We start from the raw sequence: 144,179 nt of genomic DNA, 5'->3' as shown, positions 1-144,179 counted from the left end.
GAGCCCTCTCCTCATTTTAGAGATCATCCATTTTTATGTTATTGTTATGATGCAGGTTTGAAGAGCAATTTTTGAATGAGTTTTGAATACTAAAGCTTTTGTTGGAGAACTTCTATCTTCTTGTCTCGTTCTCTCTTGCATGCATGGCTTTCATCATGAGTTTCTATCCTTGCATTTTCATATTAGTTTAGATTCATATTTGTTTTCATAGATTATATTTGCATTGTTATTACGTTTTCTTTCTTGCATTTTTTTGCATTGTTATCATTTACAGTAGTTTTCATCTTTATTTACATGCATATTAGATCATTGAATCTCTTATTTTGTGATGTACTTGCATGGGCATAAACTAGGTCAGACGGAGGGCCTCCATTACAAACCCCTACACTCTATGAATAGGGAGCTATGAGCCGCCATTTGATACCTCATTTTTGAGCAATCTTGAATATAATGACTCCTAGAGGTGTGCCCACATTTTAGGCATACAACAATATTTATTTATTTATTGTTTATTTACTATTGAATATGTTATACTATTACAATAACATTTATTTAGTTATTTATTGTTTATTTACTATTGAATATCATTTCAATTAAAATATGAAGGGTAGATTTATTGCTAAAACCACTTAATAAAATCAATTTAGAAATAATAATGTTCTTTTTTTATTTCAATTGTTTTACCCCGATTTTGGGGTAATTACACAAGTAATTTCTCATTGAGATCATCCCTTTAGCTATGCAAGTTTTGGGGATTTATCTTCTACTGCTTCACTTTCGATCATGTTATGTAGGTTTGGGTAGAAGTTAGTGTGTGTGAGTCACGCTAGGTAGTTTGTATGTCTAATGGGTGGGTAAGTCATGTGAGACCTCCTCGACGAGAAATAATTTCAAGTAAATCACATTATTTCACTATTTAGGAATCTGAATTCTCCCAGTCCTTGCTACTACTTTGGTCAAAGAGGAAGTGAAGTGGCTATGCCCCTGTAAGTAGGAGAAATTCAATTATCCATAGTAAAGTAAGTGGAAGGGACAAAATATTCCTTCAAAGATACCTCATGCACATTATGTCATTTAAAAAGTTATGAGATGGGTGTATCCCCGCACGTAAAGGGTAATGCAAGCACTGGGAAAAGCTAAGTGAGGGGGGTAGAATTTTTTATATCAGGGATTACCTAAGGATTCTCCTATATAAAAGAATCTCTTCTTTTACAATATTTCAAAGAAGGAAAGGTAAAAAAATGCAAGGCTTGTAAAACAAAAAACAAAAAAAACTACTCTAGATCTAACAACTCACTCAAAGGGCATTTGCAACGTGTGCCCGGGCTCCCAACCAACTAAAGGGACCACCGACTCATGACATAAAGCTAGGAACTGGAAAATAAAAATCCATTGCTCCAAGTCACAAAGTAAAGTGAATGAGAAAATATGATATAATGGCAAAAAATTAAAGTGGATGAGACATGCTAACATAATTTATGTTCCTTAGCAATTGTACATTTAATTAAAATCTGAATGTTAACAAAGGGTCATTCCTAATTAACTGTAGTTCTCCTCATCTGCATTGCACAAAAACTTGAGCCCAAGATCTTATAGAAAATCCATAAAAATGTATTGAGAAAGGATTTCTCATAATAACTCTCAAACATATACCTTTTATTTGCACAATAAAACAAAGCCTCGCCTTTTGATATAAGAATTTAGCCATGGAAATGAAATTCACTTGATATGATAATCTAAACAACATTGTCTATGAGCGGAAAGAGTTGAGTGACACCCAATTCAAGTTTTATGATTCGGGGGATCTACACAGTAGTTTGAGGTTTGATTCATTCTAGACTATTATACAAAAAAATGAAGGAGAGTGGCCTTGTAGAGGTTGTAGGGTTTCTTGTGGTTGTTCAAAACCCTAAGTTGATCTTGGAATGAATTACTCATTATGACCCCACTACATAGTAGATCAAGATGTTGAATAATGAGGTGTTACTTACAATTGACTGAGATACCATGCGAAATTGCTTCCAACTAACACTTAGCAAAGTATTTAATGAAATAAATTTCTTGAAATCAATGTCAAGATACAATGAGAAGAAGAAATTTAGAAGCGGTGACTTATTAGGAACTTGGTTGAAAATGCCAAAGAATAGCCAAAGAAAGTTTCCAAAGATGCTCTAGGACACAAACATAAAAATTAAGATCATTGATATCTTGGTGCTTCTATGTAGGCTAAAGGGGAATTAAGATGTCCTAAATTTTGTAGAGCACTACTACTTTCTGGTGGAAGTGGTATGTGCAAAAGGAAAATATGTGGATTGTGCTCAATTTTTAAGTGATCAATTAGCTAGATAGCTACACATGACAAATCTCTAAACTTCATGTCATCCTATTTGATAGATGTAGTAGCTATAGTTCAACTATGACCCAAGCTCATGCATGTAGAAGAATTCAATAAGGATATTTAAGTGTACAACTTCTACCCCTACCTCTAATCACACAATGATTATGTAGAAATTATAAAGGTAAATGACATTTTCACTATGAAGTTATACCGAGAACTCTAGGGACACCCAAAGAGGAGAGTATCCCTAGAAGTCATTTCTGTTGTGACCAATTTGTTAGTTACTTTATATAGTTTCCCTCTTTCACATACATCACAATTATTAGGTTTGATGAGATCCCGTGGAAGATGTTGAGGTATCTAGATGATTGAGTCATCTTGATCGATCTCTACTACAAAATCCTAGAAGTGAACACTATTTGCACAGATGTATGAAAGGCAGGCATTTTGCTCCCAATCATAGTGGGAGATTACTCTTGTGAGTCACGTTCTAATGTGAAGAACATGTTGAAGGCATTTGATGAAAAATACCAACTGTAATCTTATGAGGTAATGAGATTGAAGTTCAACCTTGTGAATTATATTAGAGATAATCTACAGTTGGGTTTGATTTTTAGGCATGTTCCTATACTGGAATACTATTGGGATGACTGTGTCGATGAATTTGTGATGGAGAAAGATTCTACTCAATGCTATTCATTGAAGAAACTAAATAGAATGGTGTAAAAATTTATGTGGATTCAATCAAGGATGATGGTTTGCATATATGACCATCCACATATGTAAAGGATATTAAGGGCACTCTTATTGATTCACAACACCTTTCGGACCTATGGGTTAGAGCTTGGAAGAATTGATGGTTGGCATCATGAAGAGGATGGATAAATGGGTAGAATGGACCAAGGAGATAATGAAAAGAATAGGTGCTTCGCCATCAGCCTCCAATATAATGTAGAATTCCCCTACTAATTCTACAAGTTCTATTGCCACCACATCGATCTCATTAGGTCTCACACAAATTATTGGCAGAGGAGACCAAACTCTGAGGAAACACATTCCAATCTAGCCTACTTATGGTGGTGGCCCTACTTCGAACATCAGGTCAAAAGAGGAGGCAGATAAAGTGAAAGATGTGAATGTACAAGTGATCAACCTAAATGTGTCCGATGAGAATTAGACCAATGATGGACTCGGTGGAAGCTCACAACCACAAGAGACAATATAGAGCCAAGAAAGTCAAGGTAATGTCCCTGTTGTTGGAACTTATTCTAAAATAGTTGTGTTCCCTTTTTCTCTAAACCAGAAGCATACTCTTCTCGTGGAAAGGATTTTGTCTAGTGTAGGCTATCTTCAATCCTCGCTCAATGTCTTATTTGCTAAGTCGCGGTTGGAAAATACTTTGGAGATGAAGAGGAGATGATTAGAGGAGAGTATTTGTCCCAGAGACCTAATCACTTCAGAAACAAATCCACCTCCCTATATTCAAAAAACCAAGAAGACTTGTATGTTGGCCACCTTAAGAAGGGATGTTAATATCAAGAACATGGTGATGGAGATAACCTAGGCTTAGGGTGAAGGAGACGTAATAGGTCTCTCTCTGGCATATTTTAACATCTAGACTTTTGACATTGGGCCTTCAAGGCATAACACCATGATGAGGAAGTGAAAATTCACTAACCAAAAAGTGGATGAAGAGTTGAAGTTTTCAGAGGCTCATTTAAAGGCATCCAATCAGGAACTATCTGAGTACATTAGTCAATTGTTAGCACCACTCTCCATTCTACCAAGGGATTCTTATACCTCCAAAATATTTGAGCCATTAATAGAGGAGAACAAGGGCCTACTTGCCATGTTACAAGAAGAGAGACATTTTGGGGAGATTGTGAAAGGATGGTCGAGGACATGAAGGTAAGGGGATTGCCAATAATTAAGAAGGTAAAAAATCTTTTTAAATAAGTCTTGAAGCTGGGGGAGACTATCTTTACTAATCTCAAAGCATTGAAAGCATATGATAATAAATACAAGGAACACATGTCCTTACTATAGGACGTTGTAAGTTTAAAGGTTGAGAATGCTTTCACTTTGGGGTTACTAAAGACATGTAAGAGCACTTGACACATTTGATGTAGTCCCTTAAATTAAAGAAGGAAAACATACTTAGGCCTAAGAAGAATTTAAGGAAAGTGTATGAGATTGTAAAGGATGAGGAGGAAATGGCCTACAAATACCTCATTAGTCTACATATAGAGTCTCATATGAGAAAGAGTGAAGAGGTCATTGACATTGAGAAAATGAAGACCTCATACCAAATTTTTATTGATGAAGTGGTTATCCTTCCAATTTTTGAGTTTTTGAACTCCACAAGTTAACTTCCTTGGATGGGATGTTGGATAAGGCTTCAAAGATGATGCAAGAACAAACTGACATGCTCCAAAAATTGGTAGGAGACCATAGATACTATATTATCCATTTAGATAATGTACTAGCTCCCCATGGCAATCACCTAGTGGTTACCTTGGCAACTACGAAAGCTCATTATTAAAGCCAAGAATATGACAAGATGACCAATGAAGGGAATGTTGATTCTTTAGCTTCCTAATATTTTGTACTCGTTACTTTGTATGTAAATTACATGTGTCCCCCTCCTCCTCTCTTTCTACTTCTCAAAGAAATATAATTTTGTAACGATAAGAAGTTAAAGGATGTATATGTATAACTGTGAAATCTAATAGAAGGGACTAAAAAAATTGGTGTTAATTCACCCCTATTTCTAACACAACTAAGTGAGTCTCAAGAATCTTATTAGAATTTATTGTTCATTATTTTTAGTTATTTTTCTTTTTTACATGTGATGAATGGAATGTTAATCAAACTAGATGGTTGTTAGACTTTAGCAAAGTAAAAGCATTTCTAAAATTTGATAATCAATAAGTAATCTAATAGTTACCATGGTTATGTTACCTCTACTTTCATCACTTTTTTGCATCCTTAAGAGTAAATAAATTATGGTGTATGATTTATTCATGAAGAAGTGTTGTTAGTTGCATGTAGAAACATGAAGTTGAAGTTTAACTCATTCACGGTTGCAAGTGGGGTAAATTTCATATGCAAAATAATTTATGCCAATGACTTTTATGGATATGGAAGGCTTGGTTATCACCTCTCCCACTCTTAGGTTAAGAGCATACGTCTATTAGATAGGAAACTGTTGTCAATCAAGATTGTGCCTATAGCAAGATGCAGAATCTAGCCATCCTGTTGAAACATGGAAACTCTCTTGGGTGGTGGATTGTCCTAAAATGAGAGATGAATCTCCAAAAGCTAGGTCGGTTCCTAAATAGTGACCACCTAATCTTAAATTATATGCGAGATAAGGGGTGAGAAGTGAATAATAAATAATGAATACTAACCTAAATGAGGTGATACACCAATGATTTTGGATGTAGCTTTAATCAAATCAACATGAATTATGAAAGACACAATTGATTCACAATACTCAAACAAACATGCAACCACATCAGTGTTTCTATGCAAGGACCGAGATCTTCTGCTTTGAAAGGAAAAACTAGGTTTTACCAATTTTTTGCAAAAAGAACAATGATCAGAAATAAAGACTAGTAATCACATGTATCAAGATTCAAATCTACAATAAGGAACGTAACTTAAATGAAGGCAAACACAACATTAAAGTAAAAAATTCACAATATTGCACGAGAATCAATGAGAAAGAGCCACTAAATCTCTATAACCAATGTTGAAAAAACTTCAGCTACAAATTTGCTCTTACAATCAACTCAAAATTTGCAATGAGCAAAAATTTGAATATGAAAGAAGATGCCTCATAATGAGGTGAATATACAATATATAGAACTCATAACCCTAATTTGGATTCCAAAATCATACCTAGAAAAAATCAGTTAAAAATGATAAACACTATGAAGAAGCCTCTGAAAACTGCCATCAACCACCTACCCAACTTATAGATAACTGGAAAATTACCTCTTGCTCCTCAAAATCATGCACAAAATCCAAACTCAAATCTATCAAATAACCCAAAAATATAGCATGTAAAACTCCTCATAATTATGCATAAAACAAACTCTCATCACGAACTCCATGCAAAACTAGCCTTAACTGCTTCATAAATCACCAAAAATAGCACTAAAGTGCTCCATCACTACATGGGAAACTTGAATTGCCCTTAGCCTACTTAACCCCATTACTGCATATAATGTTCAGTTCACTCAAACAAACCATATTTGCTAAAATAGAACTCATCTTTGCATGAAAGAGTTAACTGAACATCACTTTAGAGTGTAAAAATACCCACTGAACTCTCCTTGCATTTAGCATTTTAAAACTACTAACTCATCTTAACTCCCCTTTCTTCCTTTTATTATTATTATTGCATTTATTTCAACATTAACAAATTGATTTATAAATATCAATTCATTAATATTAATTACATGATTGATGCAAATAATAATAATTTTTTTTTTGTTCAAAGTATGAATTAATATTAATTAATTGATAAATCAATTAATTTAATAATAATTCTCATCTCTATTTTTAGAACAAAAAAAAAACTAAAGCTATTTATTAACATTAAACATGGCAAGCGGGAGTGCGTGTGGGAGCGGGGAGAAGTGTTCAAGCGGGAATTTCAATTTGAATTCCTCTGTACCGGGTGAGCGATCTATGTCAGTTGCAGATTCCCTTATTGAATCTAGGCATGTTGATGATGGCAGGCTTTTGGAGGACTTGAGAGGGGGCCCAAGAAGATTGAAAAATGGTCCAGCTTATTTGGGGTACGCCCTACTAGCAAGTCTTCTTTCTCGCCAGTTAGGGATATATCTGCGAAGGATAAAGGTATGTACTCAATCAAAATCCTTAATTAGATTATTGACAAAAAAATTTCCTATATGGACATGACTCTGGTTGGGAGATTTGTTGGGGCTAGACCCAATATTGAAGATGTGCATGCCTTTGTTCGTAAAAAAGGAATTTTGAAAGGGCAAGTTGACATTTCAGCGATGGCTAAAGGGTGTCTCCCATTTTATTTTTCTTGTGAGGAGGATAAGCGATATATCCTTTGTAGTAGTCCTTGGGTTATGGGAAGGCATACCCTACTATTAGAGAAATGGACCCCCAACCTTTACTCTTTGGATGATTCTGGTATTCAAGCAGACTACTTGGTCTCCCTCTTGAGTTTTGGGTGGAAGATGTGTTCAAGGGCATTGCTAAGATTGTTGGGGAGCTCCTCTCTTTAGACCCTATGACTGTTTCTAGGAGGAGACTGAACTTTGCTAGATTTTGTGTTGGAGTTTCAACAGGTGTGGATTTGACCAAATCTATCTCTTTGAAATCTAAACTTGGTATTTGGGACCAACGGATTGAGTTTGAGTCTATTCCTTTTTCCTGCTTTCATTACAAGAAAGCTGATCATTGGGCTAAGAAATGTCCTTCTCTGAAAGGAAAGGCTAAGAAGGTCAAGAAAGTGTGGGTGAGAAAGGAACTATCTAAGGGTTTGGGGGCAGATTTAGATGAGCCTGCCTCCCCAAATGAATAGTCTAAGTGTTCAGATGGTGGTGTGGTGGGTAATGTGACAGGGGGTGTGGAGGTTCCCCCAAAACCTTATGGGGATGGTGCTCCTCTTCAAGAATAGTTAGATAGCTCAAACTGTGATGTGGGGGTTCCCCATCCTAGTTTGGACTCACCCTTGGAGACAGAGAGTGGCTTGAATGCCTCTCCCCAGATTATTTTAGAGATCCCTAATAGTGACAACTTGAAGAGGAACCAAGAAGATAAGATGATTATGACTAAGGAGGGGAGGGATATTGTCAAAGAGGGTATCCAAAAGGATACTATTTTGCCTACAAAACATAGGGTTCAGGAGTCTATGATTGGTGGCAACTTTGTTAGATATGAAGTTTAGGACCTTCTAACTGTCTCTCATGATGAGAAAGCAGTGTGGGAAGAGGACAATTCTGATGCCAATTAGATTTTGGCTGGTAAACAGTCTAAAGGTAGGAAGAAAGGTGGTAAAAAAGATGAGGAGACTACTCCATTGAAAAACAATAAGAAAGGGCGCAAAGCAGATTCTAAAAATGGGGAATCTAAAACTTTAAAGGGTAGACATGGTTGTTCTTCTTCTAAGAATGTTGGTTCAACCCTCAAGAATGGTGATGTTGGGTCTTCTCCATCATCCATTGGAAGACCATCCAATTTGTACAAAAGAACAGTTGAGGCAAATAGAGGCATTGTTGATGGTAGTCAGAGAACCATCCTTGAATAATAAAAAATTAATAAATTATGAAGATTATCTCTTCGAATATTTGAGGGTTAAATAACCCTCATAAACATGAGATATTGAAAAATATGACTAGGGAAAATAGGCTAGACATTTTTGTAATTCAAGAAACCAAGATGCTGAAGGATAAGGTGGAATGTCTTCCTAGTTTCAAGGAAGGAAGGATTATTGGTAATGATTCCGAAGGAGTGTCAAGCAGGATGGCAGTTTTTGGATTAATAGATGGATTCAAGGGGAGCTTATCTCTCAAAATAGAAATATAATGAATGTTAGATTCTTTAATTCAAAAGATGATTTTAGTTGGGTCCTTACTAACGTTTATGCCCCCAACTCCAAATGGGGAAGGAAGGCCCTATGGGAAGATATTTCTAATCAGAGAAAGCTTCTTGCTAGGGAAAACTAGATGGTGATGGGAGACTTCAATACCCCTTTAAAAGAATCTAAAAAATGGGGAGGCAGTGAGACCAATCTAGATAATAGATTAGATTTAATGAACTTTATTGATCATCATCTTCTTCATGATCTTGACTTGCATGGGATTGAGTACACCTAGACTAATAGAAGAGCTGGAAAGGATCTTATTCAAGTCAGGTTCGATTGTGCTCTTATTAGTAATGACTAGTTCTTGAATTATAAATGTGCACTTAATGCTCAAGTTCGTGTGGGATCGGATCATTACCCTATTTCCCTAGTTGTTGATAAGCTCAACTTTCATAAGAATTTCCCCATCAAATTTGAGAAAAATTGGACTCTTTATCCAGACTTGGCGAATCTCATTAGGGAGTGGTGGGGTATCAAAGTGGTAGGTAACACAATGTTTAGAGTGGCAGCCAAATTGAAAAATGTAAAGAAGAATATTAAGAAATGGAATAAACGTACATTTGGCAACATTTTTTAGAACAAAAAAAATATTTTGGAGGAACTTAAAGATATTCAAGATAGGATTCAAACTAATGGTTATGAGGTACTCTCAAGAGAGGAGGAAAGTAGCAAGCTGGTTGAACTTCATGACCTTATTACCAAGGAGGAGATGTTTTGGAGACAACGTTCTAGAAAGGTCTTTTTGAAGGAAGGTGACTGAAATACTAAGTTCTTTCATTTGACTGCTTTAAAGCATAGGATGGCTAATAGAATTTCCAAACTTAATACGGATGAAGGTTTGATTGCTAATAAAGAGGTTATCAAAGGGGAGGCTGAGGAGTTCTTTAGCAAATTGCTTCAAGGTGACCCCGATTTGAATTTGGATAAGCAGAATATGTTTCTAGAGTGCATTCCAACTTGTATTTCTAAGGCTCAAAATATATCTCTCACTTCCATTTGTTCCAGGGATGAGATTTCTAAGGCTATTTTCTCTTTCACGGGTGATAAAGCCCCTGGTCCTGACGGGTTTCCTTTTTTGTTCTTTCATAAATATTGGAATATCATTGGTGTTGATATTTGTAATGGTGTGAAGGAATTTTTTGGTACTAGAAACATCCTTAGAGAGTTAAATGGCACCTTTATTGCTCTTATTTCAAAAAAGTTGGGTGCTGATAGATTGGATCAGTTTAGGCCTATTAGCTTGTGTAATTATTTTTATAAGATTATCTCTAAAGTTCTTACTCTCAGAATTTTGTCCCTTCTTTCAGCTATCATCTCAAGGCAGCAAAATGGGTTTGTTCCTGGTAGATAGATCTTGGATTCCATTATTTCAGTTCATGAAAATATTCATTCTCTTGCGGTGTCAAAGAAGGAAGGATTTCTTCTTAAGCTTGATCTCTCTAAAGCTTATGACAGAGTGGACTAGAATTTCCTCCTCCAGATTGAAAGCATTTGGCTTTAATAAGAGATTTCAGGACCTTATCTTCATGTTAGTTTCATCAGCCTCCTTCTTGGTGGTTGTTAATGGCTCCCCTACCTCTTTCTTTAAGGCTTCTAGGGGTCTTAGACAAGGGGACTTGATCTCTCCTATTCTTTTTGTTATCATGGTTGAGTGCTTGGGGAGATTTGTTGATAATATGGTGGTGAAAGGGGACTTTGTGGGCCTTAATCCCTCATCTTCTGCTCTAGTTTTCTCATATCAACAATTTGTAGATGATTCTATTATTATGGAGGAGGCTTCAATGAGAAATGTTAGGAACATTAAGAAGGCTTTGGGTGACTATGGGATGGCCACTGGTCAAATCATTAACTAGAGTAAAAGTTTGATCTACTTTATTAATGTTAGTGAGGCAAGACAAAATAAGATCAAAAAGATTATTGGTTATGAGAGTGGTTCTTTGCCTAGAACCTATTTGGGTTTACCTTTGGGTTTAGCCCCTCTTGACAGCTTTTGGAACTCACTGATTGATAAAATCCACTTGAAACTTGTTGGTTGGAAAGGTTCTCTCCTCAGTTAGGCTGGTAAGGTTATTGTTTTGAAGTTTATTCTACAATGTGTTCCACTTTATGCGTTGAGTGCTTTCAAAAATTTGAGAAAGTTTTTTCTTGCTATTGAGAAAATTTAGAAGACTTTTTTGTAGACTGGAATGGAGATTAAAAAAAGACTACCTCTGATTGCTTGGGAAAATGTTTGTATGCCCTGGGGGAAGGGAGGGCTTGGCTTGCGAAGGATTACTACAATGAATGAATTCTTATTGGCTAAATTATTATGGAGATGGCACAAGGAAGAGGGGGAATGGAAGAATCTTTGGGTTGATACATATAATAAGGACCACTTTGATTTTCATCATTTCCTTAATAGTGATTTTGAACAAGGGGGTTCTCTGATCTGGAAGAATGCTCAGAAATTCAAATATATTTTAAGGAAAGGGGTTAAATGGAAGGTGGGAAATGGTAGAAAGGTTCTTTTTTGGGAAGATATTTGGATCTTGGACCACCCTCTTTGTGATGATCCAAGGTGGAATAGGTATATGGAGCAATGCAAGAATCAATTTGGTACTTTTGTGGGTGATTATTGGAAGGATGATATGTGAATGGATCTTCATAATGTGGACCATAACTTGGTTGACCTTGGTAAGTGTTTGAATGCGTTCTTTTTAAACTATGAAGAGGATATTTTGATATGGAAAACTAACCCCAATGGTATGTACTCTATTGCCTCGACCTATGCTAATTCTTTCAACGACCATGATGAACCTTGTTGGGCTAAGGCTTGGGTGAAATGCATGACACCAAAAGTTAATATCTTCTTTTGGATTCTTCTACAGAATAAAATTTTGACTCTTGATAATCTTAAGAAGAGAGGTTTCATCATTGTTAATCGATGTGTTCTTTGCAAGAATGATGGGGAATCAGTGGATCATATCATGCCGCATTGTCCCTTTACCAAGAAGCTTTGGGATAAAGTTTGTAGCTTACTAAAAGTGGATTGGGTTTTCCATGCTACTATCCAATTGTTCTTTGCTAGTTGGATGGCTCCTTCTAGGAATGCTTTGATTGTCAAATTGTAGGACTTCGTTCCTCCTTATCTGTGTTGAGGCATTTGGAAGGAGCACAATGACAGGATCTTTAGAGGAGTGGAATCTCGTCCTGATCAGGTGTTCTACAAAATTAAGGTCCTTATGATTGAAAATATGAAAATTATTGGTTCTGGACAACAACCTTGTAATGAGTGGGAAGAAGGGGTGCTTAATAGTTGGAATATCAGGAGTTTGAGAATGAATATTAAGGATCTTAATCCAAGGGATAATGCTAGATGGGATTTTCCTCCGGTAAATTGGTATAAGATAAACTTTAACGGGGCCTCGAAAGGGAACCTAGGCAAAGTAGGATGTGGAATTGTTATTAGAAACTCTAATGGTGACTATGTGGGATGTATGGCTATTCCAATAGGGGATCAAACTAATCATGTTGTAGAAGCCTCTATTGCTCTTCATGGTCTTATCTATGCCAAAAGTATGAATTTGAGGAACATATGGGTGGAAGGTGACTCCCTCAACATTATTAATTGTTTAAATAAAATTACCAATCCATCATGGACTATCACCAATATTATCTTCAAGGCTATTAACATTATTAATTATTTTCAAAATTGCATTATAACTCATAATTTTAGAGAAGCCAACCGTATTGTTGACTGGGCTGCGAATGTGGGTTGTTTCAGTGATCATAAAATCATTTGGGATTTTTATGAGTCCTTACCTCTCGATGGCTACCAACTTAACAAGTATGATAAATGGAGATCTAAACAAAAATATTTTAATTATGATGGTGTCAGTGATTTGTAATTATGAGGTGAATTCATTCAGAGTATGATGGGTTATGATTTTTAGAAATTCGAGCATTTTGCACGGATTTTGGGTAGTTTTCTCCATTTCTCTTTTCATTTGTGGTGTGGCTTTTAGTTACAGAGTGATTTGGGGTTTTTAGAGAATGAAAAGCAGTGAATTTGGTGCTAAGAATATGGGAGGAAAAAGGAAGAGGGTGGAGCCAGCTAGCTGCTCGGAGTGGAGGAACAAGATGGAGGTTTGGGATATTCTAAGGTGAAGCAATTTCATAGGGCATATGGAAAGGCTCAAAGGTAATAATCTGACTATTACTCACCAGTTTATCAAATCTTGCAAGGATGGCTTCGTGTTGGTTGGTAACAGCGAATGGATGTTATCGAAGAAGTTGTTGTGGAGGTCACGGGACTAGACATGGACGGGATTAATTTTTTTTGGGAGAGGAAGCTCTCAGAAAGGGCCATTGATGATTTTGTGGAGACAGAGCAAGAGAAAAGTTGCTTGGTTAAAATAGATAATTCATATTACAACCCTGCCTCTATTTCTCAACCATGGCGATTTATGCTTTTTGTGATAATGGAATATCTAACTTTAGATGCGAGATTCATTGAGCTATATGGGTACCATTTCATGTTGGCTAATTACTTTTGACATGATGTTAGGATCAATTTTCCATTTTATTTATTGTAGTCTCTTAGTATTTCCACTCAGGCTATTCAGAAAAACCTGAATGGTGAGCATGTTTGCCATGAGGGTCTTACGGTCTTGATTATGAATGTGTTAAAGTCCAAGAAGATTGTGAAACCTAGAGGTAGTTTGAAAGGGGCTGACTAGGATATGGAAGGGAGTCTCCTAGATAAGGGTTATGATTCTAATACCCAAGATGAAGCTAAAGGGGGTTTGGGTAGTTTGAAAAAGGGCTCTGGTTGTAGTTCCAAAAAGAAGAAAAAGATTGTTGAGGAAGGTGATTCTGACTGGGAGAGTGACTTCATGGAGGAATTATTGAGAGAACACTATAATAAGAGGTGTGGAGGTAAAGGGAAGAGTAGTAAGGGCTTTCAAGATGATCAGGTTTCTCCTCCTTTTGATGATGAGCCTCTGGCTCACTGACTGGAAAGGAAAAAAAAATCTTTAAGGTAGCAGGAGGAAAGGTTACAGACTAGGAAGAATGGGACTCGGATAATGAGGATGTTGGAGAACAGGGGCACATTCTAGATTTGGATGATAATATTGAAGGTGGGCTTGGGTCGTCCAAGGTTCTTTTTGGTAACCCTAGTTCAATTATGAAGGAGATTGGCTTCCTTAAGCAACAAATGGAGTTGTTGGGCAAGGAAATGGAGCAGTTCAGCAAAACTGCCAGAGGTGAGTGCACATTGGGCCAACATATAGACAGACTTTCGAAGGTTATTGGGAATGCAGAAGAAGTTAAAAACCTCATGCATAAGATACCACTGCTCGAGCCAAACAAAGGGTGATGGACAAAGAGATTAGTACTATTTAGGAGAAGGTGTTGAAAATGGATACTAAACTGGGAAATTTGGAAAAATTGTTCAAACATATGGCAGACAATGTGGGTAACCTCTTGAAGTGGAATGAGGATGACAAAGGGCAAGACTCCTCTCTGGTGGCAGAGACTCAGGAGCCAAGAAAACGCACTTGAGCTCATTCTAAGAAGAATGAGGATGTCAGTAAGAAGGATGAGGTAAAGGCCAATGTTGATAATATGCATATTCTAGTGGATCAAGTTGTTGACCTAATAAAAACTTCTTAGCTGGTCGATTGCTGTTCTTTTAGTGTTCTTTTGCTATCTTTTCTAGCTCTATCTTGGGTGACCTCACGGTTGTTCTTTTTGGAGGTTTGTTTCATTTTGTCCTGTGCTGCTTCTCTCTAATGTTTACATCTCTTGTTTATCTCTAGACTTTTTTTGTTTTGTAAAGGTTTCGAGTCCTTTCAAACTTGTTTTTACTTAATCAAAACATTTAACATTTAACAGGCAAACTTTAATATGTTAATAAATATAACTCTAATTTTAAATCCCTACCATGAGCAGACCCAAAAACCATATCAATTATAGAAAAGGTATTAAAAAAGACGTTAAAAGTAATTTTGTTATGTTTTTATTCATTTGTTTTTTGGTGTATGGAAGGAAGAGGAGGGTTTTAGAACCCTAGCTTCAGCCATGAAAGTTGCTTTGTTGCGATTTCTTACCCTTCTTTGAGAGTTTAAACGCCATTGATTTTCAAACTTTGGCAGCGAATTGTTATCTTGATAACAACTTCTGTTGGATGCCATGCTTCTGTTCTTTCTCCATGCTTTGGACGTGGTCATTTTTTCCTCCATGCGTGAGCTTGCTATTTCTTTCTTATGGTTGTATGGCTGCCATTTTTTGGTTGGACGACAATAGATTTTATGCTAGCCGTATGGAGAAACTCTGCTATACTTGTTGGCATGACTTTATTGTTGTATTGTTGGATGGCTTGTTTTTAAGCTCGGGCTACGGATCTTCAATGGCTTGAGCTTGCTATTTCTGGGCATGAGTTTTCTTTCATGGATGCCATTAAGGTTTGGACACCGTGATTTCTTCTATTGTGAGCTATATGCTATGAGATGTCTAATATTTCCAATGCCAAATAAAGAGTTATATTGTTGTAAGTTACATCTTCATTTTATTTTTTAGGGTTTTGTAATGGATGCAATGTGATTACTATTTTGAGCATTCTTCATTATATGATTTAGTATTTCTTCCTCAACTTCTTTGTCTTTTGATTCTTGCTCGATTTTTCTATAAAAATTTCTTTATGGTTTTAGCCTTTTTAACACTCTTTTTTACTTTCCTCCCATTCCAAAAGTATTTGATCTTATCGTTCCTGCCTTTGAAGTTTTAGACGCTTTCCCTTTTGCTCTTCTCTTGACCTCTTATATCTTCTCCTTTATTATCATCTAATATTTCTTGCACACTTAGCAGATTATTGCTTTATTCTGCAAGTCTAAAACATAGGCAGATGTCCAACCACCGACAATATTTTTGAATAACATTGTTATCAACAAAGGAGAATGTAAACTTTTGGATATCAAAATCTTCTTCAATTCTAGTGCCCTGAATCATAAATCGATACTATGATCCTTAAACAAGATGAAGCTATTATCTTGAGGTCTTTTTCTCTTGATAATACTTTGCTAAAAAATATGATCCAAATGGTATTGAGGTTATAAATATCAGTTTCTTTAATTCTATAGCTGTATCCCTATTCGATGATTTTTATTTTTTATTTTTTAATCTGTTGTTAGCATTTTGACTCCATTCTAGCTGTGAGATTTATCATTATTTGCATGTGGAATATAGCTTTGTTGGACGCCATTATAATTGGATCTATAATGTGCTAGTTCTTCCATGAATCAATCTACTATATATGAACATCATGAGGATTTTTCTGCTTGTTATATATTACCATCTTTATGATTATAGGTTACTGTTGTTTAGATTTTGATATAGTTGTGATATCTTTTTCTTCCTTGCTATTCAAATTTTGATACAATTATAATGACATCTTTATTCTTTCTTGTTGTTTAAAAATCTATCTTCTCTGATGTTTTTCACATGAATATTACACAGGAACTCATTCATTGCTTGTATGTACTATTGATTTAGCAATTTCATGCCATACTACTGGTGTAAAATATATTTCAGATTCGTATTACAACACTCTAGTATAGTGCCATTATGTACTTCTCTCTTTTGTGACCTATACCTTGTATAGTTTATTATCCATTGAGTCACACCAACCATGACTTATCTCTATTGGTTCTAATTGTCTCAATATGTGCTCTTGTTGTGACTGATCTACCCTGATGTAGCTGATTTTATCTTTATTTTTATATGTTGAAATCTCTCTCTGTTTTAACTGAATTGCCTTGCCTTGTTATGGATGAACAAAAAATCTATCCCAAACCATGTAATGTGATATTTATCTTTAACACATACACTATTTCCTTTGGTAAATACTTGCAAAATCACAGAATGCATTCCTTAATGATATTTCAGATTTACCCACTAATAAATGACAGTTGATTATTTTGTAGATTAGAAATGTTTATGACTGCAACACAGAAACACTCATGCCTTATTGCATTAATTGGAGTAGCTTTATTCAATTTCAGTGCATATCCCGAATCTTTCCATAAAATCTTTGTTGTTTAACACCTTTTTATTTCTTGCTCGTATACCTTTAAAGATCCAAATCCTTTAACCTATAAACAAAGATTTTCCTAAGCCCTCCATGATTTGACTGAAAGGTTTCATACCTATAACACATGTCCATCCCTTTAACAATCTCCTTATGTCTTCAATCTCCCGATATGGTTGAACTAGAAGGTCCCATACTTGTAATTTACGTATGCCCCCTCGATAGTTTCCCCATGTCTTTAGTGATCGCCTCTACATGATTTGACCAGAAGGTTTCATGCTTGTAATTTATGCATGTCCCTTTGATAGCCTCCTCAATCCTTCAGTCTTGGCCCCTACATGATTCAATCAAAAGGTTTCAAGCGTGTAATTTATGCAAGATCCTTTAACAACCTCAAACTTCATACCTGTATCTGCACATGGAATGAACTCATTAGTATAAACATGTTTTATTTTCAGATTTCTCTCTTGCCTTCTTGTCTTTTAATATAGTTATCTAAATAACCATATTGTAGGAACAATAGAGTATAGATGATTGGGAAGATCTCCATTGCTCAGTTTATATGAATTGATCCTTATCTTTTTTCATTTTTGTAGGTTTATTCCCAGACGAAGATGCAGGTACAATCCTTCAACATTTAGAACAAGAACTCTTGCATTCAAGCAATGGATGCCTTTCCTCTTATCTTTTAAAAATTCTTTTATGCTTATACAATGTGTTTATTCAGATATTATGTTAGGAGCTAAGGATGCTTGTGATATCTGAATGCATTGTATTTAAGTATTGTGTAAAACTTGAACACTTTGTACCTTGTCAAAATAGTTTTGAATATTTCAATAAAAAATGTATTGTTTTGGTACTTGTTTTATGAATAAAAGTGATCATTTTTCTTGTTTACTGATTCCTATACTTTACTTTCTGCATTCTTTTCATTTTGTAATATGTATTCTCAGCAACTAAAACACACTTAGTTCAACATATAACATAGCAATTTAGGAGGTATGTTAAATTGGTAACAGAAACATAAACATATTCATTGCATATTATTCACTATAAGGGAGTTGTACCCTATAATATAAAGGGAAATTTCAAAAACATAACTTGTCTTTCCAACTATTGGGAACAATTATTTGTCATGATTTGGGCACAAAGAGAGAAAGTAAACTAATTATTTAAGGAGAACAATTTATTAATAAAAATATTTTTGGTCACTCCCCTGGCGAAGACAAATAGTCGCATATTGACTAGTCACTAATATTATGAGGAAAAATGGTCCTTCGTTGTGAAATAATAATTCTGGTCCTCCAACAAAACTTGGGTTTCTACGATGAGCAAGAAGATATTATTAGACAATAAAACACCCTAGACTAGAGAACAAGAAGGAGCATTGAGGATTATAGGAGAGTGAGTCTAGTCTGAAAAGAAGAAGAAGAAGTTGTAGTTGAGAACTTGGAGAGAATTATCCAAAGTGAAGGTTTGAGATAGGTTCAACAACAAGTACCATGGAATTGATCTAAAGAAAGTAGTGAGAACAAGAATATTTATTTAATCTGGAGTCCAAATGGTATGCCAGGAGTGCTAGGGAGTGAGGGAATATAGACTCTATTTTTGAAGAATTAAAGAAGGCAAATTTCTCTTTGCTAGATCCCATTCATTGGGGTGAAAAAGAACGACAATAAATAAACTCTATTCTTGAAGATATAAGGAGGTTCATCTTCTTGACTATAAATATCATTTGTAAGAGTAGGAGTCAACCAACTTCACCCCCAAAGTAATAGAACACAACATCTCCAATCTACCACACTCTGACATTGCATAGAGTAAATGCTCCCACAATAGTTAATTTTCAACCATCTATTGTCATTCTACCTAGGATAATGGTCATACTAAGGGGGTTCATGGTTGGCCCTTTGAATTTAGCTGGACATAATGATTTACCAAGGGGATAGAGGATGACTTCATTAAAGTTTATTGGCAATGGGAAGGTTTCAAAAGAAAAGAATATCATATCATTTTTATTGTATGCAATGTTCTGGCTCCTCAACATGAGGATGTGGTGGTACACATATTTGTGGAAACATTGGTGGATGAGGTTGTAGACTAGTTCCAACACTTACACACATGATGCATCACTAAGTGGGTGGACATGAGGCAACATTTCAAAGCTATATTGAAAAGCACTGAAGATGAGCCTACACTGCTATCACAACTCACTCACATGAAGGATCTTATCATCACCATGCAGGAGTTCATGGCCAAGTTCAACAAAGATACTAATAGAATTCTAGCCAATAGTAGGCCAAACCCTAATAATCTAAAGATATTCCTTGGTGTCATGCCCCCTAATATAAACTTTAACTTGAGGTGAACTCAGGTGGTATATTTAGTAGCCACCCAAAATACAACAATTGAGTTGGAAGACGACCTCATTTATATTAGGAAATAGAAAAGAGAAATGCAAACTAGAGAAAACACTAGTAACAAAAGCTCCTTGAAAGCTATGCTTTAGAAGCTTTTGAATGAGGTGATTGCATTAAAGATGCGGATCTCCAAACCCAACCCTTCCTTTCCACAACCTTACCAGGACATCCCAAGAAGGAAAAATGAAGGGAAATTATTGTAGTTACCTCCTGTGCAACAATGACTAGCCATAGAGGTACCACCCGAGAAGGGAAACATGTGTGTTCTACCTCACTACTAACCATGATGGAGAAACCTGCCCATAAATGGAAAGGTTCATGCAAATGAGTATCTCAAACAAACTATCAAGATGCACTCTCATATGCGAGGAAGATTCATCTCCCAATGGCGAATCTCAAACTTTTTACTTGGAGTGTGAATTGAACTTAAAGAGAGGAGGAGATTGCTTCAAAATATTGAACATGATGCCTTTGACCATGATGAGAAGAAGTTAGAAGAACAAATCCCCAATCGTACCAATGCCACGTCGTAGTAGTATTCCCACAAGCACCTCCACTAAGGCAACCAACCCTATCACATCATCATCCCATATTATTCAAATGAGTAAGAATCCAAATTCATTTGATATTGTCCAATTTTGTAAAGATGTCTACATGCAGATATATCCACTAGATTATTTGAGGTCAAATCCCTCAAAACTTCAAAATTTAGTCAAATATTGTAAGGATAGTAATAATGGTGTTAATTCTTGCACAAATTTGTCACTTAAAGAAGAATCTTTATAGTGAAAATTATCCCAAGAAGAGGAGTCATGTGTTTTAGCTACCTCCTTGGGGGCAAAAACCCAAACCCTTCTATGTGTCAATGTTCATCAATAGACACAAGCCAATAAATTGCATTATTGAATCACGAACATTAGATAATCTAATACCAACATCAATAGCCCATGCTCTTAGGCTCCCCTTAACCAAGACCTTCAATCATTGTTATTCCTAGTAGGATAGATCAAGGATGCACAAGTAGGTTTGGCAACCCACCCACCTAAAAGGTTAAAGTTGACCATTCTCATGACCGATATTCCTACCAATTACAACATATTGTTAATTCAAATCTTTTGCAGAGATATGGGAGGTAAACTTAAGTGAGACTAGTCACATGTCATCATCCCAATTGGAAGTAAGACGATCAAGCTTAAACCAGAAAAGAAGGTAAAATTCAATGTGATGAATTCATATAATCTTGAGCTCCAAATTTTGTATTAGGAGCTTGAGTTTGGAAACTACATGCTCTTTAGTAACTCACCACTAATAGAAGGAGAAGAATAGTCTACAAACAATTCCTACATCTGGAAACTAGAACTCAATGGCAGATGTGCATATGTTGGCTCTAGAGATGGCATTGCATTAGTATCCCTGGTAAGCAAGATGAGTCACCTTGTATACAAACTCAAAGTAAAAAAATACAAACAATATTATAAAGTATGAAGCAATACTATTAAGTATAGTCACTACCAAGAAAATAAGTATAGAGGTCCTCAAAGCTTAGGGAGATGTCAGAATCATAGTCAAGCAGGTTTGAGTTTTACATATGGTCAAGAATCACATGCTTGAAAACTACAAGAACATAGTTTGGGATGAAATTGAAGACTTTGAAGCTTTCTTCATTGAGGCTATTCTTAGAGACCAAAATATGAGAACAAACTCCTTGGTCGTGTCTGCTTCACTTCTTCTTTTGCACTCTAACCTTAAAAACTAGAAGTACAAAATGGACATGTTATTTTGCCCCAATGTTCCCAATAATGTTGATGTTTGGCAAGTGTTAGGATTAACCTCAGACAAAAATAACAAGTACATGCAAATATAAATAATAGCAAGAAATAATTCATTACATAGAAGAGAACACAAGACACCAAGATTTAACGTGGTTCACCCAAACCTTGGGCTACGTCCACCTAACAACAAGTCCAATATTATTATGATCCAATGATTACAACTTGATTACAATCCATAATCCCTTTCAACTCAATATCACCGCAATAAGCAATTTCACATCACAGCTTGATCAAATAATCCTAACCCTAAGTGCTTTTATACAAGTATTTTTGCCGCTTTAGGGTTAAAATTGGTTACAATATGTCAGCCATAAAATGCTGATAAAATAACCCCCCAAAAAAATTCTTGGGGCCTCCACCCCTAAACCCCAGACAGCCATGGCCTAATGATCTCGACTGTATTGGGGGCTACCGCCCACAAATCCTTGCTTGGGGCTTGGCTCGACCACAAACCCCGTTGAGGAATTATGGAGTATGTATAGTACTTCCCTGACTAGCCACCACAATCTAAAAATAAGTTTTTGAAGATGATTAGAAACTACAATCGTTCCTAGAAAATTTTGAGACATTTTCAAGGAAGTACTTTGAGGTAGTGAGAACATGTGTTGTGATATGTACCTAGACAATAAGAGAAATTTAGAACAAGGTATGGTCCATCTAAAAGGTAATAAAATTATCCCTCGTTTGGTTTCTGTTGAAATGCTTTTCAATATGCATGATGCTTACATCTAAAAGAGGTGAGATGAAAGGGAGCAAACTGCTTGAGATTATGATGTCCCAATCATTAGAGATGAACATAACCCAAAATTTATCAATATTGGGGAATATTGTACCAAAGAAGAGAATACAAAGGAGAATAAGTTGCTTGTAGCCAACCCAGATGTATTCACTTGGGGGTACCAAGACCTGAAGAACTTCATAGGAGGGAATTTTAAGCATCAAATTCCCCTTAAACCAAGAGAAACTCCTTTTTGTCAAAAGAAGATGAATTACAATCCCATGGTGGCTGACCCCATTTTTAGGGAAATCAAAAAGATGATCAAATCTAGGATCATCTATCCAATTCATCACTCTACCTAGGTAGCGAACATCATGCATACGAGGAAGAATAACGAAGAAATAAGGATATGCATTGACTTTGAGAATTTGAACCAAACCTCGCTTAAAAATAATTACACCTTGCCAAACATGGATCACTTGTTGTAGACAATAGCTAGCTTAGATATGATGTCTACGTTGGACAACTTTTCTAGCTATAACCAACTGAGGTAGAAGAATGTGACCAACATAAAACAACCTTTATCACCCCTTGGGGTACTTTTGGATATAATAAGATGACATATGGCCTGATCAACGCTAGTGCCATATTTGAGAGTGTTATGGACATGTCATTCGATGATCTAAATGAGAAAATTATAGTCATATATTTGGACAACATAATTCTCTTTTCCAAGAAAATGAAAGACTACACAAAGAACTTGGAGAAAGTGTTAAAGAGGTGTCGAGAACACGAGATTTTGTTGAACCCAAAGAATTCCATTTTTTTGTGTCACCAAAGGAAAATTTATTGGGCATATAGTTTAATATGAAGGGATTTGAATTGATCCTGAAAGAGTGAGGGATATACAAGAGTTATGCCTCCCATCAAGCAAATAGGGGTCAAATATTTCTTCGAACAAGTGAACTTTCTATCGAGGTTCATCCTTGATTGTTATGAGATAACCATTCATTTAGTGGATGAGATGAAGGGAAATCAAAAATTTTGGTGGAGTCATTCTCATAAGAAAGTATTCAAAAATATTAAAGGCATCATTGTATGGGCCCCCATCTTAGTTCATCCTAACTATACTAAGGAATTCATCATTTATTGCTACGCCTTGAAGCATACCCTATCGACTATACTCATGTAGGACAATAAGGAAGGAATAAAAGCACCCATTGACTTCGTGAGCATCTCTCTTGAGGATCTCAAAATCAAGTATTTTCAATTTGAAATGCATGCTTATGTTGTGGTTAAACTTTTGAAGAACTTTAGATTTTATATCCTGCATTTCCACGCTGAGGTGTATGTGCTTGAAGCAATGGTAAAAAAACATCCTCACAAAAAAGACATAGGATGTAATGCTTGAGGCATGTGGGTAGAAAAGGTGCAAGAATATGACATTGACATTAAGCTTGCCAAACTGGTCTATGGGAACATATTATGTAGATAAATAACTGTGAATCAAGTGGTAGAAGAAGATGAGGACATACCAAAGGTTTTGATGGTAAGCCTCCAAGACCCATGGTTTTCTAATATAGCATACCTCCTCTCATATGGATAGTGTCTAAAATGTCTTATTCCCAAATAGAAAAGGGACCTCAAGATGATAGCATCAAGATATGTAATTTGGGAAGACAAGCTCTATAAGAAAGCCATTGATGGAACTTTCCTTAGATGCATGGAAAAACAACAATAAGAGATATTGCTTTAAACTTTTTATGAAAAAGCATGTGGTGACAACTTCTCTTCCTCTATCACCACCTTTAAGATATTAAAGCGACAATGTTACTATTGGTTAGGGATGTTTAAAGATGCCTACAAATGGGTTACCTAGTGCAAAAATGCAATATATTTATTGGAAAGCCACAATTATCTCCCTTAACCTGAGGCATGTGGTGATACAAAGCTCTTTCTAACTATGAGGACTAGAATTCATAGGTCCAATCAGCACACCTTTTAGCGTAAGACACACCCTTGTCATAACTACTAGTAACTATTTCACCAAATGGGTCGAGGCCAAGTCCACCAAGAAGACTACATCAGAGGTGGTATGAAAATTATTTAAGAAGAACATATTGGTAAGATTCAAAGCTCTTGTATAGTTGGTAATGGATAATGCTTTGTACTATTCCTAAATAGAGATCATTAAGTTTAGTTATGACCATGGGATCCAGTTGGCCCACTCATTTGATTATTATTCATAAGGCAACGGGCAGGGTGAGTCAAGTAATTAGGAATTTGGTGAACATCATGAAAAAGTTCATCACAGATAATTAGAGGGTTTGGCATTAGAAGTTACATTAGGAGTTATGGGTAGACAAGATAACACCCTGACAAGCGATTATAGTTTCTCCTTTTGAGCTGGTATATGGGATAAAAGAGAATCTTCCCCTCTTTCTCAAATTGTTTGTATGTAAACTTCAAACCGCGGTAGAAGATTACATATTCCAAAATGGATTAGAGAAGAGGATAATGTATTTGAATAAGTTGTACAAAGAAAGACAAGAAATGGTAGATCAAATTACTCAACATCAGATGCGAGTAAAGAACCTTTTTGACAAAAGGACAAAGCCTTGTAAATTAATGGAAGAAGATCTAGTTTTATTATGGGAGGAGAGAAGGGAATCCAAAGGAATGTACTCCAAATTTGAAACCTTGTGGAAAGGGCCATTCAAAATACATTAGGTGAATGAGCATAATTCTTTCAAACTGACATATTTGACCAATGAAGTCGCGTCATTGTCATACAATGGCCAAGACTTGAAGTTGCATCAAATATAAAGAAGTAGGCAACCTCTACACTATAGGTAGTTAGTTGTTTATGTCCTTCATGCTCTATATTTTGCTTAGTTTTTCTATAGTTTGCAGTTGTATTTTTGTTGTTGTGTCTTGTAATCCTTTCATTTGTAAAACCAAATATGTCTAGGTCCCTTACTTAGGTGCTTATGGACCTAAGCCCCCAGTTAGAGCCAATTGTTACCCTCATTTCAATTCTATCATTTTTGCCCCCTTCTTTTTTATTAGGAACATGTCAAATCCTAAGCTCAAATCGTGAAATGCAAATTTAGGTTCAAGAATTAGAGTTTGAGTCAAATCATTTCTCTTTGGGTTCATCCCTTTTGTTAAGCAGTTTTTCAAGATTCCCCTTGTACTAATTTGCTTCTGATTATGTTATATAGGTTTAGGTAGAAGTTAGTGTGCGTAAGCTTTGCTAGGTAGTTTGAATGTCTAATGGGAGGGTGAGTTATGCGAGGCTTCCCCAATGAGAAATAAGACCAAGTAAATCATATCATTTCACTGCTTGAGATTCTAGATTCTCCCAATCCTTGATACTACTATGGTCAAAGAGGCAATAAAACAACTATGCCCTTGCAAGTAAGAGAAATTTCATTATGTGCAATAAAGTAAGTGGAAGGGTTGGAATATTCCTTTGGAGATACTTCATGTGTACTATGCTATTATGAAAAGTTAAGTGAGGGAGGTAAAATATCCTTTCGAGGATTCCCTAAGGATGCTTCTGCGGAGAAGAATCTTTTTTTTTATAATCCCACCAAAAAAATGAAATAAAACAACTAATCCATATTTAACAACTCACTACAAGGACATTCACAACATGTGCCCAAGTTTCCCACCAACTAAAGGGATCATTGATGTAATGCCCCACCAAGGGATCCAAAGAATTTCACTAAGTTTTCCAAACAAAATATTTTTTTTTTCATGAAAGTAAACCATTCATAACATTTGCAGAAGCAATAGCAACAATTCAAATGAAAGTAAACATAACATACATAACAGGTTACATTCTTTAAAGATCCCTTAACGTTGTATCACATCTAAATTAACTATTCATCTAACATCACATTCTTATGAAATAACAATGATACATCCAACATTCTTAAACAACCTACAAGTGTCCTTTTTGTAACTACATTTTAGCTCAATCATCCACTGTACATGTTACAAGGTATGAAAGGCTTAAAAGAATAAAGCATCCATGTAAATAAAGTACATCATCATCCAATATTAATCCATGATGCAATAACATAAATGAAACCACAAATCATACATCATCACATAAGATATAAACATCCATCATAAGAGATAACTATACATCACAAACATAAATAACTAAGTGCACGGTTCCTCCCAACCATAAATAGCATCATTAGACCATCATGGATCCTAGCCATCCCTCCGTGTGTAACATTCCAAAGCACCGAAGAGATCATCGGTATTATCATAGTAGGAATGTCACTCCTAAACATCCTACTAACATACAAAGTAAAGCATAAAGTAACATCATCTAACATATGCAAATCATCAATATAAGAAACATACCAATAAATACATCCATCATAAGGTATATCATCCATCATAATGATCCAAGAACAGAATCAAGATAAATACCAACCAAGAATACTCCAGCCACGATGTCTCGGACGGATCTCAAATGATAAGAGTGAAAATACACTACCACCCGATCGCGTGGTACCTAAGTGGTCCACTCCCACCATGCTGAGGAGATAATCTCAAGTCCCATACAGGCTATCCAAAAACACATAGCATAAATCTCTTTAAGTCCAGGAATCCTAAAAGTATACTAACTCAAAGGTTCCATCACAAAACTGATATCTAATTCCCAGAGGCACACAATGACATGTAGGAAACCTACTCTGCAAGCGGGAAAGTGTCATCGTATTTATCACGTACAAGTTACCCTGGTAGTTAGCTAAACTCCATGGGTCCATACTAATCTCATGCGGCCACTAGTATCCTCTTATACTGACGAGGCATAATACGGAATGCAAGGTCGCAACCATGCATTCTCTCTACTCCCATCCTAGTTTGTACAAGCACTCAAGGCATGGGCGAGAATCAAAACAATTATCTTTTTAGGTTCATTTAATCCCCATTTAGTGTGTAAATGTTATCACTTATTAACCAAACTTACAATGAGTTACCCTGGCAGCCACTTAGGGCCCCGACCCCCATTGCAAGCCACTTCTCGACACTACAAGTAGACTACCTACCCTAAGCTCGTGGAATCATAAAATCACCCTAATCCTATACAAGCGACTGAAAAGAAATACCAAAAGATAATCCATAAAAAGAATCATCAAATAACCATGATAAAAGCATCAAATATCCACAATAAGAATCATCAAATCTCCATGATAAGAATCATCAAATCTTCATGAGCATCTGAAAAGCATCCATAGAAAATCATGACCACAACAGTTCTCTATTGGCAACTGAAGGCGTCACTGATAATCATAAGTATCCATTGGTTTTCAATAACCAAAATATATCTCAAAATAAATCACCATATCCATTGGTTCTCAACAAGCAACCAAGAATATCTCAAAACCATACTGATCGAAGACTCCAAAATGGTTGAGTCAAAACATGTCACAACATGACATCAACAAGAAATAAATCCACATTTCGGTCCCATCATGGCGACTAGAAAATAATCCAAGAATAACTGATCGATGACTCAAAAATGATTAGCTCAAGTGTCTCATACATATACATCTCAACTTCACATATGAAGACTGAAAAGTAATAACAATCAGTAAATACAAACATTTCATAGAGCATACGATCACATTACCATGGTTGGGTTTATAAAGATCAAGACCAAATAAGATCAACATGCCATCACATCTCATAACCCCCGAGCCTCTAGTAACCACCTAAGACTGGTCAACACTAATCAACCCAAAAACCCAAAACAAGAAGCATAGAGGATACACAATGCAAACACATGTTTTGGTTTACTAAAATCACATAGTTGAATTAAGTGTAGAGCTTCAATTTTCGTTTCAAGTATACTTCAAGTGTCTAAGTTTAATCATTTGACCTACAAGTCAACCCGTTTGTTTCCCGATAGCATTATTCTTTCCATCATTAAAATAATATTCTAAGAATAGCTGAAGGATAAATATTAAATCATCTGACACTTAATAAAATCATCCACTTTATTTTGCTAAGATCAATGTTACAAATTGAATGACTCTTCTTAATGTTACTTCAACTGTTAACATAAATCAAAGATCATTATTCGTCTAAATTATAAGAGAGCCAATTACTAGTCTTCGAATAAGAAGATTATAACTTTATTAAAATGATCAATTTATTCAATAATTAACATAGGTACACCATCCATGACCTATTAACATTCTAAAGTTCTCAATTAGAAACTTAGTTAAGTATTACTAAAGTTTGACCCTTTTAATTTATTCGTTATCATCGTTGACAACCATATAATATCTAAAGTCATTATTCAAGTCATAAGGCTTACCAACTTCGATACTTAACAACTCCACTAAAGAATCGTTATTATCATATCAATTAAAAACTTTATTACATAACATAATTATTAATTAAATCCAATTAACTCTAATTAATTGATTTAATTAATAATTACACAACTATACCATCAACCCAATAAATATCAATTAGTTTTAAATCAGCCACACATATTCATAATAATATCTTGTTAATATTTAATGACAAGCTATATTGGAAATTTTATTAATAATTCTATAATGGTCAAATTCATCACTCTTCAACAAAGTCCTATTAATACAAGTTATAATAGCAACCCCAAAAATAGTTTTCCCCTATGTACGTTGGTTTATAATTCAATTAATTAATACTCCTCCAAATTATTAATCAATTTAAATTGATTAATATCTTTTATAGAACTTCAATCATTAACTAATAACTATTTAAACTATTTATACCATTATTTATTAATAGTTTGTTAGACCCAACAAACAGTAATAAATAATAAACTCATAAAAAACTAATAACAATAATGACTTGTTAACATTTAATAACAAGTATACTAATGTTTTCTTAACAAATCTGTATTATTGATAATCAACTATACTCCATTTCATTAACATTTGAGTTGATAATAATTTAATAACAAGTTATATTAAAATAAATCTATGATGGTAGATTCTTCATTATTTTGCTAACAACAATGTCACTAGTAGTTGAATATAACTTCCTTAAGCTACATTCCCATTATGCGAGTCATTAAGATAAATAATCAAATAAATAATTTATAATTTCTTCCATGCACCTCAAAGGCAATCATTTATCTAAAATAATCTTTAATGATTCTAAATATAATAATCGCCAACTTAATTTCATTCATGATAACATGAATTCATTTCCATTATATTTTCTTAATTTCAAAATATTCTTAGTAACCTTAATTTAAAATAAAATTCTAATTAAAAATCTTACATATTTAAAATTTCATTCACATTACACACACACACACACACACACACACACACACACACACACACACACACACACACACACACACACACACACACACACACACACACACACACACACACACACACACACACACACACACACACACACACACACACACACACACACACACACACAAATAATTGATATACAACCATTACTAACATTTAACATCATAAAAGAAAATCGAATTAAAAATTTGATTTCAAGCATCATTTACAAAACGTAATAAACAAACTCCTTAAAAATTACTAGATTGAAATCGCATATCAACAAAGCCCCTGCGAAAGTTTTTAGCGATTATTAAATCGTTGGGTCGTATAATATATGTCGTGCGGCAGTAAAGGATTTGTCGCAGGTTACCCTGCGACCGCCGTCGCCATGAGGACAGAGGGGAGTACGGGGCGCGAGTCCGTCCCCCCCAGTATTAATATATATTTATAATGTTTTTAAATAAACGATTTCCCTCTTCTTTTAATACAATTTATAATCAACACTTTTACCATATATGATTCGAATTTTATAAATAAAGTTACTTGCTGCGAATTACACAAATATATACATATATGTATATATGTATACATACATACATACATACATACATACATACATATGTATGTATGTATGTATGTATGTATGTATGTATCTGTATCTGTATATGTATATGTATATGTGTATATATACAAAATTTGCTATCAATTATCACTGCATTTTAAAATATATATATATACTTATATATATATATATATGCAGATTTTACAAAAGAGAACATATACTTAGATTTAAACAAAAGGGGCTTTTCTAAACAAGGATTTTTCTTTTTAAATAATTGTTTTCTAAGCATATCCATTAATCCATCCAATAGGTTTAACTATAAATTTTGAAATCATCATTCCTCAATTTGATTCTAATTCAAACTCAAACCCGTTTTAAATTGAAGCTAGGGTTTTCTAATGTTTTCTTTGAAACCAAATAACATACATAACTAGATTCCAATTTCAAATTGTAGATTCAATCACAGAGAGTATTCAGACACATATAACAGACATGATGAAGATAGGAAGAGAAATAGTGCAAAGAGAATATGCGAGTATCACGAGTGCACCTGGACACTAATGCTAATTTGCCATGCCTCAGAAGTCCATAGAAAATCCCTTCCTTCTCCATCATTCACAATTCCTCCAAGACCCAAGCCAACTGAATCCTCCAAGTGACTAGAAGTGCTAAAGAAGCATAGAAGCATGTAGAAACATATGAGCATGTAGAAGCATATGAGCTTCTCAAAATGCATGTAAGCTTTGAAGCTTCCATTTAAGCTTGTCCAAACAAACTAGGAGAGCCTCTATTTAAAGGCCTCTAAGATGCATCTAGAGTGTGTCTAGAGACAACTAGAAGATAAGCACGCCAACTAAGCATGAGTCTACTCCAACTTTCTAGATGAGTCATAAGGTTGTAGACACCATGTGCTCAAATAAAATGCTAACTCCTAAGTGTAGACAACTTGTGCATACTTAGAGTGCAAACTCTTGTGTTGTCTACATGACAACTCCCGAGAATTTGCAAACTCCTATATGAGCAAATAATGCACATTAATTAATATAATATTTAATTTACTCTTTCCAATTTAATTTATTTATTTATTAAATCTCATGCACTAACTTTAATAATTCCACTTTTCAATCTTAATATATTTATATTTTAATCATGTGCACACATCGTGCAACCTTTAATCTTTTAATAATTTTAGTATATTTTCCACTTTTAAATTTCATTTTCAAAACTTAATTGCTAAAATATTTATTAGCTTTAATAATATTATTATTTAGTCATTTATTTAAAAATGAACTCCAAATATATTATTATTAAAATGAATATTGTCATATTCCAAATTTAAACTTATAACTTTTATCTTCAAATTTAATTATTTTATTTAATTAATTTTCGTATTAATTAAATAAAATATATATTGAAATATCATATTAATCTTCCATTAAATTAAACCATTAATTAAATCTTTTAATTAGGCTTAATTAATAGAAAATACTCCAAAGACTCACAAGGGTAAAATATGAAAATCCATCATAGCCAAAATACATATAAAATCAAACCAAGCGTTTATATCACGAATTACGTTATCCAACGTATTCGGAGGGTACTCAACTCAGATACTTGTCCTAATTTTCAACTAGGACAAATGGCTTAAAGGGTTGGGATTTAGACTTGAGAATTTATCTCCCCTCTCTTATCATTGAGATGATGTGATAGGGTACGCTCATCTTGACAATTCAGGGAAGTCGATACCCGATACCTACAACCTGCATAAAAATCATGCATGTACAAGCACAATATATACTAACTAAACAGGCAATGGCAGAAGGTGGTGCATCGTGTAGATCCCGACTAGCAGGTGACTATGACTCCCTTCCTTAACCACATCAGAAACGCCATATAAAAGAACAAACACACACACCATACACATGCAAGTATGGGGTAAGTATCCATAAGAAAACACATATGATAATAAACCATCTAACTAATCATCATCAATAACTGAAAGCAATGTAATGATCATCATGCATGCATGAAATGTAGAGTCTAAGTAATCTCATCACATATCAATTAAATCCGTAGCACAATATCTGATAGTCCCAAAACAATTTTGCTAACCATCAACATAGAACTAGCCCTAAAAGAGCTTGACAATGATAACAAAAATGCGACCTAGGGGCAAGCACTACAATTGAATCATGACATAAAGTTGGGAACTGAAAAATGAAAAATTCGCTACTCCAAGTTATAAAGTAAACTAAACAAGAAAATTTGATATTATGGTAATAAAGTAAAGTGGATGAGACGTGCTACAATAATTTTTGACCATTAACAATTGTGCATTTAATTCAAATATAATTGTTAACAAAGGGTCATTTCTAATTAAATGCAACTCTCCTCATCCATATGGCATGAAAACTTGAGCCTAAAATCATACATAAAATCCACAAAAAATGGATCTAGGAATAGTTTATCATCATAACTCTGAAACAAATGCCTATGTTTTCTGCAACATAATAGAGCCTTGCCTTCTGATATAAGAATTTAGCCATGGTAATGAAATTCATTGAACACGATCATCTAAATGGTATTGACTATGGGTGGAAATAGATGAGTAACACCCTACTCAAGTTTTAAAATTTGGGGGATCTAAACAGGAGGTTGAGGTCTGATTTGATTTACCTAATTACATTAAAATTAAAGGAGAGTGACCTTGTAGAGACTGGTGGGTTATCCATGGCCATTCAAGCCCCCAAGTTGATTGTGGAATGTATTGCTTGTTATGACCCCACACAACATATTAAGATGTCAAATAACAAGGTGTTACTTACAATTAATCAGGATACCATGCAAATTTGCTTCTGACTACCTGTTAGGGAAGTATTCAACGAAATAAACTTCTTAAACTTAGCGTCAAGATACAATGAGAAGAAGTCAGTCATAAGAGGTGACTTATTAGAGACTCGGTTCCAAATGCCAAAGAATAGCCAGAGCAAATTTCCAATGATGCTCTATGACACAAACCTAACAAGGGAGATCATTTATATCATGGTTCTTCTACACAGGCTAAAAGGGAATGAAGATGCCTTAAATTTTCTAGAACACTACTAGTATATGGCGAAAGTAGTATGTGCAAAAGATGAATATGTAGATTGGGCTTAGATTTTAAGTGAGTAGTTAGCTAAATGGATGCAGACAAAAAAGCTCCAAAAGTAGTTCTATATTTCAACCTATCTGACATAGGTACTAGCTATAGTTCAACTATGACCTAAGCCCTTGCATGCAGAATAATTTGATGAGGATATTCAAGTGTGCGACTTCTACCCCTATCTCCAATTACACAATAGTAATGCAAAATTCATGAAGGTGAATGACACTTTAACTATGAGGTTATGTTGTGAAATCCAAGGATGCCTAGAGAGGAGGTTATCCCCAAAATCCATTTCCAATGTGAGCCAATTCGACAATTACTTCATATAGTTCCCCTCTTTCACGTATCTCAGCCTCCAATCCAATGCAAGATTCCCCTACTACTACTATGAGTTCTATTGCCACCACATCCATCTCATTAGGTCCCACACAAACTACTGGCAGAGGAGACCAACCTCTAGAGAAAGACGTTCAAATCTAGCCTACTTGCAGAGGTGGCTCTGCTCTGAACATCAGGTTAACAAAGGACGTGGAGAAAGATAAGGAGATGAGAAAAGAGAAAGATGCATGCATAGAGGTGATCAACCTAAATGGGTCTGATAGGAACCAATTCTATGACAAGCTTGATGGAGTTTCACAACTATAAGAGGCACCCTAGATCCAAGGAAGTCAAGGTAATGCCCCTATTGGTTATACTTATTCTAAAATAGTTGTGTTTCCTTTTTCTTCACAACAAAAGCATACTCTGTAATTCCCCACTAGGGAACCCAAAAGAAATTAACCTATTATGTCACCAAGTTTGTTAAACATTTTTTTAAAAAGAGATTAAACAATAAGAGCTAACATAGTGGAAGGAATAACTCACATTATACATAAGCAATACATTAATAGTTACATCTCTTAACAGTTCCATGATGACAAATTACATACATAACTTTTATTAAGATTAAATTTGATACATAAACAAAGTCCACATCATAGAATAATCATAAGTACAAAATCAAATGAAATAATATACAAGTACATAAGATGCCACATGGCTTAACCAAAATTCATAATCATCCTCTATACAAGTCATGGTGTATGAAACGCTAAAAGAATAAACATCATGATAAGGCACAACATCTCATAAGACCTCAGATAATCAAAGTATAGTAAATCAACATATGACCATAGAACAAAATCAAAAGATCAAAAGAATGGAACAATTGCACAAGTACATCCAACAAAGGCATCCAGTTGTTAGATCTCAATGGTATAAGAAACACTACCACTTGACCTCGTGGAACCTAAATGGCCCACTCCCACCAAGCTGAGGAGATAATCTCAAGTCCCAAGTGGATAACTATCCAAAGTTCATAATAAGAATCTAGGCCAAGGAAATCATGATAGCAATCTATCTCAAAGGTACCAAGTACACAAGCAACATCTAATCCAAGAGGCAACAAAGACTCATAGGAAACCTAATATGCATGTGGGTAAGTGTCATCACATGAACCAACTCTAAAGTTACCCTAACAACCTCTATAGACTCCGACCCCCTAGTGACTCTTGTGGCATTAGTATCCTTTCTTACAAACAAGGCAAAGTCACAACCAAGGATCCTCTTTAGTCCCATCCTAGCCTATACTAGCAATCGAGGCATCAGCAAGGTAAAACATCGACTCTTATTAATTCATTTTAACCCATTTAATGAAATGTTATCACTTATTAATACAACTTACAATGGGTTACCCAGGAAAGCTCTTTAGGGCCCCAACCTCCATTTATGCCACTTCCAAGCATACAAATAGATAACCTACCCTAAGCTCATAAAATGCATATCTCATAAAAACACAATATTCACCTCTGTGCATACAAACAACTAGAAAGCACCAAAAGAAACTCATCAAAACCTCATAGGTTACACCAACTAAATCACAATATTCACCTCAGTCCTATTCAAGCAACTGGAAAGCACTAATAAATAATTGATCGAAAACCTCATCACAAAAGTGCATGAATGGGTCACAATGGTTGGGAATAAAAAAGATCATTGACCAAATAACATTTACTTAACAACATCATAAATCAATCACTTCCCAAGCCTCTTGTAAACACACCTAACTGGTCAAAATCAGGTTTACCCCAAATGCAAACATGAAACATAACATCTCATAAATTAATTAAAACAAGCATAGTTAATCATTCCAATTTTTTAGAGTAATTCTCAAAAGTTTTGATTTGAGATAGGGTTTCCAGGTGGAATCGATCTAAATAAAAGCTTCATATTGATATCTTAATCTTTTATGTTTTCCAAATAAGTATTTATTTATATCAGTCAACTAACAATCTATGTGGAAAAATTCTTGTATTTAACTCCGCTTGAAAATATCCCATTTACTTAATATTTCAAATAATCCAATAATCCAATAATAGTCCCCTTAATACATAATACAATTTCCAACAAAATAAAATTTAATACTATTAAACAATAATTAGAATTCAATTAAATTAGTCTTAATTAATGAAATAATTAACTCTAAACTATTAATTAAACTTCTAAATTAATTTATAAAAAAAAATCTAATTAATAATAATCTTAATTTTAAAACATATTTTAATTAATTAATTTTTTTAAATAAAAAAATTTAAATTTTAAATATCCTAAATCCCAAATTATGGGCGCGACCTAATGTCTCACTGCCGAAGGCAACGTACACTGCCTTGCAGTGACAAACTGTCCTAAGACATTCGCACATTGCCTTGGCAACATACTCGTCCTTAGGGACAGTTGCTATAGTTGGCAGCCGAGGGTAGGAGATGCCCCCCCCAGCTCTAAATTTTTATTATATATATATATATATATATATAGTTTATAAAAATATAAAAAATTACTTGTAGGTCTGAGCCTGGAGGACAAATGTTTCCCACATGCCCCTTTTTTTATAGATAAAATACATTGATTCTAAAATCCAAATTGCAATATCCAAACAAACCTTAGCTGGTTTTCTACAATCAATTCCTACCACAAGGATTTTCAATTATTTTCCCTCATAGAAATTTCAATAACGAAGAATAATAATTTCCAAGCAAAGGTTCAATCTAATTACAATTTCCAAAACAAGAATTCATAAACAAGCACAAGGAAGACAGAGGTAATTTGAAAGGATTTACTGTGAAAATCTCAATAGAATTCCTACCTCAATCTGATGCTAAACTTGACAAACGTTTGAGGAATGCAAGAATTCTTCTCTCTCCAAACCCTTTTCAAAAAATTGCTCTTCCAAACCTGTGTGTGGAGAAATGAGCTCTAATTTCCTAATAAGGATTTTTCTCCTCTTAGGGTTTCGGTTTCACGAACATGCAAAAAAAGTCTTTTCTTTTATTATTTTATTTTATTTTATTCTAAGTGCATATTTTTTTTCCTTTTAATTAAAATCAAGTTTATTTAAATTATTCCCACTTTAATTTTATTAAATAATATGACTTATTTAGAAAGTATATTTATTAATTTAACTAATAATATTATTTAGAGTTCATTTTTTAAACGAAACTTCTAAATTAACTATTATCAAATTAAATACATATAATTACACCAAATTTGGACTTTTAATTAAATTTTTAAATTTATTTTCTCTATTTAATTAAATATAATAAAATTTTGATTTTTCCTTATAATTTTTTTGTTAAATTAAATCATATAATAATATCTTTATTTGATTTAATTATAACTGAAAATCACAACAGACCCACAAATTGAAAAAGGAAAACTCATCTAAAAGACAATGTATGAATTCAAACTCAAGGGTTAAAATCTCGAATTCATGTCACTTGATGAATTCAAAAGGGTACATAACTCAGATATTTGTCCTATAATCTAGGACAATTGGCTCAGGGTTAGGATTTGGACTTGAGAACTATTTGCCCTCTTTACCATTGAGATATTGCAATAGGGCATGCTCATCCTAACAATTTAGGGAAGTCGATGCCTGGTACTTGCAATCTACATAAAAGTTGAACATGTACATATGCATATATATCTAAACTAAACAGATAATGATGAGGAGTGGTACATCTTGTAGATCCCAACTAGAAGGTGACTACGACTCCCTCCCTCAACCACATTAGAAACATTAAACATAAAGTAAAACGTACATGCACAACATACACATGCAAGTGTGGGGTGAGTAACCATAGAAAATGTATATAAATCATCCATCTAACTGTCATCATGAAAACAACTGAAATCACTATATGAACATACAAAGCATCATCATTGAAAGAATAGCCATGAACACATGAAATAACCGAGTATCAAGTAGCTCATCAAATATATAAACTAAGTATGAAATAACATCAATCAAATTAGGTAACCAAGTACCACTAAATCATAATACATAACCATGAAAAATGGCCTAAAAGAATTGGGCAATATACATGAAGAGTAAACTAGGGGTAGGCACTGCATACTCCTCCCACGGTGAGGAGATATTTTGACGTCGACTCCCTTTAGTCCTTGCTCAACATCATGACTATTGATTCATGGATGGAAAATACTTTTGAGAGGTAGAGGAGAAGAGAAAATGAGAGTGTCCCTCCCAAAGACTTGATCTCTTGAATGGAAAATCCACCTTCCCCTCTTTAGGAAATGAAGAAGGCTTGAACCTTTGCCACCTTAGGAAATGATGTTAACACCAAGAATGTGGTGATTGAGATAGAAGGTACATAACAAGCCTCTCTCTGATGTATTTTTATATCTATACTTTTGACACTAGGCCTCTAAGGCATGACACTACCATGGGGTGTGGAAATTCACTAACCAACAAGTGGACGAAGAGTTAGAATAGTTGATGTCGTCCAAGGCCCGATGGAAGGCATCCAATTGAGAACTGATTGAGTATACTAGTCAATTGTTAGCAACACTCTCTATTCTGCCAGGAGATTCTTCTGCTCCCAAAACATTCAACCCATTAGCATAGGAGAATAAGGCCTTGATCACTAGGTTACAAGAAGAGAGACATTTTGGGCAGATTGGGAAAGGATGGGTTGAGGGCATAAAAGTAAGGATATTTCCAATAATTAAGAAGTCTTGAAGCAGGGGGTGCTATCTTCACTGACCTAAAAGCATTGAAAGAAGATGCTAATAAATATGAGGAATGCATGTCCTTATTGCTAGAGGTCATACGTTTAAAGGTTGAGAATGTAGTCAATTTGAGGGTATTGAAGACAGGTTAGGAGCCTTTGACACATTGGATGCAATCCCTTGAATTCAAGAAGGAAAACATACTCAAGACCGAGAAGCATTTGACAAAAGTATATGAGACCATGAAGAAGAGGAGGAAACAATCTACAAATACCTTAGCGCTCTACATATGGAGTCTCACACAAGCAAGAGGTAAGATTTTGTTGACATTGAGCACACAAAAACCTCATGCCAATATTTCATTGATGAAGCAATACATCCTTCCAATTTTTGAGTTTTCAAACTCTACAAGTTAACTACCTTGGATGAGATGTTGGCTAAGGCTTCAAAGAAGATGCAAGCATGATGCAACACACTAGAAAAATTGGCAAGAGACCATGGATATAAGATGATCCATTCATATAATGTGCTAGTTCACCATGACGACGACTTGTAATGCCCCTCCAAAGGGAATCCAAAAGAATAGGTCAAAGTTGATAAGTTTGAATATTCTCACACACACACACACACACACACACACACACACACACACACACACACAGATGTATATATATACATCTGTATGTATGTGTGTGTATATATATGTATATATATGTATCTATATATATGTGTGTGTGTGTGCGTGTGTGTATATCTATATACATATACATACATATATATGTATATATATATACATATGTATATGTATATAGATATATGTATATGTATATATACATATTATATGTATCTATATATATATGTATATGTATATACATATAATATGTATATATATATACATATATATATATATATACATATAATATGTATATATATATACATATATCTATATACATATACATATATATATACACATATAATATGTATATATGCATATACATATATCTATTTACATATATATATGTATATATACATATATATATATATATGTATATATATATATATATATGTATATATACATATGTATATGTATATAGATATATGTATATATATATATATGTATATATATATATATATAGATATATCTGTGTATATATATACATTTACATAAATATATCTATGTATATATACATATATATATATGCATATGCATATACATATATATACATATATATACATATACATATACATATACATATATGTATATGTATATACATATATATACATATAATATACATATACATAGATATATATACATATATATGTATATATATATATACATATATGTATATACATATACATATATGTATATGTATATATATGTATATATATCTATGTATATGTATATTATATGTATATATATGTATATACATATACATATATGTATATGTATATTATATGTATATATATGTATATGTATATGTATATGTATATACATACATATGTATATACATATACATATACATATACATACATTATATATGTGTGTGTGTGTGTGTGTACATGTATATGTATATATATATATATATATGTATATATATATATATATATATATATATATATGTATATATATATATATATACATATATATATATATATACATATACATATACATATACATATACATACATATACATATACATACATATGTATATATATATATATATACATATACATATACATATACATATATGTATATGTATATGTATATGTATATGTATATGTATATATATATATATATATATGTATATATATATATATATATATATATATATATATATAAACATCCTTTTTTTGTTAACTCATTAATCATATATGTAAAGTCCTACTCTAGTTCCCTTAACATTCATTCTTTACTACTTAAGTTATTCCACGAATTAGTGTTATTGTCATGAAGTTTACATACTTCTTAAGTATAAAATACAAATGCCATAGCATCGTCATAAATGACTAATCTAATCTTTCAATGATGATAATCAAGAACAACAACTATAACAAGATATACATCATGATTTACATAATGCAAGTAGATAACATGAGTAATCACCATCATAAATATATAACGAGATGACTTTTATAAAATAGATACAGTTTCGGACATTTACTTTTCAAGAACCAACCTCTTTCTTATTTACCCAACCCTTATACATGTCCTTTCCTTAAAATGTATCAATCTAAAATCCCCCTTTTATGATTCATCAAATTACATCAAATTACATTAATTTATATTAATCATGAACATCCTTAAGCATATTTAAGCATCATCCAAGAATATCTCAGTGAAAAAATTCTAATGCAAGCCACGAACAAGCCTCTTATTTTACCACCCAAACACGTAGAACCATAAGGAACCACTGCACAAGCCAGGAGACAAAACCTTGATCCACCTAGCCTCTAAGATAGTCTATGTATTATACCCAAATTCAAGTAAAAGGGTAACATAAGTTCACACAAAAGCATAAAGCCCAAAATAAAATCATAAAGTAAAATGACAACCAGAGGCATAAGCAGAGTAAGGGGTACAACCACATCTAGGTGAGTGTCATAATACATTCCCACAATGTTGGGATTATTCCCTCAAGCCAAGGACCATCCTACCACACAAAATGTCCTTTCCTCGAGTACTCCAATAGGATATGCATGGCCTAGTAATGTTGGGATCCTTCCCTTGAGTTAGGGACCATATTATGCATAGATCATCCCCTCTCCAAGTACTCCAATGATACTCAAACTTAATCTTTATTAATGTATGAAACCCATGCCCAACCCATTCATTTTATTATGTTATCACTTATTATCCAACTCACGTATATAGCCAGCCTGCGCAGGGCACTAGTCTCTAGGCATAGGATCCTCCGATAGCCACTTTTGGGCCCCAACACCTATGGTGAGCCACAAACCGAGGGTTTCCTACCCTACTCCAAAACCAAAATACAAGCCATGCAAAGCCACACAAATCAAGGCATCTCAACCAAGCAGGAAAACTAACTTTAGGATATCAAAATGGTAAAACTACGCATTTGTTTCTTATAACAGTGAGTTTGTTCAATGTTGTCGCGCATCTATTTCTTATAATTGTGCATATGTTCAATGTTGACACACGTTTTCTTAATATAATTGTGCATCCATTCAATGGTGATGCACATATGTCAAGCAAAATTGTATATTTGTTCAATATAACCGCACATATGTTAAGTACAATTATGAATTTTTTCAATATAACCACACGTTTATTCAATATAAATGCACATTTATCAGTGTGAGGTGCATTTGTATTGAGAGATGGACAAAAGGGGTTAAATATAGGGTTACATATGTGCTTATTATAATTGTGCATTCATTCCAGAGAACTCAAAAAAATATACAAAGAAGGCTATGAATTAAATTTCTAGAACTGTTGGGATGGAGGAGGGTTTTTGAACATCCCCTGGGTTGAGATCCCAAGTTGAAACCCTCACAACCATTCCTATTCAAGGAATTCAATTCCTAGCATCCTTATTAAAGATAAATCCCACACAATGATTCCACCACAAACAATCATGGGATACAGTCACACACAATTCAATCACAACATACACAGATATATATTTTCATTATCTATTTGATTTGATCTTTTTCATCCTAAGTTATTGCATAAAATAAAATGGAGTATCAAGACCTACTTATTTTCCGGAGCCAATATGGGATTGGGCTTGAGTTTGTGAAAAATGAAAGCTTCCAACCTTTATCGTGGTGTTTATATCCTTCCTATCCCTAGTCTTGGTTTCCTCTGAGTTTGTATAGATAATGATCTTTAAAAATGAACATTTGACTATAGTTTTTGCCTTCATAGTTTTCTATATTTTCTTTTGATATTTTCCCTTGTTTTCAGGGAGAAAATGTCATTTTGGAAAGGTTATGTCCATTGTATTTGATACCCTCTCTAAGTTTGTTTAAATAAAACCACTTTACTATATATATATATATATATATATATATATATATATATATATATATATATATATATATATATATATATATATATATATATATATATATATATATATATATATATATATATATATATATATAGTTAAACCTTTAGATTAAGTACTAGGTTATCTATGTTGTAACAAGATCCTTACTTAGAGGACTCATATGGCACAATGGTTAAGTCTTTACGATCTTTCCTCGAGAGGTAAAAGGTTCAATTTTTATAACCTTTTTCAATATCTAAGTTTTTACTAAGATAAGGGTTAAAATTCATTTCCTATTTAATGTTTCATGAAGAGTTACATGGATAATTTGGTGGAGGAAGAAATCAACAGGGGTATGGTTCAAATCTATTAAGCATTTTAATTCCTTTTTATTTATACTCTTAATTTACTCTTCCACTTTTTAGTTATCAAGAGGTTGCAATATAATCATGAAAGAAAGCACATTCGACCAACAATCATATCTGCATATGTGTATCTCCACACATACACATGTGTGTGTGTGTGTGTGAGCAGACATATATGTGTGCACCCATTTATACTCAGTTAAACCTATATCTATAAATATAATGAGGCTTAAATTATAAGAAAGGTACAAGTAAAACATTATTAAACCAAATGAGAATAAAAATCCCCAACTCCCCTAACAAGACTTCTAGGTTCAAGGTGCCTATTTTAATCATGGTTTCATCTCCAAACCAATAGATAATATAGAGGCTTATAGTACCTATTCCTGCACACACTTGCATCACCAACCAACTAACATAAAATTCTACAAATAATGTTTTAGTAATATCATATCAATAATAATATAGGTGTTAGATGGGTTAGTGGGTTAGAGATTCATATAAATCTATAATCCTTATTTAAAAGCATATGAAACGTATCATAGAAATAGTATCTAAAAACACATGATGTAAAGTTTTATCCAACCTCCTACCATGCTCATAATGCTTAAGAACCTAATATCCTAGGACATATCTTAAATTTAATGTTATGTTTTAAATGCTTTTAGTTTTTGAAGTTTGTAATAACGTCCTACATGTGGTGGCATACCTAGAGTAGCAGTTCGATGAGCTCTCTAGATATAGCCACCTAGGACCAGGTGAGTGGATTTTAAATTAGAATAGTTTTTTAATTCGTAGGTGGAGTGTTTAATGATTTTCAGAGTCCAAGAATAGGTAGTAGGCAGTTTTTTGGAATATTCCTGATTTAGGAAACGACTGTCTAATATTGGTAGGAAAAGAACGTTTCAGATTCTGATCTTTTTTTGGATAGAAGACGTTCTTCTTTTCTAAATAAGAAGAAAACATTTCACATCCTTTAATTAGGAAAAGAAAGTCAGTTTTAAAATGAGAGCTAGTCGGCTATGTAGTAGAGGAATCAAATTTGGAGAGATATGGAATGTTTTTTTCATTTTGTCTTTGTGCAAGTTTTCGATGGTCTAAGTTTTGAACGGATTTTTCGATGGTCTTCTCACTGGAAACAAGTTGATAGTTTGCAGAAGATTAAAAAGTTTTAGTTTTGGGTCGAATCTGGTATGTTTGCAGAAAATTAATCTCAGTGCGTGGGTAATATTTCCCAAATGCACCGTTGGATTTTCATGAGCTTTGGATATGTTATTATAGGCCTGATTACGCCCATTTTCACTAGAGCGATTGAAGAGTTTTGATCTGGTTCAAAATTTATACATGTCTGTTCACAGGTCTATCTAGAGACAACAAGGAGCAATGTTTTGCAGAAAAATGTACTCTGATGCGAGGTCAATATCTCGGGTCTGTCCGAAGGCAGCAAGAAGAAATTTTGGGGGATTTATTTTCAAAGTTTTGTTTTGAATCTAATTTTAGTGTATGATCCTGGAGGTTGTAGATGCCCCTTGAAGCAACTTAGTTGAGTGAGTTTTTTGCTCCTGAGTTTTCCAAGGTGTGGCTCTGCGTCATTTTTGGTATCAGAGCTCAGCAAAAGGTTTGGGAAAAAATAGTTGTGTATATGTTTGTGTGATTGTGAAAGATTGAGAGAAATAGTCTAAGAAGAAGTCCAAGAGACTAGATAAGAAGAAAATAACCTAGCTGAGGAATGATGGGACAAGAAGAAGCAGCTTTATTGTATCTTTTTAGAAGGTATCGACAGAGAAAGGATTCTAAATAGAAGGAGATAGAGGAAAAGAAGAAAAGAGAGAAAGAAGAAAGGAGAAAACAAAGAGAAGAGCTAAGCAAGATAGAAGAGGAAATAAAAAGTTTGAGAAGGAAACTTGAAGAGAATGAAGCTAAATTGAGAGAAAATAAAACGCAGAAAGAAGAAGTGCAGCAAGTAACTATTGGTGAGAGCAGTAATGAGACAAGTCCTATGGGATTTGAGTGTGAACAATTTGTGGTTGGAACAATAATGTGTCCTTTGAAAATAGAGAACAACACAATGTTGGAAGGTACTCCTATGGAAAAGATTTTGGAGGCAACTGATGAAGCCTTAAATATGCATAATGAAGAAAAATGTCAAGAGGAATGGCATGAAGATGAAGCTAAGGAATGTGTAACAACAAGTTCTGAAGAAGAATTTGATTTATGGGAAAAATTTGCAGCCATTGTAGGAGAATGGAAAAGGCATGGTGGTAGTATGGAAACTTAGTTTGAAGAAGAAAGGAAAGAGTGCAATACTGTTATTGTTCTTGAGCAAAGTTGTAATAAGAAAGAGATATTTGAAAGTGAGATTACTACAGAAGATCAAGATGATGATAAATGTTTAATAAAGGAAGAAGAGATAAATACGATTCTTAAGATTCAATATGTGAAACTGGTTGATAGTTAAGAAGCAGATAAGTTTATGGTTACTATTGATGAAGATAGATATGATGCACATTACATGGTGTATAAGGAAGCTCATATTCAAAAAGAGAACTCAAATAATCTTAATGCTGATGATATGTTTTCTTCTAATAATGTTTATGCAGGGATGCAGATTTCATGTATAGTGAATCATGGTAGAGAATTTTCTATGAAATTTACAACATTAAAGAATCAAAGCTACAATGTGGAGAAGTTGGATATTATCTTTGTTTTTCTTGTAGATATGCTCATCCTAGTTCAAAGAAATTGGAAAGTTCGAAAGAAGAATGAGATTCATTTCTACAACACATCATCTCAAGAGGACTTGAGATTCATTCTACAGGGGAGTATGCTGCAGTGGCAGAGAAGAGAAACGCTATAGGAGGCAACATTGTTGAAAATGTAATAGGAAATTTAATGTTATGTTTTAAATGCTTTTAGTTTTTGAAGTTTGTAATAACGTCCTACATGTGGTGGCATACCTAGAGTAGCAGTTCGATGAGCTCTCCAGATATAGCCACCTAGGACCAGGTGTGTGGATTTTAAATTAGAATGGTTTTTTAATTCGTAGGTGGAGTGTTTAATGATTTTCAGAGTCCAAGAATAGGTGGTAGGTAGTTTTTTGGAATATTCTTGATTTAGGAAATGACTGTCTAATATTGGTAGGAAAAGAACGTTTCAGATTCTGATCTTTTTTTGGATAGAAGACATTCTTCTTTTCTAAATAAGAAGAAAACGTTTCACATCCTTTAATTAGGAAAAGAAAGTCAGTTTTAAAATGAGAGCCAATCGGCTATGTAGCAGAGGAATCGAATTTGGAGAGATATGGAATGTTTTTTTCATTTTGTCTTTGTGCAAGTTTTTGATGGTCTGAGTTGAGTGACTTTTTAAAGCAACTTAGTTGAGTGAGTTTTTTCCTCCTGAGTTTTCCAAGGTGTGGCTCTGCATCAGGGGGGTGGGCACTACACGACCTAATGGCTAACTTACTAGCTATGGAAGCTCATCAGCCAAGCCAAGAAAATGCCAAGAAGGCCAGCGAAGAGAATGTTGACGCTTCTGCTTCCTAATCTTTTGTACTTATTGTTCTATCTAAAACTGAGAAGTGTCTCTCTCCTCCTCTCTTTCTGCTTCTCAGAGAAATGTAATTTTGTTAAAGGGCCTGTATGTACTACTTTAAAATCTAATAAGAAGGATCAACAATTTTATGGTGTGCATTCTCCCCCTGTTGCTGAGACAACTGAGTGAGTCTCGAGAATCTTATAAAAAAAAATTGTTCATTAGTTTTAGTTATTTTTCTTTTTTGCATGTGATGAATGGAATGTTAATCGAACTGGGTAGTTGTTAGACTTTAGTACATAGAAGCTTTTCTAAAATTTGATAATCAAAAAGTAATTTGATAGTTACTATGGTTCTGTTATCTTTACTCTCATCACTTTGTTGCATCCTTAAGAGTAAATAAATCATAGCACATATGCGTTATTCATGTAGAAGTGTTTTTAGTTGCATGTAGAAACAAGAAGTTGAAGTTCAACTCTTTCATGATTGTGAGTGGGGTACAACTGAGTTGTAGGCCAATTTATGCTTGAGTCTTTTATGGATATGGAAGACTTGGTTATCACCTCTCCTTCTCTTGGGTTAAGAGCATACCCTTGTTAGATAGGAAACATAAACATATTTATTGCATATCATTCACTATAAGGGAGTTGTACCTTAAAATTCTAAGGGAATTTTCAACAACATAACTTAATTTCCCAACTGTTGGGAACATTTTTTTTCCATGATTTGGGTACAAAGAGCAAAAGGAAAAGAAGTATTTGAGGAGAACAATATGTTAACCAAGAGTTGCATACTTCCTTAATATAATTTGGGTTTAGTATTGACATTCCTTCACCCTATTTGAGTTTTTACTAATTTAACTTGAGTTATATTGAGAGTTATGTTTAGAAACCCCACTTTCTTTTCTATTTGAGTGTTTTTGGGAAGTGAAAGGCTTGTACTTACACATCTTAGTGAATGCTTGAATTTCCCCCTTAAACAAGCGACATATATAAATCATTTTTGAATTTTGTGCAATCTTTGGTGCCTTCAAAATTATCTATGATATTATGTTGTTATACTCAATGCATTTTTTTCAAAGATGGGTAGTGGTTATTAGTCTATCATTTCTTATCTTTTTTGTTCACACACACACACACACACACACACACACACACACACACACACACACACACACACACACACACACACACACACACACACACACACACACACACGCACGCACGCACGCACGCACGCACGCACGCACGCACGCACGCTTCTTGAATTGCCCTTTAAATATTGTTTAAATATCAAATGGAAGCACAAATTTATTGACAGTCAAAACTTAATTTGAGACTCAATTAATGACTTCGAAGATTTTACATTGCAAGCTACCCATTTGGTGACACATTGAAGTGTGTGATAGTCCAACCCACTCATTATCCCTTTTGCCAGTGACACAAGGATATCATACATATTTTTTGGAGTTGTCAGTTTGTTCATAAATGATGGAATTACATGTATCATGATTTGTCAACCATTTTTTAACAAAAGCTTAATTGGAAAGAGGCGTTCCTTGGGGTCGATTTGAATAATAATATTATTGTTGGTGGAGTTTGAGAGGCTATTTTATTGCATTTATGGAGAAAAAAATGCAAATTAATTTTTAATAACATTGATAGTGGCCAAAAATTGCAATTTTAAAGCTTTACTTGGACATATTTTCATGTTAAACTTTTATTTTCTCTCAATTTCAGGTGTGACTTTAGGAAGAAATTTAAGGCGAATCTCCAAATTCAGAACATCAAATACTAAGAAAATTTGTTGCTCACTAAAAAGAAGCTATGCTTTGCTAAAGTTTTAATGAAGGATGTTGTGACTTAAGATTGTTATTTCTCATATTTTTGCTAATGTTCTTGTTGGTCTATCATATTTGTACATTTTGTCATGACTAGACACTATTTCAAGGGATCGTATTTGCAGTCTATGCTATAAAATCATACTTACATTGTAGAGAAACATTTAGATGTGTCATACTTGCTACAATATATACTCTTGCATTATTCTTTAATTTGTAATCTTGATCTCATATATCTATGTTTGTTTTGCTAGAGTCTATTGAGTGTCTCTTGTATAATCCTTTGCATTATTCCAATTAAAAATAATCTTGAACGAATTATTTTGACTTTCAATATTTGATAATATTGATATTAATATTAATTAGAAATTCATTATTGATGTCACAAATAAAATACACATTAATTGATTTGGTGTTCTAAAGTTTTAATGAAGGATGTGGCTGCTTAATATTACTATTTCTCATATTCTTGCTAATGTTCTTGTTGGTCTTTCATATTTGTACATTTTGTCATGACCAGAACCTATTTCAAGGGATTGTATTTGTTTAGTCTAGGCTATAAAATCATATTTACATTGTAAAGGAATATTTAGATGTATTGTACTTGCTACCATATATACTCTTGTATCATTCTTTAATTTGTAATCTTGATCTCATATAGCTATGTTTATTTTATCTATTAGAGTCCATTAAGTATTATTCCAATAAAAAAAAATCTTTAAAAAATTATTTTGACTTTCAATATTTAATAATAATATTGCTATTAATATTAAATAGCCGATAGGCTTTCCCATTGGAGTTCACACCAACCAGATTTTGTCTCACGCCGGTCGGATTTGGTCTCACACCATTTGGATTTGGTCTCATGCTAGCCAAAATTTGCCAAAATAATTTGAAAGGCCAGAGAAAATCTTTCACAAATCTTATCTGTGGATATGGGGTATGATATGATCGTCACCATTGACAGCCTGTCCAACACACCATTTAACTTAACTCATGCATTATATCTTTCCCTGATTCAGTCATCGACAACCAATTTCAATCAATCAAGTGGGTGAGTGCAGGTTGAGTGGAGAAAGTGTGTTCTCACATCATTCAGAGAAACATTTACAGGCAAGAGGCTGCAAGACAAAAACCTACTCTTATGTGTGACGCTACGATGGACACTACGCTGAGATTTGTTTCTTGCTGGTGACAACTTAGTCACACGGCCACTTGACATTGGGATTTGACAAGTCCTCAGGGTTGAGCCTATGATCACATGGAAAGGTTACCTTTCACCCCAAGATGTGTCTAAGATTAAATTCATCAAGAAAAAAGCGTTGTTAGGGCTAAAACTGTGGAGACATTGGATGCCACTAGTACTGCTCTGCTTGAGAAATCTGTGAATACCATCCAATTTTTAGCCATTGATGTGGTTGATAAGGCTAATTCGGGGCACCCTGGAATGCCCATGTTTCTGTTTTTGTTTTACGTCTCATTCGGATTTTATCATAAGGCTAGATGAATTCATGTAAATTGATATATATTGTATTTTCAGATACCATAGATACGTGGATTTGATTTTGGATGTTGCTCATGATTGTGGTCTTTAATTCCGAGATTGCCCAATTCATGACAAGCTTACATATTGTTTTGTTAAATTTCCCTTTTGAATTTGGTATTTGGATTTGTTTCAATTCAATTCAAATGGAATCCTATCCTGTAAAATGGGTTCATACATTCCTCTTTCTTATTTTTCATTTCAGGATGATGAATGTATACTATTGTTGTATCTCAGGACTGTTGATGAATACTACTAAGAGCAAAATGACCTTAGATTTTAGAAAAGCATGTATGCGTTGTTGCATTATGTGGTTGCATTTTTGTGGCTAGGGTTTTCGAATTTGATCTTCATTGTTTCTGCTTCTAACAAGGAGTTATAAATATTATGTATCTAATTTGTGGGTTTGAAGTAAAAGGCATCTTAATATAGATGCTTTATAATTGTAAGTGGCCTTTTGGAGACCTATCCAATTTTTGGCATGCTTATAAGGTGATTTAGTTATTCTACAATGACCTATTTATTTGCATTTTTTAACCCTCGCTCTCACTTTCATTTTAGGCATTTAGGCTTTCTTTATGTTTGTGTATTTTAGGTTTGTGGTTGTACTCCAGAATGGTGATTGCCTTTATTTAAGGAAACCTTATGTGAGTTTATGGAATATAAGAGACTACTTGGGACTTTTGATATATTTAGCAAATTGTATTGTATTAGCAGGTTTTTGCTTTGTGGGTAGTGGTCCATGTTGTATGTATTTTGTATTTTAGAAGCTTTGATGTGTGACACAATGCTAATTGCTATATTACATTTTCTAATGGAAAATTTATATGTTCTATGCAATTTTATGTGGGTTGCTTGCCTTGTTGACAACTTTGATATTGTTTTAATATTTATATGCTCAAAGTATGTTTCTTAGGGTTTGAGAGATTCAACATTTTCAACTTCTGAAGATGGTTGTATCTAGAATTAATAACTATCTAGGTTTTATTACAATTGTTGGATTTGGTTTGAACCGGGCCTTTGAAGCTCTCTTGATTCGTTGTAGGCCTAAGATATGAGTGTTCTTCTGAATGGAAGTACTTTTTCCTTTCTAAATGATGACTTTATCTCAATTTTCTTATTTATTCCAATGCAATTGTATCTTGATAAATCAATTCTTTAGATCCCTTGCTACCATTTTCACATTAGGTATGCGAGTAGTTTTGTTTTCTTTTTTCTGACATTTTGGATTGGATGAATTCAAGACAACAAAAAACTAAACTAATTAAAATATAATGTAGATTGTGTTTATTGGCCAGTTCTTTAATTTATTGTGTTTGTAGAATTTGGATTGGTGTCTCGGCTTACATGTTTCAAGTGTCTTTTAGGGGTCGACCTTTGTTTATTATTTAAAACTTAGCTTGATATATGTGCAGTATATATAATTAGTTGATAGGCTTTCCCTTTGGAGTTCACTCCAACTGGAATTTGTCTCACGCTAACAAATGCTCGTCGGTAAACTGTTTCTCAATTGTGGTTTTCGAGATAATCCTCACACAATATTGTTGGATGTCAGAATTGCATAAGTCTGAGTTTAAGGCTTCCATAATGAGTAGCTTCTAGGCCGTGGGGGTTTCAGAAGGGTTTACAAGGGTGTTTTGCTGACAAGCGGGCTTGAAGTTGTAGTGAAATGCATCACAAAGGAGTTCATGGTAGGAATGAAGGAATTCATTTTAGAGATCTCGAGCGGCTCCAACACAAAAACCTTGTTCAAAGCAAATGTTCATTGTTTACGACTACATGCCAAATGGGAGCCTGGACAAATTGATATTCCCAAACCCTAATGGGAAGGGAGAAGTACTCTCTTGGGATCAAAGATACGTGATCCTGAAGGGCATTGCAACGCTGCTTTTATATCTTCACGAGCAATGGGATCGCAAGGTTGTTCACAAAGTGAAATCCAACAAAGTGTTGCTCGATTCAGAGCTCAATGTAAAGTTGGGAGATTTTGGGCTTGCTCATTTGTATGATCACACAAAAAATCCTCAGACAACTCGGGTCATTGTGACCGTTGGGTACATTGCTCTGAAAGTTACAAATACAGGGAAAGCTACTCCGAGCTATGATGTATTTAGTTTTGGGGTTGTTTTACTGGAGGTTGGATGTGGCAGGAAGCCCATAGATTTGTCTAGGGATAATGAACAGATTATTTTGATGGATTGGGTGAGGAATTTGTAGAACAATGGAAAAATCTTGGGAGCGGCTGATCTAAATATTGATGGCATCCATAATGTGGAAGAAATGGAACGAGTGCTGAAATTGGGGTTGTTTTGCCTTCATCCTATACCTGAGAAAAGGCCTAACATTAGAATAGTCTCACACAATATTGTTGGATGTAAGAATCGCATAAGTCTGTGTTTACTATATGACATCATTCGTTGCAGTCTTCATCTGCACGATATTTTGCTACTCCTCCCCCACGTTATTTCTAGTCAGCATCACACTTATGGTGTAGGCATTCGAGCATGTAGAATTTAACTTTCAGCTAAAAATATCATTCCGCAGAGACAAAATTGTCTTGAGAGAATATCTGATCAACTTGATTCATTTGTTCATATTGCCATCGATCTATAGTATTAATTGAAACCATTTTAAAGGTTGAATTTTGGCATAGTCTTATGCTAACTACTCATATTTATTTTAACGTCTTATGAACACTTGAGTTGATGAACCCCGGGACTGCTGTAATTCTATGCAATGCAAAGATGGACATGTTCAAGACATCGATGAGGTTGGCAGTAATTTCAGTAAATAATACAAATTTTGAAGCACAAAGACTTATATGGATTCTCTAATATAAACTTAGTTAATGTTAGCATACTTTAATGCTGATTCACACTAAATTTTGAACATTTTAATTGTACAATTAGAAAAAATTATTATTATTTTTCTAATAAACCCATGGCTAAAAAAATTGGGTGTGAAGTAGCTTTGGTCCAGTACCAACTTCAAATTCATTATTTTTTTGACCCTCATTGAGGGAAGTAACATCGTGAAGGGTTGTCCACTTTTAGTCACTTTATCTTTTACTAAAACTAGATTCAATTATGTGTCATTTGGTTAAACAATGTCTTTTTCTATTGGAATGAGGAGAGATTCACTATTAGGTTAGTCAAAAAATTAATGGTCATCTTGTCTTAGATATTTATTTGTGTTTAATATGCAATCTTATCATTTTAGGAAATTATTGATTATATATCAGTCTTTGTGAGATAAATGGGTTAGTGAGGTGAATGCCTGTCTTTGTTTACATCTACACCTCTATTCAAAGTAGTAGGGATCACAATGTCTACATCCTATATCAACAAAAAATAATTAATTAGATTTGTCTCCATCTTTCAAAAGTCTATTTTAATAATAAGCATACAATATAGTTTGGGTTTATAACAATTAACCTTGGGGTTGTAGAAAATCAATATCTTGGTGAAATGGACAACTTTAGGTGTAAAAGAATGTATACACCTTTCTTCTATGAACATGGGTCTAGAAATCACAATTCCTCTTATGACCCAAATCAATAGTTTCAAGAAGTCACATCATTGGTGATATAAACCTTTATTAAAGAGCATTATGTACAAGAGGAAAACCTTTTCTTTTAATTGTGTTTCCTATCTTTAAGGTAGAAGTGATACAATTTTATCATTTTGCAGTATTTAGAATGTTTCTTGGATTTGATCGAATATCATTTCCATATAATGGAGTGGTTTGCATCATAAATCTCTTCTAAAAAACAAAAAAAAATCAGATTGTTCAACATTCCTTTTTAAAAAAATTGCATGATAAAATAAAATCAGGAGGTTATACATTGACATATTTGTGATAGAAACTTGTATGTGGATACAACATATACAAACTTCAAGGCTATTAGAAATACATCAGTGTCAGTAGTTCATTATGCTTTTATTTTATAATTATTAGTATTTCTTTTAATAGAATAAATGATATTATTTGTAAACTCTTGAAATCTATTGCGCATGGGCTTAGTTTTTTATGTTTTGCAACCTTATGTGATCAATTTTGGTATGCAATTTAAATTGTCTATCCTAGTGTCTTTTTGAGTTTTAATTGGCACCGAATGTTATGGTACTATTAGTTATTGTTCTATAGCTAATATTTTTGTATAAATATTTTAATAGGTGTAAATTTAGTTGTTATAACTAAATTATTTGTATAAATATTCTAATTGTTGTGTATTATTGAACCAATAAAGCTGCACAATTCTTTTAATTATTATTATTATTTTCTCATCTACTAGATAGATGAATAAGCCAATATTGATACACTTGATAATAGCATAGTGTCATTTTGATTGGTGAAATGCAATGGATAGACTATTCAATATGCAAAGGAATATCGAACATGAGCCTTTTTCTTATCATTTAAGTTTTTGCTATACTTAATCTAGAACTTATCATTTGACATTTATCTCTTCTCTTTATCATTACTAATAATAAATCATAAAGTGTGATAAAAATTGTTGATGAAATGTAATCTAGACATTATCAATGACAATAATTATTTACAAACTATCCATCTAATAATAACAGAATAATAATGTCTTGGTTGAGAAAATCTCATAACAACCCTTTTGTCTTGTTTGACTATTACGGTGAGCAAGAAAACTTCATAACAAACACTTAAAGATAGGAGCACCTTGAGAATAGATTGGCCTAAGAGTTTCTATCCAATAATAACATAATCATAATGGGCGAACATTGGAAGCTCAAAAAGTTTGAGTCCTTTTTATATCTAAGATTTATAAACTTGGAAATTTGGTTGACGATACTTTTGTTGTAAATTTATATTATGTTTTTTCCACTTTCTCTCTTAAGGATACAAAATCTACTTGTGTCATGTTGGAGCCCTTTTTGTCCCCACTTTTGAGGTTGTCACAATCTTTCCTTTTTATTGTCCTTGTATGCATAAATTTGAATACAAGAATTCATTTAGCAACTTTTAGAATAAAAAAAACTAGCTCACAAAATAATGATAGAACTTATATAAAATAATAAGTAGAGGGATACAAATTATTGTACTATTCATACGTAATATTAATATACAACTTAATCTACCATTTTCCTTTCTTTATGGGTTTTTGTTAGCTGGTCATGAATATGACTCAAATTATATGTGTATTTAAATGTAAAACAAACTGTTTCAACAATTGTACATTTCAAACCAATTCTTCAATTGGAATGTAGTACATTAAATAAAATATTAATGTTGTTCAATTCTTCAATAAGTAAATTGTACATTACCAAATTGAAATCCTTCTTTTGTTTTACATCTCTTTAATTTTTCTTTAAAAAGAAAAACCTATCGGCTTACCTCTTGCACCTTTTGTGATGCAAGTGCTAGTTAAAATTCATTTTTGATGTCACAAATAAAATCTACATTAATTGATTCGGTGGCTTAAAAAAATAGAGGTGCCGCAACTCTTCCCGATGGGATCTCTTCCCACATTTTTCTTTTAAAGACTTTTCTGTCAAGAAAAAATAAATTTCGAGAAAGTTTCATTACAATGCAAAGTGGGGCTTCCATTGTCATCTGCGAGGTTTTTATCTGGCATTTTAAATAAGTAAATTATTTTCTTTTCTCGTAAACAATGTCTGTACTGTAGTTTAAATTCCAATTAAAATGACGAGGCCAGTAAATTATGTTGCAGGCGAACCTAAATATTTGCCTTGAAAGCCATCGGCGTAAGGTGAGTAGAATCCGCGACCTCTGGGACCTTCAGATTTTATGATTTATGATTGGGAACGAACAAATTAAATTTTCTGGTTTATATATATTGTTGGGAATAAACAAATCAAATTTGCTGTTTTCAGTAGTGGAAAGAAAGGCTTTGAATTTGCAGGTATGGATTGATGCTGCATTTGCCATCGCTTTTGGTTGGAGAAATTGATCGACTACTTAGAAGTCTACCAAACGGTACGCTTTGTCGGGAGGCTGCGCTTTTTCTTGAATTTAAAGTTTTGGCAGATTGGTATATGGAACGTAGGTAGGAAATGTGTTGGCGGGAAAATAATTTCAGATGAACATTTAGTGATTTTGTAGAGTGAAGAATTTGAGCAGCAGATCTATGGAACAGAATTTGGGGTAATTTTGGGGCTTTGGGAAGACCAGGGGAAAGCTACGATTCTTGTTCTGCCTTTGGTTTGTAAATTGATTGTAAATCTTATTTGTTGTTGTGAAAGTCGCTCTTGCAAGCTGTGGAGTTTTTGTAAGAAGACGTGTGGAGGAATGTTTTGAGTGGGAGAACTGATATTTTAAGGATCAGGAAGTGAATCGTCTTCAGGAGGAGAGAATTTGCTGCCATTTTTGCTCTTTTGAAGTAAAAAAGAAGTTAGGGTTTTCTTTGTATTTGCTCAGTTAAAGTGTAGAGTAGAGATATGGTGTGTTATTTGCTTGTTTGAAGCTCAAAGAGAAGTTCGGATTTGATGTCTGTTGGTTCGGAGCCTATCAGAGGGAAATATATGTTTTATTATTTTCTTATGTAAAGCTCAAACAAAAGGTAGGGTATACTTTTGTGGTTATTTGTTTATGTAAAGCTTTAAAGATGGAATTTCCAGAGAAAATCATTATTCTTGAAGACGATGAAAATAATCAGCCGCAGTGAAAGAGAAATGTATAAATCTTGTATTTAGATACCAAGGGCAGCCTAAGGTTTTTCTTTTGCGGGCTTTTTGACGAAGTTAGACTTGCAACTTCACGGATCTCCGAAGGCAACATGAGAAGGTTATATTTTTTGATGAGAAGTGTATAATCGTTGAAACAGAAGAAGAATTCGGAATATACAGTATTATGTCTCTCTAGAGATGAAGGTAAAATTATGGTTTATTTCGGTGGTTATCTGGGAACTTGCATCTGTTAAAGTTGGACAGGAAGTGTTCTTTATACTGAACTTGCAGTTCGAGGAGGAAATTGGTAACTGACACAGGACAAGAATTGGTTGTAGATTTAACATATGAAGAGATAGGAGGAAAAGCTAGGGTTTTGTATTCATGGTAATAATTGAAGTTGCTGTAGAAGCTCTCGAATTAAAGACCATGCACGAAGGAAGGAGCTTTGTTCACTAACTGGCTATCTTCATAGGGGAAGAAATTGGTTGCCTGCAGAGAAGAAGACTCTACTGTAAATTTCATCAGTCAAAAATTTAAGGGAAAGTTAGGGTTTGTTCATGCAGTCATTTAGAAAAATCTGCACTTGCAAGCTCTTGCATCTTCAAGGGAAACCTATGAAGTTAAGGTTTTCAGATGAAGCAAAACTATCGATGGGGCAGAATCAGCAAAATAAAGGTCGTTTACAGCTGCGGATGTCATCTGTTTCACTTTTATGTGTATCAATGCTGGCTGTTTTGGCCCTGTTATCGCTTTTCATGGGGCCCTTGCTTGATCTTGACCAGTTTCCACACCCCTCTTTAGCACATCGCCGTTCAACATTGGTAAGCCAATAATTAATTGTTTTGTGTCTAAGTATTTGACACTGCACAGGGTTTGGAACAGTGACTACCAAATAATGTTTATTAGGGTACGTAAACAAAATATTTCTGCATTTAATCTTATTATATTTTAACTGAATTTTATTTTAGGGTTATGTTGGATATATGGCCAGGCCACTTCTATGAGTAGTTAAAATTGGATGCATACCATCTCATTTGTTGTTATCTTTTTATGTGGTCAAATCATTGTTTTAAAAGTTTGATATGATGGGTAAAGAACTATTTGTTGGTTCTTCTTTTTTATTCAATGCAAGTTTTGAAATATAACTCCGTGTATGGTAAAAATTAGCTACTTTGAACCAGAAGAATGCTTCACCCAATTCAATGCATTATACTATGCATATATACTCATTGACATGTCTTTTTGAGGATTTGAGCTGTGATTTTTTATTTGAAAGGCTATTGATTTTAAATTTACTAGTTGATCCCATCTCAACATACATGTTCAAGTTGATATTGGTAAACTTGGACTTTTTAGAAGTTTGGACAGATAAAGTATGGAACTTAAATTTTATTAATTTTAAAAGGCTATCTGAAGAATTACAGGCCTAAGTTCTGTCCTAGGAACTGTCCTATGCCAGCTCTCCTTATCTTAATTGCAGTTGTGGGGTGAGTCAAGCTTTGGATCTAACCAAGACTCACTGGTTGGTCTCAATGGACAATTTCCGATTTTTCAATGATATTAGTTATATATACAAATTCTAGGAGAAGGTTAATTGGCATTTAGTATCACAATCCATTAATACTTTTGTTGAACCTTGCTATCATCTTGTTACCTTTAATTTCTTTACTTTGATGCATTTCATGCTTTATTTTCAAATGTATGTAGTATTTTCTGATGTATCAGTTTTCACAGATTGAATGCTCTCTATCATTTTTAGAAATGGTAGAATAATTGCCACATTTGCAGCCAAACTACTAAAAAGGTACACCGGTCATGCATGCTGTCTAACAGGCACTTGTTAGAAATAGGGAATATTGGTGGGGGGAAGGGGTGTGAATTAGTATTCCAACACTTTTTGCCCTGTTATGGATATCAGCAATCAAACATATACTTGCATAACTAATTGAACCGAAAAGTAAAGTGCATATTACAATGAAAAACTCATAACATCATATTTGTTAAATAGGGAAATCCTGGCCAAGGGAAAACCTTGATGGGGATGTGATATAGGAGCATCCAGAGGTATAAGGTCAATCCTGTGTCACCCAAAAAAATGTACTTAGACTTAGTTTCTGTTTCATGTGATTTCATTTCTGGATACACATTTGGGTCAAATAAATTTTCCAACTCTCACAGTTCCACTATTAGTGTTCTGGGTTAGAGTTTTTAATCACCTTGGGATACATGTAAATGCCGGAAAAATAGGAGTATGTAATTGAGCCATCATTTTGGTGAACTAGAAGGTGTAAATTGGTTGGATGATTGTCATTGTAATTTAGAGCATTTCAGAAAAAGAATCAGGTCAAAAGGCCCCACGGTTTGAAAGTTATTGCAGTTTTTCGATTTCTGGAGACATCCTAAGAATGCTTCAAAGTCAGGTTAGGGGCATTAAATGACTTTGAACAAGGCCGAAAAATGGGGGACGAGCGAAGTTGGTCCATAGGGCTATAGAGCGCTTCGAGAGCTTTTCGGAAATGTAAACAGTTCGTCAATCGGAGCTACGGTTCACAAGTTATGCCTCCCGGAAGTTCGGCTACCGTTTCTGGATTTTTCTAATTTTGTGCTAACTTCTAATGCGACTTCTAGAGCTTTCTATTTGGTCGGTGGATGCCAACTAGCACTTTCTAGAATGTATTCCTAATCCTTAACCCTTCGGGGTCTATTTAAGAACATTTCTGGCATTGTAAAAGGCAGTTTGGAGTGGAGTTTGAGAGAAGGTACTGTGAGAAGAAATTATCTCCAGTTTATGCTATTGTTAGCCCATAGGGCCTATTTTGGAGTCTGTTTCTCTGCACTAAGTGTATTAGCATATTTTTACAATTAATAAAATTTTCCCTTTCTTGTTGTGTCCATTCTGTGCTTGGGTTGTGTCCCCATCAAGTGGTATCAGAGCTGGTTTTCCTGAGTGTGTAGATAGAGCACTGACTGTGAGGCAGTTTGCACCAAGACTGTGTGGTTGTGGGTTTGAGTTAAGAAGATGCCTCCACGAAGAGAGCGTGGTGGAAGGGTCGGAGCTATTAATCCTGAGGAGGTTAGAGCCCTCCAAAGGCAGGTACAAGCATTGTAGGAGGAGCTCCGTAGAGGAACAAATGTTGCCGCAGGCGACGAAAGTGAGGATGACAATGAAGAAGAAGAAATTGGACCAGAAGGGGAAGTTTTGAATCAGACAGAGGAAAGGCTTTTTAGGGCCATTACTAAGTCTGTGAAAAGACCTACAATTGATGTGGGTGTATTTTCATATCGATTGGATCAATGAACTGGAAGAGTACTTTGAGTATGAGGATATCAGGGATCCAGATAGGGTTAAGTTTGCAAAGGCCAAACTGAAAGGCCATGCCAAAATTTGGTGGCAAGAGGTTCAATTGGAAAGAAACAGAAGAGGAAAGGAGAAGATCACAAGGTGGGATCGTATGGTGGACAAATTGAAGAAGCAATTCATTCCTATTGATAATGAGCTTGATTTGTTTAAGAAGATGCATGGGTTAAAGCAAGCAGGAAAATCAGTCCAAGAATATACAGAGGAGTTTTACCGACTTCTAATTAGAGCAGGGCATGCAGAAGCAAATAAGGAGAAGGTTGCTCGTTATATTAGTGGGTTGCGACCTAGCATCCAGGAGGAATTAAGTCTGGTAAGAATGACCAGCGTTGAAGAGGCATACTAGTTTGCCCTACGAGTTGAAGAGAAGCTAAATAAAAGGTTTGAAGGAAGACAAAGAGGGCGTGGTCAAGGAGGAAGGGGTAGTGGTAGGTCATCTAGAGGCCGAAATGAAACCCAAAAGAAAAATGAAGATGTGGGTACTAGCAAGAACCAGAGGAACGAGGGTTTCAACCGCTCCCATGATCAAGACTTTGGAAATCAGAGAGGAAGAGGTAGAGGACGTGGACAAGGAAGAGGAGGCTTCCGTGGTACTTGTTTCCATTGCAATGAAGAAGGTCATCGTGCCTTTGAATGCCCTCAATGACAAGGAAGGACAGATAGGAGAGCTAAGGGTCAAGCTAGGGTTGCTCATGTGGATGAGGATGCACAATCATCACATTCAGAGGATGCAGAAAGAGGAGAGACTTTAGTAAATGAAAGGGTCCTACTAAGTGGCGATATTGAACCAGGACAAAGGAGGAGTTTATTCCGTACCAAGTGCAAGTGTGAGGATAAATGTTGTGATGTGATCATTAATGGTGGTAGTACTGATAACTTGGTATCAGAAGAGATGGTCTCTAAGTTGAAGCTCAAAAGGGAGAAACACCCCCAGCCCTATCGGATTGCTTGGGTGAAAGATGATCATAAGGTCCTGGTAAGTGAACAATGTTTAGTGAAGTTTAAAATTGGGAGTTACCATGATGAAGTTCTCTGTGATGTTATTCCAATGGATGTTTGCCATCTATTGTTGGGTAGACCGTGGCAGTTTGATAGGCATGCAGTACATGATGGTCATGCAAACACATACTTTCTAACAAAGGATGGAGTTCGCCACAAATTGAAGACCATGAAAAAGGAAGGTGAAAGGGTATGTAGCAGTGCTAGGATTTGTCTCTTTGATGGAAGTTTTTAGATGGCATGAAACATCAACGTATGTGCTATGCTTTGATCCCTAGGAAAGATAAAGAAGGTAGTAGTGAAATACCACTTGAAGTTTCAGATTTACTAGGTGAGTTTGGAGATATCATCTCTGATAATGTTCCAGAAGGATTGCCACCGGTAAGGCAAATCAGTCATCAGATAGATTTAATTCCAGGAGCTAGTTTGCCTAACAAGGCTACTCACAGGATGACTCCTACTGAAACTGAGGAGCTAAATAGACAGGTTCAGGAGCTATTGAGGAAGGGCTTGATTTGGGAGAGCCCGAGTCCATGTGCGGTACCTGCAATACTGGCACCAAAGAAGGATGGAAAGTGGAGGATGTGTAAAGATTCTCGAGCTATAAATAGGATAACCATCAAGTATCGGTTTCCTTTGCGAAGAATGGATGATCTTATGGACTGCTTGAGTAGAGCTCAGTACTTCACAAAGATCTCAAGAGTGGTTATCACCAGATACGGATTCGAGAAGGAGATGACTGGAAAATAGCCTTCAAGACCAAGGAGGGTCTTTATGAGTGGTTAGTCATGTCCTTTAGATTGACGAACGCCCCAAGCACCTTCATGCGGCTTATGAATGAGGTACGTAAGAAGTTCTTGGGAAAATTTGTTATTGTCTATTTGGATGATATTTTAATTTTCAGCAAGACTTTGGAAGAACATTTATTGTATATTCGTAGTGTCCTTGAAAGGTTAAGGGAAGAGAAACTGTTAATTAATCTGAAGAAGGGTACCTTTGCTAAAAAGGAATTAGTCTACTTGGGGTTTGTTATATCACCTGAAGGTCTCAAAATGGATCCAGAGAAGGTAAAAGCCATCTTGGAATGGCATGCTCCAAGGTCTGCTACTGAGGTAAGATCATTTCATGGTCTAGTTAGTTTTTATAGGAAGTTCATTAAGAATTTCAGTGGCATATGTGCACCCCTAACTGACACAATAAGAGGGGATAGAAAAGAGTTCAAATGGACTGCGGTAGCTGCGAGAAGTTTTGAATTGTTGAAGAAGAAGGTGACAAAACAACCTGTGTTGGCACTTCCAGATTTTAGAAAGGTGTTCCAGGTGGATTGTGATGCTAGTGGTAGTGCTATTGGAGCTGTATTGAGTCAAGAAGGTAAGCCTATTGCATATTTTAGTGAAAAATTGAATGATGCGAAAAAGAAGTATTCTGTTTATGATCAAGAGTTCTATGCAATAGTTCAAGCCTTAAAGAAATGGAGGCATTATTTATTGCCAAAGGAATTTGTTTTGTATATTGATCATCAGGCATTACAGTACCTAAATAGCCAAGGTAAATTGAACCAAAGGCATATGAAGTGGGTAGAGTTCTTGCAGAGCTATACATTTGTGTTGAAGAATAGAAGTGGAAAATCTAACAGGGTTGCAGATGCACTAAGTAGGAGACAGTTGTTACTTACAGTAATGCAGGTTGAAGTAGTTGGGTTTGATGAACTCAAGAATCTGTATCCTGAGGATCTTGATTTTGCTGAAGCGTGGAAAGCTTGTAAAGAGCCTGTTGCTGTAGACAGAACTAAGTGGTTAGACTATCTGATTCAGGATGGTATGTTATTCAAGGGCAGTCAATTATGCATTCCAAGGAGTTCCATGAGGGAAAATCTGATTAAGGAGAAACACAGTGGAGGGATGGCAGGACATTTTGGTCGAGATAAGACCATTGCCATTCTTAGAGAACATTATGTTTGGCCTCAAATTTCACAGGATGTGAAGAAGTTTGTACAGAGTTGTCAGATTTGTCAAGTTGCCAAGGGATTTAGTCACAATACTGGACTATATCAGCCATTGCCTGTTTCATCAAAGCCATGGGAGGACATAAGTATGGATTTTGTTCTTGGATTGCCGAGGACACAAAGGGGTAATGACTCAGTATATGTGGTGGTTGATAGATTCTCCAAAATGGCACATTTCATTCCATGCCACAAAACTCATCATGCTGTCCATATTGCAGACTTGTTTTTCAGAGAGGTGGTAAGACTACATGGTCTCCCAAAGAGTATAGTTTTTGACAGAGATACCAAATTTGTGGGGTATTTCTGGAGAACATTGTGCAAGAAGTTGAGAACAGACTTGAAATTTAGTTCCACACATGACCCGCAAACTAACGGCCAAATAAAAGTGGTAAATAGAAGTCTGGGCAATTTGCTGAGATGTTTAGTTGGTGATAAGCCCAAGGGATGGGATTTGATTCTACTACAAGCGGAGTTTGCTTACAATAACTCTGTAAATAGGAGTATTGGTAGATCACCATTCCAAATTGTATATGGAAGTAGCCCAAGGACTGCACCAGAATTGAGGAAGATAGAGCAAGGGGAGAGGACAAGTGCTGAAGCTGAAGAATTTGTTGAACATATCAAGCATCTACATGAGGAGGTTCAAGCACACATTACCAAGATGAATCGAGAGTATAAGGCTAGGGCTGATCAAAGGAGAAGACATAAGGAATTCCAAGTAGGGGATCTAGTCATGGTACACTTACGAAAATAAAGATTTTCAGCCGGTACTTACAACAAGCTGAAAATGAAGAAATTTGGCCCCTACAAAATTCTGAAGAAACATGACTCAAGAAATGCATATGAGGTGGAGTTGCCAGATGGTATTCACATTTCTCCTATTTTCAACATTGCAGACTTAACAGAGTATCATGATGATGGTGCAAATGAGGAGCCGATGTTAGAGCCATGTCCAATTCCTGCTTCTAAGAAGGAGGAGATAGAAGACATTCTAGATCATCGTGTGGGCAGGAGTACCAGAAATAGGCAGTATGAAGAGTATCTGGTCAAGTGGAAAGGACGGCCGATAGAGGACTCAACTTGGATATCAGCAGCTGAGGTTTCCCATTTGGGATTTCCTCTACCATTCATAAAGTGACAGGGTCACTTTTCAATCTACCCTGAGTGTCTGATGCAGGAGCATCCAGAGGTATAAGGGCAATCTTGTGTCACCCAAAAAAATGTACTTAGACTTAGTTTTTGTTTCATGTGTTTTCATTTCTGGATACCCATTTGGGTCAAATAAAGGTTCCAACTCTCACAGTTCCACTATTAGTGTTCTGGGTTAGAGTTTTTAATCACCTTGGGATACGTGTAAATGCCGAAAAAATAGGAGTATGTAATTGAGCCATCATTTTGGTGAACTAGAAGGTGTAAATTGGTCGGATGATTGTCATTGTAATTTAGAGCATTTCAGAAAAAGAATTAGGTCAAAAGGCCCCACGGTTTGAAAGTTATTGCAGTTTTTCGATTTCTAGAGACATCCTAAGAATGCTTCAAAGTCAGGTTAGGGGCATTAAATGACCTCGAACAGGGCCGAAAAATGGGGGACGAGCGAAGCTGGTCCATAGGGCTATAGAGTGCTTCGAGAGCTTTCCGGAAATGTAAACGGTTCGTCAATCAGAGCTACGGTTCAAAAGTTATGCCTCCCGGAAGTTCGGTTACCGTTTCTGGATTCTTCTAATTTTGTGCCGACTTCTAATGCGACTTCTAGAGCCTTCTATTTGGTCGGTGGATGCCAACTAGCACTTTCTAGAATGTATTCCTAATCTTTAACCCTCCGGAGTCTATTTAAGAACACTTCTGGCATTGTAAAAGGCAGTTCGGAGTGGAGTTCGAGAGAAGGTACTGGGACAAGAAATTATCTCCAGTTTATGCTATTGTAAGCCCATAGGTCCTATTTTGGAGTCTGTTTCTCTGCACTAAGTGTACTAGCATATTTTTACAGTTAATAAAATTTTCCCTTTCCTGTTGTGTCCATTATGTGCTTGGGTTGTGTCCCCATCAAGATGATACCCACAAAATGATGCACTAAACAAAATACTTTGTAAGGAGTGTTGACCCTGTTAGGAGTGTATTGCATATATTTAGTACATCCATCCTTGTTAGAGGCGTCAACCATGTTAGGGTTTGTATTACAAAAGGACCTCACTGCTCATACAATGAATTACAATCTATATAAGAGACGTAGATAATAACCAAAGCTGATTATATCTTCAATATCTGATTAGTCTTTGTGTGTTCCTTGCATCTGATCATGCTAATATAACATCTGATTGCATCTGATCATCAATACATACATGTGCCAACATACATAAAGCTCGCATAACATAATCATAACATTGCCATACTTCGCATATCCAAAATGCCTTGTTATATACCTTTTACGTTTTTCTTTGTCCAATCGACGTGAATATCAAAACGTGTAAACACTTACCAAAACTGTTAAAGGAGGATAATTGCTGCAAATGTAATGGCACTGTCGTCTTTGGTATGTGTCTTTCAAATGCAGCAATCACTTACATTTATATTTAGTAGAAGCCATGACTAGATATGTCCCTTCATAGGACATGTCTATCTATTAATCAAATAATTAATGCAATGATATATTTAATCACACGCGCACACGCACGCACACGCACACACACAGAAATTTCTCTCATATTTATATCTCAGTTACGTAATTATATATATGTTTATCTGACAGAAGTTATCAAACATCAACATTGCCTCTTAGTTAGGGAGGATAAAAACATATTACCTCAAAGTAATATCAAGTTAGCAAGATTAGGGATATCATTGATTAGAAGATATCCATCATTTTGAAATCACATTTGATATCAAGAGTATTGGTCTCCCAAAATATGCACATATGATATTCACCAAATACTCAGTAAAGTTTGATATCACATCTGATATCATGAGTATTGGTCTCCTAGAATATATGATATTCACCAATTACTAAAAAATGTTTGATATCACATTTGATATTATGAGGTCTTCTAGAATACATGATATTCACCAATTACTTAAAAATGTTTGATATCACATTTGATATCAAGAGTATTGGGCTCCCAAATAATGAATGATATTCATTAAGTACTCAAAATAAGATTTGATATCACATCTGATATTAATAGTATTGGCCTTCCAAAATATTAATGATATTCACCAAGTACTCTTTGAGTAGTGACCTAGAATGTTGAGATGCAAGACATTCACCATATACTCAATTTGTTTGATCTCATAATACAAGTTATTGTAAGATCGTCACCTTACAATAACTCTGCAAATACAAGTGACATCATTTGGAAATCGTCACTTTCTCATTATGTACACAGGGGGTAGGCCCATTAAAATCGCATAGTCATGAGGTATGTTCATGAATCACAATCCTCTTGACAGCTACAATTTATTGATTACTGGAGAATCTATCTCAACATGGTTTACTCTCTCTGAATCAATATGATTGAGATCAACAAAGTCTTTCAAGGTTGCCTCGAATGACATGCCAGGCTCCCTCTGAATCTGATCTCAATTTCTCAATTCTTGCAATAACATTCTCAGAGGAAAAGATGAAGGCAAATGCTCGTATAGAAATACAAGGGATAGACTACATTGATTAGATAAATAAAATACGCTAAGGATAATAAATACTCTTTTATACATCAATATCCTTTTATTTGATCTTTCATTCCGTGAGACATTAATTTGAGAATGATCCCCATTATTTCAATATAATAAATATCTAATTTAAGTATATACATTGAACGTATATGCATATATTCCATTTTCTATAGATATACTTAATCAATATTTTCAACATATTATTATTTTCCTAAGAGATCAATATAACTAAGGATGTATGTATTGTCCACATACCCTTATAACTTTCATGACAGATGTTATTATTCATAGTGGCTAGCTTTATTGATATACATTTTTTATAACACTATAATCAAATGTTAAATAACAAATCATTCACTCTAAATATGAAATATTAGAAATCCATACCTTATATGATCTACAAACCTTATTTGGATGTCTTAGGAATATGTCAAGGTGTGATTGCTCGGTCCACTGATTGTTATGACCCTTATGCTGGTAGTCTTATACAAATGGCCAGTTTGATCAAAAGGAACTTGATGTTATGGGTTTGATGATTACTCGAAACCTGCTTATGTGGGATGTTATTCTTTTTTCCCTTTGGAATTAGGGTCTACTTCTTTCTTATACTGATTCCACATGGAATTGTATTTCTAATCTCGAGGAGGGACTTGTCTTGTGATTAAGGTAAGTCTACAGTTTTACAGGGCTCCAAATTGATGGACATACTTCAATGCTTAGTTAGTACCATCAGTCGTAGTTGTAATGGTGGTCCATTTATTACCTTTTGTGGTTCTCGATGACCCGTTCAAATTGCTTGGTTCATGTTTCTCCACGTGGCGGGTTCTTGACCAATTGCTCGGATTTCTAACTTGTCACGATGGTGGTCTCCTTATTGGCAATAAAGTCGAATACACAACCAATGGTATTGGTCGGCATTTTATTTAAGCTTTTCTTTGAATATCCCCTCTCATGCCATGTATGACAACTAGCTTGTGTCAAATATTAATAAACTTTGGATATATATTTTTTTGCTAACTATAGATTATCATATAAATCGTTCATTAGTTCTTTCAAAGATCCATATTTGGACTTAACCTCAATAACTCCTCTATGATCGTTAAACTGCTTGTAACGAATCAGCATCAACCTTTTTTGTCAGAGCGAGCCTCTCTATTAGAAAGTGTAACACTGCTTCAGTTTGGCAATGATTGTCTATTCGATGTAGACAAGTCCATTTATCTTGCCTCATATCGGAAATAGAATATATCCCTCTTAGCTTGAGTATCATGTGCTTAGAGCCGTGTTCACATGCCGTAACATCTACAACCTATAATCAGCCCTTGCACACATATTGTTGCAGGTCTAGCAACAATCATTGACAATTAGAAACGAGAGTCCCAACATAACCCTAGTAGAGGTTCTTGGTAAAACCATGTTTCTTTGTAGACTTGTCTATGGGTGCCATATCCTTTTTTAATGCTCTGATACCATGTTAAAGGAGGATAATTGCTGCAAATGTAATGGCACTGCCGCCTTCGGTATGTGTTTTCCAAATGCGACAATCATTTACATTTATATTGAGTAGACGCATGAATAGAGATATCCCTTATTAGGACATGTCTATTCGTTAATCAAACAATATATATATATATATATATATCCAATAGAAGCAATCAAACATCAACAAAAACTCTTTATTACAATTTCCTAAGTGAGGGTTAACATCTAAGATTTCGTCCCTACATTGCCAAGTTCTTGAATTGTCAGGACAATTTAATTCCTTAGCCAAATTATCCGAACTCTGCCTCAAACTTTGACTCTGCAATATCAATTTGACTTTATACTTTCCTGTTAAAATTCAGTTCAACTGTCATATTAATACTAGCGAACATAGATATGGCATCTATAGTCTCTATTGAACCATATTCCAAAATTGTGGCCATGCATCTGCTTCCAGCGAAGCTCACTGACTAAAGCTGTTCCTCTGTTGACATATATTCTAGGTTTTACTTAGACAATTTCTTCATCAAACCAAATTAAAACTATACATCTGCTTGCAGTGAAGCTCACTGACCAAAGCTGTTCCTCTGTTGACTTTAACTGATAAGAGTGTTGCCATAAATGACAACATCCATGTGTCCACAGTAGCCAACTTGCCCACAACACTCTTTTTGCATAAAGTAGCACATGGTATAAGCTAACCAAATCATTTAGTTTCATACATGGATTGTAGTACAATGCATATGTACTATTTGTTGAATGGTATTCATATACACTAGAGTTAAAATACAAATGTGAAAAGAGTGCGCTTGAAAGCCTAGTTGTAAAACTTGGATTCTTTAGTTACCGAGTAGTCACACTTTTTTAAAACTTGAGACCAAGCATTTATTGGTCAAAATAGCAATAAGTCAGTAATTTCATCAAACATCTTTACATAAATTCTGAAAATATTCTTAAAAAGAAAATATTTCTAAATTTATAGAACATTTATTGATTCTATCAGATATAACTCAAAATTGGATTTTAATACATGTTATAGATCGCAATGGGGTTGAGGGGAAACACTATTCATGGAGTTTTGGGACACTATTCATGGGGTTTTGGGGGTAATGCCTCAAGTGCAGTTGAGGGACAACACCACTCATGAGGGTTTGGGGCAATGCTCTAAATGAGGTCAAAGACCAACGCGTCTTGCATGGTCTAGGAGCAACACCCTTGGTGTGTTCCTTGCCACAATATATGGTGGGGTTAGGGTGTAATGTCCACCATCAAACCTGAATTAAGACATTTGAAACCGCAGAAACCTTCATGGTACACAACATTTTCACAATTCGATCACTTAAGAGCAAACATAGGTGTTAAATGCCTTCTTGTTTATAAAAAGTGTCTAAAAAATTTTAACATAAGGTGAATAAAGTTACTCTTTCAGGTGATTTTTTAAAAAATTGTGTGTTTTTCAAGAAGTTTTAGTTAGTTTTTATAAAAAAATCGCAGTAAGTTTTTCAAAAAAAATTGTTAGTTTTTATATTAACTATATTTGACTATCTATTAATATAATATACATATTACATAAACAAAGACTATCAGGTGCAAATACAAATATTTCAAGAATGTCAGTAATGTCAAACAAAAATTGATTATAATATGTGTATATATGTGTATAAAATAATCATCTGTATATAATGAATATGAATATATATTCATCACTAAGCATATTGAACATATCAACACTCTATATAATGCCAACTGACAAGTTGAGTAAAAGAGATCAATCAACTAGTCAATGAACTATTCTTAGCAACCAACAGTGGAATAGTCACGTTGAGGAGACATGGCCATTCGACAGGAGTATTTGAGGGAGTATAGAATACCTCTCATCAGGGGAATATCACCACAAATATCACAATGAAGAAAACAACAATATCTGGAATCAGTAATTGAACAACTCAAATAATGGAGATTGCAACTCTGTGGTTAAGAATGATGGTTGGGTGAATGATTGCTCCAAGAAAGTATTGCCCATTTTAATGGATACAAATTGATGGTGCACTGTGAGATATTAATTTGCAACTTCACATGCATAATGTTAAGGTTGATTTTGTATCTCTCCAATCTAACATGTTCAACAATGATAAAATATTTCACGTACTCACAAGATAAGGGCAAGCCGATCATCAAAAGAACTAGTATTATGATGACCAACGATCCAATTGGAGAAAGTGGTTCGTGGACAGTAAAATGGGAAGGGGGAGTACTATGGATGGGCAGAAAATAATATTCACTAAGGACGCCAACGAGAATAAGAAGAAATGTTCTATTCAGTGATAAAGAGAAAATCTAATTAAGTCCAACGCAATTTAAGTAGTTCTTACAAATATATTCAAATACAGAATCATTTATAGAATAATGATCTGAATTAGCAAGAGGTCTAAATATCTTTAATGGAATAGACAAGTCTGAACCAAAAAATATCTTTAATTCCATAGATCAGGAGTGAGGAATCAAGCTTAAGTTCTCTTCCTGTTAAAGGTATACTGTATTAGGGATCAGATCAAGGACACAGGCAACAAAGGGCAACAAGCCTTGCACCCATTAGCATTCATAAAGGTATGTGATTAAAGGTAAATACAACGTGTTAATATTCTTCATACTTATTCCTTTCTATAAACAAACATGACATGAGATAATTTATAATATAAGTACTATATGTATGTATTTATTTACTATTTATTCATATAAGCACACATGTAGAGCATTATGAAATTCTCAAAAGTGTAATATATATGATCATTTTAAATTATGTTAAGTAAAGAAATATTTGATATTCTATCAATATAACCTCTCATGGAAGCAATTGATCTAGACTCCCATAGTGCTAATGTAGGGACTGTGCTCATCACTATATGAATGACTACATGCCAGTGTAGGGTTTGGGGTCGTCTCTATATAAATGGCTAAGCCTCATGGCTTATAGTGCCACTGCAGGAGGGTAGTGTAATCTTCATGTAAATGGCTAGTAGTGCCAGTGCAAAAGGTCAATATAACCCTCATATCAATGGCTAGATGAGAACAATATAATGGCCAGAATATTTTGATGAGTCAACATATGCCTATTTGATAAGGCCTTGGATAGGGAATGTCCCTTCCAAGAAGAACCTTAGGGGGTGCACTCCAAAGAAGATGATGAAATAACTGAAGATGTTCTAGAATTGATATTATATCGTTCAAAACCTTGGGAGATCCTCAGAAGGGATACGATTCTTGATCTGGAGACGTCCTTAAGGTTTGGGTTAGAATTGGGGTACAATAGGACAGTTGGATTTGTTTCTATAATTCTAACATCTCTGTTGTAGATATTACTCATCCAAAGCTACCTCGAGTAGTGGGGACATTACACCCTTGCATTAACTCCACTTCCAACTTAGAGTATTTGTCCGCCCCTATGTTTTCCTCTTGTTTTACGGAAGAAAGTTTAAAACTTTTGACTGTTGGCAGCAATTTTTTTTTGTAATTTTCACTAGTTTATCCAGCTTCTAGCTCTCTGCTTCTCCTTTAACTAGCCCTTTTGTTATTATTTGCACGTTTCCCTCCAGATTAAGCAAATGAAATGACAATCTCTTTGCCAATTTCACTGCTAGGAAAGTTGCTTTTGCTTCTGCTTCATTATTTGTGTCTATATCGAGCCTTTGCATACACCAGACCAGAGTCTTCCCCCTCCAATCTCAAGCAACACAAGCTCGTGATGAACCTGGGTTCCCCTTTGGCGCGCTATCAAAGTTGATTTTAATCCAACCATTATCTGGTGTTGACCTCTCCATTGAACTGTCCCTAGTGGTTGATGGATTAACCCATTTGGAACCATTAATAGGCCATATGATTTTTTAGCATTATAAGATAAATTTTTAACAAAAAAAACCAAAACTAAAAATACATCTGTTTAGAAAAACATATGAATTATGCAGAAAAGTCCACCAAAAAAAGAAAGGTCCTAATCTAAATATTTTATAAGTATTATTTTTTATACAAATCTAATATAAATACAGTAATTGTGAAATTTCTGTCGGTGTCAAACTCTATTAAAATTATTGCTTGAACTATTGAAAATGCATGTCTATATGTTTATAATATAGAGGTAAAGAAACTAAAGTTCTGAAGTATAGAGGAAGTGGCGGAAATGGAGGTTCAGCCTTCATATTGACGCCACTGCCCTTCTATGGAATCTGTTAAATTTCTAACAGTGATATTCATACTGGTCTGAGTGTGCAGACCGCACATTAATCTTCTCTCCTTGTACAAATAGAATGGGCAGCGATCCTTGACAATAACTTTGTTAAAGCACTAACTATAACTATTTAGTTATGTTAGTTAATACAGTAGTTATCTCCTTTTGGGCGCCAATTTCTATAAGTGAAGTATGGGCCGACCTAGAGAGGGTCATGTCCCTTTAAGGGACATGCCCTTTGGTCATGGTATAAGAGGTGGATGTGATTGTAGTTTAAGGACACACAATACATTGAAGTCTGCTCCTTTAAATCAATTCTGCTCTAAGACAAATTGCAGAAGTTATAAGCGTTTCCAGAATTATATTATTTCATTCAAACTAGATTGTTTATTGAAGATTATCTACAGCAGACCTAAAAGATACAATATAAGTTTGATACACTTAAGAATTTGCAAAAACTTTACATGGTATCAGAGCTCTGGTCGTCAAACCTAAGCTTTGCAAATTAAATAATCAGATTTGATATATATCTAGCATCACTCTCCTATCTTCAATGGCATACACAATCAGACCCGAGGATAAGTTTGATGGGAAAGAACACTTTGATGCTTGGAAATTCAAAATCATGATGATTCTTGAAGAAAATGATGTAAAACAATTTGTTGATTCAACATCCAGACAACTTCTTGTTGAATCTCATAAAACTATCTGAAGTAAAGGAAATAGGAAAGCCATTCAGATCGTATTATACGGAGTGAAAAATTATATAGTACCCATGCTAACAAAACATCAAACAACATTTGTTATGATGAATGCATTACTAAATGCATATGAGGTGAACAATGCAACTAGAGTTCTCGTGCTAAAAAGGCAACTAAATCACATACAAATAAAGAAGGGAGAATTGATGAATTCTTTCTTCCTAAGGGTTGCCAACCTAAGAGATGAACTTGCAAGTATAGGAACCATCATTAATGACACATAACTAACATTGATGGCTATAGATGGATTACCAAATTCATGGGAAACATTTGAACAAGGAGTAAGTGCCAGAGATAATATTCCTGACTTCAATCGACTTAAGGGAGATTGTCTTTAGGAAGAATCCAGAAAACTAAAGAAAGGAGAAAAATTGAAAACGAAAGATGATGAACTTCATGTTCTTAATACAAATTCTTATAAAGGCAAGAAGAAGCATTTCAAGAAGAAAAGTGGTAATCAAAAGAATGACAAACCTAAGAAAGATCTATCCAAAATAAAATGCTTCAGATGTGAAAAGTTTGGACACTATAGATCTAATTGCTTTGAGAATTCTAAACAAAAAGTGAACCGTACAAATATTACTAGGGAAGAAAATAACTATGATCCTGAGAATCGAGTATTGTATTCGGCACTATCAAATGAAGTCTCAAGTAAAGCATAGGTGATTGAAAGTGGATCATCTCGCCACAGTATAGGGTACAAAGAAGCACTAGACTCTATATAAAAAAAAGGTTAATGACACCTCGAAACTAAAGTTGGGTAGTTTTCTTCTTCTCAAACGAGTATTCTATGTACTAGGAATAAAAAAGAGTCTAAACTCGGTTACAACATTTGAAGATGATGGACATAATGTTGCATTCATGGACGATAAAGTCATAACCTAGGCTAAGAACTCCTCAATTAAGAAAGCAAAATTGATTGGTCAAAGAAAAGGGTATTTGTATGAATTAAATTCAGAACCTAGTCGACCTATTCAAGCCTTAATTCATGAAGCTGCGGATATAAATGAAATATGACATAGAAGGTTAGGACATCTAAATTTCGAAACTTTAGCAACTATGGAGAAGATGGTTACTAGTTTACCTAAACTGAATAAAGATCACTCAAGCATATGAAAAGAATGTGCTCTGGGTGAGAACACCAAAAGTCCATTTCATGATAGCACTTGAAAAACTAACAATGTTTTGGAATTAATCCACTCAGATTTATGTGGACCTATGTCTGTTCCTTCTCTCGGAGGATTCTGGTACTATATACATTTTATAGATGACTTATGTAGGAAAACTTGGATTTACTTCTTAAAATGCAAAGAATTAGAAGAAATCTTGAAGAGATTTAAAGAATTTAAAACCTTTACTGAAAACTTATCAGGATATAAAATTAAAACTTTGAGGACTGATCATGGGGGGAATATACCTCAGATTTGTTTAAAAGGTTTTGAAAAGAAATAAGAATTCAGATGGAGTATACCGTTCCTTATAACCCACAACAAAAGAGGCAGTAGAAAGGAAGAATAAAACAATCATAGAAGTTGCAAGAGCTATGATATTTGATCAAAATCTAGAATATTATCTTTGGGCAGAAGCATCTTGTATTGCTGTCTATATTCAAAACAGGAGTCCTCACTCCTACCTTAGAAATAAAACTCTTGAAGAAGTCTTTACTAAGGTTAAACCCAATATAAGTCATCTTAGGATTTTTGGGTGTCTAGCATATATACATTTTCCAAAAAAAAAGAGAACTAAGTTAGAACCCTCTAGGAAGAAAAGTATTTTTGTAGGGTATAGTAAAACATCTAAAGCATATAGGATTTTTATACCTGGTCAAAAAAATATTGAACTTAGTAGGGATGTAATTTTTGAAGAAGATTTAGCAATCAAAAGAGCCCTAAGTTTTGAAGAACCCTCTCATAAGAAATACTGAATCTGAGTCTCAAAGGGAGAACATTGAAGAAATTGAAGATGAAATTCAAAATCTTAATCTTGAAGAAACTCAAAACTCTAAGAAAAGACCACTTTGGGTCATTAAGACAGTAGAGGAAGCATAAGACTTCGCTACACCATCCAAAACAATCAGAGAAAGCAAAAAACCCAAAAGATTTTCTAGTTATACAACAAACATGAATGCTTTGTCTAAATTAGAACCAACCAATGTTTCAGATGCTATTAAATATATATAGTTTGGAAGGGTGCTATGACGGAAAAATACCAATCCATTATGAAAAATGATGTTTAGGAAATTGTTCCTAGACCTGAAGGAAAATCTGTTGTATCCTCCAAGTGGATATTTAAAATAAAGCATGCTGCTGACGGTAGCATTGAAAAATATAAAGTTGGATTTGTAGCCAGGGGATTCTCTCAGAAAGAAGGGATTGATTATGGAGAAACTGTTGGTCATTTTTGCCTTAATGTTCACATATTTGAAAATTCAAATAAAATGGGGCACAAAAATACTTTATATAAAACCTTAGGTTATCCCCCCTTTTTCACGGCCATCGCTTTGTCGCTTTGTAGAAGTGCTTGTTCTTTATTTCATGTGACAAAGCGACATCATGCCACGTGTATGTGTGGGTCCAAGTCAGTTTGGTGGGCCACAATGTGACAAGGTGATGAGTCAAACTGAGTTGGCATAGGATGGGCATTTCATTGACCGAGTCTCTGACGTGTTTAGTTTGGTGGGCTGCATGTTCTTATTTTCTGCTTTCTCTGTCAGATAATGGTAGATCTACGGTCGTCGTTATGTCGCTATGCAAAGATGCAAGGGAGTTATTTTATGTGACATAGTGACGGCTCAATATGTGGATTTCGATGGACCCTTTCCTGTCAAAGTAGCTGGGCAGTTGTTAGAACACATTGGCAGTTTGTTGGTTTCTCATTGGCTGAGGTGATGACTGTACAAGGTGTGGGCCAGTTCCTTCAGTGCATTTTACTCACTGTCAGATCAAGGATCATCCATTATTGTCGCTTTGTTGATTTGTGGAGTTGCAAGGTAGTTATTTCATACGACATAGCGAGGTCCCAACATGTGTCCCCGGTGGGCCGTTTTTCTTCAAATTGTAAGAGTGAAAAGTCAAAGCTACGATAATACAACTATATTCCCGTGTTATGATCTTACGATCCAACGTAAGATTGTGAAGTTAATTAACAGAGCCACCGATGATGTCATATATTTTGCCCCCACTATTCTATGGGGATCACCAACCTGCTTACCCTAGTTATTCCTATGCTTTCTTAGTGTTAACTATTTAGTAATTACGATATGTAGCTATCGCAACATTGTAAAAGCATATGGTCGTAAGCGATGGTAAGAAGGGTTACGATCTTACGACATGTTGTCGTAAGATTGTAGGTGCGGCTGAGGAAGTCTTTCGAAGGCACGAAGACGGAGGTTTGTCGTAACATCGTGGTGATAGTAAGATCGTAAAGAGACTTCAAAAGGGGCCCGATGTTAAGATAGGTTGATGATCGTAAGATTGTAGAACCTTGAGTTGACCATGATGAAGGTATTTCACTTGTTCAAGCTGGAAAAGAAAAGGGTCTTCGTCCAATGGAATTATAGGAAAAGTACAGAATGAACGTTGAATATGATTGATCTACTGTTACATCTGACTTGGCGTGCTGATAGCAAGGAAAAAATGACTCTTTAATGGTGAATCGGATTTTTGATCGTCTGCAGATTGCTTTTAGCATTTCCCATGCCTAGTAAATGTAAAAGGAGCACGCACTCATCGCCTGGTTATCCATCTACCCAGTTATACATTAATGATCGTTGCTCCTGTCTTCTCAGGGTCGTTCTTTTGGCAAAATATTGGATTTTCTTACATTTGGGTTTGTTCCAAGATCGTATTTTCTGTCTTTATGATTCTCTCTGCAATCTAGGTGGTGGTAGTTGTGCTTTGGCTTCCAGTAGAATTTTCTTAGTTATGCTTGAACTATAAAAAACAAGTTTTGTACCCTTTCGAAAGGTTGTTGATCTTTCCTTGATTCTCTAGTATTGCTTCCATGTATACTACTATAATTTCTCATGCCGCTGAGCTATTATAATTCTCTGCTGAGTCTCTTTTAGCCATTAGCACACTGTACAAGATTTATTTGCCTCTGGTTAATGTTCTTGTCTATATATAGCAATTTGCATGATTGTATCTACTTATGGCATTTGAATGATATTAAATGAAGTATCTTGCTATAGCATTTTTTTGTTGCCTGATCTATATGTGATTGTTGGATTAAACAAAGTTTGAATCTGTATTCCTTGAGGTTACAACTGGTTAATTGTGCATTTATGGGCAGAGATAAGATCCAAATACTCTATTTTGGTGCATCACCTCCTTAGAATAGATTAGGTAATTTGCTTCTATGTATTCCTTCTCCCTTTTCCTCTCCAAGAGTAGTTAGGTGCATCCTGATAGCAAAGGAAGCTGAACTTCTCCGGAGATTCAACTTCACAGTTCAAGTCCCACAGCTTGGAGGGATTCTACTGGTGTCAAAAGGAAGGATTTCAAGCTGATGCTGAGGAAATAGTGTTGCTCTCAATTTTTCAAACCTTCAAGAGGCTCATTTCCACAAAGCACTTGGCGATTCTACAACATTCAAACCAGGTTCCATGCCAAAGTTGCTGTGATTCATGCCCAAGGCTGAAACAAGGGCATCTTCTAGAGGTAATTTCCAATACCAAGAGCTTTCATTTTCCAATCCTAGAAGAAGGAAGACTAGATTGTCTTTACCACCAGTTAGGAGTACAAAAGAAATCCATACACTTGCAAGATCAATTTCCACTCCTCCTGTTGTTAGTTCTCAACCTAGAGTACAATTTGGTCATATCAATAGACCACTTTATATGGCTAGATTACATGCTTTTGCCATCTTTAATGGTGGAAGTCCTCTTTTGTTAGCGCAGAGTCATGACATACCATTAGTTGCACTTAAAAGTATACCTGAATTTACTGGTGAAACTTCTATCTCTCCCTTAGAACATATCCAAGAGGTCTCAAATGTCTGCAATATACATGGTATTACAGATGATGTGGCCGTTAGACTCCTAGCTTCATCTTTAAAAGGAAAAGCCCTACAATGGTATAGGGGTCTATCACATGGTTCCATAATGGATTGGGATGGGTTAGGAGTAGGACTATGTAAACATTTTGAGGACAAAAGTGACTATTTTATACTTTTAGAACAGCTAACTACTATATAAAGAGCCCCTGAATGTATGACTGATTTCAACTATAGATTTCAAAAAATATGGGACAAAATACCTAGTTCAGTAAAGCCTACTCCTGGTAATGCCTTCATGCATTACCTTAGAGCTTTTAACAGTGATATTGCCACTACAATCCAAACCATAGGGGGAGATACCCTACCTGATGCTTATGAAATAACAATAAGGGCAGAAAACATATTGATACAAGGAGGAAAGTTAACTCCAAGGCCTCCTATGCCTTTCTTCCTTGATATCCCAAATCACCAACAAGCAATGACCCCTATTCCCACAAATTCCACATCATAACCCCTTGCTCTAGTCCCTCAAGCTTCTGCATCTTCAAATGGAATGGATGAAATCAAAGAGATGATGTAGTCTATGATGTTGAACATAGATAAAAGATTGCAAGGTCAAGAGAAGAAGTTGGAAGATAGCTTCTCTGTGATGCAGAAAGTGAGCAACGGAGTGGTGACTTTGGAGAGACAGCAAGCTTAGGGTAATAAGGCTCCTCAATTGCAATAGCAAACTCCGAACAATGGTAGGCTTTCAAATCATAATCAGGGGAATACTTCTTTTGATCAGAGTAGGCAAAACAATCATGCGTCTACCTCAAGTGCAAATCACAATAAGGCCATAGTCCCTCAAATCAATATGGCTCAAGACCAAGATTTTCGCTCCTCCTGCAATTCCTCCTATGCCTATTGTATGTGTCAAAAGGCCGAATCTTATTTGGCTCTGACCATTCAAGAGTCCTTAGCAGGATAGTCATATAATGAGACCCAATCCAGAGATACCTCACATATGCAAAGATAGGGTGATTGCTCCTTCATGAATCATCAGGTGGAGGAACACTATAATATAAACCAGGACTCCATTGCTTATAATACTAGGAGTAAAAGAAGAGCTGTTGAAGATGCTACCCCTCCCCCTCCTAACCAAGCTTCAACATCAAATGCAATACCTCATATACAAGCAGCAAATGATCAACCCAATGCTCCTCAACCACAAAGATTGAATAATTGTAGGGGAGATGTTAATGGCCCCCAAGTTATTCCAGGTCAACCCCTTACACATGCAACTCCCAAGGCTTCCTTCCAAAGCACCTAATGCTTCATTTAGTGTGGTAGAACAGATGAAGAAAACAAATGTAAATATTTCCATATGGGATGTTGTTGCTATCATACCCATGCAAAAGAGATTGCTACAACAAGAATTGGAGAGTATTGAACCAAAGGATCAGTTGCTTAGCATGGAAAGTGCCACAAGCCTAGTACAACCATCGAGGGAGGTAGAAACAAGTAAAAAGGTTAGACCTCCTCCATTTTATGTTTCTCTGATTATAGGGGATAATCTAGTCCACAATTGCATGATTGATTCAGGGGCTAGTAGTTCAGTGATGCCTAAGTGTGTTGCTGATGCTTTAGAAATGAAATATGAGCCCATTGTTAGGGATGTCGTATAGTTGGATGGTAGTACTGCCAAGACTATAGGGATCCTTAGGAATGTTGAAATGGCCCTAAATGCATGTCTTGGTTGTATAGTAACTCAAGATGTATCAGTTGCTGAGGTCAAGCCGCACTTTGCCATTTGTCTTTCAAGAGACTTTACTGCCCAAATAGGTGGTTACATATCTTCTGATTGGTCATATATGTTTTCCAGAACAAGATATGGAACCAAGGCTTCACTTAGAGCAGAATCTCTAGCCGTCCATCATATTGAGCCCTACACCCCTAATCTCATCAATATAAATTGCAGTATCCTAGAGATGGATGAGAATGACATAGTAAATGAGCCTACCACTTCTCTATCAAAAATATCTGATTTTCTCTTAGATGAATGGGCTAATGCATATCAATTTGATCCCATATCAGAAACCCTTCAAACAAGCCTTGGTGCCTATTGTATATCAGAAAAGGATGCTCTTGTCCCTAACCTTATGGAGACCAAAGAAAATATGAGTGGGATATGGAGTATGTATTTTGATGGATCATGATATAAGAATGGATCAGGGGCTGGTGTGATGTTGATTTCTCCTACACTAGTAAGGTACTATTTCTCCTTTTAGGCTCCAATTCAGTTGTACCAATAATGTGGCCGAGTATGAATCCTTGATTCAAGGTCTTCAACTTGCTTAAAAAAGAGGAATCCAAGCATTAAGTGTATATGGGATCGCGAGTTGGTGTACAATCAAAATATCACTAAGAATGGTTTGCTCAAATCTTATAAACATAGGGTATGGGATTTGCTTGAAGGTTTCAATGCATTTAATACTCAAAGCATCCCTAGAAAAAAGAATAGACATGCTGATAGACTTGGAGTAGTGGGTGCATCTTATGGTATTCCAAATAACCTTGAAGCTGAAAAGAAGTAGCAGATTGAAGTGGTAGTTAGACCTGCAATTCTTGACAACAACACCAATTGGCATGTCTTTAAATCTAATGCACAAATTGTAAGTTTCTTGTAGAGTGAGGTAGAATTCTCAGAAAGAAATCAGTCAAGGTTACATGACCAGTATGAGGATCAGAGCATCAATCTCAGTTCCAATAAGTTGCCTAAGGGTCTCATTACCTTAGAAAGTATCTTCAATCCTGTTGACCAAGCAAAAAACAGAGGCATGAACCTAGCTGCTGATAAAGATGATTACACACCAGTTGTGGTTGTTGATGGAAAGACCTTAAACATGGGGAAGGTATGTTCTGAAACTGAGCAAGAAAGTTTCGTTCATCTATGTCAAGAATTTAATGATGTATTTGTTTGGACATATGATGATTTGAAGGGTTTTGACCCAAGTTTGTTTCGACATACCATAGATTTAATTGATAATGCTAAACCTGTAAAGCAGAAGTAAAGGCTTGTGAATCCCAAAATTGAGCCATTAATGAGAAAAGAGCTATCCAAGCTGATTGAGGCTAATATGATTTTCCCTATCAAGCACTCATCATGGGTGGCAAACCTTGTCCCTGTTAGGAAGAAGAATGGAGAGATAAGATTGTATAGACTTTAGGAACCTCAACCAGGCTTCCCTTAAAGATCATCGTCCCCTTCCTTCCATGGAACAAATATTATCCAAGGTCAGTGGTTCAGAGAGGTTTTCATTTCTTGATGGATTCTCTGGTTATAACTAAGTGCTGGTCAAATAAGCTTACATACATAAGACTGCACCTATGCTTATAAAAAAATGCCTTTTGGGCTAACAAACGCAGGTGCCACATTTCAAAAGGCAATGGAGATGGCCTTCAAGAACATGATTGAAAGGTTTGTGTTGGTTTACCTTGATTATATCATAGTGTATTCAAAGATTATAGCAGATCATTTTGGTCATCTCAGGCAAGTGTTCATAAGATGTAGAGAGTTTGGAGTATCTTTGAATCCAAGCATGTTTTCGCTACTAATCAAGGAAAATTGTTAGGACACATTGTATCGAAGGATGGTTTAACCATTGACCTAGAAAGAACAAAGGCAATGCTTGCTTTCTCCCTCCCTAACCATAAAAAAAGGGCGGCAAAGTTTTCTTGGTAGGATAAAGTTTGAGGAGATTTATCCCTAATTTAGCTACCATGGTAAGACCTCTCACAGTTATGCTTAAGAACAATATGGTCTTTTCGTGGACCAAGGAAGGGAAGGTGAGTTTTGAAGAGATCAAAGCAGCGATAGCCTCAGCCCCTACTCTCATTAATCCGAATTTTGAAAAGGATTTCATTCTTTATACCTTAGGTGGTGAATCAAGCATTTCTGCTGTCTTGACTCAAACAAACGATAAGAACGAAGAACAACCCTATATCCTTCTTTAGTGAAGGGCTTAAGGAGTATGAAGACAAATATAGTTATGTGGAGAAGTAAGCCCTTGCAGTCATAAGAGCATTGAAGAAGTTCAGGCACCTATCGCACAACAAGATCCATTTGCTAGTGCCCCATGCAAGCGTGAAGGACTTTCTTTTGAGCAAAGATATTAGAGAGAAGAGAGCAAGTTGGATCACTATGGTAATCGAGTATGATGTTGACATCTAGTTTGCCAAGTTGGTAAGAGGGAAGGGATTGTGCAAACAGATGATCTCATCTCAGGAGTCAGATGAGGAAGTCGCTATGGTATTGACAGAACAACAAGAAGCAAGAAATGATAATCCAAGGAATTGGATAGATGACATTATGACCTTCTTGTCAAGCAATGGATGTCCTCAAGGACTGGATAGAACTAAAAGGAGACAATATAGGTTGTAGTCAATTACTTGTGCCATAGTTGATGGTATCCTTTTCAGGAGGGATTTCAATGGAGCCCTATTGAGATGCATTGATACAGACCAAGCTGAAAGAATTATCAAAGAACCTCTTGTATTGCTGTCTATATTCAAAACAGAAGCCCTCACTCTTGCCTTAGAGATAAAACTCCTGAAGAAGTCTTTACTAAAGTTAAACACAATATAAGTCATCTTAGGATTTTTGGGTGCCCTGTATATATACATGTTCGAAAAGAAAAAAGAACTAAGTTAGAACCCTTCGGGAGAAAAGGTATTTTTGTAGGGTATAGTGAAACATCTAAAGCATATAGGATTTTCATACCTGGACAGAAAATATTGAACTTGGTAGGGATGTAATTTTTGAAGAAGGTTTAGCATTTAAAAGAGCCCTAAGTTTTGAAGAACCATCTCTTTTACCTAGTTCTAAAAGAAGTACTAAATCTGAGTCTCAGAGGGAGAACATGGAAGAAATTGAAGATGAGATTCAAAACCTTAATCTTGAAAAAACTTAAAATTCTAAGAAAAGACCAGTTTGGGCCATTAAAACAATAGAGGAAGCACAAGACTTCGCTGCACCTTCTGGAACAGTTAGAGAAAGCAAAAGACCCAAAAGATTTTCTAGTTATACAGCAAACATGAATGATTTAACCAACCAATATTTCATATGCTATTAAACATACAACTTGGAAAGAAGCTATGATAGAAGAATACCAATCTATTATGAAAAGTGATGTTTGGGAAATTGTTCCAAGACCTGAAGGAAAATTTGTTGTTTCTTCCAAGTGGATATTTAAAATAAATCATGTTGCTAATGGTAGTATTGAAAAATATAAAGGCAGATTTGTAGCCAGGGGATTCTCTCAGAAAGAAGGGATTGATTATGAAGAAACCTTTGCTCTTGTTGCCAGGTACACCTTTGTAAGAGCAGTCCTAGCTATCACAACATCGAAGGGATGGAAAGTACATCAGATGGATGTAAAAACAACATTCTTGAATGAAAAGATTACAAAAGAGGTATATTTGGAGCAACCTGAAGGATTTGAAACTCATGATCCTAATGTTTTGGTTTGCAGGCTCAAGAAAGCTCTCTATGGGCTTAAATAGGCTCCAAGGGCTTGGTATGAAAGAATTGATAAGTGTCTCACCGGCTTAGGGTTCTCCAAAAATGAAGCCGATCCAAATCTATATTATAAAAGGGATAAAGATGATATGGTAATTTTGATACTGTATGTTGATGATTTACTGATAACAAGTGATGATCATCTCATAGATCAATGGAAGAAAGATCTAATCAGAGAATTTGAGATGAAAGATTTGGGACTCCTTCATTACTTCCTAGGACTGGAAGTACGACAGAATTCTGACAACATTATACTTAATCAAGGGAAGTATACATTAGATATCTTGAAGAGATTTGGAATGTGGAACAACAATTCTATGTCTTCTCCAATGGAGACTAATCTACATAAACTTAAAGAAGCAACAACATAATCACTTGCCATAGATTCCACCCTCTACAGATAGATGATTTTGTCCCTTATGTACTTGGTAAATACAAGACCTGATATTTGCTATGCTGTTAATGCCCTAAGTATGCTGTTAATGCCCTAAGTCAATTTATGTTTGAGCCAAAGGAGATTCACCTAGTTGCAGTCAAACACATTATGAGATACTTATAAGGCACTCTTAACCTTGGGCTCAAATATGAGAAAGTTGACTTGGATTTACATGGATTCACTAATTTAGATTGGGGTGGAAGTGTTGAAGATGGAAAAAGTACTTCAGGATGTTGTTTTAGTTTAGGCTCAACAATGATATCTTGGATATGCAGAAAACCGTCTTTAGTAGCACAAAGTTCCACAAAAGCCGAATACATTGCAGCAACAATGGCCTCTCGGGAAGCAGTTTCGCTTAGAAGGTTACTTGTGGGATTATTTGGTCAAGCCATGAATCCTATAATTATTCATTGTGATAATCAGAGTTTCATCAAGCTTTCGGTGAATTTAGTTTTTCATGACAGGTCCAAGGATATTGAGATTCCTTATCATTATGTAAGAGATATAGTAGACATGAATACTGTAAAATTAGAATACATTTGCACTGCAGATCAGACAACAAATATTCTCACCAAACCTCTCTCTAGAGTGAAGATAGATCACTTTAGGAAAAGACTTGCTATGGTTGAATTGTAATTCACTTCTATTCTTTAAATTATTAATAAAATAATTTTATTGTCAGGCTATTGACTGTTATGGGCTCCACCATTTGTGTTCATTATTTTAGAGGTGACGATCTCTGAGATAACGAATACTTGTATAAAGAAGACATTTTGAGAGATGATTTCTCATATAATGTGTTGAACAGTAGAGAACTATTGTTAGATCTAGATGATTTCAAGATCATTTGTGACATAAGCATTTCTATGCCTATGTATCACAACTTGGATAAAGGAAGAATTTATTCTTTAGATTTTATCCTGTGTTCTGGTAGATCTTAACTTAGGATCAAGTTATGATATAGGATTGCCAGTACCTATGAGTCACAACCTGGATAAATGAAGAACTTAATCATTCTTTAGATTTTATCTTGTGTGTATTGCATTACATGCAATACTGACATCACTAGTATAAGTGATAAGTCATATCACAAGATGGTTATATGACTCAGTATCATGTGTTCCATGATACCACTTGCTCAGAAGATTCAGATAGATAGAGTATCAATCTATGCTTATTCATCGTAATTGATGATGCTAAATATGTTATATCTCGGTATGATTATCAAGTTAAGAGGGAGTGTTAAATTTCTAATAGTGATATTCATATTGGTCTGAGTTTGTAGACCACACATTAATTTTCTCTCCTTGTATACCAATCTAAGGCATTATATACTTTACACTCGGCAAATAGAATGGGTGGCAATCCTTGGCAATAACCTTGTTAAAGCACTAACTATAACTATTTAGTTATGTTAGTTAATACAATAGTTATCTCTTTTTGGGCACCGATTTCTATAAGTGGAGTATGGGCCAACCTAGAGAGGGTCATGTCCTTTAAAAGGGACATGCCCTTTGGTCATGGTATAAGAGGTGGGTGTTATTGTAGTTTAAGGACATTAAATCAATTCTACACTAAAACAAATTGCAGAAGTTATAAGCATTTCCAGAATTGTATTATTTAATTCAAACTAGACTGTTTATTGAAGATTATCTACAGCAGACTTCAAAGGTACACTAAAAGTTTGATTCACTTAAGAATTTGCAGAAACTTTACAGAATCCTTTAAACTCTCACCCTCTTTTTGTCATTGCAGTATCAAATTTTTTGTCATGTGGTCATGCCGGAAAAACCTCAATTGCAAACAAAAAACTATAAAAAAAACCTAAAAAAGCACCTAAGAGAATATATCTTATTAAGATCAACACCCGTTTTCTAGCAGAAATGTATTGCGAATTTTAATGAATTTTCTGCTGCTTTAAATGTTCAAGGAATTTCAAATTTAATGCTTGAGGTTTCGTAAACCCCGACACAGCTTGTAAATCTCCCCAAGACTAGGAGTGTTAGAATCCCCAAATTTGAGAATTCTAAAAATAGGTTATATAAAAGAATTTGACATATCTCTCATTTGACAAAAGGTTGTCATTACTCAAAATCTCCATCTGCTTCTTTCTCTTGCCTTGTCTTCGACTCCCAATACCTTTTTCATTCCTATGTCATGACTAATAATCATAAATTACGACTCTTGCAACTCAAGCATCCTTTTTGGTAGAGCAAAGCAAGAAGCAAATCAAGTCTTAAGAAGTTTTAGGAATTCGTTTATATCTGAGTTTTATAACAATTTCAATGAGATGTAATGATTGCAAATGAACATTTGTACCTCATTTGCATCCAGTGCCATATTTTTGACTCATTGTAATTTTCTGATGTCTTTGAGTGCATGGTTCATACTATGCACATGATAGGGGGTCTAGTAGATGTGTGGTAGGTCAACTAAATCAAGCTACCAATTGCCTTGTATACACATGCTGCATTTGTAATCAGTTGTAGTACATTTTGTGGACAACTCCTCAATGACATCTTGTAGGATTAGAAACTGATACCGAACATCCTTATATTTTTTAGTGCAGTTAAATTCCGTAATGAAGCAAGGTCTGATGTCTATCAACATATGTAACAATGAATATTGATGAGTGGGCAGTGACTAATGTTTGTTCAGATATCTGTGGTTATGGCATAGCCATGGGATATTCATTTTACCTTAATCTCCTTCATCAATAGTTTAGCTTTGGAAATGATTTTTCCCTAAATTGTGTTTCTCAATTTGGTCTTTCTAGGAGGCACATAGCGATCACCAGATTTGCCTACCTTGGCGATAGCCTCTTTGTATTAAAATAACCTTCATGTTTCTTTTTAATGGTCACTATTGTATCTTATTATCTCTTTGTAAATATTAGAATGTTTCTAGTATTTAGGTGTAGTCTAGAATAGAATGTTTCTATTCTATTCGACTCCCATCTTTGTATATATAGATTAGTTTGACTCTGATTAATTCATTCAAGTATTCTGCCATTTACGTTTGTAACATGGTATCAGAGCCAATACTTAAATTACTAGAAATTATTTGTTTAAATTTTTTCGAAATTATTTCTGTCAATTTCTCAAAAACCCACCTAGGGTTTTTCTGCTTGGAGAAATTTGAGTTCAACTAAAATTCGAGCTAGGGTTTGACCCCTTTGTGAAATCGCAAATTTTTTTCTCTCAAAATAACAAATTTTGCATCTCAGTTTGGACGTTTTTGTGGCTCATTCTGTAAGTCGAGTTTTTTGGAGAAAACTCGTGTTTTGTTACTATATAACCTCAAAATCGCGTCCGTTCTTTCTCTGCTCACATCGGTTTCATCATTGCTAAGCGATTTCTCTGCTTACGCCGGATTTTGTTAGGCGTCTGGACTGCATATCAAACGTGAATTTGAGCCGAGTTTTTCAACGTGAATGTTTGCAGAAAACGCGTATTGTAGTGCCATTTTTGGTTGACTCCAGCATTCACGACAACAAATCTTCCATAATCTTCTATTTTCGGGCGTTCTTTATCAGCAATCCACCATTCTTTCTACAAATCCGACCTTCAAAGTCGCCAACTAGGGTTTTGCTCGAAACCCTAGTTTTTTACCTCAGAATTTTTTTCTAATCACATATTCTTGGTGGGTTTTTCGAGATCTCAAATGGGTCTTCATCAGATTTTTGTGGGTTTTTCGATTCCAACAACAATTTTATTTTTGGGTTTTTCGAGCTCTTGTCTGGGAACTTCTCTAATTTTTTTGGGTCTTTCATTTTCTCGCCTCGAAGTTTGTGCCATTTGAAATATTCACATATTACAAGCATCTGTATCAGCAACATCAGAAGTCAGACTCAATTAAACAACAAGCCAATGCTGCCCAACACTCAGAGCAGAAAGAATCTATCTACCATGCCTTTATGCCTAGCATACCTGCAAATCATGTGAAATCTTCTGCGTGGTACATCGATTTTGGTGCCTCTTGACATTTCACTCATAGGCATGATTGGTTTGTTGAATTCACTCTTTATTTTGACTTAGTAATCTTTGGAGGTGACGAAGAATACAATATTGTAGGCAAGGGCAATGTTCAAGTTCAGTCTGGAGGAAGAAAACTCATGTTTCTCAATGTATGTTATGTTCTTGGCATGAAACATAATCTTTTGTCTATTAGTCAGATTATGAAGCACTCTCCTCAGTTGGATGTCGTTTTCAGTGGAAATAAGTGTTGGATATTGATCGTGCTTCTCGCACTACCCTTGCTTTCGGTCTTGACGATCATGGTATTTATAGGCTTGTAGATTCAGGCGAATCCCTTGAGCATACCTTCATCACCGAATCATCCGCTCTCAACAGTCTCTGGCATCAGCGATATGGTCATCTGAACATTCAGTATCTATCACAACTTGCTCGGGATAATTTAGTCCATGGCCTACCTAATATTCAGACCTAGAACCATCGCATTTGCGGAGCTTGCCAAGCAGGGAAGCAACATAGGACACCATTTAAGAATGGTGAATCATGGCAGGCATCCAGAGTACTCCAGCTGGTCCATGCTGATGTATGTGGTTCTATGAATACTCCTATTACTGGAAACAGGTATTTTATACTTTTTGTGGATGATTTCAGTCGCAAAATGTGGGTATATTTTCTTAAGCAAAAATCAGATGCCTTTCTTGTATTTCAGCAGTTTAAAGCTCTAGTAGAAAAAGAGTCTAGTTCCTCCATCTGTACTCTTAGGACCGATAACGGGGGGGGATTCTGTTCTTTTGCTTTCTCAGCCTTCTGTACTACTCATGGCATTAGACGTCAGTTCACCACATCTCACACCCCTCAACAAAATGGTGTTGTAGAGCGTCGAAACCGTATCATCACAGAAATGGCTAGGGCTATGCTAGAACATAGAAATGTTCCTAGAAAATATTTGGCAGAAGCAGTATCCACAGCTGTCTACCTTCTTAACCGGTCACCCACCCTTGAAGTTAATCATAAGACTCCTGAGGAAGCCTGGTCTGGTTGCAAACTTAGGATCAACCATTTGAAAGTTTTTGGCTCTCTGGCATATGTATGGATTCTTGATGCCAAATGCACTAAGTTGGATTCCAAAAGCCTGAAACTTATGTTTAGAGGATACAGTCACACACATAAGGGCTACAGATTGATTGATGTAAACACTGATCGTTTAATCTTCCGTTGTGATGTTGTGTTTGATGAGGAACTCGAACCATTTCAGCTCTCTGACTCCCCACCACATTTCGAGATTCAGTCTTCAGCAATCTCTGACTTGGGTTCTATTTTATATGAGTCATCTGATGCTACTGATACACCACCTCAATCACTTCCAGATAATACAACTCCTGCTCCTGCTTCTCATCCAGCTATTCCGACAGCATCTGATATTGGCTCGACTTTTCGGCCAAAATGGTGGGCTCAAACGATTAGTGATCTTCGTCCTGATGAACTCATTGAGGGTATAACCTCCAGAAATAAGAGCATTCAACACAACACAGTTAATATAGCTCTTATGACCAACATCCACAGTATCCCTGAGCCCCAGATATATGCAGAGGCCAAAGGAATTCCAGAATGGGAACAAGCAATGGATGTTGAGCTTCAGAGTCTTCAAAAGAACCACACCTGGGTTCTTTCAGATCTCCTTCCTGGAAAGAAACCCATTAGCTGTAAATGGGTCTATAAGGTCAAGTACCATGCAGATGGTACCTTGGACAAATACAAAGCCAGACTTGTTGCTGGAGGATTCACCTAGCGCGGAGGCATTGATTATGAGGAGATATTTGCTCCGACAGCCAAGATGAGCACTATTTGCATTCTTCTTGCAATTGCAACTCAGTATGGTTGGAAAGTTCATCAGAGGATGTGAAGAGCGCCTTTCTCAATGGTGAATTACAGGAAGAAGTCTACATGATGCAGCCCCCAGGTTTTAAGGTTGTCGGTTCAGAACACAAAGTATGTAGACTCCAGAAGGCCCTCTATAGTCTTAAGCAGGCCCCTAGGGTTTGGTACATAAAGATTGATCATTACTTGGTTGCTCAAGGATTTCAGCGTAGTCCGTCAGACAATAATCTGTATATTAAACACTCTGGTAATGATATTCCTTTTCTTGTTGTCTATGTGGATGATTTGATCATTACTGGAAATTCAGAACATTTGATTTCAGAAATCAAACAGGATCTATGCAGAACTTTTGATATGACAGATCTCGGATTGCTTCATTATTGTTTAGGTATTGAGGTTTGGCAGACTGACAACAGTATTTTTTTGTCTCAGTCCAAGTATGCCAGAAGTTTGCTTGATAGGTTTCGAATGCAGGATTGCAAATCTGCCTCCACTCCTATGGAGACTGGTCTGAAATTATCTGCATAATCTGTTTCTCCTCCTGTAGATGAAACTCTTCAGGCAGCTAGTAGGTAGTCTCATCTACCTTACTACTACTAGACTTGATCTCAGTTTTGCAGTCAGCTACATCTCACGGTTCATGACAAACCCCAAGACTGATCATTGGAGTGCAGCGAAATGTGTGTTACGCTATGTACATGGTACTTCAGATTATGGTCTTCTTTACACAAGGAGTACTACTTCTCAGCTCAGTGGATTCATCGATTCCGATTGGGCCGGCTCAATTGATGACAGGAAATCTACTTCTGGCTATGTGTTTAGTATCGGATTTGCAGCAGTTACTTGGACTAGTAAGAAGCAACAGGCACATGCACTCTCCTCTACAGAAGCAGAATATAGAGGAGCTGTTAAGGCAGCTTGTGAAGCAGTTTGGCTCCAGCAGATGCTTGCAGATATGCATATTCTGCAAGCAGGTCCGACTTCTTTGTTTTCAGACAATCAGGGCGTACTCAAACTTGCCAAGAACCTAGTATTTCATGAACTAACCAAGCCCATAGAGCTTCATTGCCATTACATCCGACAATTAGTAGAAGATGGATCTATTGAGTTACGCTATGTCCCTACCTCAGAGCAATCAGCAGATATTTTTACAAAACCCCTTGGTCCTGACAAGTTTGTTAAATTTAGGGGATCTATTGGTGTAGTAAATAGATTGAGCATTAAGGGGGGGTATTAAAATAACCTTGATGTTTCTTTTTAATGCTCACTATTGTATCTTATTATATCTCTGTAAATATTAGAATGTTTCTAATATTTAGGTGTAGTCTAGAATAGAATGTTTCTATTCTATTTGACTCCCCTCTTTGTATATATAGATCAGTTTTATCTCTGATTAATTCAATCAAGTATTCTGCCATTTACGTTTGGAACACTTTGTTAGAATAACTATTACCCGAGAATGCACTTCTCCGTTTGGTCTCACTAGGAGGCAAACAATCATCACCAGATTCGCCTATGTTAGCTGTAGCTTCATTGTATCAAGGACATTGAGTAACATAGAAAGGAATACCATCACCAAAAAAATTGACTTTGGCGTCACTTGCTTTTCCATCTCAGGATAAATTGGCTTTTTCCATATCAATTTCTCTACATGGATACAAGTTGCTGTAGAATGAGTCACTCCGTCAGTTTCTCATCAATTCACTGAAAGTTATCGAAAACAATCCCCATGCTTTGAAAATAGGGTTCAAGCCACAACTGTAGAGGAAGTTTGGGCAAATGATTTCATATTGTATCATAGAAAATGTCTCGGGCAGTAGGGTTAAATGCCTGAAAGCCAAGGTTTAACTGGCGATACATGGGTCTCTTAAAACCATTATCTTTGCTCAATATGAAATAACAGTCATCCATAGTTTTGCATAGTAAAACTTAAAAACCTAGAGCACTTGGATAGATTTCAATTTTCAATTGATTCCTTAAGAAAAGAGGTCCATGTATATGAGATCAGAGACTGCAACTACTAGGCTACGCCAATAGGAATTGAACATACAAATTAGACCTTGTTTTGAATATTTTCCCTCTTTCCTGCCTAAAATGATAAATAGTTGATGCCCGGTGGATGGGGTAATATCCATTCTTTGCATCCGTTTCAATAATTTCGCAACCTGCTCTACATATATAGGCTTAACTGCTTAGGAATTACAACAGAGGATGGCCTTTCTCGAGTCTGATTATAAACTCCACGTGTACTCTGTCTTTTACTATATTTTTTGGCAGCTTCTGGAACAGTTGTACTGGCTGTAACAACATCATTGTTTGTTGGCTGCTTGAAAATATCAGATTTCTCTCGTGTTAAGGCTTCAGATTCAGGGTTTGAAGAAGTTTGAGCAGGAACCCCTATTTTGAAATGTATGACTAGGCAGATCAGCTCCACTCTAAGCACTGTTGTGAATGTCAACTTCAGAAAAAATAGTACATAGATTTGTTATTGAATGGAAAAATGCGTTCTTTTTGGTCAATTTGCAATATCATGTTACTTTAATTTGTTTATTTTTGGATTAGTTTTTCCATAATGGTAAGTTGATTCTTACTCATTTACTTACCACCTTTTTCCCACTCCCACTCTTGACTCTTGAGAGCCATACAACCAAAATTTGCCACATGTACACTGTATATTTGGTCTGTTGGATCTTGGCTATGCCATATTTTTACTCTTGTAATACTCAATTTGGTCTTAAGTTTAGTAATGTTGCGTTTGGAATTGTGATTTTTTATGTTTATGGGAATACACTATAAGTGAACAGGAAGAAAGCTTCTGATCTCATGTCTCTTGATGTCTTAACATGCTTCAACAGAAGAAACAGACAGATCTCCTTGAAACAAGCTTAAGTAATACAAGCAATATGCCAGTACGTGTTACATTTCATTTCTTCATACAATTATAGATTATTGTTGTTAATTAAGGTTAGTGTTTTGGTCAAAACAATTTCCTTCAGTTCGCAACGTACACCCATGAAATATAATGGGAGCTGATGTTTATTGTCATCAATCATCTGATGTGTGCTGTAGAGTCAAGCTGACATCTGGAAATCAAAGTTCTCTGAGTTTTACTATGGTTGCAGTGATTCACGCACTCGTTTTGCTTGTAAGTCTGCTTATCATCAATGCTTTCCTTGTTTTGTGTAAAATTTTTATCCTTTACTAAACACAGTATGTGCAAATTATGAATTCTTCCTGTAAATATTAAATACCTTTTTGCAGGGCAGGATTTTGTTAAAGCTCATGTGTTATCTTACTAAAATAATAACTACATAAAAAATATCAAACATTTAAAAACATCATCATAAGTATTTGTTCATCTGTTCTGTCTTCTGTTGGTAGCCAAATGCATGCTTTAACATGGATGGAAATCATGGGAGTTTTAACGCTGCAGTTTGTAAGGGATTACTTCTAAAATGAGTAATCAATTTGACCAAACAGAAAGGCCTTTGTAACATAGAGTATATTCAGGATAGTTTTTATCTACCTAAAATTTCTGCTGTTGGCAATAGAACTAGAGAAGCTTTTCATAAAATCAATCTCTCTCTCTCTCTCTCTCTCTATATATATATATATATATATATATATATATATGTTACTTTGTATATCCAATAAATGACTATTGCTATATATTGCTGTTCTTATATGCAGCTGCTGTCCACGAGAAAGATGCTAATGGTTATTTGATGATTGCAGCCAGTGGAGGACTTAACCAACAAAGAACTGGAGTAAAAATTCTTCTCCCATTCCAATAATTACTTGATGTATGAAGTTAGTGTTCAATATAGCTTTAAATTCTATATTCATAAATCAACATATTTTCAATTTCAAAATACTCATGATATGCAGAAAGGAAAATAATCAGTTTAACGAAGCCTCGTTTAAACTCCCCTCCCCCCACCTCTCTCTCTCTCGGCAATATGGTTAGCACTGTCCATAAATTTTTTGCAAAACAAAATAAGACAATGGTAATTGCCTTTTTATTTTTGAGAAATGGGATACATTTATAGGCAATTACATTGCAAGAGTTTCTAAAAGAAACTACTGAGCAACTGAAAGTAGAAAATAGAAACATCAAACATTCTATCTAAGCTATTATATTACAATATTAACTATTAATAATGTAGATATTCTTTTAAGTTCTAACGCCCTCCCTTAATGATCAATTTGTCAACTTCACCAAGTTGTCGTCTAGATTTGACAAACTTATCCAGGCTCAGAGACTTGGTGAGGATATTTGCAGATTGATCCTCTGCTGGAACATACTGCTGTTGAATTTATCCATTTTCTACCAGCTTAAGGATGTAGTGACAATGAAGCTCAACACATAGAAGACTGGATTTTGGCCAATTTGAGCACCCCTTGATTATCATTGTACAAGGGAAGGTCCTGTTTGTGACATTTTCATATTAGAAAGTATCCTTTGTAGGCAAACTGCTTCACCCGCTGCCTTAATTATTCCTCGATATTATGCTTTAGACAAGCAAAGAACCACAGCCTGTGGCTTTTTACTGGTCCATGTTATATAACATCTGTACCCAAATTCAATATGAACCCAGAAGTGATTTTCCTCACTGTCATCCAGTGAACCTGCCCAACTTGAGTCTGTATAACCAATCAGCTTTGTTATCTTGCACCTAATATACAAAATGCAAAAATCAGGAGTGCCTTTTATAAATCTCAGCACTCTTCGTTCCAACCCAATGATAAACTTTTGGGGCCATCATGAAGAGAGAGATATAGCTCACACCAAAATTGCGATCAGGTCTAGTGGCTGTAAGGTAGATGAGCCTGCTGCTAGTTGCTTAAATGCTGTTTCATTAGTACACGTGTATATGTAAGTTTCAAAGAAAATGTGAGTTATTACCTTAAGCCGATCCCATAGTGAGTCCAAGAGCTGGTGGTCCTAGTTAGCGGGATGCTTGTTTTGCTCTTATTATCATTCTTAGTTGAGAAGAATACTTAGGATTTAAACATATTGTTCAGGCACCAAACTCAATGGTCTCCCTCAAGGTTTCAGTGAATCCAAGTCCTTAATCCCATTGCGGAATAACCTCAAGGCAACTTGATCCCATTTTGGTTAATCCTCCAGGCATCTTATAGGGATGCTGATCCTTACCCTTCTCGGGATAACCGATTGGTTGGGTTTACACTAGCTCAAAAAGATTGATGAGATACCATAGGTTGTTTTGAGACCAAACTCAACGGTCTTTCTCAAGGTTTTTGTGGATCCAAGCCCTTAATCCCATCTTGGTTAATCCTCAAGACATCTTATAGGGATTTTGATCCTTACCCATCTTGGAATAACCGGTTTGTTGGATTAAGAAATTTAGTATATTTCAATTGCAGTACTGAATTAGAAGAGTGTCGGAACATAGAAGATTGTTTGAATCCAACATCAACGGCCTTCCTCAAGGTTTCTATGGATCCAAGCCCATGATCCCATCTTGGAATGACCTTAAGGCAACTTGATCCCATATCGTTCAAACCTCAAGGCAACTATAGGGAGGTTGGTCCTACCATTCTCGGAATGACCTATCGATTGGATTAAACAAGCCTTCACTATACCTTGTTCTTCTAATTTAGTATTCTAACGAATATGATGTTATATATTAATTTAATAGTAGGAGGTGTGGGACACTTACCTTAATATTTTATGAATGAATGGAGCATCCATTGTGCAGTGTATTGAATATTCGTAAGCTTGTCTATTTATTCCAGACAACGTTAACTAGTTTGGAATTCTGCCACCAATTGCAGCCTTAATGGTTTTGTACCACCACAATATTACTACCGAATATCCTTGATTCTATTTCTGCATAGGATGGATTAGTTGTTTTTGTATCTTTTTTTTTTTGATTGTTCGATGACTCCCCATAATCTAGCTTGCATGTGCTGAGGTTGGAAAACACATTCAATTAATTTGTTGTAGTCTTCAAATCAAACCCTTACATAAGAGTGTGATAGTCAAAATTGAATCGGCAAATTAAAAAAACCCTTGAAATTGAGGGATTTTAACCATTTAAAACTTCTTTTATGCACCCTTTATTGAATATAACTTAAAAACACTATAACATCATCAAATAGAGTGTAACATACATAAACAAGGAACATAAATGATAAATCCATCACATATGTAAAATACAAATTTTAGCTTAAGTAAATAGAAATCATAGGATCATAATGAGTCACGACTCACGAGATAGATATATAGAATTATAAATGTTGTCAAATCATAAATGTATGTGAGATGAAGATCCATGAAACATATGTTGATCTGTAAACAAATGAAAAGAGAAGTCTATTTGCTATTTGCTCTATCTCTAGCTCAGGTCTAGCTCATATCAACAAATAGAAGGCCTTTTAGAGTTATAAGAAAGAGCAATGTGAAAAAAAAAATCATTTAAGAAGTTGTATTTTTTTATGTTTTTAAGTTGCCCAATTGCGCTGCTCGATTTTTCTAGTGGATTCATGGAGAGTCATGTGATTCACGCCGTCATGTCAAGAAATCATTGATTTGATTTACCAATTAACAAAAAATTGCCTAGCTTGAATTGAACCGTTGAATCATGTGAAGTACTGCAATTCTCGTTACAATAGTTTATTCTTACCATCAAAGTCTCTTCACTTGATTTTTGCCATTTTATAGTAATCTTTTTGTTTATTTTGTACCCTGCAGGATGGTAGGATCAAGCTCTGATAACATTTGTAATGTCCCCTGCTGAGACATTCGTTTAATCATTTCTGATTTTACTTTTTGCAGAGTTATTTTATACATTCTCTATACCTCCTCTTCGCTCCATCATGATTTTACAGTGTGTTGCCTGCATATCCAAATTACTCCGAACTTTTAAAATCCTCATCATTTCGAACTATGGTTGTTCCTAAGATGAACCTCTTTTTGAGCATTGAAATGGTCAATTCTTCTCTAGCTTCTAATCAATTTTCTCCTTAAAATATCTTCATCTTGTTCCAAGCTTCGTTCTGGCCTTTCAAATTTTTGAATTCCGGTCCCAAGTCTCAAGTTATCTCAGGTTAATGGAAGACACCAAAATATGTGTTTTCCACTCCATTAAGAACCATTAATCTTTAAAGAGGCTAAACATTCGGGGTCTGAAACATGTGTTTCAATTTGAAATCTTAACTTCTCCATCTAAAAAAGGTTAAGATAAACTTCCAAAACAAGTATTTTTCATCCAATCATTTAACCTTAACCTCTCATCCAAAAAGGTTAAGATTGGAGTTCAAAACACGTATTTGATTCGGTTATTAATCTCTTTCTCCAGCTGATAAAGGTTAAGAATTGAAAGCTGGGACATTTCAAGGGCGGGTGTAAGATGCAATATTATATATTAGACATGAGAGGATAAAATCGATAGTTCAAAGATTGGAAGTTGTGACACCACAGGATGTTACAAAAGCTTTTCAAAGGTGAAACTACCTCGAGCAAATGGACAGATAAGTTTGAAGCCTGGTGAAGCATACGACTAATCCATGTGCACCTTCCAATCTGCAGACTATTGCAGTCACCTCATGGGATTGGAAAGCATTCTTACTAAATTTGATACTCCACACAATCAAAGATTGTACCAATACAAACATTGGTTTTGGTGTATTAGAAGATTTCTCTCTAAAGCACTCACAAAGTAGAGTAAATGATGAAGCATACGATCTATTTGATGAAATGACATTTTATTGGTTGGTAATTGCTTGACATATTGCATGTAGTTGTAAATGAGAAATCTGGAAGCATAGGCAAGCATGTGAACTATTTGGTGGAATATCTCAACTGGTCTATTTAGTGGCATAATACTCTCCAGCATACTTACACACTCCACATGGATAGGAACGGTGGTATGATAATGTTCGTAGGGGAAGATAGGGCATGTATGCACTCTGGTATAGCTAGATATTTCAAGCCATATATGACAGAGGCTTTGAGCCTTGAATGAGATATATGAGCATCCAAGACATGTGCTTGTTGATTCTTGGTTCATTGCAGAGATGTGAAGAGGTTGGCAATAGGTTTTACAATCAATTTAATCACTCCACATGAGTTCGAAGGTGACTAATCAACGACATAGAGCCGCGACATTACTCAAGGCATCACCATGGTCCTAAGGTCTCTTGTTATGATTAAACTTGAGCCTTCTCCTCGTGTAGCTATGAAAAAATTAGGGAGTTCGATGCCATTCTAATTGCAGTTAGTTTTCAGAGGTAATGGTAATGCCAGTGATCAGACGAAGGTTGAATGTGGAACCAATGAAACTTTCTCTATGGAATGCTTCTAGTTATAGATCTTGCGAGTTGGCCATGTACATGATCACAATGGAGATGCAAAGCTTCATGGATAAAAGCACAACAAGTGTTTGACTAAATGCTCCGAAAGCAACACTATAACATCTAAGGACTGGCAGGATTTGCCTTCATCTACGCTATTTGTGCATGGGATAGGAGCATTCGAAGTTGGCAAATACAAAGCCCGCGACCTGTTTGATGGAATGACCCAGATATAACATTTAATGGGAATCAATGAGCATGGTCATAAAATGAGGATGGACACACTAAGTCATGTGATAATCTCCTTTTCTCATGCAAATTGAGATGCATGTGGAAGATATTCTAGAGGCAATGGCAATGTTGAAAAAGATGTAAGAATGATTTATGTCAAAGTGAAATTCATCAACCTTTTATGAGTCTATGCTCGAGCCTTGCATATCAAAGGGATGAGGCATCTAGTACAACGAACTTTGTTTCAGTAGACACTATGATTGATTAATCATTCGATAGCTTTGGTCTCTGGATTGTATAGGAACAAAGTGGAATGAATAAGAATTGGGACGAGATGTTTGAGCAAGATGTTACCTTGATTTCTCCATTTGGGCAACATTCAAGAACCAAGTATATCTTTGGACTTCCCGCCTTGTAAAGGTGCATGAAGAAGAAACCATAGTCAAAGGCCCATGCCAAGATGAAGATTTTGTATAATACGAAGAAAAGATGGATGAAATGCTTGATAAAATGCACAACAAATGTTGATTATCTCTAGTTAATTAGATGAGACAGAATACTAGATTGCCACGAAATGCACATGTTGCTGGGTATAAGAAATCGTAACAGATGTGAATGGTTGAATGTGAATGTATGTGTGTCAAAACGGGAGGTTTCAATATAGTGTACAAACATAGCATAGTTGTAGGGAAAATGTTGCCTTTCTTAGAATAGGACCAATCAAGCATCTAAACACATTTAAGACTTTCAAATAAATCTGTTGATCATATTAAGGATAACCAAGACATATGACTTGTTGATCTTGGAGATCTTCTCTCCAATATCTGATAAAGTGATGAAGTGCATTTAATGTGCATAATCTTTAACTAAGCATTTTGAATGATATAGATATGGCCATGTAAAGGGGAATTTTAAAATTGCAAACAAAAGCACATGCTCGATTTGAGTCTTCTCCAACACTATGAGGAAAAGGGATTATTGATGAAAGAAAGGATGGTCATGAATATAATCCAAAACAAAGTGAGGGGCAGGTCAGTATTGAGAAAATAAGGGGAAGATTTAATGGCTTTCATCAAGATCAATCACTTCATATTCTTTTCAAAATGTTTGGGTCTCAAGTCACTTTGGTTAATATTGTCAAGGTTAATTAACCTCTCCCAAATCATGTAATTGGGAGGTAGTTATTAATCACAGAGGACTAGTTCTTGACTTCAATGTCTATAAAAAGGATCATTTTGCCTTTTTAAAGGGGTACTTTTTGGATTTGAAAATAAGGGGACACTTATGTTGAAGTTTGATAGCAAAGCAATTTTTGGAAAGTGCATACAATTCTTTCTCTTGTAATCAGCAAATTTTCTTATGTTCTTGGTGCAAAGAAATAAAAAGAAGTGCATTTTGTGTTCTCTTTTCGACGAAGTCTGAACTGTTTGTGTGTTGATTCTTGTTGTAATCAATGTTTTCATGGTATGATATAGATATTAGTGAACCATCGAATCATCGCTAAGCTAATGCTAGCCTTTAAGCATAGTTCTTGATAGTTCTTATTACCGGTTTAAGTTGTTTTAGTGAAGCTTTGAAGTCGTTGGGTGCATTCTTCATCAATAGCTTTCTTTCAATCTTTTAAGCTGAGTACGTCTTTATTTGAAAAATCACAAATGCCCATATCTTACGAGGGAGCTGCCCCTCTCAAACGCAGAGGAAGATTGTAATCTGATAGTGTTCAGTTGCAATCTCTCCAACTATTGGCACACTTGTCACTGTTCATAGGGTGAACAGGGTCATTTTCAGAAGTAACTTCACAGTGACAAATCTGTTTACCAATAGATTTTTGGCGACTCTACTGGAGAAATGAACAAGAAAGATTAATCAATTGCCTGTGATGAAGAAAGATGGTATTGCCACATGAGAACTAGTTTCCAGTTCTTCAACCAAATCTTGGTTTCCGGGACATACAAGAAGACATTATTTCAGATTTGAACACTCTAGCCTTGAGGTGTAGATGAAGTGTTCAACAATATCATTTGGTAAATTGAGTTCTAGAAGAAGAAGAATTCGGCAAAATCTTGCGAAGAGCACTTGTCGCTCAAAACATTGTGGTTATTGAAAGGATAGTTGTTATTCCAAGAAGGAACCGACAAAATCTTGGTCACGTTCACTGTCAAGCAAACAACAATTAGTAAACTGGTTGATAAAAGGTACCTTTGCATGAATGAAGGTTGGTGACTCTATTTAGAATATTGAATATTGGCGACTTTATCTAAGGTTCGAATTCAAATCATGGTTTGGTACAAAGGAAAAGTGGAAAGTGATAGTGACAGTGATAATGATGAGGAATTCTCCTCATATCCAAAGAAATAGGTTACTGATGAGCCCATACAAGTTGGTTTCTTGAAGGGATTCTATGGTGGAAGGAGGCTAGTTCGCAAAATGGCTCATCCCCACTTCACGTTTTGCCAAAGATTGAAGAAGATGATGGAAAAGATTATGGTTTCTTTCTCATGATCATGAGTCTTTATTTGAAAAAGGTTCAACATATAAAGATAAAGGCCTTTCATTTAAATCAGCGATGAAGAATAATAAAAATAACTCTTATTCGCCTATGTCTCACCAAAATGAGATTGCAAATGATCTTGGACAAGCAAGCTTCTTGAAGAGTTTCTATGGTGGTCAAAAACTGGATTTGAAAAAGATTCATGCTTCTGTACTTTGAACCTTGAGAAATGTCAAATCAAGAGATGGAGGAAAGAACCAATTCTTTTCTGATGATCTAATCCTTAGTAATGACGATGTTCCCTCTACTACACCTTCTGTTCAAGAAAATCAAGATTTAGGTGATCTGAGCAAGTCGAGTTTTTGAAATGATTCTATGGCAATAGGAGGCTTGATCCTACAAAACTACACCCATGTTTGCTTCGGCAATTGCAGAAAATTGTACGAGCAAATAAAGGTGAAAATCATTTTCATGCTAATGGAATGCCTTGTGAGAAAAATATTGAAAGAGATTCATTTGAAGGTGCATGCGAAGAAAATGATAAAAAAGAAGTGTGTGAGATAGAAAAGGAAATCTGTATTGTTTCTTGTCATAAGTGTTACAAAGATTTCTAGGGAAAAGGAGGAGGAATCATTCGTCAATCTAAAAACAAGGAGCTTGAAGAAGAAACATCAAAGTCTTTTCATACATTCTTGAAGCCATAAATTCAAGAGAATGATGAAGGAGTGTTAGAAGAGGAACCCCATGCAGTTTTCATTCCAACTTGGTGTTTTGAGGCCTTAGATGATGACTTCTTATATGGAGAAGACCTTTCTATTCATTCACCAGTAATCATTGAAGATGACAAGTCTAATAGTGAAATCAAGTCTCTAGAATCTACTGCACAATCGCCTACTGCTATCACTAATGAAGAAACAACCTCAAGTGAAATCTTGTAGACATTGTCCTTATCATCAGAGATGGAGGTCTTTACATTGAAAGAGATTGAGGGATTTTCAGAAATTGATATGATAAGCACGGGAGGAGAAGAGCATATACGAGAAAAATCTGGTGAGTTTTCAAGCAATCCTTTTAAAGGTTACATGCAAGTGGAATATGAGGCATTCCAATTTTGTGAAGATGGTCATCAAGAAGAAGCAATGAACCAAGTTTTTGCAAATATTGAACATTTGATGATTACTCTAGTTCCCATGAATGTTAAAAATCAACTTCAAACAATAAAAGGTGAAATATCCACTTTTCGATCATGATCATCCATGGAACCTGGTTGTGAAGTCTTTTAATTCTTTGATGAGGATTACAATGAAGAAACACTAGGAAAGCAGAAAATTCATTGTTCGTATTTTGAATATTTTCAATTTGAAGACATATTTTTAGAGGCCCCTAAGAGTGGATTTCAATTTTTGATGCCTTGTCCTATGAATTCATCCTATGAGACATGTTACAATGGAGAGAAAAACAAAGCAAGTATAGTTTCAATACACGAGCTATATGACATGGACCCTCACGGTACAGATGAAGATATTTTTACAGGTGGTTCCAAGGAAGGTCAAATAGATGAACAAGACTTGACATTTGCATGGACACAAGTTTCTTCATGTTGCAGACTATGTCAAGGTTGTCCAATTCGTGCTTTGATGTTTTTCAATACAATCTATTAGGTGGATCTTCAATAGATGATTTTGGAATATCTAGAGAGTTTCTAAATGTTGTGAGTAGTCATATGTAGAAGGATACCAAGGTGATTCGTGAAAGTGTACAAATCTATGATGACATATGGTTGTTTGGTTCGGTGTTAAGAAATGTTTTGTATCTCATATGTGACCATCTGATTAACCTATTAAGCCTACAAGTATCGGTCAAGTGTTCACTGTTGTTTCGCAAAGGTGGCTACTTCTCACAACTAGTAAACAGAGTTGCATAATCATCTTTGAGTCACCTAAGATAGGGGCGCTTGCCTTGTACATATTGTAAGTAAGGGTTTTTGTTGTGTCTCCCATTTCTGGCTTGCCTCTAGTTTCTCCAGCTCGTCCTCTTTGTTGATGCCTTTTGCGTGACTCTATAGCCGAATGGATAAGGCATTGTTCTAGTTATTCTGGATTCGAGCTTCGAACTTCTCAATGCTTGTCCCTAGATAAAGCTAACTGTTGCCTGAATATCATAATTGCTCCGAATTTTTAAAATACTCATCATTTCAAATTGTGGTTGTTCCTTGGACGAACCTCTTTTTGAGCATTGAATGGTCAATTCTTCTCTAGTTTCTAATCAATTTTGTCCTTCAAATGTCCTCATCTTGTTCCCAGCTTCCTTCCGCCTTTCAAATTTTGGAAATCTAGTTCCCGAGTCTCAAGTTATCTTACTTTAATGGAAGGCACCGATATGTGTGTTTTCCACTCCATCATTAACCATTAACCTTTAAAGAGGTTAAGGTTCAGGGTCCAAAACACGTGTTTCAATTTGAAATCTTAACCTCTCCATCCAAAAAAGGTTAAGATAAACTTCCAAAACATGCATTTTCCTCCCAATCATTAACCTTAACCTCTCATCCAAGAAGGTTAAGATTGGAGTTCAAAACACGTATTTGGGGTTCGGTTATTAACCTCTTTCTCAAGTTGGGTCATCTCAAAGGCGGGTGTAAGATGGAAAATTACATATCAAACATATTCTCAGACTCATAATGATCTGAAGCCCTCCCATTAAGTGATCCTAAGGGAATATGAACACCGACATTAGAAGCTTTCCTAGGATGATCCTTAGGACTGATATTAGAATGGAAAGGACTAGTCATCTCATCAACAACAACATCACAACTAAATAAGAGACAATCTGCTCGACTAAATATGAGATGATTTGCCTCCATTTTAATTAGCCTACATGCCTTGTGATTTTGATATAACTAGTAAACATAAGTCTCTTGGAATCTAGCTTGGCATGCTTGGCTTCTGGAATCCAAACATGAGCAATCTAACTAAAGACTTTCAGATGGCCCACCCTAGGCTTTCGTCTTAACCGAGCATCTTCAGGAGTCATCTTATTTTCAACTTGCGTAGGGGATGGATTCAAAAGGTTGACTATAGTATAAACTGCTTCAGCCTTGAGTTTTTTAGAAACCTTTTTATGTTCCATCATAGAACGAGCCATTTCAGTAATGGTGTGATTTTGATGTTCAACTACACCATTTTGTTGAGGGGTGTATGGTGCATTAAGTTGGTGCTTAATGCCTTTTGCAGCACAAAAAGTTGAGACATCATATTTACAAATCTCCATCCCATTATTTGACTTTATAGTGACAATCTAAGAAGTGGACTCTTTCTCAACTAGCCTTAAACTGCTGAAATGTACTGAACACATCTGATTAATTCTTAAGAAAATACACCCTCTTTTTTCTATTGAAATCATCTACAAATAATAAATAGTACCTGGATCAACTGAGTGAAAAAATAAAAAGTACCTAACAGAATGAGTGCTCATTGGCAACATACATCAATGTGAGCCAATTGAAGTACTTTGTAGGCTTGCCAAGATTTGCCATCCAAGAATGATGTGTAATGCTGCTTCCTAGCCTGGCAATTTCCACAAATACCATGATGGTGAGTTTGGATCTTAGGTAGACCAACAACCAAGCCTTCTTGTGATAACTAAGAGAGTGCACAGTCAAGTGCCCATAATGCTAATGCCAAAGTTCGCTGATGGAAGTTCTCCTGATTGCCATTTGCGTGCTCCTGAGAGTCACCATGATCAAGACTATAAAGAACATGATCCTTAAGTTCCATAGAGAGTGTATTGTGGGTCTCCCTATTAACAATGGGCAAGTGTGTGAACAGAAAACAATATCCAATTAGGGGAAATGTCTCATAATCTGGCCGATTGAGAGAAGATTAAGTTCCATGCTTGGAACATAGTTTACATTGAGAAATATTAAACTTTTCCTTCCAGAGTGAATCTGCACATTGCCCTTACCAATAACTGTATACTCGTCTCCTTGAAAGATTAGCGAATCATAGAATGGTTTGAATTTGTGAACCAATCTTGTCAATGAGTGCCAAGACACTCCAAAATCGATAGACCAGGCAAAATATTTCACTAGATTTGCAGGCCTTTTAGTCTTAAAGGCATATAAAGCAGAGTTTTTTCCATCAGAGTGCTTCACAACACTTGCTTTTGGTTAAGACCCTACCTGCTTCTTTTTCTCAGAAGACAACTGATGCCGATAGTCAATCTTCATATGCTCATCCTTGTGGCAATAGTTATACAGAGTGTTCTTTTTCTTCTTGGTGTTCTCAGAATGATCTGAGCAGTTTGGCTGAGAAGACTGACCTTACCTTGTCCTTAGCAAAATACTTAGCAGAGAGCAATTGTTCTATGGAGAATGAATTGACATTGCTGCCATATTGCTTTCTCCAACAATCTTGTTGTAAAAAGTTTGTTGCAAATATCTGGAAACTTCAAATCAACACTAGTGTATGTAATGTTTAGTGTTTCAATAAAATGCTCACAAGATTTTGGTAGAATGATGACTATGATGTCGTCTTCATTTTTTGATCGATTGCCTCTAGTGTCCGAAACTGTGTCAAGTGTTCCTGTAGAGATGTCCTCACGTCCATCATATTTGACAAGAGCATGTTTTTAAGAAGGATATACAGGGTCTCACTGAACCCTATTCCAGTCCACGCAGTGGTTTAGTGTTTGTGGATGTGTGTTAAGTACTTCAGAGTGGATGGGCTAGGTTTTTTTGAAAGTGAGTGCTCTGCATCTTTTTCTGCTTGTGACCAGTCAAAGGTTTTTGGTTTGTTTTCTGTGATTTTTGTGCAATTTTACCTGCAAAGTTTTTTTGCACCTTATTTTTTCAAACAAAGACTCTGCTATTCCGGCATTTTCTCTACAAACAATCTGCTCAGTTAGGGGTTCCTGTAGCAAGCTTTTATGCTTTGGACTGGGCCCTCTTGGCGTGATTTTTTCATCAAAATCATGGGCATCTGTTTTTTGCAGCAGTTTTTGGGTTTCCCAGGCAAATGAGTGTTGCTGTTTTTCTCCAGAACAGTAGTGGATTTGTTAATTTTTAATGACAAAATCATGGATTTCCAGAATTGAAGGTTTAGACTGATTTTCCAAAAAATGAGAGTTATAAGAATTTTTGCATGATTTTTTAAAACAAATTGTGGGTTTCAGTTTTTTTTTCGATTGTTTACCACTAAAAATCAAAGGTTTTTGAGAATCTTTTTTTAATCTTGTTTACTGCGTCTCTAGATAGCAGGAGGGATGGTTTCATTACCCAACATCATTTTGGAAGGAGGATCTGGCACTGGCTGCAAAGAGTTAATCAATCAGTACTTTTTGGTACAAGTTTGAATTTTTTTGGGTCAACCGTGGTGTAGTTAGGAGAATGACCATTAAGTTAGGGTATTAAAGTAATATTATAATATTTAGTTTATAATGGTCATCTAAGGTGTTTTGTAACTTTTTATTGTAAGTTGTTAAAGTTAGTTTTTAGTAACTTCGAATTGTCTTTAGCTCTCAATCATTCGGGTTATGGAAATATCCTCTAATATCTCTGTATGGTGTATTCCTCTCCTTTGTTTAACAGTTAATACAACAATCAATTGTCATTTCAGCTAGGATACCGATTCGTCTGGAAATGCAGAGGCTTCCGCATCGGATGCGGACGGATGCGGGATGCTTCTGGAAGCCTTGTGGATGCTGGCCGGAAGCCACCTGCAGGCTCCCGGATGCGTTTGGAAGCCAGTATCCAGCTTCCAGACGCATCCGGGAGCCTGCAGGTGGCTTCCGGCCAGCATCCACAGAGCTTCCAGAAGCATCCAAGAGCATCCACGGGCCCAGCTGCATGAAAAGTGTAAAACTCATTCATGTTATTTATCTTTCCAGCATTCATGTTATTTACACGCTGCTTATCTTTGTTATATATATACATATATGTTTTCTTTAAATGCCAAACTTTGATATTGCTAGTGCCTAGAATATTTGATTATTAAACAGTATGTAGATACAACTTTGTTTATGATGTATGATTCTTAAGATTTGCTGCTAATCAAAATCTTTGACCAAAAGTATTCACGCAGACTGTATGTCTTTACGGGGTCTTCAATACTAAATACTCATCTCAGTTGTTATATATTAATATATATAGACATATATTAGTATATTTGATATTTCTTGCATTTCTTTGCATATATATATATATATATATATATATATATATATATATATATATATATATATATATATATATATACACGTTTCCTCCCGCATCCGCATCCAAAAAAAATAAAAATCCCCGCATCCCGTATCCGCTTCCGGAATCCGCTTCGGAATCCGCGTCCGAATCGGTAACTTAGCATTTCAGGATATGTGCTTTCAGATCATCGTGGATTTATTTTGGTAAAGGGGACGGGACACTACGTTTGAACTCCTCTTTCATACCATAGCCAGCGTACCATGCTATTCTCAGATAACTTGTCTATGCTATGGTTTACTGATACCTCAGAGCACACCTTTAGTGAATCTTTTAAAAACAAGAATGAAACACCTTTTAGTTAGGAACAAGCATGAATGGAGTATCAAAGATGCCAGTGAAGATATTACTTCTTGTCTTATATAATAAATTGTAAATATACCAGTTTGTATATTAGGATATTGTAATGCTTCTTAATAGTCATCTTAATATTTAGTTTTTAGATAACATAGAAACTTCCCTGCTAGCTTTTCAGAAAGTTTCTATTTCTTTCTGAGTTATTCTTTATAGAAGGAGATAAATTACGTCTCCCTTTGTAGTTAGTTGTTTATGAATAATGAAATATTGTAAAATGGTATCAGAGGTTGATGGGCTTCTTTAAGATTTGACAAATTTTTAAAACAGACGTTCCATACCCCTTTTTGTCTTGGAATTTATTTTACAAATTATTTAATTGTTCTTTTGAATGAAAAAGACGCTTTGCATATTCATTGGCAGATTCAAATTGTTTTTCCTAAAAATCATGAGCTTGGTCAAGTGTTTTGGGCATGCAATTTCTTAGTTTGAGCAAAAGTTTGTGAATTTGGTGGGTTGCATGTACTTTTATGTTGATTGCATTTGTTGTTACCACACAAAGTTTGTTGCTTTGTCTCGTGAATGTTTTTGAAGGGTTTTATAACTTTTTCCTAAAAAAAATATTGGTGGGTTTATAATTTTGTCTTGGGAAAATTATTGGTTGGTTTTCATAATTTCAAATCTTTTCCCATAAAAAATTCAGAGAGGGTTTTAGTAATTGTTTCCTGTAAATTTTTTTGGGAGGGTTTTATAATTGTCCATAAAAATAATGTTTGGTTTTTCAATTTTATCCTTGAAAATTGTTACTGGGTACTATTATTCACAAAGTTGTGTGAGATTCCTTTGTGGGTTTTTACATTGTTTCTTGAAAAATGATTTTGTTATTTTTGGTTTAGCGATTTGTTTCCTCAAAAATCATGACCTTTTTGCTAAGTCGCTAGTTCGGGTTTAGGGATGGGTTCGGATTCAGTTATGGGTTTGTGGGTCGGGCAATTTTTTTTCCCCTATTTGGGTTCTTAGGGGTGTTCGTGAGTATATATATATATATATATATATATATATATATATATATATATATATATATATATATATTCAAAAAAATAAGAGAAGCATGCATAGTTGCAAAACTAAATCATTTCATAGTATGAATATATATTGCTTGATCATTGATCAATGCCAAATGTCAAAGATAAAAATTAAATACTCACTCATAAATTTATGTTCACGATTCTAAAATGTTGAGGTTTTTTAGGATCGCTGTTTGGTAGATGTGTTCCAAGTGCAAAATCTCGCTTTATATTGTAGATGAGATGGATAGACATGTCCCTTCATGGGAAATGCCCATTCATTAATATTTAATTAATATAATAGTTTATTATTTAACTATATGTATATATACACACACACACACACACATACATACATACCAAACATTAACACTCCCTCTTAGCCAAGGAGGATAAACAAAACATTAACACTCCCTCTTAGCCAGGGAGGATAAACACACGATTTTCACCAAATTCTTTGAGTAGCATTTTGATATCAAGAGTATTGGCCTCTCCCAAAATATCAATGTGTGATATTCACCAAATACTCTGAGTAATGACCTGCAAAATATCAACACATGATATTCATCATGTACTCAATAGGGTTTGATATCGCATTTGATATCATTAGTATTGGTCTTCCACATGATATTCATCAAATACTTTGAGTAATGGCCTATAGAATATCAACACATGATATTCACCATATACTCAATAAGGTTTGATAACACATTTGATATCATGAGTATTGGTCTTCCAAAATATCAACACGAGATATTCGCCAAGTACTAAAAATGTTTATGAGGTATGTGTACACGCATTATCATAATGCGTACCCACCATGCAAAGTATAACCTATCATGATCCGCATATACATTGTAAGATTTCCATTATAATAGAAAATTAAATAATTGTAAGATCGTCACCACTCTTCACTTCCTCATGATGTACATAGGGGGAAAGCCCGTTAAATCATGCAGTCAGACACATGATACCAAAAGTATACATGAAGTTAAATTCCCTCTTATTCTGATATGATCGAAATCTTCAAAGATTAGCTGGAATGTATCCTCTATCCGTTCCTTCAAACAGATGTGTCAGACTCCCTCTGAGCATCAATCTTCTGAGCTCTTGTACCTTTGAAGAAGTATCAGTCTCCCTCTAAATCTGATATCAATCTTCCTTTTACTACAAGGTCATCCCTTTTATTCACGTGTATCTTGATAGAGTTCTTTATAGTATAATTGCATCATTTATTTCTCGCTTATTTAGTGATGGGCCCCTTTGTACCTGCGTGGAATACTATCTGAGTAGGGGTCTTCATTTGGATAGCATTCTTCACATGGCTCGCATTTAATAATCTTTGATGAATTTGTTGATGTAAGAAGTGGCCAGCTCAGGCAGGTTTTAAGGTGAATGCAATCACCATGAGTCGAGAGTTGTCAATGCTTGACACCATCAAGTTGCAATGCGGCTACAATTCGACAAATGAATCTGTCTTCACAATGCTCACATACAATGGTATGCTTGAATAGATGGGTAGACGTGTGCATCCTATGCTTAATTTGGAATGTCAATGTGGAGGGATGCCCGAGGCCGTTATGCTGAGATTAGAGGTTCAAATCAGCACATGTGGCTTCTAGACTAGCAATGTTAGTGCTTCCCAAGATTCGATGTTGAATGCAATTTCTTTGCTAGAAGTGTTGACCCATGTTGATTTGAAGGACAGTGGGAAGCCCACTTTGTCATATTCTTCACATCATTTAAGATATTCCTTATATTGGATTGCGTAGCCTTTTTCCTAGCTGTCTTCATCGGTATACAGCAATAGGTAATTCTGGAGCACGCCATACTGAGCATCATAAATTTACTGTTTTCTTGCAGCGTAGTTAGTTTCACGACTTTCAATTTTATGGCCGCGGTTTACACAATATTCGAATGTAAGATGGAGACCTTTTGGGTGCTTTTTGGAGTTTTCATTGCCACTACAATTTTATGCCTTTGGCACACTTGGTAGTACATGGGTAAAGCTCCACGGTCTGTGTAGTGTACTAGTGTTTGTTGAATCTACCATTTTCAAATCCCGGGGAGACACACTGAGCTTGTGGTGGAAATATAAATATATATATATATATATATATATATATATATATATATATATATATATATATATATATATATATATATATATATATATGTTCACCACAAGCTCAGTGTGTCTCCCTTGGGTTTGAAAATGCAAGACCTGCATATGCCTTGTACTCTGCATTATTCTTCTATGCTAGTTTAAGATACAAATCAGCTTTTATACCATGTTGAGTTTTTTCAGGATCGCTGTAAATGTAATGACATTGCTTGTTTGGTATATGTGTTCCAAGTGCAACATTCTCATTTTATATTGTGGATGAGATATGGATAGACATGTCCCTTCATGAGACATGTCTATCCGTTAATATTTAATTAATATTATAGTTTATTATTTAATTACATCCACACATATATCGCATAATATATAACTTCAACTTAATCTCATTAATCTCATGAGTTTATCCAACTGAAGCTACCAAACATTAACATAAAGAAAATCATACATAGAATTTTTGAATTGCAAAACATAGACTAGTTCATCAAATAATAAAGTTTGAAACATAATGATAATACTAATACTGACAAGAGTTTAATAGTTAATCTTTGTCTCAAGGCTTTTCAAGGGTCAAATGGGTCAACAAAAAAAAGAGAGATCAATGGGTTCATCCCCGACTGCAACTAAATCAAGATCCTGATCATTGGAACCCAAATCGGTCCTGCTACCCCCAGACAATGCTATATCATCAACTTCATCATCAATATCCAACAAGTAGCTCTAGCTAGATCTTGGATGGTCATATCCTAGTCAGGAGACACAAATGCTACATCCCACAACTTCTTTGCCCCCTTGCTGTATTTTGGATCCTTGCGTGACTGGAGGTGCAAGTTGTTGTGAATGAATACCAATTCCTTTTCTTTCTTGGAACCCAACCGGTTACACTTTACCAAGTGGATAAAGGAGTATGTAGTCCTATTCCACTCAGCAACGGGAGAGCTTACAACCTAGAGAGACTACCAACAAAATTTAAAAAAATTTAGAGATACAATATAAATTTAAAAGTGTTAATTCTACAAGGTAAGTTGCCATAAAAAAGAAAAAATAAATTAAAAACTTGTAATAGGATCTTAATGACAATAGGGCGGAGGTACATATAGTCTTGCCCATTTAGGTACCACCATCTTATACGATCTATTCTACTTTGGTCATTAATAGCATTAGGATTTGCATCAACCTCTCTCTTAACATTTGATGCCATCTTAGGATTGTTAAAAAGCATATTGAGTGCTTTCTTATACCCACTAGCAACCTTAGGATCTCTGTATGGTGACACTCTACTAGGAATAGCATCTCAATGCTACAATACTTGTGAGATAGTGCATATGCCAGGAGGTATAAAGGTGTAGTTGTATTGTTCTAGTGATGAAGAACAATTGACTCCACCTTTTTATACAAGGTGTCCTCAGGATCATGCTCTCTGCTATGAATGAATGACCTGGGATGCCAAATGATGCTCATGTAAGTTATCTTGATGTAATGTGATTAAAAAACTAAAAATTAAAATCTTTCAACAAGCAAGGACAGAGAACTGTATAATTTGTATTAAACTTACCTATTTTATTCTCCATGGCATCATAGATGTCCCCCATACAAGGCTTATCAGTGTCAGCAAACCGAAGAATAGAGATGATGTGCTCGCTGAATTCTAATAGATAATCCACCCAAACCCACCAATCATTACCCAAGATCACTGCCTTTACCTTTTGGGCCCTCTTTGCATTTGATTGCTTCTAGACACCCCATTGGTTGCCAATAATGATTTGGGATGATGCATCTTTCACCTTCACAAGTCGTCTAAGGATATTTGTGTGTGAAGCAAATCAAGTTTCAGCCACCTAATAACTTGTTAATTGTAAGTTAATAACACATTTTAAATATGTAAACAACACGAAAAACTTTTTTTCCAATTATGTAAACATGACACAAAATGATAAATGAAACTAAATAATTAAAGTTTAAAATCTACCTTAAATAATTCCAGATTTGAGAAAGCTCTGAAAATTGTGACATATGGTGGTTTGTCACAAGCATTTGGGTCTCCTCACCCTCATATACTTTTTTTCTCCCATTCAGTTTCAGTGCCATTTTCTTTTATCACCAAATTTAAGGAGTGGACAGTGCATGGTGTCCAAAAGATGTGATCATATTGTGCCTCTACCAAAGAATCTGCAACCCTACAAACTTTTGCATTGTTCGTTACTACTTGGACATCATTATCAACACCCACGGACTTTATGGATTGAATGAGAATGTGGGTAATAATTTCAACACCTTTTACCTCCCCTTCATAGTTAACCACAATCACATTTATTAGTGGACAATTTTTGCAATATTTCCATCCATCAAAGACAATAGTCACTCTTGTTTGGATCCAAGAATTGCTTATTAGTTTGAAAAGGTTGTCTACATTTTTTCTTTCACTATATAATAAGGTGGTTCTCACATTTTCATATCCAAGACCTTGGTAACCATTAGGCACTTGATTTATCGCTTGCACCATCTGTCTCCAATAAGGTGAGCTAACTAGATTGAATGAACCATTTATAAGAGGCAGTCCCCAAACCTTTATGTCAATAATGTCTCTTTATTCATTTTGAAATGCCCTATCTAACGGGCCTTTGTTGTGGGTTGTGGTTTTGGGTGCTTCTACATCTTCTTCATCCCTAGAAGCCATAGGTAAGAAGGGATGCTGTCTAGTGGTTATTTGAGGGGGTGGTGGCGGCGCTTTATTTTTTGTTTTTTCTTGTTTCCCCCTTGAAAGAAAGTAACTTATCAACTTCTTCTTTTAACATTTTTGCTATTTGAGAAGTTGACAATTCCTTTTTTGACTCTGAGCTCTCATACATATTTATGCCTTTAACCCTAGGGCCTAGAAAATAAAGTTTTACTTGGTAATAAGAGCTTCTATATTGGGTATTGAAAAATTACATTTCCATATACGTCCCCCTTCTAGGTGATTGTTGAAGTCTTGTTGTATACGTCCACAAGGGAGAACCTTTTTCAATTATAAATATTTGGGACCCCTCTGCATCCACCGAGCTCTGATTGCTCGTTATTGCAATCTATAACAAAAATGAAAAAAAAAAAACCCATATCTTAAAAAAATTATTCAAAAACTTGAAAAACTTAGAACTTTTCAAAAACATAAAATAAGTTATGAAAGAACTGAAAGATAGGGTCAAATGCATACCTGGAACACTTGACTATGATTCTTGGAAGTATTTGCGACTCCATAATCTATCTCTATAGCATCTTGTCTTCAAGCTTGCAAAATGGACACCAAAATGAGAGAGCAATTGAGTGAGATGTATTCTAATAGGCTCCTCTTAGGTTTAGAAGAAAAAATTATTAAAAAATGTTAAGTGTTTTTTTTTAATAACTCTCGGCTCCTTGGGGGTTTGCTTGGGTCCCTCCCAAAACACTCTAGTTTGTGGCATGTCCTCACAAGGTCCATTCCACGGATTGTGGGTCCTCTATACATTGTTGTGCAGACCCACAGTTCGTGGTGCGGACCTTGTAAGGACCCACCACAGATCGTAAATGAATCTAGACCCATCAAGGACATGAACTTGGACTTGGACTCGGACCCGGACCTGGCTGGCAGGGATTGAACCTTGCAACCTAGCTTTTTTGTAGTCTCTTTTGGGATATCATGGTCATCTACAAAAGTTCAAAGGATCTGCTAGATTTTCCTCAAAATCATGGAAATTGTTCTCTGTGTGTCTCTAGCTATAAGGAGGGACAACTTTGTTACCCAACATCAGGTTGGACGTTTTGTGATGATTTCTAGTTCTAAGTTGTGCAAATTCTGGGAGGATTAGTAACTGACACATCTTAGTGGCAGAGTTAGTGGTAGGCTTTTGTCTCTTGTTGCAGAGCATTCTAAAGGAGACAACTTGCTCGATTTTTTATGGACAGATTTTTGGCTACTCTTGGTCATTGACATTCTGCAGATACAAGGAGGGCCTGAGAAGCAGCTGAATGTTCTGAAGAATTTATGACCACAAGACTGGTTTATAATTTTGTAGGGCAGTTAGATGATGACTATCAAGGAAGGGTATTAGAATATTGTATTGTTTCTTAAATGGTCATCTTAGTTAGTATTTTCTGTTTGGATAACATACAAACTCTCTCATTAGCTTTTTAGAACATTTCTATTTCTTTCTCAAATTTTCTCTATATAAGGAGACTAGTCTTCATTTCTTCTCCATTTGTAATTACTTGGTTATGAATATTGAAATATTGTAATAATATATAGAAGGGAAATTCGACTTCTATTGGTTTTGAAAAGCCTCAACAATGCTGGTGCGTGCGTGCGTGCAATTAAATCTGGTAACATTAACTAGTGTAATATTTCACAAGATGTGATAACTTTTTGTTTCAGCATCAACCAATGGAATATCCCATGTTTGTGTGTATCTTATTTTCCTTGCCTTTGTTTTCATAAAATCTAATGAAAGTTTCTAATGTGTCTCCATTACTTTCTCATAAAAAGTTGCTAGGAGTGTATATATGACAATTGTTTGTGCTTTTTAGAAACATAATCTCTGTTAGTGCAAGGGCTATCTTTTAGAATAATATCTCCTAAGTTAGATTATTTCTATATTTAATGAATACTCCTAGATATCTTATATAATAGATTCTCTATATTATCTATATGTTTCCTTTTAGAAACATCTCTCTTGTAATTTCTATAAGAAAGTTTCGTTCTTTTTAATAACCATCCAATATTGTTCCAATTGTCTTTTTAATATAGTATCAGAGCAAGATTTTCATTTTTTTTTGAAAATGTTTTTGTTCCTAAAATCTTTTCATTTTGAATTTTTTTGAGCAAATTTGTGGTTCTATTCTGGGCAAATATTTTGCCCTACCCCTGTTTGTATTTCTTCTTCGCAACACATGTAGGGTTTTCGTGGTCCTTTCTATGGATTATTTCTATTTCATCAACTGCTTTCCTAATTTTTTGCAACTGTGTGGTCCAATCTTTGTGGTGTTTTGATTCCATTGCTGCTCACGTTTGGATTTGTGGTGTTGTTTTTGCCAGTCACTAGATTAATTTTTCAACACATGGATCGTTTCTCTCCCATGACCTGTTTTCCTGGTTGTTTTTCTGCAAAATGCAATTGTATTTTGCATCATCTAGGTCTCCCAGTTACGTTCTAGGTTTTCCTTTGTGTTGAACGACCATTCCTATGGCCATAGTAATAAAAAATAATAATATAAGACCATATTTCTCACCTTCAAGCTCGTTTTTGTTCTCTATACCCTATATTTTGTGAACATGATCATTTTTTTGATCGCTATCCTCCCTGTAGACATGATTTTCCTTATTGTAGATGTTGTTTGTGGCCCTAACTGTGATCTTTTTCTCAGATTTGTGGTGGCATTACATTTTCTTCAGTTGGATAGAGTTTCTCCCAAACCCTCCTGTTTTTTGGTCGGATGAAATTTCAATTAAAGGTTTTTGGTGGGTTTTTTGAAAGCTTTTCCATGCATCTCTAAATTATTTTTGTGTCTTCTAAAATTTGTCTTGTAGATTGTGCCCAAAAATCTACCATTCAGTCTCAAAATCAATGCCTAATTTTTTCCTCAGCTATATATAAAATATGATTTTCACATGTTGAACATACTCTGCCTTGATATTTGTGTTGCCATTTGGTCAAACCACCTTTGACAGTAGTATTCTATATTGGAATCTCTGAAGAATATTCTGCTTGAGGGGAGTTAGAAGTTCAATAGTAGAAACTGTAAAGTTAAATAGATCTTAGTTGGTGGAGACTTAGTAATCAATTTTCAGTCTTATCTATATGATATTACAGACTGGTGTCTTTCTGATATATCCTATAAATCCTTTTGTCTATATATATATCTGTTCTTATTGTAGAAGAGTCCAATTCTGGTCTGAGATCTTTATGCCATCTTATTGATATGATATGCAGAATAGATTGGAATCAATATATGTAAATATTGAAGCACAACCAAGTAGGGGCATGACCCTACATGGTCATGCCTCAATATTTACATACACCGATTCACAATATAAACAAACTATAACAACTTCAATGAATGTTACGGGTATAAGTTAGACCTGATAACAATATTAAACTTAATGCAATTTACGGGATGACACCCGCTATGACCGTCGGTGAATTAGTGATCAACAAGGATTATAATGTCTTCGGATTAGAGCCTGTCAGTACCATAATACTATGCTCATCGGCAGTGAAACATATGTCAGATATTTCAAGTGTTATATGTCAGAGAAAATTCGGTGTATGATATCCCAATGTCTAAGGTTATAATGGTAACATATTAAAGCGGAAAACATTGCATATGTTTCAATACATAGTTGCTAACTTTCTTAACAGAAACTATAATGCCTAGAAGCAGTGTATGATGATGATCCTTGAATACAAATGTCTTTATAGAATTATTTTGGGCAAGATTGTTCGTCCTACAAATGAAGGCAAAGAGCACAACAGATTTGATGAGAAAAATAGAGAACTTGTCATGCTCATCAAATTCTCAGTCACAGATGATCAATTGCCACAAGTTTCTTGAGACAAAATTGATGGAGAAATTTAGATTTGTGTAAACGGTTTGCATAAAATCTTTGATAAGAGCTGTACGTTCTTGAATAACATGCTTTTCGCGATCATGATGGATGAATAAGTGTCCCTGCTGGATCATCTCAATAAAATCAAGGACATATCAGATCAATTGGAAGCCATTGGACGCAAAATGGAAGGAGCATGGTGGTGATCACCCTAAAGAGTCAGCTGTCTTCCTATGAGCATTTTATTGAAGCTCTCAAGATCACTTCCACTCGTTTTGATGTTTCATTTATGATTTCTGCTTAATACTTCTATAATAGGATTGCTGGAAACAAGAATTTGGCAGTGCTATCAGTTCATCTTCACCCACAAGCTTGCTCACCTAACTCCTTCGTGAGGACACAAGTACCCAATGGTTATACTAAGTTGGAGCGGCGTAAATGCTTAGCTGGTCAAGCCAAGCAATACGGTTCACAAACTAAAATGTGGATTTCAGAGCACACCGAGCAGGGTGAGTTTTTCTTTTATGCCTTCATGGCTAAAAGACCTGCATATCATATAAATTCCTCTGCTTAGTATATTGATTCATGTGCCTCTTGCGACTTTACTCATTGTCGTGATTGGTTTGCAAATTTTCAGCCATCTGGGGATTCAGTTATTTTTGGATGAGGGGAACAATATACTGTTGTTGCAAAATGCAATATGCAGATATAGTCTAGAAGGAGGAAATTAATTTTTCCTTGATGTGTACTATGCTCTAGGAGTGAAACTCAACCTTTGCTGGGTCAATCAAATTTTCAGACATTCTCTTCAACTAGACATGACCTTCAGTTCACATCAGTGCACTATCATTGATTGAGAGATTAAGTCTACTAGACAATGGTCTATTTAGATTTGTTGACATTGGTGATTCGTAGGAGCTTGCTATGGCAGCCCACTGCTCCTCTGTTAGTACTCTTTGACATCAATGGTATGTGCACTTTCTGCACTATCTTTCTCAGCTTGTTTTTAAAGATCGTTTCAATGTACTGCTATAGGTTGAGACTCAAAACCTTGGAGTTCGTAGAGCATTAGACTGGGAAGTAGCATCACACTTCATTTTCATATGGCGTCTCTTGGAGAGCTTCTAAGGTATTACAATTGGTCCATGCTGATATTTGTGGATATATGACTACTCTTTCTGTTATTGGATCTAGGTATTTTCTACTTTTTGTTGATGATTCCAGTCACGAAATGTTTTGTTTTACAAGTTCAAAGCATTTGTAGAAAAAAAGTCTAGTCAATAAATTGTTACTCTTAGAACTAACAATGAGGGAGATTTATGTTCCTCTACTCTCTCTTGTTAGAATTTGTAAAAACAAATATAAATCTAGAATCTATTGAACAAGTTAGATTAAACAATAGGAAATGAAATCGACATAATAATAATATGGACCAATTTTTGTTGTAAATGCTCAGAGCCATAATAATATCAATATTTTCTAATGTGTTGTATGATATATTTGATATATATCTGAGATATGAAATACAAATAGCTAGCTTGTTTATATAGGCATAAGCTGAGAGGAAACTTGGACAAGATTGAGACAAGTGTCTCAATTTGGAGGAAGTAGAGATCTGATGGAATCAACCACCTACAATTTATAAGGGTGGTGTCCAAATTGGAATTAACCAAATGTGACATTTTAGGAGTAGTTGGAGTCAAAGGATGACTCAACAATTTTCTCATAATAATAATATCCAAAATATATAATTCCTCTTAATTTATTTGTTCACCTAAGTAAACTTAATAGAAGAGTGGAATGGAAAAGAACCATTTGCTCTAACATCCCCTCTTAAGTGCAACATAGAGAATAATGCAATATGTAGCTAATGGGTCTTGGCAACAAGGCCATCTTAGGTACTCATATACAACTAAAAATATGCAAATATTCACAAAGAGGAGAAAGAGGGAAAACCATATGGGAAAAATCTTCCCCCAAAAAGGGAGAGGTAAAAAACAAGATGCATGAATGGAAGGTATAATCAAGAACCCCCCATTATTACATACATCATGCATATGCAATCAATAAGTATGAGAAGAAGCAAGACATAATAGCCCTTCTTCAATGTAGAATATTGACCAGTGGTAGATGCTCCAGGTTCGATGTAGAAACTGTGCCATGATTGAATAAAAATATTCCTCCCTCTAGGAAGAAAGAAAATGAAAGGTGCATCAATGAAGCCTCCCCAATTTGAAGGAAGAAACCTCATAAAGTATGGAACCGTAGGAATGTGCTCAAGTGTCCCCATGTGAAGATTGAAAGAAAATGTCACAAATCAATCAGGATCAAGCCCAATAGAAGGAGGTGAAAAACAAGGAGCCAATGGTAATAGATCCATGTGAGAATGTGTACTTGGGCACTCTGTTGAAAAAATAAACTAGGATCAAATGAGGATGAATTTAGAACATGTTGTAAAGAATCAAAAGTCTTCTTTGCAGATAAAGTGATCTCCAATTGTTGTACTAATTCACATGAAGATAAAGTGATGTCCTCCAATTGTTGTACTGATTCATGTGAAGCCCTGGCTGTATGAATGCAAACATCATCAGGAATACTAGTAGATACAATATCAATAGAAGGAGAAGGAATGAATGACTCAAGAACTTGATCACATGTGAGAATACCCAAGTTCAAGTAGCCAAAGTTCTCCTCAATATGTGAATCAAGACTAGAAGTGTGATTAGAATATATTGAAGAATCACTATCATCATCAAGAGAAAAGTCTTCAAAGCAGTATATCCGGAATTTGATGATCAATCACTCCTGTAGCAATGATCTCTCTACTCTCTAAGTCTTTGGTAAGAATTGATTCAGGAGTGAATTCCGTAGTTCTCCTTGTTGGCCCATTAGTGAGTTGATAAATGGAAACGAGATTATGAGTTATGTGCAAAACACACAACACATCTTTGAAGGTTCCCTCCCCCTTATCAATTGTTCCTTTTCCAATCACATTCATCTAAGTATGATTTCCCATCAAGATAGGCGGTGCATTACAAGGCTCAAATGAAGAATACAAAGACTCTTAAGATGCCATATGATGAGAAGCTCCTGAATCTAGAAGCCATCTCCCGGAATCATGACTTGAAGTAGCAATTAAGGTTTGACCTTTTGCCTTGTTATCTTTTCCTTTAGCAATATTGGAATGAGAAGAAGAGGATGAAGTAGTCATTCTTAAAAGTAGATTTATTTATTTTTCTTAAGAATATTCTTGTGTTCATCAATGTCCTTATAGCAATGATATTCTTCATGTCCATTCTTTTTGCAATATGCACAAGTAGACTTTTCCTTTTTCAACGATTCCTTATTTGAGGAAGAAGATTCAATTTTTCTCTGTGACTTGTTCTGTTTATTCTTTTGTTTTTGTTCAGGATTCCCTGCTGCTTTCTATACCTTAGGCTCACTAGCAATTAATGCTCGTGACTTGGATGTCTTGATGATACCCATTTGAATTAGCTTTACTTCCTCTTGGATTAGAAGATTTGAAAGTGCATCAAAACTAGGATCAACACATGCAACTCCCATAGAAATCCGATTTGTATGAAAGGTAGAAACAAATACAGAATACTTGAGACCAAGCTTGGATTGTAAGAATTTTCCCTAGGGAAAAATCACCTAAGATCAAGAAGCTCAAGCTCTAGCACAATATGGACCAATAAAGTATAATTAGAATAACAATATGAAAAAGAATTGATGTATATACACACTAGGAGTGCCTGTATATAAAGGCCTCTAGACTGACTAGGAGTCAACACAATGATAAGACTCACAACTAAGCACATGTCCACCAAGAGTGGATTATCCTCCATTGAGCACAAAAGTTAGTGCGATGATGAGAGGATAAGTTTAACATGGGTGTGTTACATAAAATTATGTTGTAGACACCATGTGTCTATTTAAAGTGCGAACAACTGTGTTGTCAACATGACAACTCAGATAAATATGCAAACTCTTGTGTTGTAGACACCATGTGCTAAAATGAGATGCTAACTCCTGTATTGTCAACAAGACAACTCATATGAGTACGCATACTCCTAGGTGTCTAATCTAATAAATAATAAAATAATGCATTAACCTAAGTAAACTTAAGTAAAGTGTAATAATAATTAATTATTTACACTAACATGGATAACACATTCAGAATCAATTGTATATCTCCTTAATTATCTTGTAGTCCTTTAGTTGTGTTCTTAATTGTTTAATCTTTGAGGTGTAGTCTTGGATTTTGTTGAAACTTTTTGGATTGAGATTCATTAAATCATTATCGAAACCCATAATCTTGCTAGTTTTACCAAACAAAGTTTCAAGAGCATCTTTAGGTGTCTTGAATGATTCCAAATGAAATTGTAAATCAAAAGAGACTAAGGAACAAATGTATCCAAGAGCTTTCTCATGATTGATCTCCCATGCTTGATAAGCATTAGGATTAGTAGGTGCAGTAATAGTTTCATTTACAAATCTCGTGCAACTTTTTTCCCTTAGATAATTCCATATTGATTTTTTCCATGATTCATAATTATAGGAGTTTGGAGTTCAATTAGTGCTTTTCACATTTGTACTACAAGCAAGAACCAATGAAAACAAAACAACACAAGATCACCCTCCCAAATTTACTAGATCAAAAATCACCCCCCACAAGATGCAATGATTTGGCACTTTGTAATTTAGTGCATGTACAATTGCCACTTGCCAAATGGACCAAAGTGGACTTCTGATTTTGATAATTAAAACTTCAACTATGAAGCAATAAGAGACTTATACAATTAGGACACTAGATCACTCAAGGATCTAATGGAGTACAAGTGCTAAATTAGGCCAATTTTGACCAAATTCTTAAAGTACTATGTCTACCCATAATATCTCAAAATTGATACCAAAGCTGAGATGTAAACAAAAATCATGCACTTCAAAAAAAATTAACACCTGAAAAAGTGTCTGTATGAGCTCAAATGATACCTTGGTAGTTGCAAAATTTAGGATTATATAGGGATTGTCATCAATAACTATAAGGAAACATAATAGGTGGGCCTCACAAGAGGATGAGCATTAATAGAGGTTGGCCCCACTAAATATGGCCAAGTTAAAGGTGGGCCTTGCTTGATGTAGGCTCCGCTGGAGGTGGACCCAGCTTGGTGTGGGCCCCGCTTGATGTAGGACACCGTAGGTAGGTGGGCCCCATAGACAAAAAGAAAAAAACTCTCTTTGCATGTTGTCCTCAAGATCTCAATCCTCAAAGTGTTGCAATCACTAGATCAAGAAAATATAATATATATGCACAAGAGATTAATGGGTCTTCATAAATCCTTTCTGATTCTCCAGATCATATAGAAATGCAAGAGAAGGGCATACAGGATTTTTCAAGACCTCTTAAAATAATCTACTCTTTTAACAACTGCTCTGATACCATGTTAGAATTTGTGAAAACAAATATAAATCCAAAATCTATTGGAAGTGTTAGATTAAACAATAGCAAATCAAAGTGACATAATAATAATATGGACCAATTTTTGTTGTAAATGCTCATAGGCATAATAGAATCAATATTTCCTAATGTGTTGTATGATATATTTGATATATATATGAGATATGAAATATAAAGAGCTAACCTGTTTATATAGGCATGAGTTGGAAAGAAAACTTGGACAAGGTTGAGACAAGTGTCTCAACTTGGAGGAAGTAGAATCTTGATGGAATCAATCACCTACCATCCACCTACAATCTAGAAGGGTGGTGTCCAAATTGGAACTAACCACGTGTGACATTTTAGGAGTAGTTGGAGTCAAAAGATGACTCAACAATATCCTCCTAATAATAATATCCAAAATATATAATTGCTCCTATTTTTTGTGTTCACCTAAGTAAACTTAATAGAAGAGTGAAATGGAAAAGAACCATTTGCTCTAACATCTCGCATTTCTATGAGCAATATGAAATAAAGCACCAATTAATAGCATTCTATAAACCCCTCAAGAAAACAATGTCATCGAGTTTAGAAACTACACACTTAACAAAATGGTCATGTTTATGTCTAAACACAATAGTGCTCCAAAGAAATTTTGGGCTAAGTAGTCTGCATTGTCGTCTATCTTCTCAACCACTCTCCTATAATGGCCGTCAAGAAGATAACTTTGGAAGAGGCTTGGTCAAGCCATAAGCCTAGAATCAATCATCGCAATGTTTTTGGCTCCATTGCTTACGTATGGAATCCTGATGCTAACTGTGCCAAGTTGCCAAGAGCCAAAAACTCCTGCTAACAAGCTACAGTGATAGTCACAAAGCCTACTGACTAGTTAACATTGAGACTAGTTGTCTCATCTTCAGTCGTGATGGTGTCTTTGATGAGGAATGAGGGCCATTTCAGCTCTCTCCTCCAATTATGGATTCAGTGGATTAATCTCTCAAAGCTCAAGACTTGGGTGTCTGTCTTCCATTAGGTCCATCTGATGGGAGGGGTTCAACTGAGAAGGCTCCAATTGTTCCCCTTCTCGCCTCTCCACCAATTGCTTCTAATGTAGGTTCACCTAGATATGTAGCTACACCACTTGATTTTCCTCAAGTTTCATCCAATCTTTTGTTTGACGACAATGATCCCATTGCACCCACTACTTTTTATGTTGGCACTTCTACTCTTTGGCCTAAATGGCGAGCTAAGATAATTTCCAATCTTCATGATGATGAGATTCATCAAGGGTAGAATTGCTCAAGAAACGAGAAAACCTTTTGACTTTTTAAGTTTTGCTCTTATGACCAAGATTCATAGTATGTATGAACATCGAACATATAGAGAGGCAACAAAGATGCTTGAGTGGGAAGAAGTAATGAACATTGAGCATCATAATCAGTTGAAAAATAACACTTGGGTCTTATCAATATCTTTGTTCAACAAAGAATCCCATTGGATGCAAATGGATCTACAAAGTCAAATACAAGGCTAATGGTACTTTCAGATAAGTAAAAGTCTCATCTCATTGCCAAAGGCTTCTCTCAGTAGGAAGGTATTGATCATGTGGAGACCTTTTCTTCGACAACAAAGATGAACACCATTTTGATTAATCCTAGGCCTAGCGTCTCAGTGTGTCTAGAAGGCCTATTGAATAGATGCCAAAAGTGCCTTCTTCAATGGTGATTTACAACAATAGGTGTACATGACACAACCTTTTGGATTCAAGGTTATCGATAAAGAAGACTAAGTACACGAATTGGTAAAAGCACTCTATGCCCTCAAATAGGCTCCTTGGGCATGGTGCATGAAAATTGATAAGGAACTCTCAAATTGGGGTTTCTAGAGGAGTCCTTCTGAAAGACTACTGGTAGTGATATCATCATTCTGGCCATTTATGTTAATGATCACAGGCAGTTTGATATCTTTGATTCAAAATGTCAAAACAAAATTTATTCTAGTCTTTTGATATTACCAACCTGGGGCGTCTACACTATTGCTTAGGTGTAGAGTTTTGGCGACAATCACATGTCATTTTTATCTCCTAGTCTAAGTATGCACAATCTTTAGTTGACAAATTTAGAATGCAGCAAACTTGCATCTACACCTATGGAATTTGCTCTAGAGTTGTCCGCGAAATCTGGTTCACATGTTGAGAATGCATCCACACTCTGACAAGTAGTGCGCAGTTTGATCTATCTCACCGCCAATATATCAGTTTTGTCGTGAGTTACATATCTCGCTCTATGACAACTTCTACTTCAGGTCATTGGGCTGCAGCAAAGGGTATCTTGCGCTATGTCAAGGGCACACTAGAGTTTGGTATCTTCTATGGACAAACCAAAAATCTCTGACTCCTTGGTTTCACAGAGTTGGATTGCAGAGGCTCTGTTGATGATGAAAAGTTACTTTTGGGTATGTGTTTAGTTTGGGCACAAGTGCTATTACTTGGACTAGTAAGAAGTAGCAGGCCGTATCTCTTTCCTCTACGGAAGCTGAATACTGGGAACAGTCAAAGCAGGTTGTGAGCCAATTTGGTAGTAGGTCCATCACCCCACATTTGCATCGATTGAGGGGTGCTCAAAGTTGCCTAAAACGTGGTCTTCCATTAGTGAACCAAGCTTATTGACATTCATTGTCACTTCATCGGACAACTGGTTGAAGATGGCTCAGTGGATTTGCAACTTGTTCCTACAACAGACCAAACTACTGATATTCTCACCAAGTCCCCGCTTCCAGAGAAGTTTGTCAAATTCAGGGGGCAGCTTGGTGACATTGATAGGTTGACCATTAAGGGTGGGTACTAGAATAATATCTCCTCTACGTTAAATTATTTCTTTATTAATTTGTCACTTTTAAATATTTTAGATATCTTGTACAATAGATTATTTCTATTATTTGCATGTTTCTTTTAGAAACATCACTCTTATAATCTCTAAAATATTAAGAATGTATTGTTCTTTGTTAATAATCATCCAATATTCTGTCTAATACTCTCTCCTATAAAATTTTAGGACAAATGAGGTTTTTGCACGAAGTTTCATTTGTTTTCAGGTCTGGCTAATGCTAATATATTGTAGTAAGTGAGTTTTTACCTATATGGTTGTTTTTAATATTTTAGTGTTTGTCACATGCATGTCAGTTTTGATCTCTATGTAGGCAACTAATCCATTTGAGATTCATGACCTACATATTTTTACTTCCTTTGCCTGTCTGTGCTGTGATATAATTTTTGCTGGTTAAAAGGCTAACAAAAAACCATCACTTGCAGTCAGCTGTTTAACAAAGAAATTGAACATATGGATCACATTTTAAAACATAATTTGTACGAGTTGCTGGATTAACCCAGCATTTTTTATTGCAGAATATAACATGATGAACCGTTCCACATTTTTAATGCTAGTTATATGCATTTTCATGATTCTCTGTTCTCTGAAGATAATAATTTTCAGCTTTGAGAGTCGGTATAATATTTGATGAGAGATAGGTGTGAGCATTGTGTCCATTTATTACTGGTAAACTGTAATTCTTGTCTGTGAAATTTGTAGATGGGAATTGCTCTCACATGTTTTGCGGATCTGTAAATCCTGTTGTTGAGTCCATGTCTTGAGAGGGATATACTATTTATCACATCATAACCTTTTAATATTGGTTTTGAATACAGATAACAGATGCAGTGGTTGTAGCTCGGATATTGAATGCCACCTTGGTGGTTCCAGAACTGGATCACCATTCATTCTGGAAAGATACAAGGTAATGTAGCCTCATATTAATTTTGAGTACACTTAAAATGTTATCAATGCTTCTTTACTTTCTTTCTCTAGCATATCTATTCATTCTTATGTTGCATCTGAGTAATTGTAGCTTGTTATGGCCTGCAGCAACTTTGCCGACATTTTTGATCTTGGTTGGTTTATTTCTTCACTTCAGAGTGACGTCACTATTGTCAAGGAGGTTCCACAAAAGGTTCTGCAGGAAATTGAGAGACCATACACAATGCGCGTCCCCAGAAAGTCTTCACAACATTTCTACCAGAACCGAGTGTTGCCAATGCTACTAAGCAGGCGAGTACGTATGCAGGATAGGTACTTTATTTGAAGCAATCAGCAATGAATTAAGAGGATTCAATTATCTAATTCAAGAGATGTAATAAAAAGAAAGGCATAAACTATATATTGATGGTTATGAGAATGACCACCCCAGGTCACTGGGGCGCAGAATCCTAAGTTACAATGTTGGGGATTGGTGCTTAAGAGAGAACAAATTTGCAGAAATGATCAAGTTTGATCAGTGGGTCTTGAAAGTACAATCAATTGCAAATTTGCATCCTATATAAAACAACAGAAATTTAATCGGAACCAGTCCTGTCAAAGAAAGACCTCTTGTCAAATAGGAAAGTTGATAGAGGCAAGAGGAGGGTTTAAACATAGATCAATGCTTTGTCATAGTAATGAATGCAAGTAAGGGTTGACAAACTCATTAGATATTATTAATGAGCCCAATACAAAGTTTGATTATGTCCTAAGAGAATGGTTCAAATTAAGTTGACATCGACTATTTATCCAATGATGTCTTTAAGAGGACTTGGTTGAATAATCACTCAAATAAACAATGAACTCTATCTGGTCTCATTACATTCAAGGATGATGATCCTACAAATATAGAGAAAAGGGAGAAGGAAAAAAATACTATTTATTTCCATTGATGCCAAAAGAAGTTTTTTATTACTCAAAAGTATAATCAGGTGTAACAGAAAAGTGCAGGGTCAAAGAACATAAAATATGTAAAAGGAAATTGCCAAATATTGAAGCAATGTAAACTTACTTGAAAGTGTAAATTGCAGGTGGACAAACTTTAAACATTAATTTAACTGCAGGTACAAACTCGTCATGCAAGGGGAGGCTTGTCAGGCAACAAGAAATTGAGACAAAGTCATGAAATTAATTTTGTGAAATACATGTCGCAAGGCTCTGAAGAAACAACAAAAATATCATCATCAGGACCACTTCAAGGCTAATGCTGAATTTGATACTGTCCGTAAGAGAATGTCTAAGGCTAAATTTATTGACCTTCACAAAACTAAGAAAGAAGAAAGAATGGAAGAAACTATAGTGATGTCTAGGTCCACCATTGACTCATGTAGGACAATGGGACTTTAAAATCTAGACAACTACAATATGCTAGAAGTAGGGGAAGAGGATCATAGTCTATAAAAGCATCTAGACACACCTAGACACACCTAGACACAGAAACACAAAGTTGAAAGCAAGAGAAGGTGAATTCAAAGTTCCACAAACTACAACATCAAATTATAATAGCAAATTTATTTTTCGGGAAAGAAGTGGACAAACAAAAAGATGAAGATTTTCTTCTAAAATAATAGGATTTATTTGGATAAAAAGGGAAAATTTTGGGTTAGAGCTTGGGCAAATTTAGGAAAGTCTTGACAGAAAAAACAGAGAAAAAACTATAAACCTTAATGTTTATTAAAAAATTGAAAAACTACAGCAAATTGTATATTGTGTTAAACAAGGTTGTGAAAAGCAAGGAATTTTGACTAAGCAAAAATTGCATTTTTTAATGTCTGTCTTTTACTGCAGTTCTAAAAATATTTACCCTTTTGAATGAGCTAGTTTGCAGAAGAAACTTGAAAATGGGAAGATGAACGATCAGTGATTCAGTAGGAATTGGGAATATACCTCAAGGAATTTGGGGTTCTTACTTTATTCACTTCTCTTTTTCTTCATTTTTTGTGATTGCACCAGCGCACTAAATAGGATTTAAAAATGTATTTTGTGGTTTGCGGCCTTGGTAAGGCTACCTTTTAAAAAATTGATAGTTATTTTCTTTCTATTTTTTAACCATTGGGGAACCTTGACATTCCCAAGATGATTGGGGTTCATTTGAATGTTCCCTTTTCTATCCTAGGAACAACAGTGCATCCTTGGATACCCCTCAATCATTTGGGCTATACAAAAATTTGGTGAGTGTAAATTCTAACATGTTCTTGGAAAGAGTGTAGTATGTTAAAAAAGTACGTAAATGGATTTTAAATATACTGCATGCTAAGCACAAAGAATGGATGTATGGGACATATGAGTCTATTTTGATACTATTAGCATTTCTTGGAGATGGGATTGAGTTGGCAAAACCTAAAGAATATATGGCATTTAATTACTCAAATATCATTTTGAAAAGTTAGGAAACTAAAATTCTGAAATATTCATAAGAAGTTAAAACAAGCAATTTTTTTTTTATCGTTTGAAGCCAAATAATGGGAAAACAGTGCTGTCTTTCCATCTTATGTGATCCATGTTGATGTTTGATAGCTTTAGTTGGATGAACTATAAGACTAAGTTCAGAAATAAATAAATAAATAAATAAATAAATAAATAAATAAATAAATAAATTAACTATATACTAAATATATGAGATATTATATAATTAAATAATCATTTATTTTTATATTAATTAGACAATAATGGATAGACATGCCTCATGAGGAGACATGTCTCTTAATATAAATAAGAGTGATATCGTTGCCATTGGAAAATATATACCAAGAAGGCAATACAACTACATTTGCAGCGATCCGAGAAATACAACATGGTATCAGAGCTAGGCTGCAAATGAAGAAGTATTTTGTATTGTTTTTGTTAGATTTTGACATTTCTCCTCTTGTCATTGGCGGCTCTATTAATATTCAATTTTCATAAGTATTTATCATTCAAGCCAGCTTGTCTTATATAAAACTACAGTCTCCTGCGGAAATCTCATTTCAGCGCCTTTTATTCCTTACTGTCATCCTTCCTGTTCTCAGACTTATTCATTGTTCAGGTGTGAGACTGCAGTAAAAAATCACACTTTATTATGTTCACTATCATAGGTATGAATAGGGGAGTAGTGTTGTAATTTAGCGGAATATGTGAGCCAAGCTCACTATTAGAAGCACTCGCAGGACGTGTAAAAGGTTCTGCAGGAAGGTGTGAGTGGGCAGATTGAAACCCACATACTGATGTTGTATGGTATCCAACGTTGGTTTCTTTGTCATCACTTATAGCATATTACGTGGGACGATGATTCTTACATGGAGATTGTGCGCTAATCTTAGTGCTAGAGATATGAGTGGGTTGAGTATTATGAGTTTTGAGACTATTGTCATCTATTGCATCAGTACGAGCTAGCTGATTATGTGCAGAGGTGCGGTATTGTGCAGAAAAATGTGGACTACATCCATGTGGAGTGATAGGAGATCCATGTCCTATGTGCCCTTTCTGTTTGTGGTTGTGACTTCTAGTAGGTGAAGAAGACACAGGATGAGCGACGAAGAAGGTGTTCAAATTAAAAGCCATCTACTTGGCATCCACCTTTTACATTATCTAACAAGCATGCAGATGAAAAAAGAAGTAAAAAGGCATTATTGCCTTATGTCATTTTAGAAGTAGTGAGCAAATAATTGTTGGTGAATAATTAACCCTGGGCAAGTCAATTGCAAGTAGAGTAATATCCTCCAATACACACCCAACAAGGTAAGTATAAAGGTATGTTATACTTTGATAAATATTAATTTCTATGAGATGATATTTTTATAAATAATAGGAAGGTTTGATATATATATATATATATATATATATATATATATATATATATATATATATATATATATATATATGTAATAATAATATATGTATTATTGTTACATATAATGGAATTGGTAATATAAATATGTCAAACAATATGATTTATTAGTATTATTGTGAGTTACTATTGTTGTTATTGAATAGAATGAAATATGAAATATAATTATAAACAAGGAAAATAATGAATAATTAATAAGAATGTCATCTTGAATAGCTTAATATGTTATACTAAAGGAATAATATTACACTACTATGATTATTATAAATATCTGATTACTCCTAATTTTATCATTATCCTTGAGGACTATAGTAGTCATGCTCTTATTTTCATTTTCATTACATACTATGGGAGTCTGGCACTTCCTCAAAGGTAAAGGAGCTTAGAAGATTAATGTTCAGAGGGAGTCTGACACATCTGTCCGAAGGAGTGGATAGAGGATATGTTCAGTTGATCCTTGAAGATCTTTGATCATATTAGAATTAGAGGGAGTTTTGACTTATGTAAACTTTTGGTATCATGCATGTGACGACATGATTTAATGGGCCTACCCCCTGTGTAGATCACGAGGAAGTGACAACTTCCAAATGATCATCACTTGTATTTGCAGAAGTTATTGAAAGGTACAATCTTACAATAACTTAATTCTTTATTATGATGGATATCTTACGATATCTATGCAGATCAGATAGATTATACTTTGCATGGTAGATGTTTATATGGTAAGCATTATGAGAATGCGTGTGTACATACCTTACGAACATTTTGAGTACATGGTGAATGTTATGCCAATTGATATTCAGGAGGCCGTTACACAGAGTACTTGGTGGATATCAAATCAGTTTACGTTCAAGAGGCCATTCATCACAGTACTTGGTGAATATCCACAATTGAACACTCAAGAGGCCATTTGCTCAAAGAGTACGGGGTGAATGTCAAATGAATTGACATTTAGGAGGCCATTACTCCCAATATCTTTATACTACATTGAGGTAATATGTGGTCATGCGTTTATCCTTCCTAGCTAAGAGGGAGTGTTGATGTTTGGTAGCTTCAGTTGGATAAACTATGAGACTAAGTGAAGAAATAAATAAATAAATATAAATTAAATATATGAGATATTATATAATTAAATAATCATTTGTTATTATATTAATTAGACAATAATGGATAGACATGTCTCATTAGGAGACATGTCTCTTCCTTGATATAAATAAGAGTGATATCATTGCCATTGGAAAATATATACCGAGAAGGCAATATAACTACATTTGCAGCAATCCGAGAAATCCAACAACCCATACCAATTTTTTTTGCTTTTTAAACCTTCATCGCATCCCAATTTTCATTGTGTTGTTGCCATTGAACAAGTTATCCAATATGTATTTGTTTGCAAGTAAAGTGTTGTGCCTTTTTTTCAGGAGTATCTGTGAGTTGGTGAATGACTTCCTTAGCTTTTGAATTACGACACTAGAGCTGGTGGGGGAATGTCTCGTCCCTCTACAAATATTTTGAGGATGGAGAATGGCTGGGGAAGATTTTGTCTCTTCACTGTTATCCCCAAGACATTTAGAGCACTAGGAGTGGGGTTGTGGCTAGGAATGTATCCTATTTACTCATATATTGATTAGGACGCGTAAGTGCAATATATATCTACTCTTTTATATTCCTTGTGTTATACAACCAAAATCGACACCATATATATTTAGACATGACAATAATACATCAATATGTATAGTGAACCCATTGTGGTATTTTCATAAGACACTTCTCTATCCAATACAAATAGTGATCAAATTGTGGTAATTTCATAATGACTCACTTATGTTCATATGTGGAGCCTAATTAGACTTAGGGGTTAATTTTCCCTACTTCATTTGGAGCCTAATAACATTGATCAATGGACGGTTTCTATAGACTTTCCACCCATCCGAAATAATAGACACACCCAATTGAACCCAAGAATCTCTTTTTGGTTGAAGTTCAGCCTCTACAAGTTTTCCTCTCATCATGTAATATGGTAGTGCACAACTTCTCATAACCGGATGGTTTGTAACCACGGGGTGCTTCATTTATTGCTTGCACCATCTCCCTAAAATAAGGCAATCTCGCAAAATTAAATGAAACACCATTTGTAATTAAACAACACCCAATTTTGTGATTAGCAATGTCTCTCAATTCATTTTGGAATGCCTCATCTAGTGGGCCTATCTTGTGGGTGAGTGGAGATGGGTTTGCAACTTCATCATTTGTTGTTGGCATGGGCAGAAAAGGATGTGTTCTTGTGCTTCTTTGATTGGATGGTGGTGTTGGTGTATTTGTTCTTTTTGAAGCAATATGTTTTCATTTTGCAACTTCTCTATCAGCATCTTCTCGCTCTTTTGCAAATGCTGCTATTTGTGTGACTGGTAATCCTTTCTTGTCTTCCCTACTACCCTCACACATGTTAATTCCTTCATCCGCAGGGCCCAAAAGATGTAGTTTCACCCGGGAATAGGAGCTTCTATATTGTACATTGCAATAATTACATCTCCATATGTATGACCCACCCCTAGGACATTGTGTGATTCTTGTTGTGTGTTTCCATAAAGGAGAGCCCTTATCATTTTTGAATTTTGGTGATTTAGCCCCACCCACTGAGCCTTGACTACACATTGTTCAATTATTGCAGTCTAGGAAAAAAATGAAAGAAAACCATGCTTCAACACTTGCACAAAAACTTGAAAATTTGGAAAACTAGAAATAAATCAATAATCTATGAAAGAACTAAAAGAAAATGGTTGAAATGCATACCTTAAACACTTCTTGCAAGGTATTTGCAGCTCCACATCAAATCTTCTTTGAATTCAAGCACTTTATTTCAAACTAGCAACTATGCGAGAGCAAATGAACTTGCATAATGAATTAAAGGGCCGTTTTTAGGGTTTAGACAAAAAAAAAATTAAAAAATTAAGTGGGGCCCATGTTTTTAAAACTTTTGCTGCTTCCTTGGTCGCGGATCCTCACGGATCCAAGCATGGATCCGGATCCAGTCTCTGCTGCATGAATCTGGCTACTAAGATGATTAGTCAAGAGGAAAGTTTGAATCTTTAATCCAAGAGAATCTTTTAACTTTTCTGTATTAGTATTTCATGTTCTTTTTGCAATTGGGAGGGAGGGAGGCAGTGATGGATTTCTTTGACTTAACAAGCATCATAAGGAAGATTACTTGAGTTGGCTCAATGATGTGGGATTGTGCTAGGTGTTTTCCCCATGGCAGTAGACAAAGGCCATGATTCCATTGTTTATATCCCCACAATATTGAAACTTTTGCTTTATTTATACTTCTATTGGATGCCAAGTTGTATTAATACTGGATGTACAGAATATCAGAATCAAAGTCGTATAAGACCTCTTTCTCCTTGTTTTTGACCTAAGAGATCTAATCTGATGGAAAAATCCATATTGGATATTATTCTAGCTTAATTACATGTTGGGTATAGAATTTGAAGTCCTTAATTTGATTGGTTTGATATCAACTGTGTGAAGCTCTGTTGAACATCTCTCCTAAAACTTTTTTGACTTGCGAGTACCTCGGTGTCAAAATGCTATGCAAGTTTCTCATTCAAAATCTCTCCAATGTGTTTTTAAAAAACTTGTGGGTTTTCCTTCAAAACTGCTGAGTAAGTGCAAAAGCTCTCAAGTTTTGTATTATAAACTTGTCCAAATTCATATAAGTTACTTTTTCTGGCTTGCAGTAATAAAAAAAACATGATTTTCGTTGGCAGTAAAGTTTCCAAAGGCCTTAGTTTGGTCTTGGCTGTAGCTTGACCCTATTGGTGTCATTGCCCGCAATCCCCACTAGTTTTGCTGCCCCTTGATCCCATTGGGGATGTTGCCTTCAAACCCCACCAAGGGGAGTGCCTCTTGAACTTGCTGGGGGTGTTGCCCCCAAACCCCCATGAGGGGCACCACCCCTCATTGGGGTCCCTACTCCCAAATCCCCATTAGCTATTGGTGTCATTGCCCGCAATCCCCACTAGTTTTGCTGCCCCTTGATCCCATTGGGGATGTTGCCTTCAAACCCCACCAAGGGGAGTGCCTCTTGAACTTGCTGGGGGTGTTGCCCCCAAACCCCCATGAGGGGCACCACCCCTCATTGGGGTCCCTACTCCCAAATCCCCATTAGCTATTGGAATCTGTCAAATCAAAACCTTGATTACAATGAGTGGGTGAACAAGAATTGAGATATAACTCGAGTGTGCCTACTTGGACGTTATTATTGCACAACTTGCCAAAAATCTCTTTTGGTGAGGCAATATCTCATACGACATGGCTAGTTGAAGTTAGAATAATAGCTCATTTAGAGTTGAACTTGGTTTTTGGTCTATAGTATGTATAAAGTTCTAGTTTTGATTTATTTATGATTGAACTTACTAATATGCTCAGCAAATTTTAGTAATGTGTGTTTTTGAAGAATTTTTTTTAAAACAAATCTCTTTAAATCTCTCTCTCTCTGATAAAATTTCTAAGTTACTGCCAAGTCTGTCCCAAGTTCTGAGTTTTTAAATTTTTTTGGGTCTGCCAAGTTATTGCTGAATCTGAGTTTTTAAACTGTGGTGTCAAGTGTAAGTTAGTTTGTAGGCATCGTGTAATCCCTTTGAGATATTGCCATGGTGTGCGAGACTGTGGCAGGTGGATGAAACATTGTGTGAGATTGAGACACATCTCTCTTCTCTGGCTCACTAGCATATCACAGGTATTTACCAAAGTTTGTGACTTTTTCTATACCATCTCCCCACAGAGCAAAGAAATCACAAGATTTACCTGCTCGCAGATTCTGCTGTACTGTAGGGGTATGGGCTTTTAATGCCAGACCTGAACTGGTGAATCTGGGTGTAAAGATTATTACATCTAGTTCCCAAATTGGATATTTTTGGAACCCAAACTGGAGTAAGTTGCCTTGATTGACTGGGTTAATTTCAGATTTCAATCTGTGAAATGGAAATTTAGAGGTTATTCTTTACTAAATGTCAATTTGGTTCCAGAGATGTGAAGTTGTAAACTCCTGCTATGTACCCTGTGTGGTAGTGCAAAGTGGCTTGGAGGATAATTTATTATCAAAGGTCACTGTTGCATTGAGCATCTAGTCCGGATACAACAAACCTTGAAACCTAGTTGCTCCTGATTGGGAGTCCACAGATTTCCCTGGGCTCTGTATTATAAGCAAACCTGGGTATAAAGCTGTAAGATGTCAACATTTGGTCATAAAAACCTATGAGTCAATATGTCAAATCACCTGAATATCGAACAGTTGGCAATGATTTCCTTAAAATGAGGTTTTAACTGGAATTAGCTTTTGAACAGGTTTGAAGTCTTATCAAAGGGAACTTTAACAGTGGAGGAAGATTTTAAGTCGAATATGCCATCTGGATCTGACTTGACGCTAGAAACCCATGACTATGGGCTGGAGTTGTCTATAACTTTAAGTAGGCCCTGCACTTTGAGTAAGCCAGTTAAAATTCAATTTTATCTGTTGCAGTTAATTGCATTATTAGGTATGGACCTGTCTTGGAGGTAGATTGATCACGAGAGGAAACTTTTTGGTCCGATCTCCATCTGAGAACATATTTGTGTGTAGATTTAGTTATATTGTGTCTGGATGTGTGTGTCACCATGGAATCTGATTGTTTATGTCAATGCAAAGTCTGGGGGATGAGATTATTTGTAGTTTGATATCATTTGAATGTGGATCAAAGCTCAATGTTTTCTTTACTGTATATTCAAACCTTTTCCTTTGTCTTGTTTAATTGTGAAAACTTCAGAATTACAATGCACCTATCTTTTCGTGTATATTTGTGTACATTGCAACTATCTCTTTAATTTCTTGTGAATATTGAATAGAGGGAGGCCTCCCCTGATAATAGCACATAGTCCTGCACATCGTTTCTTATTAATTTTTCCTTTAATAATTGTATTTGGTAATAGTACATAAACATAATGGGAAAATAGGATTTAAATGGAGGACAATGTTTCTAGCATTAGACATGAAAATGAAGTATACTTTGGATGATTTCACTGCCAAGAAAGGATTATGTTTCTTCAATCCATTATAGTTATTCTCCCAGCAAAAAATCTTGACTCTTCTCTATTTCATGCAAAATCTGGTCCTTTCTAGTGTGTAGAAAGGTTATCTAATCCAGCTGCAATTTTAACAAATAAAATAGTAGAGATCAGAGTTGGAATTCAAAATGAAACATCCACAATTATGTTCAACATAATTACTCTGCATTGTGAGCATACATGCTAGTTTGCTAATCCAATTCAATTAAGGATTACAATGCAAATGCATCAACAACTGTTTGCTCATTCATTGCAGATTGAGAGTTAAAGCAGTAAAAGTGAGTTTCTGAAATAGAACACCAAATTAAGATTGTGTAGTTAATGATACTATGATAGATTACCATGACATTGGCTAACAAACTCTCTTGACATGTGTCGTGCTTGATGTTAAGTTGGTTCAAATAGTCTAGAAATTTGGGTAATTTTTTGTATATATTTATAAATCCATGTGTTTATTTCTGACGGTGGATGCAGGTTGTGAAGTTGACAAAGTTCGACTACAGGCTTGCAAATAAGCTGGATGCTGATTTGCAAAAGCTTCGTTGCAGGGTCAACTATCATGCATTGCAATTTACAAAGCCCATTCAGGAAATGGGACAAGATTTGGTCAATAGGATGAGGAATAAGAGCAGGCGTTTCCTTGCAATTCACTTGAGGTAATTTTGAAAATTTAATAAAAGGATTTATGGCTCCTATCAGGATAAAGTGTACCTTAGTAATTATCGAATTAGTTGCAGATAACATGGTAGAAGTTTCCCAGCTAAGAGCACTTCATGGCAATAGTGAGACAGGCATAAGGTTAAATCATGGTCACCGTGAATTTTGTATTTGTAGGTTTGAGCCTGACATGCTTGCATTTTCTGGGTGTTACTATGGTGGCGGAGAAAAGGAGAGAAGAGAGTTGGGTGTGATCCGTAAGAGATGGAAAACATTGCCTGTAAGTTTACAGCTTTAGTTTTTTCAACTTTATAGCTAACCTGAAACATTAGAAAATAATTAGTTAACTTTGATTCTCTCATTTATCATGGGTCTGAATTTGAAATAATATCTTTGAATCTTTTTATTTTCTTTTTTGCTGTTAATTTGAAGGAGGCAAATCCAGAAAGAGAACGTAGACATGGGAAATGTCCTCTCACACCAGAGGAAGTGGGCTTGATGTTGAGGGGATTAGGTTTTGGCAACGATTCATATGTTTATGTGGCATCTGGAGAAGTATATGGAGGGGAAGAAACTTTAAAACCATTGAAAGCTCTTTTCCCTAACTTCTACACTAAAGACACTCTTTCAAATTCAAGAGAGTTGGAACCATTCTCTGCATATTCTTCTCGCATGGCTGCTTTGGATTACATTGTATGTGATCAAAGTGACGTGTTTGTAACAAACAACAATGGTAACATGGCAAGGATTTTAGCGGGGAGAAGGTATGAAATTATAATTTTAATATGAGAATGAACCTTGGAAAGCAGTTAGTTGCTTAATGTGTCGGATATGTAATTGAGGACTGATTGCAATTTTAAAACCTTTCAAAATGCAGGCGGTTCTTTGGGCACAAGCGTACCATACGTCCGTATGCCAAAAAACTTAATTCTCTGTTCTTGAACCGACAAAACATGAGTTGGGATACCTTTGCCAAAAAGGTACAGGCTAGCCAGAAAGGTTTCATGGGTGAACCTGATGAAGCAAGGCCTGGCCGGGGAGGGTTTCATGAATTTCCCTATGCTTGTATTTGTGAGAAGCCAGGTGCTGCAGAGAAAATTAAAGAAATAATTAAGCAAAGCAAATTAAAAAAGAAACAGGCCCAAGAGAGTGCCAGAGAAACTGTGGAGCTTCATTCTCAAAATGATCCGAATGGTAGCAATGACACAGATCCATCAATGGATGATTCTGATGATGGTACTCCCCGTGAGCAACAACTGGATCATGACATGAACTTGGAAGAGGTCGCATCCACAGAAATTGAAGATCCTGAGATGGAGGAGCTTTTATCTGATTAGATCAAGTTATTTTCTTGCCCAAGAGTTTATTTTCCAGTTGCTGTTGCATTCAGTAAGTTCTATTCCTACTCTCCTTAGATATTACTGGGCAGGGTTATGGACATACTTATTTGTATATTGAAATGCTTTGTAAAATTATCAAATGCATAAAATTTTGATGTGTTCTTATGTTCCCAGTTGTCCTAGTAATGCTTAAGGGATTTTTTTTCTAGGCCAAATAAATGCCCTTTACAACATGGTGTTGTTTTGGAGTTTTGATTAGTCTCAGCTTAGCTTTTAACTGTTGCTGTGTGGATGTTTTTTCGTTTAGCTTCTATGTTCATATTCGGTTATACCAAAAGTCCAAAACTCACAAGCAAAACAAAGTTAAAATATGTGTAATTAAAGTTTTCCAGACAATATAATCCATATTTGAAAATGTCACACCATATTGTTTATAACAGCTGAAGATGAATTTTAAGTTGTTTTAATAATTTACAATTTATTTGTACATAAACAATTAGATACTATAGAATCCTATAAACAAAATTGAACAAATCTTCATTGGAGCGCATCTTCTACAGTTAAATGGATTGTCTTTTCGGTGTTTGTATGGGACAACTGGGAAAAGTCTTGTAAAAGCTTCGTTTAACCTGTGAGAACAGTTAAAGTTCATTTGAGTAAGGTTTAATGGTATTAAACACTTAAGTGAGGAGGAATTTTTCCACCTTTATTAACATTGAAATACAATTTTTAATGGGTGTATACACTAGTTCACACCAACCGGATGATGGTGGCCAGATAGAAGATGTTATTGGACTCGAGGAGCATTGCAAGGCCAATGACATTACATCAGAGTAGTCAACCTACAAGGATATTTGGGAGAATTTACATTGATACCTTAAAAGTGACACCTTGAGAAATTTATTTGAAGACGAAAAGATCACAAGGACAGCAGATTTCCTAAACAAGATACGCAACAGAAGATCCAAGCTAGAAAAAGAGAAAGAAATCTAGTTGGTGGGGGCCTATTGTTTTTGGTTTCCGCTTGTTCATTTTTGTCATTGGCTACCCTTGGGTCCAATAGGCTGTTTGGGCATGTGGACATTATTAAAGACTTCCATCCATTCATTCAATGCAAAAGATTATGGACGTATATGATGCAGTATGAACTCTTTTTCTATTTTCTACAGTTTTATTATTGCTCAAGTCATAAAAAAGTTCATGTAAAAGTAAACACAAATCATTAGAAGATTACACAACATAAGATCCAAGCTAGAAAAAGAGAAAAAAATGTAGTTGGTGGGGGCCTATTGTTTTTGGTTTCCACTTGTTCATTTTTGTTGTTGGCTAACCTTGGGTCCAATAGGCTGTTTGGGCATGTGGACATTATTAAAGACTTCCATCCATTCATTCAATGCAAAAGATTATGGACATATATGATGCCGTCTAAATTCTTTTTCTTTTTTGCTAAAGTTTTATTATTCCTCAAGTCAAAAAAATCCATGTAAAAGTAAACACAAATCATTAGAAGATTAAGGGTGTTCACACAAGAGGGGCTTTGGGATCTATTTTTATGGAGTGGGAGGTCTCATCAACTTTAAAAGAATTGTAACATAATTAAAATGAGCCTAAGCTCCTACTTTTTAGAGCTGCACATTTGATCACATTGAAAAGTTGGGGGAGCTTAAATTTGTCCCACTAGCGTAAGTTTTTTTTCTCTACTACTTGTTATCATATGACAATTCTAAATTTCTTGTAATTTGATATATTTGTTCTAGTTTTAATTAATTTACTCACCTTAGTAGAATACACCAACTAAAAAATAGATGAGAACACCACCTTCCATAAATAATTGTGAAGTATAAATATTTAAGCATGAACTCTAGTATAAAATTTATAGGATCTAGTTTGAAATAATACTAAAAAATGTAAGCAAAACACTAGAATTTTTAGGAAGCCCCCTACATAGGACCACACCCCAAGGCTAGGTCCGCATACAATTGCGTTGCTTATTTTGGCTAGGAGTTGTTGCTCATTTTTCTGTTATCAATGCTTATGCTTCCTTCATTTGACTTTGGAGTGTGCTATGTATTCATTGTTTGTTCTTATGTACTAGTCGATTGTAGTGGTTGTATTCTAATGAGATGAAACTTTTACCATATAGACACTCTTGAATGCTAGTTTTGTGTTATCAGTTTATCCTTAGTTGACTATTTCTTTAGACTATTGGTAATTTATTTTTTATTGGTAGTTTACTCTTGCATGGTGCAATAGTGTTGTTGGGGTCATTGATGAAAATTAATGTGTTATTTGTATTTTCAACTAATGAATGTTTTGTCTTTGTTTGCCATATGTTTGTTTTTTGAGTAATGTTGGTGGCACTCATGTCTAGATTAATGCCTTTCTTACAAGGATCTTCAATTTTTCTAGAGGAGGTTCTTCATTCGACACTAGATCAATTATCCTTTGACAATCGTCTGCAACTTCTTTGTGCTTCAAGGATGTTCTTCACATTTCTCTTCCGTGGGATATTTTTTGTGGAGGTTTCTTAGCCCTTTTGCATTTCATGATTCTTTCACTCAATACATCTCACTTTTGGAGAGGAGTTATTTCCCATGCACAAATATGATTTTTTGTTCTATTCTGCGCTTTGAGAGGCTTTCATTATACATGGCTACCTAAGCAATCCTTTTGTTGTTAGGACTCATTCATGCATGTTTGACTTAAAGCTTTGTGTCTCCCTAAGTTTCACTCAAGGGGTGTGTGAGAGCATGCATTTATTTTACAAATACATAGTTTTGTTGCATAAGTAACATTTAGCATTGTTGCATTAAATAATTTTGCACACGCTCAAAGACTATTCACATGCTCTTTGAGCACACGTGTGTATAGGTGTACTTTTCACATAGTTGAACCCTAATTTAGTTTAGCTTAGTATAATGGGGCTCTAGTTTACATATTTAGCTCAAATTTTTTTAATTTTAATTTTTTTGCATAATTTTTGGACTTGCTTTTTATAAAAGCAATTGATATCATAATTACAATTCATCTTGCAATATTGTACTCTTTTTGCAGTTGAGGAATATGGCATTCCATCTTGATACTTGTGTGTGGAATGTGTTTTTGTTTTGTTGTTTGACTTTAAAGTGCTTGGGTAGTGAATTTTCAACATATGGTCCTTATCCAAAACTACCTTCACTTATATGCCAAAATAGAGACATTCCATGCTCCAATTAAGTGACATACATTTTCAAATTATAGTACCATCCACTTTTATTGCTACTATAGCATTTTAACATACTTTTTTTTTTTGATTGATAACTTTTTTTTTTTGATTGATAAACGGCCAAGGCCATGATAAATTATATTAAAAAGATAAAATTACAAAAGCTTTTTCCATTCAAACGGGCACTGGTAGGAAAGAACAGAGAAGAAAACCTCCAGTCTTGCTCAGGACAAACGTCCTATATTATTACAAATTTACAAGGGGCATAACTTAGTGATCTATTGATTTAAATCTCCTATATTACAAACAATACAGTGGCATACCCCTGAAATTTTACAATGTTCTCGAATTTTTTGATACTAGTATTAACTTATGATCAACCCGGTTCAAAACGTTCTTCCCTTGCATAATTACCTTACATAACAATAATCCAATAATTTGCCTCATCAAATAAGGTTAGTTTTCGAACATAACCCTAAAAGTAGAGATCAACCTTGAGTTGAGAATAAAATATTATCCTAATAACATTTGAAACTAAGAAACCGAAACCTTAAAATTGGTTTGAAGTTAGAGATAAAAACCACCTTATTTATTTTCTACTTATACTCATATAATGTATGATGAAGGAAGAAAGGAAAAAGAATTACCATTTCTAGCATATTCATAAAATGTGGAACTTATTATGAAGTTCATTTATATCTTATGGGCATCACTTTATCAGCCCCATATCATTCCTATTTTTTGCAAAGCCACTTACTAATACATAATAAGGTAGATTTCAAAATTAGAATTGCTTATGTTTTACCAAAGAGCTCAGTCCCTAGTTTGGGTGTGAAGACTCCTGCAAATTTTCTCAAATAACCTTTCGATAAATCACAGTACGTAGAATAGTCTCATAGGACAATTTGTATTCATTATGGATCATTTAAAACCAATTTTAAAATTCCTTAACAAACAGAGAACCTGAATCAGGATCATAATTTAAGTAGTCTCAGTCCTATATTGCCCTTTTCAATGATGAGGCCTCAATATTTAACCCATACCATATAATATAATCAGACCAATGCAAAATGAGGCATTTCGAGGGTAAAAATAACAAAAGGCCATAGCAGAGATTCTAGATAAACCATATTTCAAAAATGTGATAAAATACTGTCATTTTATTCTTTACCTATGATTTAAATTTAAATCCCAATTGGAATTCAGAAACCTAATGCATCCGGCTTTCTCACAGTCTCCTTGGTATTTAAAATCTTTCGAAATACAAAAATCACCTAATCTGATTTTTGCAATTCAATTACAAATTTTATTACATCTGTACTCCAAAGGAGGAAAGTGGGGATTTCAAGCCTATTATCTTTAAACATCTAATAAGTTTGCATCCTTACCATCTAAATTTAAATGACAAAAGGAGTGCGGAAGGAAACATAATTAAAACATCTCAAACTAGAGAAAATCCCTACATATTCAATTATCTCTTTCAGGTAAAGCCGAAAAAATATAATCCTAAAGATTTAAAATAGAATATTGGCAGACCCATTATCAACTATATTTTGATAAGTTAGAGTCCTAACTGAGTACAGATATAGAAAATCCATATCATGGCCTTGTTATATTAAAACCGAAAAGGTATCCATAAAGGTATCTACACATCGCAAAGTAGTCTATAAAGTATTTAATCATTGATATGTGGTGACCACTTTTTTCATAAGCAGGAAACTATAAATTAAAATTCCTGCATGTTTGATACTTAATTCAATCAATACCTTGCCTTACTGTATAAATATAGAAACCCTAGGGAAAACCAAACACAAAAACCCTAGCTAATTACACGAAAATAAAAAATTTCAACTCCTATCTAAGACCTACTTCTTCCACGATACCATGATCACTTTAGGCACCTTGCTGCAGTCTTCATCAGTGCTATTTGGTGGTAATTCGTAATGCACCTTCATCCTGTTGGTCTTCTCAAAATTGAGGGTGCAAAACTCCAGCGCATTTAAATCATCGAACACCACCCTTGGTTTCACACAGGCATTGCACATGGAGAGATAGTTGGATAACCATTCTTTACCCTCGTCTGCAATTATATTCCTCCATCGGAGCAAAAAATGGATATTTGCTTCCATGCGGGGCCATTTTTTGTAGAAGGCCAGGCTCTCCCTTGCAATCAGGGATTGCCTCTGAGGGGCCGTGATCAGCTCATCTGCACCCAAAGGGAGACTCGTATACCTCTCAGGTAGGGGGATTTAGAGTTTTTCGTCTATACTGTAAATTGCCTTCTCTACCCCTTTTCTCCAGACTAGGCTAAAAATATCCTATGTTCCCCGGGGACGCATACCTGGCCTAAAACCCCTTGTTTCGGGGATGGGGACGTCCTGGGGACGGGGGGACGGGTATGGGACGTCCCCCAGCCGTCTCCAAATTCCCTTTTTTTGCAAGGGACATCCCCGAAACTTGGGGACGTGGGGGGGACAAAAGGGGGACGACTGTACGGAAAGGGGACGTCTAGCCGTCCCCCGACCGTACCGGGTACGGTCGGCCGTCCCCCTTTTTTGCAAGCTCAAAACATTAAAAAAAAACATAAAAAAAACATTTGTTGTGTCTTTTTTGGTCAGCTAGTGGGCCCCACTTCTCCAATAACCCTAAAATGTATATAACTCAACACATTTAAATTGTTTTAACCATTCTTTGGTTTTCATTGTATGTTGCAGCCGGCTGAAGTTTTCATTTTACAAGTAGAGGAGGTAATAGTTTTGCTTCCAAGAGCTTGACCAAGGGTTTGATCTTCTATTTTGACCACCAAGTAAGTATAAAACTCTTTGTGCTTTCATCTATCATTTTTAAAATAAATTTGTAGCTTGCAAAGTCTGATTTTTTTAATTTTTTCATTGTTTCAGCTCATATATCTATTCAATTGCATATTTAAACACAATGAGCAACAATGAGAGTACAAGTAGTAGTAATGAAGAAGAAAATGTAGAGGTTGATGTTGTTAGTAGTGACACTAGGCAAAAACC

The 144,179-nt window shown here is 35.3% G+C and overlaps 2 protein-coding genes across 17 annotated transcripts; both read left to right on the top strand.

Moving 5' to 3' along the window:
• The first annotated feature begins 51,186 nt into the window (after positions 1-51,186).
• On the top strand, positions 51,187-51,624 carry LOC149555944 (L-type lectin-domain containing receptor kinase IV.4-like). Its single transcript, XM_089829631.1, has one exon. It carries the CDS (start codon positions 51,187-51,189, stop codon positions 51,622-51,624), a length of 438 nt encoding a protein of 145 aa, XP_089685757.1.
• A 3,217-nt stretch (positions 51,625-54,841) lies between these two features.
• Positions 54,842-139,368, top strand: LOC149555943 (O-fucosyltransferase 29-like). 16 transcript variants are annotated; one of them, XM_089830064.1, is made up of 13 exons: positions 54,842-55,000; positions 55,112-55,150; positions 55,304-55,377; positions 55,504-56,890; positions 92,261-92,314; positions 92,475-92,550; positions 93,096-93,172; positions 125,882-125,970; positions 126,099-126,285; positions 136,432-136,613; positions 136,792-136,894; positions 137,047-137,378; positions 137,492-138,123. In XM_089830064.1, exons 4-13 carry the CDS (start codon positions 56,627-56,629, stop codon positions 137,949-137,951), a joined length of 1,824 nt encoding a protein of 607 aa, XP_089686190.1. In that variant the 5' UTR covers positions 54,842-55,000; positions 55,112-55,150; positions 55,304-55,377; positions 55,504-56,626; the 3' UTR covers positions 137,952-138,123. The 16 variants fall into 16 exon arrangements, 14 of the variants coding, with proteins under 14 accessions (XP_089686190.1, XP_089686189.1, XP_089686191.1 ...); XM_089830056.1 differs by having other exon boundaries at positions 54,895-55,000; positions 55,493-56,890; XM_089830061.1 differs by having other exon boundaries at positions 54,954-55,024; positions 55,493-56,890.
• Positions 139,369-144,179: the final 4,811 nt, after the last annotated feature.

Source organism: Cupressus sempervirens, chromosome 5 (assembly GCF_028749045.1).
Source record: "Cupressus sempervirens isolate cs-2001-9-10 chromosome 5, ASM2874904v1, whole genome shotgun sequence".
Classification (NCBI taxonomy): Eukaryota; Viridiplantae; Streptophyta; class Pinopsida; order Cupressales; family Cupressaceae; genus Cupressus; species Cupressus sempervirens.
Note: the sequence above shows the minus strand (reverse complement) of the source record. Positions and strands in the feature narration are given on the sequence as shown.

Coding starts and splice junctions, on each gene's coding strand:
- LOC149555944 (XM_089829631.1), top strand. CDS start 51,187: ATGCCAAATGGGAGCCTGGACAAATTGATATTCCCAAACCCTAATGGG.
- LOC149555943 (XM_089830064.1), top strand. CDS start 56,627: ATGCAGTCATTTAGAAAAATCTGCACTTGCAAGCTCTTGCATCTTCAA. Junction 92,551..93,095: donor TTCACGCACTCGTTTTGCTT/GTAAGTCTGCTT, acceptor TCTTATATGCAG/CTGCTGTCCACGAGAAAGAT. Junction 136,614..136,791: donor TTCCTTGCAATTCACTTGAG/GTAATTTTGAAA, acceptor TTGTATTTGTAG/GTTTGAGCCTGACATGCTTG.